Genomic DNA, 121,896 nt, shown 5'->3' on the forward strand with positions numbered 1-121,896 from the left:
TTATAAAGTTAATTGAGACGTTTATATTGAAGTCTTACATTAAAAGTATAATCACAGATACTAAAATACTTTAATGGTTTCATTGCTTCGCTGTGGAATGTCAATTAAATTTATAAATTGCTAATAATAACGAATTCATTAATCGTTACAACAATTATATAATGTTTTAAACATTAAATCTGATTGTTTGAATCGAAATGACGCATGATGAATGAAAAATAAATATTTTCTATCATAAAACTATGCTGCTAGTTAAATTTCGTAATAATAACATTGGTAGGTGCGTTGACCCCTACAAAGATTTATTGATGTAATCAATTAAAGACTAGAAGTTGACAAAATTAACAGTTTCCTTAACGAATCTAAAATTATTTGATACGTAAAAATAGTAACAGTAATCTTAGTTCAATGACCTTTTCATTTTCTATTTTATCAATATATATATATATATGTGTGTTGTTTTATTTTGTTCTAATTAATTATTTCTGAGATTAAACCTTTGGAATAGATATTTGAAAATAATTGTTTATGTAATGTAGATGGGAAAGAGCATTAACGCATTTCTCTTCTGAGAATTAGAAGACATACTCTATATGAGACTCAGAGGCAACGACTGCGCCAGAACACATAAAAAAAATCAGCGGTGTCAACTTCGTCTTTTCGGGGCATCACAAGAGCACGTGTACGTACTACAGTGAATAAGACGAGAGCATCCAATAACAACAATAATAAGTTTATATTGAATCGAATAAATTTTCTATACGATACTTGATTAATAAACCAAGAATAATCTATACTAATATTATGAATGCGTAAGTAACTCTGTGTCTGACTGTTACTCTTTCACGGCAAGAACACGCGACGGAACTTTTTGGAATCTATATGGGCTACGTCTTTTCTCCATTGTTACGTTATATCTTAGTTGAGTAGACAATATTAACAAAATAACTGTTGTCAACAAATATACGTGTTTTATGGTATATAGGCGGACTGGCCTAACTTGCGCTGTAGCAAATATAACCCACTCCTACCCTCCTCCCCCCCCCAACCTTGGGAACTATGATGTTATGTACCTTGCGCCTGTAGTTAAACTGGATCACCTCGCCCTTTAAACTGGAACACAACGATACTGAATACTGCTGTTAGATGGTAGAAAATTAGACCATGTCTTCATCATCCATGCAAGTTACTGAGTCCATTTATTTGTTCACAACTCAGCGGTAGAAAAGACTGACCGTTTGAACATCGTCAAGTATTTTTCATGGCAGAAGGTCAAATATGCCTCCATATGGTAACTGATCACCATCCTTAGATATCGGCACTTTAAAAGCTTTTAACTATTCTTTATATCACCAATACGCCACTAATCTTGGGAACTACGATGTAAGTTCCCCCGTGTCTATAATTACACTGGCTCATTTATCCTTCAAACCAAAATACAAGAGTACTAAGTATTGCAGTTTAGCGATAGACCTAGCTGGATGAGTGGCTGGTACCTAGAAGACAGAAAACCAAGTGATTATTATTATTGGTAACCTCTACCAGAGGCCATTGAACTGTCGTCACTTGGTAACAGACTGTAATTGTTATATAGTGCGTGATAGCTCAATTATTCAAAAACCCGCATGTTCATAAATCTCTTATGCAAATATATTTTCCATAGTTCAGCTGGGAATAGCTTATATTGATAAGGTTAAAACGATGGAAACTTTTACAAATCTTTATAAATATATAAATGGTTGCTTTTTTATCTGTATGTGATTAATAAATTTCCGCGCCGTTTATTCGGTCATGTTTTTTTTTTTCATTATTTACATACTTTCCGAAACACGATGCATACTCATATAAACCGAACTTAAAAACTACCCTGAATAAATAAATCCTACCAAAAACATTTTCACGTAAAATGTTAAGACTTGACCATATGACTCGCACTGTTAAAAAGTTATCAGATCTCATGTACTTCTAGCTTCTAACTTACTTACTAGGATTTACTTCAAATTATGTGGCTGTTTATAACTCGTACGAATTAACTGTGCACCTCGCTCTGTGACGTCATTAGAACGATACCGCTTGCAAAAAGAAATGAGAATTATATAAAAAATATATAAATTATATTTTTTTTTTTATGTTGATAAAGGGTCGTTTTTATGATAAGGCGTCATAATACTAGGTCATTTTACTCACGAAGTTTTCCAATTAAATAGATACATATGGACCGATATGATATGAGCGCTTACGGCGAATGCGGGGCGCCGCGCGGGGTAGCGGGAGAGGGGTCGCATTCCAGAGAAGTGCACAGTTGATTCGTACGAGTTGTATGTACTAATACGTACTTTTAATTCACTGACACAAACATCAGCACTCAAACCTTGCTTGAAATTATAGAAAATAATTGCTCGAAATTCGCGACGCGTTAACTCTGACATCTTGTCACAATTAAAAATTCACAAAAAAATAATGGAGGTAAGTTGATTTTTTTTTAGTTGTTATCCATTACTATATAAGACGTGCTATCATTGGTAATAGTTTGACGTTTAAGCATTCGGTAGTTTAAGGATATCTCAAAACTTTCCTAGTGACCTACGTACTAGCTTACGTACCAATTTTCAGCTTTCTATGACACTAGGAAATACCATAAAAATTTTGATGATCTTCAAAATGTTTTTTTAGATATCAATAAAATCTAAAGTATAAGAACTATATAATTAAAAATTTATACATTTCATAAATCCACTATCGACAACATATCTAGAGAATTTTGTTTCTCTGGTATAACCCAAACACAAGTTATGATGGTTCAAATAAATGAAAGTGGTTCGAGAAAAGGAAGGTAGTGCTCCTGCTTCACTCCGCTTCGCTTGGTTCGTCTTGGCGGTGGCACTACCGTACACCCAGATATGATTCTTGTCCGTAAATTCATCCCCTATTTTTACCGTTGATGATAGTATTTTCTTCAAATTACATAGGGACCAAACGGGAACTATACCCAAACAAAAAAAATCCAAATCAATTCATAAATGACGGAGTTAAGTTACATAAATAAATTATACGACCGAATTGAAAGTCTTCCTTCTTTTATGACGCTGATTCAAAAAGGCACGAATTTCAAGCGGTGTTTTGGAGTTCCGTATCATGAATAGCCCCTGATATACGAAATAGTTAAATATATAAAAGATAACAACAAGAACCAATTAAGTATACCGATAAGTATATTGACCTAGTTGGTCTTTTGAATGAGGTCACCGAGGTTTCCGGACATACAAAACGTTCAAAGAACGGAAAAGCAGATTGTTAGGACGACCTCGTCTTGAGACAATAGTGATGGACCAAAACATTACGAAATTGTATTAAGCTGTACAATGAATTTAAATTATTGTAGTAATATAGTCCAGGCACATGTGGAAATTTATCAGTGATTTTTATCTTAAAACATGTATTTTGGAAGCTATTTAAAGAATTGTAATATCATACCAAAATTTTGATTAATCTATCTGTTCTGCGTGTTAATACAAGCAGTTTTTTAACTTATGGTTATTTACTTTAGGAACATATCGAATAAAATTGCTTAATTAATAATAATAATTAATGTTTTATTTTACGTTCCCGAAAACTTTCCTAGGCGTAATGATCCTCTATTAGTAGCACATTGCTGGTGGATTTATTTTTTAATGGATAATATATTCCTATGGAAGTCCATGACCATTTATCAATCGGTAACCTATTTTTCCGTTTACTTACTTGTTATAGATAAATTAAAAAATATTTTGGAATAATAATTAAATTCTATATAAACTGAGCAAAATTTTCCCTTAAACCTATACATCCGTAACCAGAAATATTACTTGTTTACATAACATAATAATTAATAGTAAAATTTACAAAAACAGGACAAACCATCAAAACATTAAACATTGAAATTAAATATTATGAAATTAACAAAATGTTTGTTTGTTCACTCTGAATAAGGCGAACATAAAAACACATCCAATTAATTCGGAGGTTTTAATTTTTACAAGATGTAAACATATGCAATATACACATATGTGGTTCGTGTAATATGTTAATTGAATATGACATACAGGAATACGTTGTGCGTAATTTACGACATCTAAAATCTAAAATGTATCCTACTGAAGTTGAAGAAACTATCATTAGATATATAGATATTTATCTGTAAAACACTATGGGAAACTTCAAAAAAAGTCCTTAAAGGCCGGCAACGCACCTTCAAGCCCCCAAGTGTTGCAAATGTGCATGGATGGTGGTAGACACTTTCTATCAGGTATCTTGAAAGATTGCTCCGCAGGACACCATATTAACGGTTCTCTTAAAATACGAGAACAAAAGTTTTGTGGATGTCATTTATAAAAATATGAAATAATAAGGGATCGAAAAGTGACCCCTGAGGTACGACACAAAAAACTGATTAAAATTAGTCATGTTGTGACAATTACCATCTCTCGTGACGCCATATTTATTTGTATGTATTTTGATACTGGACAATAAGTCATATTGATAACAAAATGGTTTTCCTTACTTATTTGTAATGAATAATGTGAAATTATGAATCATATTACTATTTGTTATTAAATTATATTCAACCGCAAAAACGCGGTAATTCTTTAAAATTAAATATTGCAGTTAGTAGATCTAGTGAATATCTATACAATTAAAAGGTTGCATACTTCAATAGATATGTTTAATATTTTAAATACGTCTAGATTATGTGGGTCACTACACAATATTCATAAGTGTTTACATAAGAATAATTAATTTACATATTTATGTAAATATTACGACATTTATTAGAATTCCTTATAAAAAGATGTTTCTAGTGTTAAGGTTAAACTTTCAAATCAATATTTGCACATTGCAGTGAAGAAAAACTTTAATAAACTACTTTTTTTTTTCTTAGGTTGGCAACACTTACTTACATAAAATATTTTATTTATAGATAAAATTATACTTACATTTGGAATGGTAATTTATTTTTGTTGATGTTTTTTGATATAATGTAGTTATAATTATTTTATCTAATGTAAAGTTGAAGAGTACTTGTTTCAACATATCAAATATCTTATGATATAATTCTGTATAGTGTAATCACAGGCACAAGGGACATAACATCTTAGTTCCCAAGGTTGGTGACGCATAGGTGATGTAAGGAACGGTTAATATTTCTTAAAAAAAAATCTAATTGGAAATTTATAAAGTATAATCTTCCTAGAGAATTCTCTTACATCAGAATGTCACGAATCTTGTGAACTAAAATACCAAGACAGACTGATGTAGATGAGAACACATCGAAAAAATATAAGCCATCGGTTGACCACTAAGTACACGCATTGGTATAGCATGATGTTCGGCGAATGTCAAGAGTAGCTGTCACGTTCACCAAGGTAATAAAGTTGGCTCGTTTGGTTAAGTTCTTTACTAGACATATAAATAATCTAAGCTAATATGTTATATCTCTCATGCCTAATTACAGGCACAAGACTGTGCCTGTAATTAGTGCAATGACTCATCCCGTAAGACAAAGCAAATCAAAACAAATGCTTAACGACTGAAAAAATCAGTAGTCAATACACGAACAAAATATGCTTATTCATATTCTAAGTATTTAAAGCTTAATTTTCAATAAATTTCCAAATAATAGTTTAATTTAGATTCGAATATATTACAGTCATGACAGTGACAATCTGACATTGGTTCAGATTTTTGATTCAAGAAGAAACCCGCAAGAAATTTCTGTAGTTCCATTGAACCACCACCACACCACTTCCAACAAAATTAATATTTAAGCCATTATTATTAATGTTTATAATTAATTTTATTTAAAGACTTATAATTAACTATAAGTCTTTTAATTAAAGGCGTTGACCCAGTGGTTAGAACGCGTGCATCTTAACCGATGATTTCGGGTTCAAACCCAGGCAAGCATTACCAAATTTCATGTACTTAATTTGTGTTTATAATTCATCTCGTGCTCGGCGGTGAAGGAAAACATCGTGAGGAAACCTGCATGTGTCTTATTTCAACGAAATTCTGCCATATGTGTATTCCACCAAACCGCATTGAGAAGCGTGGTGGAATATACTCCAAACCTTTTCCTTAAAGGGAGAGGAAGCCTTAGCCCAGCAGTGGGAAATTTACAGGCTGCTAATGTAACGAAATGTAAAATTAATTATATAATTATATATATTATAAGTCAAAGTGATATGATAGGAGTGTAAACATAAACATATAAATCTTTTTATTTTTCTTATTTAAATATTGGACATCACATACATTACTCTGATCCCAATGTAAGTAGCTAAAGCACTTGTGTTATGGAAAATCAGAAGTATCGTTACTCGGTACCACAAACGCCCAAGTCAACATAGAAAGCTAATGAACTTTTTCTACATCGCCTCGGCCGGGAATCGAACCCGGGACCCGGCGTGGTGTACCCATATAAACCGGTGTACACACTACTCGACTACGAAGGTCGTCAATCATCTGTTTGCATATATTTTTTTACTAAATACTCGTACAATATAAATACATTAGATGAAAATACAATCTACTATGACGTTGGTTAATCAAGATGCATTCAAATATTTCCGCATTATCGTACATACAGACAGATAAACGATATCCTTATTAAAAAAAAAAAAATTGGTCCATTCATTTCGATTCAATAACAAAACATAAAATAAACTTATAACGGAACTTTATTACATGGATTGATTGATGATTAAGAATTGTTTTTTATTCCAATTATTTATTAATGGAAACGTGATAGGTATATTAATGATAATAAATAAATCACATAAAAATAAAGAATCACCGATTATGCTTACTAGAAAAAAATACATTCGAGCAACAGACGGATCAATCGATACAAAAAAAATCAATCAAATCAATTTTATACAATCACGATGTACCTACTATAGTAAAAATTGTTATAATTGCAAAATTATAACTTTAAGTCCCTATTTGGAACGAATGGCAAAACGAATACATTAATACGATCCCATAAATACAAGTATTTTTTAATAAATACGCATAGTTCACTCGGAACCATAAACGTTACTTAACAAGCCTAATGATATTCATTGTACGCGTGAGAAATCCCATTGAAATTGATAGAATCGCCTTATACTACAGCAGTGTTGCGTTAAACTCCAAGCCATCAAGTCGCGTAGAATGTGGAAACTTTTCGTACTCGTAAGCATTGTTACATCTGCACCAACTGACGATCTTGCCGGCATAAACTTTAATGAAATTAATCAGTTCACATTGAAATTCTTAAATAATGTGTATACGTTTCAAGAGAGTTACGGCGACAAGAATGTTGCCCTGTCTCCGTTATCAGTGTGGAATATATTCTCATTGCTAGCTGAAGGATCAGCGGGAGAGACGTTCACGGAATTAATGAGAGAATTAAGACTGCCAAATGATTTAAGGGAAACACAACAATTGCATTCGGCGATCGTAAAACTATTGAAGAGTGAGGATCACGATGTGACTTTAAAAAGCCAAACGGCGATGTTCTCGGATAACAGCTTTAAAATTCATCGCGAATTCTGTGAATCAGCAAATTATTACAGCACAGATGTGTATGCCGTGGATACAAACAATACAACAAAACTTGCCAATGACATCAATTATTATGTGTGTGTAGCTACAGAAGGAAGAATTCGTGAAGCAGTGAGACCAGACCTTCTTGAAGATTTAAAACTTATATTGGTTGATGCACTATATTTCAAAGCAAGTTGGACGTATCCTTTCGATCCTAGTGAAACGAGACCGGATGCATTTTACGATTCCCAAGGTCGAACAATTGGATCAGTAAACATGATGTACCATAAAGCGCCCCATAACGTCGGGGATTCCGAACTCATTGGTGCCCAAATTTTAGAAATGACTTACGGAAAATCTGAAGAGTTTTCCATGTTAATTCTTTTACCATTCGAGGGGCTACCTTTAAAAACAATGTTAAATAACTTGGCAACACAGTCTTTAGACTGGATGACGGAATATAAATTAAACGGTAGCCCGCCGGAAATAGATTGTTATATACCCCGATTCACGATCTCCTCTCGAACGGATCTGATTCGTCCTCTACAGTACAGCGGGATACAGCGAATTTTTGATGCTGAAAAAGCAGAATTACCAGGAATATCTGATAGTCCTTTATTTGTCTCGAAAACCGTTCAAAATGTTGAGATCGAAGTCACAGAGGAAGGAACTGTCGCCGCAGCTTCAACAGTTGTCGGTTTAGAGGATAGAATTTTAGGACAGCGCTTTGAAGCGAATAAGGAATTCGCATTTTTCATCACAAATAGATCGACGGGATTAATAATACTAGCCGGTGTGTATGCAGAGCCACAACTTGTGTGAGTAATGTGTTCAATAAATTAATTTGTGATTTGTTTTGTTTTTTTTTTAAAGTATTCAAAGACCCCTCTTTTTGTTCTCTACTTAGTGTTAAATGACAAGAATATGAATTAAAATTGAATTATAAAAACATGTTATACCAAATCAAATATTATATACAGTACTTAAACATAATTAAAGATACTGTAGCAAAAGAAGATGCCAAATAACTTATCGCTAAGAAAGCGATTTCTTCAAGCGCTTTTAAAAATAAATTAAATCTTTAATGGTCTATTTGAAGTATTCAATGGATTTCATATTTACCTTAAGCTATCTTTATGGAAATTAACTATAAATTATTTTGCGTTTTACTAAATATATTATTATTTACCTTGTATAGTTAATAGGTAAAAAAAAAGATATCAAAATCAATAATAATACATTATCTTATTACCTATACGTGAATTTTAACCGCAGATCATGGGTTTGGTCTCGGGTAACCATTGTGTTTTCGTGTGGATAATTTTAGTTCAAAATTCATCTCAATGTCGTTAGTGAAGGAAAACATCGTGGGGAAACCTGTATGAGTCTTATGAAATTCTGTAACATGCGCGCCCAACTCAAATTGGGTCATTAATTGGGTTTTATTTTTCTCATTATATTATTTATTGGCTCCGCAAATGACTAGCTTTTTGTCTAGATATGCTCATTCTTGTCCTCAATCGCCAATCGTTTCTACGGTTCGTCAAATTCTTACAAATATTAAAACTACATGGAATTATGTGTGCAGAGTTTGACATCTTATCAATCTCCTAAAAACTAGTGCACGGATTCGAATGAAATTATGAATTGATTATTACCATAAATTAATGTTTCATTATTAACTACTTCTATCTACTTCAATACATTATCCCATGAACATAATAAGTTCTTGACAGTTTAATAACTATGCAGAACATATTTATCGCAATCGATAATATTAACATCGATTTTAATTTGTAATCGTCTATATTTTTTATTGTTTACGTATTGGGAGAAATTGACTGATGTGCTTAATATATTAACAATAAGGCTGGAAAATGAGTGGACTATTATAATCTGTGGAGAAATTGTTTATAATGAATTATTTATTATTATTTTATTTATATTAATGTGTAATATAAATCAACTCTATTGTGTTGAAATATTTATGTTCTGAATTATGTAATACCTTGTTTTGATTTCGATTAATGCTTATTACGTCAATGCGTTTATGGTTTGTTTCCAACGTGTACGCGGAAACAAAAATAAAAATTACGTACGTGTCTGTCTCGGGACACCCGACAGAAGTGATAACTAATTTAAGTTAAATTATTTAATATTAATATTGTTCAAATTGAGAAAAGCTTAATTTAATACTTAAATTTTATAATTTTTTGTATGTACATTATTAGTATCATTATTCAATCCTATAAAATGCAGACCGCTGCCGTATGCGTAAGACAAAGGGAAGCAAGACGGACTGGCGCCGTAACGCGTTACGTAACGAAGCGGTTTTACTCCTATAAGTTATCACTTCAAAAATAATTAAATATCTAATAATTTATAAAAATAATATGTGTACTTACAAATGTGTATTTCCTATGTCTATTACTGTAAGTCAACTGCCAAAATTTCACTAGTTGAGTACGAAGTTAATTCATACAGAATCACACGGAAATTCTGCTATATTATACACTACAAACGGTTCTTGAATTATTACAGTTCTATTTGTTCCACCAACAACTTGTAAATCCAAAATTAAAACCATAATGAATTACTTATTTAATTTCAGAGTTCTTTATTGGTTTTTGCTACTCTTGTCCAACGACAATATAGGATAGGCTACATACAAAAAAATGTTGAAGATCGTTACACATACATACACGGACAAACGTATACTTTACTCGTAAAATGTATCGTGTGTTCTCGCGGATCTATTTACTTGAGAAAAAGCGGATCCTGTTACACAATGATTGAATATTCAAGATCTCGACCAATGATATCGCGTTAATTTAATGTCAAAGTATTTTACAACGTAATATGGAATGAGTTAAAACACAAATGCGTTTCATCGATATATAAATGACTCCTTTAGAATAAAGAACCTTCATAATGTACTCGAATTATCAATGCTCGAAACTCTTTATAAATAAACTGTCAAGAATAAAAAACTCGAGTAGGAACAATTTATCTCCAAATAAATTACATAATTATACAATTACATTGACATACGTTACATATAAATAAATGAATTGATCCTAGATTTTTGTCATGTATTGTGTAATTTTCTTTATATATAATAAAATTGGAGTGTCTTTTTGTAATAATTAAAATAACAAAAATTACTAAATGCGTATGTATGTATACACGGTACATATACCAAAATATCATTTTTTACAATTTATGTCTGTCTGTCTGTTTGTTCCGGCTAAGCTCTGGAACGGCTGAACCGATTTCGACGGGACTTTCACTGGCAGATAGCAGATGTAATAAGGATTAGCTTAGGCTACTTTTATTTTAGAATAATATATACAATAAAAATAAAATCTCGCTAAAATATCCAAATAACTTAAATTCAAACAACGCGCACGAAGTCGCGGGCACAGCTAGTTTATATATAAGAACATGAACATAACATTGTCACCTCAATAGTCTGGTCTTGAGTTTGAGTTTGAGTTTAAGGCGCAGCTACATGTAGAATAATATTACGCAGTAAAACCTTCTCCGAAAGACGCTGATCATCTCCTATTATTTATTTAATAATTATTAACATTAAATCCTTAAATAGATCCAAATTGGAATAAAAATAGTTACTGTATACATCTGGACAAAAAATCAACCAGGCCCCTTACACCAGTGGAGGGAAAAGAGAGATGTTATTCTTTAAATGAAGCTTTTTGCTTTAGGTAGGTTTAGGTAAGTAATTACACAAATAACTCATCATTTACCAAGTATAGATTTTTAATCATCAGAATTAAACGATTAATTTGTCATTTGTATTGTATGTCCGACAATAGTACTCAAGCGATTAGGTTAAGGCCAGACACGCGATATTAACAGTTTTTTTATTTATAAATATATATGTCTGTTCGTGTACAAAACATGATTTTTACTCATGCTATTCTATAAGCTTTGTGAAAGATTTAATAAATACATAAAACATTGAATATATTATAATATAATAGTTTTCGACCGCGTTTTCGCTCGGTTGGTTAGAGTCGGTAGTAGGTTTTAGGTATAAATATTATCCTATACAAGGAGGGATCTATAGGGCTCAAGTATTTCAAATTCGGTTCAGTACTTATCCTTTAAAGCGTAACAGATAGACAAAGTTACTTACGTACCTACAATATTACTATAGATTTAATATTAGTTCGTAACTAATATTATAAATGCAAAAATGACTTCGTTTGTTTGTTTGTTACGCTAAACGTCTTAACTACTCAACTGATAATGATCACGTTTCATACACGTTGTCAGTTCAGAAAAGCATATAGGATACGTAGGCTGGAAACTAATATTGTATGTATATTGAACAGGGTCAATAATAATTACTGTCGAGTAATAATTGAGGCTCAAATGATGACGTTTCCCGATTGAGTAGCAATCCCGGTTCTCCGGGCGATGAAGAAGAAAAAATCTAAAGAATTTGTCAGATGTTACTCGAAAAGCTATTAGGAATGTGTGAATCTTTTCTTTAGAGAAATGGGGCACCTAATCATGATGAGATGATTAAGATGATTTCCGCTGAGTTTCTTTTAACGGTCCTTCTCAGGTCCGAGATTTAATCAAACGGTGGTAATTTTTTCACAATCAATAAGCAAGTAATGCTTCTATGTAAAATAAAGATTTTGATTTGAAAATAAATAAGTAATATGAATTTGGCTCAGAATTTAAAACACGTGACGACACGCACACGACGCCCCCACAACCATTCCGATTTTGAAATTTACCTTAATTTTTGCATTATATTCATGTAAGTACATTTCCTTACAATTCACTGACGATCAGATGAAAATTTGAGACACGCTCAATGCATCTGCGAAACGTGTATCCACACTGATTTACATAAACAAACGCCTATACTAGTTTAAAATTTAGTTGTATGGTTTAGGACACACACACAGTAACAGGTAAAGTTGAATAAATGATTGTATAAACTGCTGATTCTGTGATTTTATATCCTTTGTTTAACACTGACTCACACCGGAACGTATCACCACATAATGCTTACGATATATTCGGTAGTTTCTTGCCGTTTCTTCTCGCTGGAGGCTGCTCTCCGAAACAGTGGTAGTATCTTAATATTGACGATTCAAAAACGCTTCGTTGTGAAGTTTACTTGAAGAAATTTGTTTTGATTTGGTAACATAACTTTACGAATGGTAAATTCTCATGAACACTAATTCTCACAAAGCTACTATTACCACTTGTTGATAAGGCTTTGTGCAAGCTCTGTACGTATCATCAATGTTCTGTTCCGGTTTGAAGGATGACTGAGCCACTATCTCCACAACATCTGACAGGTTCAGCGAGTGCTCAATGGTCCGATCTCTACCACATATTGCCTGACTCAAACGTCCATATATCTCTCCAGTAAATAAAATTTAACTCAATTTCATAGTTATTTACAGTGGAATTGAGCTTTTTTATCGTTGAAATCAATGTAATAAAATTTATTAAATATTTTAGTCGAGTCTATTTAAATATTAATTCCTGTAATCAAATAACACAAGCATAAAACGATTATGAGAGGCTATAAGTTTTTAATTAAGTTTTTTTTACATCTATTGTTTCACATTCGGATGAGATCATCGGAAGGCTGCGACCAGACATGATAAATTGAAAATTCAGTCAGATTGACAATATTTTAAAACGAACTTACACTTGAGTTTAGATTTAAACAAATAAAACACCAAAAAAGAGGAACAAATTTAATAAGAGCTTACCCATGTATTTGCCATTAGTAGCGGTGATTATGGATTAAACGATTGACGAATATTCAGCAAAATGTTTGACAATTTTAAAGAATACATTATAAGGTACATAAATATAAATACATCACACATTCCGTGTACTACAAGTTTGTGTATTTTAGTATTATTATTTAGGCGACATATATTAGCAAATACTACAAATTAAGCAATTTGCTTCTTATTTGAGAAAGGAACAATCATATCGACGGCTATAGTTAGCATACCCAGTCTGGGTCCGTCCCAACAACTCATCAGTTCCGATTTGAAGGGTGAACAAGCCAGTGTGACTACAGGCACAAGGGACATAATATCATAGTTCCCAAAATTGGTGGCATATTGGCGATGTAAGGAAGGGTTCATATATCTTACAACGCCATTGTCTATGGGCCAATGGTGACAACTTACCCTCAGGGGCTTTGCTCGTCCATCTAACAATATCATAAAAAACGCGGCTCACATTAGAGTGAAGTTACAGAAATCGTGACGTAAGGAAATAGCGTTGTGCTCCCTCTAGGCGACATTTCCCTCTCTTTCTCTTTTTGTTGTAGCTTCTCAGACGGACTAGCCCAAAGCCTTACCACCATTGAAGTAAAACTACTTAACTAAAAAAAAAAGACACCCATACAACCATTCTACTAAATGTCAAGAAGGTCTTTCAATGTTTTAATACAATTTAATTGGATTTTGCGATAGGTTTCATCGATCGTTTTTCCACCTTCAAAACATGACACGATTCCTAATACCCCACTAAAGTTTACAGTAGCCAAAAAATATATATTCGCATTTACTCGCCTTGTCTAGCCACAGCTTGTTATACAATGGTCGTGACCGCGACATTGAGATTTTAGGAGAATACGAAAAGATTTTTTTTGTGTTCATACAAACCGAATGATTCTCACGTTTCGGTGTTTACTTCCTTGAAAATAATGCAATTTTTATTTTATACCCATTATATATCAAGGTCAATAAAATACACGACAATGAGAATGTTGCCCTAGCGAGAACTAACGCCTCGTTGACGTAGTGGATAGTTTACGGCTGCATATCCTTAGGTCTTGGGTTCAAGCCCTGGGTTAGACAATAAAAAACTAGAAAGAAATCTTTTTTGAAATTGATACTTTAGTATCATCCCGGAATTTGAAAGCTGGTAGTACTGACGATGTCGTAAAATGTAAAAAAAAATCGAAAATAATTTAAGCTGTCTGTGGTGCTGACTAAACTCTTAAAGGATGTGCTCTACAGCCGACTCCTCGCCTTAAAAGAGTGAGGGAATAGTGTGCATCTGTGTTATATAGTAAATAGCATAATGTGTGCTTGTATAATGACTAGAGTCCGTTGAGAATAGCCAAACATCTAGAAGAATCACTACAATTGTTTTTACTAGGATCTTTCTGTCTGGCTTAGGTCAGACTGGGTAGGAGCTTCGAGGTTACCCACCTTACTCGGACAATTCCTGGCAAAGTAGCAAGTAAAAATAAAATAAAGTTCGAGTTTATGAAAAATAAAATCGTTTTCGCACAATATGCCCTCTTTTGGTAAAGATATACAACGTATTGTTCATTTTACAAATAACAAACTGCTGTTTAAACTCAAACAACGTAGTTCACAAATTAACTAAAAGATGTCGCTAGTCCAATACAAATGGTTTACGCATATATAATAAGATACCGGGAAATATAATCAATTTACCATTTACTAAATTTAAAAAGTTTATTAATAAATAAATCTAATTATTAATTAAAAACTTTTAGAAAAAAACGTCCGGATTTAGGCTCGGGTTCCATCACAGGACAGTAATATATTGTAAAAAAAACAGCATTGTAAATCTGTTTATTTGAAAAGAGCAACTATGCCAATTTCTTGCAGTTTTTTATCGCTGGAAGCTGCTTTCCGAAACGATGTATTATTTAAATATCGACGATTCAAAAACGCTTTCATTGTGAAGTTTACTTGAATAAAATTGTTTTGATTTGATTTGATTTAAATAAACTACTGTTTTATCATAATGATGAAATATAATACAAGCACTCTCATGCCTGACTTCTGAATCTCTTATAAAATTGTTACAAGCTATTCATTTAATAGAGTTATTCATACATTGAACTGACTTGATATGTATTATCTATGACGTCCCCTATCCGATAAGTAAGTAGTTCACAGTAACTACAAATTACAGAAGCGTCTGACAGTTCCCTAATATGCCGCTAGATGGGTCTCATTCATAATCTAAAATTTGTGTAATCATTTTAGTATCTTATACAAATTGAAGTTTTATTATGTTTATATTAATAATATTAATTATTAATAAATAATATTAATAATTATTAATATTAACTCAAAACAATTGAATATCTATCAGTGGCAGTATCTTTGTATTTATTTTTTTATATTAGAGTACCTATCTGTTTCTGTTTCGCCCGCAAAAATTATTATTATTATAATGATATTTTTATCAAAGCAATTTATATATCTTCTTTATCCGTCATTTTCAAATGAAGAGTAAAAAGCTTCATTAAAAATATAACATCTCGCCTTATCCTTATTGCCTCTACTGGAGCAGGGCGTAGCTATCGTAGGGCCAGGCGGTGCAGTGCACCAGGGCCCCGGAGCTCAGGGGGCCCTCTAACCTAAGCTTTGAATAGATATGACATATGGATTTATCCTACTAATGTTCGTCTCAATGTATCCTGTATCCTATTTTTATTCCTATCTATAATTTTGAAGCGCAATATAAGTTAAAGAGGGGGTGAGGGCCTGTTTCTTTTTCTATGCACCGGGGCCCTTGTCCACCTAGCTACGCCACTGTACTGGAGACAGGAGGGCTGGATCGTTTTTTGCCCAGAGGATCACAAATGCGCTTCAACGGGGAAATGCAGCTAGCATTCTTGCCACCATTCGACTCGGTTCAAGATCTATACAGTAACTATTTTTAATTCATATTTGTATAGATTTAAGGACTTAATGTTAATAATTCTTAGGTAAATAAATTTTCAATTTATTTAGGTTTTCAAGTAAAAGCAATTAATTGATCGTAAAAATAAAAACTACCAACGGTTCGGATAATAAGATTTTCTTAACCTTAGAATAACCGGCGAAAGGAACTCAGTAAGTTTTTTTATAGCCGTTTGATTCCAAAAGTGTCCGTACATCCCATAACTCACCTTCTTTGTAAGTATTAAAGAAATTTACTATTGTCTCAGTTAAAAATAAACATAAACTGATAATTTAAATGCTTAAGGCTTGTTCTATATTTCAACAATTTGAATTTGTTTCTAGGTTTTCCCAAAAACATTTCTTAAAAGATGATAACGATCTTTTCATGACTGATTTATGCCCCGGCGGCCTTCTGAGAATACAAAACATAACAAATGCTCCGGACATATCATAATGCATACACGTGTGCAAATACTATTGCAGTATTTGTTCCCTTACTCTCATAATCCGATGGAAAATCATATTCGACTCGATTAGAACGAGTTCTGCCGCAAAACCAGCGGCTTTAGAGCGTTTTCACATTATCCGATATGGTGTCGGGCACCGATCAATTTTTTTTTTATGAGTTCGGTTAGCGGACGCGCAAATGGGACACCTGATGGTAAGTGGTCACCACCGCTCATACCATACTTACATACATAACCATTACTTACATCACCAATGCGCCACCAACCTTGAGAACCAAGATGTTACGTCCTTTGTGCCTGTAGTTACACTGGCTCACTCACCCTTCAAACCGGAACACAACAATACTGAGTACGGTAGAATATCTGATGAGTGGGTGGTACCTACCCAGACAGGCTTGCACAAAGCCCTACCGCCAAGTAAATATCGGAAAAAGTAAAAGTATTTTGCGTTTTTGTTTTGTTTACTTATTTGTTTGTTTGTGAGATGAATAAGCAAATAATCGAACGTGCATTCACTCAAACGAAAGTAATTCAAACAATTTTTAGGTGGATTTGGTAGCATGCAAAATGCGTCTTCTGAATATCTAGCTCGCATAATGGGATTTATGAATACTTTCTTTGTACAGACCTTTTTTGCGTTTCAAATATAATAGATATAGTAAATCAAGTTTTCTATTATAGTCTTCTTTCTTTAAAGATCATGAGATCTGCCCGCACGAAGTTATGGAGCAAATAGCCAAACCGGAACGATTGGCTATCTTGGATCGGATAATGTGAAAACGCTCTTACGTCCTTTGCAAAGTACGGGAATATAAACTAATTGCCAGATTCCAAGCCGTTACTAAGAATTTCTGGACAGAAAAACGCAATAAACGACCGTAGTTAGAACCCAGGATCTCTGGAATTGCAGCCGTGATTAATCTAGCCATTACATTATCGAAACAGTCAAACCTTAATGTCGTTATGTTATGAATATACTAACATGGTATATATGTATGTTATATACACGGTACATATACCAAAATAACATTTTTTACAATTTTTGTTTAAGTTAATCTCTGGAACGGCTGGACCGATTTTGACGGGTCTTTTACTGTCAGACAGACTGATGTAATTAGCAGTAACTTAGGCTACTTTTATTTTAGATTTATATATAAAATAATAATAAAGTCACGCTGCAATCCATGTCCAAATACTGTCCAGTACCGCGCGCAGCCGTCTCGCCGCCGTCGCGTTGGGTTCCTAACACCATCGACTTAATATCACAAAAGCTGACTAATACACAATTAATAAGTTAAAGCAAAATCTACGAGCTGAACAAAAACTTTTTTGTTAAATTCAAACGCTCACGAAGTCGCAGACACAGTTTAAATATAAATAAAAAAACTCTGCACTTATAAAGTAAGTACATATCAATCTATACAGGAAAATAAGTTTTTAAAAACAATACTAAATTAATAATTACCTAATCTATCGTTAAATATAAACTATTCAACCACAACAAAACAATATTACGAATTATAAGGAAAATAACAAATTGTTGTGTTAAGTAACGAAATTATCGACGAGTATTTACATTAAATGTTATATCAGTATGTTTAACTAATTGTAACTAATATTCTATATTATCACATTGAAGCTCTAGTCTCTTAATCTGTCTGTTACGCCCATAGACATCGGCGCTGTTAAAATTATGCACCACCAAACTTGGGAACGAAGAAGTTATGTTCCTTGTGCCTGTACACTGACTCACTCACCCTTCAAACTGGAACCACAATACCCAGTATTGTTGCTTGGCAGCAGACTATCTGATGAATGGGTGGTACATATCCAGACGGACTTTCACAAAGTCCTACCACCAACTGAACCCCCAAACGAATGAACCGAATTTGATTACGCCTTGTATGGCAATCATGAACTCCAAAGGTATGACAGGATTTTTATGACAATTACCAGACGCCTAATCTCTGAATCCCGAATGAAGTCGCAGACGGTAACTAGTACTTTGTATTAGTATATATAGCGTAGTCCAATAAGATAAACAAACCCTAGATAATGGTATTACTAATGTGATTTGCTAATTTCTTAGCTTTATTGTGCACTATTACTAGTTCTTGGTTAATATATATTAATTGTAATTATACAACATTTTTAGACTCAATTTTTGTTATTCAATTTAATTTAACAAAGTTCCAACAGCTTCGTTAACATTCGAAATGCCGTTTCTTCGCCAATCAATAAATTAATGTCATAGATTAATCAAGCTCTAGACCAGTGATAGCGCGTCAATTGGATGTCAAATGTAGTTTATCTGTTTTTTGTCCTATAGCGGTTGGAATAGGATATACGTATGTATTTATTACTGTGAGGGCAAATATCCTGCACAGATAATTTATAACGTACCTACTGTCAAATTATATAGATCTAATCTTACCTATATGGTTGTAAATTGAGATAATCCCATAGACAATTATTACTTATATTGACTATTTTTTGTTTAATTTATTGAAATTAAATGGCCCTCGTGAATGTAAGCGGCCACTACCGCCATAGACACTGGCGTTGTCATAAATATTAAACATTCCTTCTATCACACCAATGCGCCACCAACCTTGGAAGCTAAGATGTTATCTCTCTTGTACCTGCAGTTACACTGAACACAACAATACTTAGTATTACTGTATGGCAGATGAATATCTGATGAGTGTACGTATCCATACGGACTGGTGCGAAGGTATGAGCGATGGTGACCATTTAACGTTAGGTACTCAATTTGCCTCATATTTTACATAAAAATAAAAAATAAACGTGAAATCATAAAAATACACTCAAGTTTGAGCCGAGACCCAGTGATTAGAACGCATTCACCGATGATTGCGGGTTCAAACCCAGGCAAGCACCACTAAATTTTCATGTGCTTAATTTGTTTTTAATAATTCATCTCGTGCTCAGCGGTGAAGGAAAACATCATGTGTCTAATTTCAACGAAATTCTGCCACATGTGAATATGTGCCTTACCATCTCCCCAAAGTGGAGAGGAAGCCTTAGCACACCAGTGGGAAATTTATGTTGTATGTTGTATGCTCAAGTTTTATGAACAAGCCACAGGTTCGGAAACAATCGTACGAAAAACAATTTGAATGCATTTAGGTACAAGTCAGATGTCGAACTGTTTATTAAAATGTAGGTATTTTAAAGTCAGAGAAAGTAGGATACTTTCCAAATGTCCAATGCGACTTTTTATTATCTAGGTCATTCTTTGTTTCCGTTACCCGTTGAAAAAAAAAATTTATTACAATTATTTTATTAACCATCTCGTCTCTAATTAAATATTTTTATATATTTAAACATTTATAATTAACTTTTTATGCTAATTGTATGTCATGTCCTTTTTTGTCTTATAAAGAATCAACATAAGGAAAAAAATACGTAGGGATTTTAAACTCGTCGACGTATAGCAGATGTCTTTTACTAGGAGAAATAAGCCTTGTAGTTTGAAGTGACCAACTCAATAATTTTATAGTAAGACTAGCTGTGCCCGCGACTTCGTGCGCGTTTTAATTAAAAAAAAGCGTGGCTTTATTATTATTTTACATATAATTCTAAAATAAAAGTGGCCTAAGTTACTACTTATCACATCAGCTATCTGCCAGTGAAAGTCCCGTCAAAATCAGCCGAGCCGTTCCGGAGATTAGCCGGAACAAACAGACAGACAGACAAAAATTGTAAAAAAATGTTATTTATGTATATGTACCGTGTATATTACAAACAGACACTCCAATTTTATTATATGTATAGACGATGTAAAATTATCTGGCAAGAAGATCGACAGTGACTGTTCATATGCGTGGGAGCAGATCGGAAGAATATTTTATGAATAGATACCGATTATCCACTTTGGCTGTTTTAGGTGAATAAGCCGCTTCCGCACAGTGATGCGGTTCGGTCGAAGTTGGATCGGATTAGAATCGTAATTAGTAAAAGTTTCTACCTCAGTTTTAACAACGCATCATGGAACAAAAGCAACAACACTTACTTAAATCTACTGTCAATCAAATCTATACTGAAATTATAAATGCGAAAGTAACTCTGTCCAACCACGACGACCAACCCCTACGACGAACGGAGCCGCGGGCGACAACTAGTTCTTCACAATGGTGAGACGCAATTATTGGACCTAATCGAGTTTGTGATTTATGAAAATAGATGTTTCCGTATTATTTATATTATTTATTTAATTATTGTTGTTAGACGAGTTATCTTTTTATGTATGTATATGTTGATAACCTCCGCGGTGGAGTAGTGTGTACCACCCCGAGGTCCCGGGTTCGATATGTCGTCTTGGGTTTGGGTATCTGCGGTACCGTTGTTACTTCTGATTTTCCATAAGACAAGTGCTTTAGCTACTTACATTGGCATCAGGGTAATGTATGTGATATTGTCCAATATTTATTTATTTATTATTTATATATGTATGTATATGCTTATTTTCACATTATGTGATTTTTTAAAGCTTTTTAATTATTCTTTATGTTTAATATACCTAAATATTTGGGTAGAAACTGTTTTACTCGTAATATAATCTAAGTGCCGTATTATTTTAGCAATTTAAGTGAACTGGTTTTAAGTAATTAAATGTAATTGTACTGCCTTTCAAAAAGCGTTAAAAAACGCTTTGGCAAATTGGGTTAGTTTATGATATGTCACGAACACGTCCGCTATTGTCACTCACTATACACACTGGGAAAAACCCTGACATTGAAAGCAGAATGCCGACCGTGTAATTTATTTTTCACGCCTATATACCTTAAATTATACATTGTTTCCGCCACGAACTACAGTCGTAAATTTTGTTCTGATTTTTCGAGCAAAAATATAGGAATTTAAAGTAAACAACTACATATTTCGAAGCATTTCGACAAAGTGCTCGAGTAAACTGACATATTATTATATGAGTATAAACACATACAAAAACATTGTAACTACGCATCCTGAATGAAATAAATGTAGGTACACACATGGACACAGGTCTAAATATACCCAGCACTGAGGATATAAATTGGGAATACCCAGAAGCTGTACGCACATGTGTTTCGTGTATACACACGTTATTTTGAAATGTAAACCGAAATTCCCCACTTATCCTCTTCTCCCTACGATCAATAAATGAACTTCGACATATGTTCTGAATTACCAACTCATTCAAGATGCAGGGTACTCTATAGAAGCTGAAGCTAGGTCTAGACAACCAAAAAAATTAAAGAACTATTCAACATTTAAACCATTGCTTGGTTTTCGGTTTTCCAAGACGAAATTCTCAGTATCACTAAAAGCTGGTCCATAAATGGAAGAGCTAAACACTTGTAATACTCTAAATATGCAAAATATCTTCATTTGAATACCTTGATTGTCCAAATGCGAAACGTATTATAAAACAAAGTAATCACGTCTGTTCGTCTGCATGGTTGAAGCATTGACCACAAATACTACCAAATAAACTTGCAAGTCGTTTTCACTATTGGACGAAGTAATTCATGATAAAGGTTTATATTTCACTCCATAGAATTTACTAAGATTTTGGATAAATTGTCTGAGACATGACAATGGTTGTTGAAGATATAGGAAATAATCATGTCGACGGCTTTAGTGGTGTGCGCCTCGTTAACCAATACCAATAGACTTCATTGTTTTCCGATCCTTATTCTACCTATTCAAAGACGAATAGCCAGTTTATTTATAATTTAGGTATACTTTTATAAAAACTAATTTCCATACTTATGATACTTTCATTCAGGAAATCTTCATCGACAACCTACGATACTACTTAAACACGCTTTCTCTCGCCACGGGTATCCTGTTTACGCTGCCAGTTCTATCTTCGAATTAATTAATTACTTTCAAATGTGTGATAAATAAAGAGATCACCGCGATCCTTTAAATAAATTAAGATGGTCATTGTTATCTCGGTGTCGTAATATAGTACGTAATTACAATATTTTGATTGTGCAATCGTAGTATCAGGAGCTGCTTTGGCTGGATATAATCTTTTTTTAATCATTATAATTCTATATTTTTTTACTAATTTCCTGTTATACACATTTTTGAATTCGTAGAATATTACCACAGTGCCAGTAATCAACATTGCCCATTAAATAAAACCAGTCCTGACTGTAGTTCAATATATAAATAAATAAATATTGCTGCTTGTCGGTATAATGTATGATGACTGGATGGTACCTACCCAAACGGGCTTACACAATGCCCTACCACCAAGTGAAAGTCTTAAAGTTTGTTTGTCTTTCTCATGAAATTATTCAATCTCTTGATGTTGAAAAAATTCACAGGATCCCAAGCAAACCAGTAAATTACGAAAAAGGCCTATTATTGTATGTCTATCATAACCTTAATCCAAAAGAATAAATATCAAATAAAATAAGCCTGGAGACTTTTCGAAGGATGCGCAATAATGAGTCACTTTAAGGTTCAATTAATCATGTACTTATCTGAACAACGTGTGCACTTGGCCCAACCCCACATGACGTTAGTAGATCATAAGAGCGATTCTTTGAAAGCAAACTCAAAATTTACCTCAGAACATGATCATGTCAAAAATGACAGAAATTAATGTTGTACATGAACAACAGTAATTTTAACATGTAAATCAAAATATCGTATATTAAGTAAACGGTGTAGTATCTAGTTTATATAATAAAATGTATTTTAAAAGTAACATAAATTTATGCATTAATACTTTAACGAAATTATAACACTCTCAGATTCATATCTTTATATATAAAAAAAATACAGAATCTATGTGCGGTTTTTTACGACTTCTTAAGTTGAATCGAAATTCGATTTTCGAATTATCCCACTAAGAAGAAGTCACTTTTTTTGCAATCGAATTGAAAACGTTCCTATTCAACTAACACAATGATCCAGTTACTGTTCCAACAGAGTTGATCATAATATGATTAGGGAGGTTCGTAACTGTAATAAAATAGTAAAATTGACTCTCACTTACGATTCGCCTGACGTTTATTTTTGTATGGAATAAGTAGTTGGGAATCGAATCGAGAACTTGTCTGAACCCTGTACAGTTGAATTATACCAGATTTTATGTAATAAGTAGAAATCATAATATACCTAATTACTACTTTCACCGCAAACTCAGAACTTTCTCGTGGGAAATCCACGTCTTAATGAGGACACGGTTGTCCTTAAAGAACTCGTTCCCCTGTCAAGTTCTGATACATAACTGACCCGTGGTTCCGTACATTTTATTTAGATTACACAGGGGCTGCCCAATGTTCCAACAAAATTTGAAATATTCAAATTTCTTTCGATCGTCGGAAATATTTTACGACTGGCTTTTCGACGTGACCATTGCGTCATAAATAGTTATGACGTCACGTTCGCCGATTTCCCAAACGTCAAAAGCAGTCTTAGAGAATAAACAAATCGTAAACCAATCGTATTTTTTTTCTGTACAAATCTTTTTTTTTTATTTGATAACTTACTTTTTTTACGTCAATGAACAAAAGTATTAAATCTCTTATAAACTCTTTGTTTATTTGCATGTTGGAACGTTCTAATGTCAGGATCTACTTTGTCGATTTGATATTCTTTTGCGTCAGATAGTTAATTAATTAATAGAAAACAGAATTTAATTACTCAATATTTAATCGTTTATCATGAAATTTTCCATATACGTTGAAAAAGCTACAGAAAAGAACACCTTAAATGTTAATGTGTAGCTACCGAGTTTATTCCCGGTTCTTCTCGGTAGAAACTGTATTCCGAACAGGTGGTAGCGTCATTTAATATAGTTTATTAAATGACGATTCAAAATTGCTTGTAAAAGCCTACTTGAATTAAGTATATTTTGATTTTGATTTTTTTAATACACTAGATTCCGCAGCTGCTTCACACGTGGTAGAAGCCGTGTTCGCAAACTAGTAATAACATCACGCTATGACGCACAAAAGAGGAGCTGAGTTTAATTATGATTAACAAAAACACAAAACTTGGAGTGCTAATTATGTTGTAAACAGTCTTCAACTTAAACTTGCTAAACCAAAAAATAAAAATGAGACATCAAATTTTTATGTAATATAATAAAAGAGATAACGATATATATCGTTTTATCATAGAAGTTAAGTTAATTTGTCTTCTTTCAGAAAAACCAGTACCACTAAAATAAAGATTTTATTTTATAATATGCAATATATATTTTTTTTATAATTTTTTTTTATAATATCGGATATAATATGCGGAAGAGCAAATGGCACCTGATGGTAAGTCGTCTACCGTAGACATTTGCGTTGTAAGAAATATTAACCATTCCTTACATCACCAATGCGCCACCAACCTTGGGAACTAAGATGTTACGTCCCTTGTGCCTGTAGTTACACTGGCTCACTCACCCTTCCAACGGTAACACAACAATACTAAGTACTGCTGTTTGGCGGTAGAATATCAAGCAAGCAAAGCAGAAAGCATCTTTTGGAAGCATCTTTAGTTAAAAGACTTCAAAAAAGAGGTTATTATTTACACCGCAGTATGTGTTCGTTTAGGCTTAAAGGTGTGTGCTCAGTATGACTCAGTGGAAATCGAGTAAATCATTATGGATAATACGGACTTAGCATAAAGCGGAGGCTGCAACTATTGCAATGGAACTCTCAACGACGTACTGTATCGCGCATTTGGTCGTAGCACCCACTCATCAGATATTCTACCGCCAAACAGCAATTTTCAAATGGATTGTAAACAATAAAAAGGAAATTACTTTAGTTTCAACTCTAATTATCAAAAATAGACATCCTCTCAATTTGTAATCATGTTTACAGGAAGAATCAGAGTAATCAGAAATTAATGCTCTGATATATATCTACTTAACCTGTTGGGTTAGTGGTCCCATCGGCCATAAACATTGGCGTACATACCAACTGTATGGTAACACTTAAATTTCATTTGAATTTAAATTTTGTATTTGAAGCGTTTTGGGCAATTTTTGAAGGCGGACAATTTATTTTAAAGTGAGTTTTATATTGATTGTACGTACTGACCTTTATAGTTAAAATCAACCCGTATGGGTCGAGTTTCTAACAATAAATTAACATTTACATCACTCAATCTGTTTTATTTTCCTGTTGGAAATACCCAGTAAGGTATTGATTTCATTAAATATCACTTACAACAAAATTTTGTTGGGTATATATTATATACAACTTACAAATATAATTTAACATTATTTTTATTTTTTATTTTTTTAATGTTTAATATGAATTGCAATTAGATAGTAATTATATATATTTAATAAGGGGGGTACCGGGTGCCTAATAAAAAAAACCAGCCAAGTGGGAGTCTGACTCGCGCACGAAGGGTTCCATTGACTAGGTAAACAGCAGTAGGTATACGAATTTCATTTTGGGTATGAAACCCAAAAAAGTGCGTAACGCGACACACTAAATATAAGTAAATTTTCTAAAAAATATTTAATTGTTAAATAAAACTAAATATTTTGTGTACATTTCAAGCCTTTACCTGGTGCCGATTTTAATATCAATGTTATTATTTATTATTAAGGTAAATATACAATTAAGTATTTTGTGAATATTTCAAGTGCCTACCTGTTACCATTTATTGATAAAAAATAGGCATAAAATGGCGTTTTTGTATGGGACCACTTAATATTTATTTTATTTTGTTTCAGTATTTGTGTTTGTATTTAGTATATCGGCAACAGCGTTTCTTGAGATACAGCCTCATGACAGACAGATGGACAGACAGAAGGCGAAGTCTTAGTAATAGGGTCCCGTTTTTACCCTTTGGGTACAGAACCCTCAAAACGGTATACTTACCTTATATGAGCAGTAAACAGCACATAGTACAGGGCTGATATAAGCATAAGCCTTGTGAAAATTGGGGGTGTGATTTTTATCATTGCACCGATTCCGAAGACCACAGATTCCTACCTCTTCAATGTACCACAAACTAAGGTTATGCCTTTTGTTGGAACAAGTAACATTGGCAAATCTTTTATAAGCGAAATACCACTGACTGACTCATTACGAGATCTCCGAAACTTGATTGACTTGAAATTTAGCATAGCATTCCTTTTACGAAGTCGATTACTGACATTGATTTTTTGATAATTCTCCCCTAATCCTTCTAGGGATTAGGGCGGGGTAACTTTGTATGAACTTCTTCTAGGAGGATTGGGGAGGGGTAACTTTGTATGAATTTTACCTGAATGAAGTCGGGACAGATAACAAGTTTTTTTTTGTAGCGAATAATAAGCCTTGGTTATTTTATCAATTCATATTATTTCAGCATTAGACATTAATTAATTTATTAATTGACTAAGTTTTTATAATAACAAGTTGAGATTCGTTATCCAAAGCGTAAAAACCCGATTAGATTTATATGCTTGGATAGAAAACTTATGCAACTAGCTAATAATTGTAATAGACGTTTAATTAAAATATAATTATATCAATTTTATATAAAAGTACTTATATCTATTGGAGTTAAATTAAACAATAATAAAAAATACGTTGATTCTTATCGAGTAAGTACCTATTTATTTCAACGACGGAAATTCATATAAGGAATCTTATCTACTTATAAGACTTATTTAAAATTTGCCGATGGAATAACTTTTTACCTTTCATATACTTTAATATATATAAATTCTGAATTGCATGTCAATTTTAATTCCATTTTGACAACTTCAATTATGTAACAAAATAAAAGATATATATTCTATAAGGAGAAAGCTTGGATCATATTCCACCACACTCACTTACTTACTTTTGAGTCTTTCATGCTCCAGTTGGGACTATGGGGGTGGGGGGATTGATAAGATGCATTAACATATAATGAGGTATAAATCATTTTATGTCTTACACATTTACACATTTATCGCACAAAGATAATTTCAATGAATATAGTTCATCCTCCTCAAGTAACTAATGAGTTTCTTACCGGTTCTTTTTGGTATAATCTACTTTCCGAATCAGAGGTATCTTAACATTTAATTCAACACTAACACGACGATTTTATGAGACTACATTAATAAAAAAAATTATTTTGATTTCGATAAAAAGGTAATTTATAGCGTTCCATATTTAAAACGATTCGTATTTCAATACACAACATAAAAACTCCTTTTACCGAATCAACTAGGTACTGATTTTTTTTATCAGCACGTGTACTTAACGTTGTTTTTTTTTATTTGTGCCGTGGTTGCATAAACTGTAATACCCAGTGGGTAAAATATAATAGAAGTAATAGAAACGCCTTACGGAAAATGGCTTTACCTACAATTAAAAGTCGGTCACTCATATAAATTGCAAATCATTTGAAATACTCGAACCAAGATCCAATATGTGGTAATGAATCTTGGAAACCCACAAAGCTGTCGACTGAAAAATACAATTCCAGTAAAAACAATATATTTTTTTAGTAATCGAACAATAACAAATCCTAAAGATATGTTTTGATATTTTTTTTATTATTATTCTTTTTAAAATTCGTTCTATTGCCTAAAAAGTTTGACTCTGATTAAATAAAAAAAAAAGGCTGGATACATGAAAAATGGCGGGATTCGAGACCGGCACGACTCTCGATTCGATTGTGATATAACAATTGAATGTGTAGGTACCTACTCATTGATTGTAGTGACAAATAAAGTATTTATACCGTTACGTTTACGTGCCTTTATCCTCGCGTTTTCTATAAATGTAACGTTACTTCACTACCTTCTCTTTATTTTTTATTATTAGGTACTAACTGTATCTTCGCACACTTTTGTGTCAGAGGCATTCTTCGTTCTTTTTAATATAATAGGTAGACGGACGGGCAAATGGCGGCCGCCTGATGGTCAAGATGATGGTAAGTGGTCACAACCGCCACAGACATTGGCGCTGTAAGGAATATTAACCATTCTTACATTGCCAATGCGCCACCGGCCTTGGCAACTAAGATGTTATGTCCCTTGTGACTGTTTTGTACAAGCTCACGCGCCTTTTAACCTGGAACACATCCCAAATAAAAATATAATTTTACAATACGGTTCATAAATGACGGAGCTCTGAAGTTACAAATATTTGCAATTGAATTGAAAACCTTCTTATTTCTTTGAAGTATTTAAAAAAATAAGTATAATGTAATAGAAACATAAAATCATTATTAAGATATCTGTACGAATCACAATTACTCTTGAAAAATAATTGATTTTTGTAAGGTAGAGATTTGTGCAAGCCTGTCTGGTTCACAACATTACTGGGTACTACTGTTTGGCGGTACAATATCTGATGAGTGGTGGCACCTACCCAGATGGGCTTGCACAAAGCTCTACCTTAGAAAAATCGATATCTTACAACAGGTCATTTCTGGCTAGTAGGCACGTTGTTTATTACGAAGCCTATGAAAAAGCTGCTAAAATAAAACCTATAATAGTTACCTAAAAATAAATAACAATCAACTATACGTAAACTAACAACTTATGACGTTAAGCCACAATGCACTTAGCATTGTTGTCATTAGGTCAAATGTCGTGTGACGATCTCCAATATTTGAAGTGACGTCACTGGTGATTTGGAAACCACAGTAATTGTTCCAAGATAAAATACAAATAAATACAAGTAATATAGGTATTTCTCAGTATTTTATTTAGACGGATATAGAACATTTTCAATGATTCATTACGATCTAAGTTTAATTTATTTTACTAAATTCAAATGTCTAATACTTGACAAATCCTGGCGCGCTTACCGCTTTTGACGGATGTAGACGCGAGAGTTTATCAGCAGACGCGCGTGCTTCGTCTGAACGGCGAAAGAGTGCACTGTAGGCTTTGAAGCTTGGGTACCTTTCTGAAGGTTTCGACTGCGTAAAAATAGTAGCTAGACCGCAGATCCCGAGTGTTCTAAAGATATAACCGCAGATCCCGATGCTCAAAACCCAAATCATGCCGAAAAAATGTTATTAGGCTTTTCTGAATCAAACCTCAATAATAAAACGGTCGAATTGTGCTCATAATCACTATATATAGTGATCATGATGACTTACCAATCATTTTTTCTTGATTATAACATACAAAAAAAAAATTAAATCTGTAAGCAAAAGGATGAGAATAAGGTACCTTATTATAATTAAGCTGGGTGTTAATTCTACTAACAAATTATACTATATATACGGGATCGTAAAGTACGTGACATAAATAAGTAGAATTGACCCTAACTTACAATTAAGCTAAGGTGTATTTTTGTATGGAATAGTCGAAGTTGGATAGCTATAAAGTCAGGAACATAACATAACCGTTATATGATTTCTTTGAACTCCTTGTTTTGTCTTTCCCTATTTATATATAGATTTGGAATTAAATACAACCTAACCAAATTACGAGTACGAGGGAGTACGTGAGATGTAACACGTCTCGTCAAAAACAGCTAAATGCAACTATAACGTAGGTACTAAAGATTCCATAAAAATTATTTACATTTTTTCGACACAGTAATATAATTCAAACTTTCATATTAAGATTAACAACAATTAGCACGAAAATCGCTTAAAAACTGTTTCATTCATTTCGTTAAAAATGTCAAGATCTTGAGTTCAATTTTGAGTAGTATTTTTACAGCGCTAAAAAGCTGCTTAATTTAACGATATTAGGTTATCAATTCAAGCCAAAAACGCGTCTTGACAAAGACTGACTGACAGGCTGATAAAAAAGTAATACCAATGCTTTTTGCATTATCGAGGTACAGAACCCGAAAAGGATAAAAAAATCGTATCAACTAAACCCAACACAATAGGTACCTACGTCCTTAAATTTCCGCTAAGGTTAATACCGTTTGGAGAATTACATGAATATTACGTCATTATGTTATTAATTATTTGTGGTTTAGGTTACGGGATATAACATGTTAACGTATATATCAATAGATCATTAAGGTACCTATAAAGAAATATTTATAGCTAAATTTAAAAATAAGTTATAACATATTATGGAATTACCGTTTTAACACCACCGCTGTAAAAATCGCCGATGTAGGTTATTAGCAGCCTGTAATTTTCCCACTGCTGGGCTAAAGGCCTCCTCTCCCTTGAGGAGAAGTTTTGGAGCATATTCCACCACGCTGCTCCAATGCGGGTTGGTGGAATACACATGTGGCAGAATTTCGTTGAAATTAGACACATACAGGTTTCCTCACGATGTTTTCCTTCACCGCCGAGCACGAGATGAATTATAAACACAAATTAAGCACATGAAAATTCATTGGTGCCTGCCTGGGTTTGAATGGGATAATATAGTTTAGGTTCGGTTTTTTATCTACATAAATAAAATATAACATAACCTAACCTATATTGGCGCGTTCGCCGATATTATTTTTTTTGTTGCAGTTGCGTTAATACGTATATAAGTACCCATATTATGACTGATTCACAGGATAGGATACCAATTCACTTTCCTATTTATAATATTAGTAACGATCAAATGTTACATACCTACTCGGAAACTCATCAAACTTAAAAATCAAAATCAAAATATACCTGTACCGGAATGTAGATTCTACATCAATTGACTAATATAACTTTGTAGTTAAAAAAGTTACTACTGAGTTTCTTGCCGGTTCTTCTCGACAGAATCTGCATTCCGAACCGATGGTTGCTCCACTTAATATACTTGAATGAAGTATATTTTGATTATATATATAATAAATCCAAATCGCATCGCAAATATGATCGTTGTGTGTCATAGATGCAATATTGACAATTATAATGATTATTACAACAAACTCCTTCAATGAACATCTATCTGCTTTCAACATTTCACGAGCTAATATAAACTACGAAGAGAGTATCTACTTGAAAAATTGCAATTTCGTGTAATCACTGTAGTTGAAGTGGCACTGACCGCAATTTCATTTATTTATAGTACGATAATGATGTACCAATATGTATATATTCTTTCATGATAAATGAAACAGTGGATAAATTCACTTCCAATCATTACTAATATTATAAAGGCAAAAGTTTGTTTGTATGTATCTTTGTTGCTTTTTCACGCAAAAACTACTGAATGGATTTTAATGAAACTTTACAATAATATAGCTCAAATATCAGAATAATATATATTTGTAAAAATATTGACAGAATTTTCCAAAATATATTAAAATTATTTTATCAATTTATGATTTATATTTCTCTTCATAATCTCCTATAAAAAACACGCCATTTTATTTTTCTCCAATCTGATCTTTTTAAAAGCCCGCCAAAAGTAAGTACTTATTCTTTTTCCACAGATAATAAAATCGTAGGTTAGATCATAAGTCTATTAACACATTAATTATTATTGCTTCAAAATATAAAGTAATTAATAATTGATATTGTAAATTATAACATTACAAATTATTATCATTTGTTTACATATGTAAGTTGCCACCCGGCTTTACACAAGTTACTGCTTTAACGGTTTGTTTTCGCTGTCACATCGTGGTGACCAACCACAGAGAATCGGCGTGATATAGCCTATTCCAATGGAAATAAAAAAAAAAAGATAAACAAACCTCAGATTTACGTGTTTTATGCATGCATCAATCAAGTTCTCAACCAATCATATCGCGTCAATTTGCTGTCAAATGTTGTTTATTTGGCTTTTTTTCCTATTATGGTTGGAATGGAGTATAGGTACTTTATTTTTGTATACCATTCTTAGCGGGGGATTCAGGAAGAGTTCAAGACAAAAGCAAATGAGTTCTTCTGTGACAAATCGTAAAGTAAACTTTAAATTCAATTTAATTTTTTGGCAATCATTACACTACTTAAAGAAAAATAAAATGTTGTGCTCATTTTTAGCTTAAGCTTAAGATTTTTAACATTAAAATAGTTTACTTTGAAACAATGTCAAGTTTAACAAATATTGATTTCAAATTAACTAACGATATTAAATTATCAATCTACTGTATAATTAACATTTTAAAATGACTGACATACAAAGCAAAGCCTAAGCCAGTGAATCTAACAGTATTTAGTACTTTTTCAAAATTAATTACTTTAGTTACGAAACTAAGTTAAGAAACTTTATATATAAATTCGCCATTTCCGATGCTACAAATATGAAAATCAATATTTGGGTATATTTTTTATAAATAAATGAAATTTGATACAATGTTTAGATAATTCATCATGCTTCATCAAATTGGGAAGTTCGTATTTTGTTAAGTTAGAATAATGGATACGGGAAAGATATACGGGAGTATTTAGTCTTTTATTTATGACTAGACGATCGACAATGCAGTGATTTTCGGGATATCAATGGGGAACTCGGCTAGTATAATATAAATAAACAAAATAAAATATATTTTTTTTAGGAAAATCCCTTTTTAGCTTTTAATATCAGTAACAATAAGTTTTAAAAACATCAGCAAGCGTTTTATTATACGTACGTTTAGGCGATAGATGTAATTCGTAAACGTAATAAAAACAATCTTCAGGTCACGAGATCATGTATCTCGTTAATAATAATGGATAAAACCGCAACACACGTCTTATCGTGCAGTGAAACTAATTAAAAGCCCGCGATACATCGAGATGGTATTCCCGACATACCGCACTTTGCTTTAGACCAATTTCTCTTTATCCAATTCATCAGTCACGATTATTATAAGGGTTTTTTTTGCAAATAGTAACACTTAAGCAGCGGTTCTATCGAATACACAGTATTTTTTCAGTTTAAGAATAATATCGAGAGAATCCCTTTTTTTTTTTTGGATGATATTCTGTCACGAGTTTAGTACGACAATCGTGAACTTGGCGAATGTATTTGGTTATATGACATTACAATTTATTACGTTTGCGTAAAGATCATTTTCGTATAATAAATTCGGATTTGATCGGTTTTACGAATGTTGCCGATGCTACATCTAAGATGTGTCTATACCTACATAATTTTATCAACAAACCATCGAAAAGTGACACCTTTACGGGTAGTTACAGTTGTCTAATTACATCTTAATTAAATGTATTATAAGAATAATAATTTCAGCATTATTATTCCACAAGAGTTACATACATAACGTTACACTACCAAATTTAGTAGTCAACGTGCGTGAACTCGTGTACGTTTGAAGACATAAATAAATATTAGTGACGTCACTATACTGGTGACATTTGATAGTCTAAAAATACCCTTAATAAAAACTTCAATCTGACAGTTTAAACGCGGCTTAAAATTATATTTTAAACGTCCGATGAAATCCTCTATAACATTTTTACAAGAATAATTTATTCAATAAAAAAACCCGTCCACTATCCTTAATGATGTGATAAAAACAAAAATTGTAAATATATGTATATCTTGTCAATCAAAAGTCATACGAAATCTCATATAAACAAAGTCTATTTTAGGTTGAACAATTACGACAAATTATTAATACGTTCGTCTTGTTCGGAATAAAGAGGAAAAAAGAGACAGCCTATATATTAAACTCATTTTGATAGTTGAGAACGTGTTTTAGTATTCATACTACATTACTTACTCGTTCCAACTTAGTATTTCCTAAAGCACTGCGCCGAGCGCACGCCATAATGAAGTGTTTAATATTCTTTATATTTACCGTTGCGACGTGTCGCGCCGATGTCGAATTCAGTGGAAGAGTGAGAAATTTTAGTTTAGAACTTTTACATTACACACAACTGGAAACAGAAGGACATGTTGTTATATCACCCTTCGGTATATGGAGTTTGATGACTGGCGTCGCACTTGGGGCGACAGGCAACAGTAAAGCTCAACTTGAACGGGCATTTTTACTACCAGGCAATCAAATATCTATTATAAATGGTTACCAAAATTTGACGAAGTCGGTGCTTGATCCGAGAACACCGGGAGTTCAATTAGCGAGTAAGAATTTTGTTTTCAAAGACAAAGGATTCCATGTATTCCCAGCTTTTAAGAAGACGTTAACCAATGATTTTGGGGCAAATATAGTTCAACTCGATTTCAAAGATTCAACCTCAGCAGCGCGTACCGCTAACACAGCAATTGAAAACTCCGGAGCGACAGTTTCAAATGTTCTAAGGTCAGAAGATTTTGGGACAGCAAGAATGATTTTGACAAACGTGATCTCCTTTAAAGGACTCTGGTCTTCGCCATTTAATGTATCTGATACAAATATCGAATCGTTTTACGATGAAAACAAAAATGAAATCGGTAAAGTTAAAATGATGTATCAAAGGGCAATGTTGCCTTACTCAAATATTCAAGAACTGAGCGCCCTTGTTATGGAATTACCTTATGGCAATGACAACAAATACAGCATGTTAATAATATTGCCCTATCCGAAAATTAATGTAACTGAAGTATATAAAAAGTTTTCAACTGTAACATTGAAGGACATATTTGAGAGACTTGACAGTGATGTTAAAGAGTACGGTTTAGAAGATGTTGACGTCAAATTGCCACGATTCAAAATAAGCACAAATGTCGTTCTGAACAAACCGTTAAATAGTATGGGTGTTATTGATATATTTAGTTCTAAATTAGCGAGCTTCGAAAAGATTACTTCGGAGGAAATATTTATTTCCGCTATTGTACACAAGGCAGACATAGAGGTCACGGAATCAGGTACGGTCGCTTCAGCAGATACATCGGCTTACTTCGCCGATCGCATCTCAACTCCTGCCTTCGAGGCGAATCGACCGTTTATTTATTTCGTGATGGAAAAAATGACAACGACCATAATCTTCAGTGGAATTTACTCAAAGCCGAGCGTTTTTTGAAGCGCTACAAAGATAAATATGGTGAAATTGATGGAAGCGCGTGAAAGATGGATAAAATAGATGTGATATATGTATGTATTGCATTCGAAGGACGTTGTCAGTCTTCGATGACTTAGTCATGTAACAATACTCAGCAGTGGTACTTGTTTCTCGTAATTCATGCATATCTTTGAAATAAAAGCATTTATTATATACTTACAAACCTTATTATACCTATTTAAATACTGTAGAAGATATATGTGTCGTGATTAGCTTGTATTGAGAAACTTAGAAGTCATTGTGCATTGAACTTTGTATCTAAGTACCTATATAGTTTATTGTCGTATGTAGCCTTGCGGTGACATCATCCGGCATTTGTATATAAAACAATTATAATTGTTTCATAAAAGACGGATTTTAAATATGTACAATGAACAGTTCATTTTAATAAATATACCAGCGTAATATATATATAACTAAGAATAAAATACACAAGTTATAACGGAACTACTTCGTGTTTAATAGTTAGATTTAAAATATTTTATCCTTATTGTAAAGACTGCGGAATATAATTGTCATTTCAAGTATTTTTGTTAATAGAAATGTTAAAATAATGTTTAAATAAAATACAGTAGAAAATAAATATTTTTTAATTTATGTTTTATTGAAAACTCAGATGCTGTTCGTACACTAGGACGTTATAATTATACAATAAACCTTAATAACATTTAATTGCTTTCGATACGGATACATCGAGAATTTTATCGCTTCGCTATAAAATAAAACTAAATTTAAGTGTGGTGCGTAATTCATACAATTATAATTTATACACACTCATCAAGAGGGTGATTAGCTTAATATACCATTTAATTAACAGTCGAGTATTTTTACCAAGTGACGCATTTCAATCAGCGGCCTATAAATGAAAACCGATTTTTTTTACAATGAAAAATATGCTGAAAGATTAATTAAAAAATAATAATAATAAACAATACCTTTTTTTCTTACATTACCGAAACAATATAATTATTTTTGTTTTCAGATGAGTTTAAAGCAAATTACTCTATTCTATAAACGGAAATTGTTTTGGCCGAATGTTATTTAAGTAGCTAAGTGTGTAATAATGATCATTACCTCCAAATCAATTTGATATTTTAGAAAATAAAATATATTTTAGTGATCAAACTTAGACGACCTCTGTGGTCGAGTAGCGTGTACACCGGTTTTCATGGGTACGCGACTCCGAGGTCCCGGGTTCGATTCCCGGCCGAGTCGATGTAGAAAAAGTTCATTAGTTTTCTATTAGTCTTGGGTCTCGGTGTTCGTGGTACTATCGTTACTTCTCTTTTCCATAACACAACTGCTTTAGCTACTTACATCGTGATGGTAATGTATGTGATGTTGTCTAATATTATAAAAAAAATATATATTATATTATATTATAAAAACTTAATGCTCCAATACGATGGTACGCAATCCGATGTCACCGGAGACAATTCAGATTCAGAAACAAACAGGTATGCGTTCTTTCAGAGGTAAGTGGAGTCAATTTCCAAAATTCGAACTACTATTGAAAACTGTTTGAAGATAATGCTTAATAACTTATTATTGGCGTGACCTGAGACTTGGACAAAGAATCGGGATCTGCAGCCGCGACTAGATCAACAAAACATATTAAACCTACGTTATAATAATATTATATTTAAGTATTTAAAAAAAAATACACAAAAGACAAATAAATATAATTTAAAGAATAGTATCTGAGTAAAACAAAATAATGGAACAAGACTTACCTTTTTGTTAATCATTCCATAATTATCGCCTTTTACTAGTACTAGTATACTGTATAATACTAATTAAACCCATCAGACGTCATGCTGGATTTATTTATACATTTCAATTGTCATGGCGATCGGTTTATAGGATTAGAGTTACGAGTAGATGTGCTGCATTGTCAATTCTGTTACTCGACTGCATGTAGTTTTATGTGGAACAATGTATAAGGTGTTGCAACGATCCCAGAAATCGTACAAAATTCCAGTGTTGCCAAATAAAAAAAAATTTACATGTAAATAAAGGCACATCAGTGTGCAAAAGGTTATAACACAAATCGTGAGTTCATGGTTGATAGCACCTTGGGAATTAAACGATTGCCTTCTTGTTATGTTCAATATATGCATGTGTAGGTGTAATGCTTCTATATTGAATACATTGTTTTGATTTCATTTGATTTGCATTGATTTGATACTAGCGGCGAGTTTTAAATAAGGGATTGTATTAAATCCTCCTCGGAAAAACACATACAACTTTGATGGTAATCGATCAAACTGTAACAATCCATTAAACTCAGATATAACAACATACATATATTTATACAGGCTTATCTGCATGTTTACTTTTTATTGCTATCTTTAATGTACATATAACAGTCATCGGTAATATAATTTCAAGATTATCATAGGTCACGTTCGTTTTTTTTATGATATAGTCGGTTAAGAAATAGCGGACATTTTTAACTTTGCCGTTTTATAGATTCAAGTCATTTGTAAAAAAATATATTAGTAAAGAAGGCATATTATCCGTACAAGATTATATACCTAGATGATAAAAAAGCGTGGAGTTAATAATTGTTGACTTCCACGCAGGAGACATAACATACATATATAATTGTATTTAACTAACATGATTGTATTTTCAGATGTTGAGAAAGAGTAACTACTGAGTTTCTTCTCGGTAGAATCTACATTCCGAATCGGTGGTAACTTTATTTTAAATAGTTTGTTAAATGACGATTCAAAAGTGCTTGTAAAAGCCTACTTGAATAAAGTATATTTCGATTTTTGATTTTGATATAATAATATACCTTCAACCTTAGGAACTAAGATGTTATGCCTTGTACCTACCTGTAGTAGCCGAACTCACTCTTCGAACCAGAACACAACAACTAAACATTGCTGTTTGACGGAAGAATATCTTATGGTGGTACCCAAACTATCTTGCACAAAGTACCGGATTTAGGGCAACCGGGCCAACTACGCCGGAGCTTCCACGAGAGAGGGGCCCCCATTGAAATTCCGACGAGTTAAAATTATAATGTAACATATGTTTAGATATCAAGATATAGTAATGTTTTGTATGTTACTGATACAAAGATTTTGAAAAACCGGACTGACAATAAAAAAAATGCTTCAAATTGTAGCCCCAAGACCTTTAAATCTGACTCCAGCCCTACTGTTAATATCATACTATCATATTCATATTATTATGTAGTTATATATGTATTAAAAAGAGGCACATTGTTGTAGGTATCTTCGGAATTAATGATCCAATTGTAATTTATTTTCACTGGTAGTAAACATCATAATTCCTGAGTTCTATAAGGTATTAATTATATTGATATCATATCATTTCCTTTATTAATAAATTGCACCCGTATAACTAGAAATAATTACGCTAGTATCAACACATAGTATAAAATAAAGTCGCTTTCCGCTGTCTGTATGTCCCTGTATATGCTTTGATCATTAAATTTACTCAACAGATTTTGACGCGGTTTTTTTTTAAATAGATACAAGAGGAAGGTTTATATGTATTATACATGTATATAGCTATGTATACAGATATTACAGATTTAAAATGCAGGAACATAGCTGTATGTATTGTCTAATGACAAAAAAGTTGTGAACGTTGTATATAAAGACATTCTGTAGTATATTTAATATCAGCACCAACACCTCTGCGAAACAGGGTCGAGATGGCCCAGAGGTTCGAACGCGAGCATCTTAACCGATGATTGCGGGTTCAAACCCAGGAAAACACCACTGAATTTTCATGCTTAATTTGTGATTATAATTCATATCCTGCTCGGCGGTGAATGAAAACATAGTGAGGAAACCTGCGTATGTCTTATTTCAACGAAATTCTGCCACATATGTATCCACCAACCCGCATTGGAGCAGCGTGGTGGAATACTTTGTGCTCAAATTCTGTTAAAGTTATTGAAGCCGGGCCGGGTCGCTAATTAATGCATAATATAATTAAGTAATACAGTTTTGTTTCTATCCGCATCCCAGTTTATTCACAAAAACTACATGTCAAAACAAATATCCGGTTGTTATGGAACTTTAATTATATTTTAGTTTATAATTTCAGATCGGACATACGCTGTAAGTGTATTAACATTCTGCAGGGGTGTGGACATGCCTTCAACAACTACGTGGAATATTTTGTCGCATACAAGTCAGTGATTATAGAAAAAAGGAGGTTGTGACGATTAGTGCTGTCAGCTGGGTACATGCTTTTTTTTTTAATTTATAACATCCACGGGCTCACAGTTTTTGCCGTCTTTTATATTTTTGTCGAACATCAGCAGATCTTTGCTGGACTTCGAGCTTATCGTCTTCTTGGAAGACGTGGCCCACACTGACATTTTTTTTTATTCAATTTAAAATAATATATAAATCATCCACAATAAATAATATTTAAAAATACTGTATATGGCAGTTTTTTTATGCTAATTACTACAATCCAGCGGGCCCTGGGTACATACTTATTTCGGGAGTGATAATCCACCTCGCAGTATATATGCCTCCCCCAGGCACGTTGCGTTCACGACTAATATCGGTGACGGAATGGTGGGACAATGACGCGGGTCGCGTGCGATCTCTCAGCAAGTAACGCGTTGCGACTTGCGAGATACTTCTACATTGCGACACGCAGATTGAGTGATGCACGTCATATTGCGGGACAATATGTCCCTTAGTGTATTCATCGCTGTGTAGTATATAACATTTCGTATATTATTTCAGAACTAGTTGAATAAGCCAAAGTAACCAGAGAATAGTTACATGACCGTCGACTTACACTTCTTAAAACTATAACACAAAAACTTTTTATGACCTAAGTATAAGGTCAACGAAATGTCTACAAAATATTCAACAAAACTATTTCTCTTTATATTTAAAAAAAGGTATAACAATCACGAAAAATTATGTTAATTTCATTGTAGCCAAGTATCAGAAATACTATGAGTATCATGAGTGCAGCTGACGGATAACAATTACTGTTATAGAGGTCTGTCTTTTAAATTCTAAACTTCGAAAAAAAAGATTATTCCTTTGAAATTATTAAAGTAATTCAAGCATTGAGTAGACTTGAATAGTAGCTGTTAAGTACAAACGATACTGGTAAGAGTTTCTATAAAGTCTATAATTATAATTGGTAGTAGGGCTTTGTGCACTCGGCTGGAAAGGTAGCACCACTAGATGATATTATACCATATACCATTATAGCAATACTTAGTAATGTCGTGTTCCGGTTTGAGGGATGAGTGAGCCAGTGTAACTACAAGCACAAGGGACATAACATCTTAGTTCCCAAGGTTGGTGGCGCAGTGGCGATGTAAGGAATGGTTACTATATTTCTCACAGCAACATTGTCTATGGGCGGTGGTGACCACTTACCATATGCTCTTCCGCCAAACACCATTAAAAAAAAACATTTGGTTGTTTAATATATCAATCAAGCTTTTTATTTTAAATACATCTTAGTATTACTATTGGTACAAGTACCAACAACTTGCGTCACACGGCAGATGTACTTGGTAATTTAGCTGATGCAATAAGGAAATATTTGGATGTATATAATAATATATTTAAATGTATAGATACGAAAATAAGTTTGCAGACAGAAAAATTCAAGATATAATTACATAATTTAAGTTAAAATAAAACTGGTGTCATTTATTTTGCAATTACAGGTCATCAATGTTCCCTCCGTGTTCTCAGTGTTGCTTAGAAGAGATCAACTTTTATTTTTACATTTAAATACATTTTATTGTCTGCTAGTGATTGTATAACTCCTAAATACCTTGACCGATTGAGGTCAAACTCACACAATATATTTATTTTATATAATACCTATGTGTTTACACCTAGGCCCCAATAGATGGCGCTGTAAAAGTTTTTTATCAAATGAATCTATATATTCATGAGCCGAGAAATGACCCGAGTTCAAGTATCAAAATCACATTCAAAAACCTGTAGCTATTTTTATTCGTTTTATCATATAATTTTATTACTGTTTTTCAATGAGGGTTGTTATTATTTATGCTTATATCTATTTACTTATTTGTTAATTGTGCAATCTATAATAATATTATAAATGTGAAAGTAACCCTGTCTGTCTGTCTGTTGCGTTTTCTCGGGTGCAGCACTAAACCGAAATCGATGAATTTTGGAATGAAGCGAGCTTGAACTCCAAGAAAGGACGTAGGTTACTTTTTTATACCTAAAACTTACGACCGCCGCTCTAAAAGTTATTAAGTAAATACTTATTATTACACATAACGTAATATAATGATTTGCAAATAAATTGTGTCAAATACAACATTATTTTAATTTATTTTTTAAAATTAATAGTTCTTTTTAGAATAAATAGAATCTTAACATTACCCAATAACATTAATCCATATGACTAAAATAATTAGTAGAATATTAGCCTAGCAAAACACGTCTGTTTCATAGTAGAAATATTTTAAACGAATAAATTGCACTACATTACTTCCCTGCTGTTTATAATTACATTTTTCGGCAGACAAATGGATACGTTATTGAAACTTGGAGTCAAAAGAAATACCTAGAAAGACTGAAGACTAAACAAAATCAAGCCTTTCATTATTCAAGATAATAGTAGAATAATTTAAACTTAACATTTAGAACAAAGTAACATTTAGTCTTTTTTTAAATTAATTTGCCTGTCTCGTTGCTCATCTAATGAAGGATCCCGAGGTCCTTGGTTCCAACCCTCCTTCGGTTTCCATAAAAAGTTATTAGGTTTTTCTATCGAAATGTTCTCAGTAACGCCCTAGAATATTGAAGTCGGAAGTACGTAAAATGCCGTGTCTCGGAAAGTATGTAAATCCGTTGATCCTGCGCCTGAAACTCTTTCCGGTCTTGTCGGATTACCGTCCCATCGGATTACTAGAGTGAGGGAATAGAGAGTGCACATGCCTTTGCGCATACAATCGTGCATTATAGTGTATCCTGCATAGTTGGCTGCTCCCGTTCCCACTCCGCTTTCTCCTTCTGGACCATGACGTTCTAACAGAAAGAGACTGCAGCCCTCTACGCTGATTCCCTGTGGAGGGACGAAGGAAGAGGTCTCGTCCAACCATGCGGACTAGGATAGCGTCTGCGGATTCCACGCGAGGTAAACCGCCAGCGAATGCTGGGCGATGTCGCCTCACAGTGGTTAAACACCGTCGTTGCTTCGCGTCCGATCTTACACAGGCATTCTCCGAATCATCCGTGACCGCTATAATCCAACACTATTCCAATTTAATACTTTAATTTCACTTAAAAACTAAGCGCCTTTAACATTCTAAGCGCCTTTTTTCGTGAAACTATAATGAATATCTTAGATAAGCCAAGATAGTGTATATTCAATGACAAAATTGTTCAAATAATCACCACGGTTGTATTCGCAAGCGATCCTGTGACTCCTCCGAAGAAACGGAACGGGTGCCGCTAATTTTTAGTGGGTATTCCGTTGCACATCATCACTGCACAAATAAGCCCCATATAACCCTCGCCGCATGGCAGATAAACAAAAAAGGCTATGAATCATCGTTAAAAATTAATATTACAATCAAGTTAGCCTGGGACCAAGATTGGGACATAAATTACAGATTTTACATCATATAAGTTACAGAATTATTTGCAAAAAAAAACGGGATATAAAGGAAAGATAAATAATAAGTGACTCGAAGGTAACTGATAGCATTTTGATAATTTGTTTTTAATTACAGGTATATTACATAATATTTTCTAAAACAGTGTTAGATCCGAGATGATAAATGCTATTATTATATAAGAGTTCATCTTATCTAGATCTAACTATAAAAGTACTTTAAGCAATAATAATGTTCAAATAAATTGGAAACAAATAGACTGCTTTTTTTGCACGGGTAACACCGTATAGTATTTTTTTTTTTTATTTTAACTATTTATTAATATTTTTCTTGGAATATGGTATGTGTATGTATTTCATGCTACTTTAGATTAAAGTATTTTTGATCTGCAAAGTAATACCCATGTTATAATTTCTACTAAGAGGTAAATGCCCCCTTTTGTTTGGGTATAAAATACTGAGTATTTGTATGGTGTTTCCCGTTAATGTTAATTTTATCATAAAAACTTACAAGAGGTAAATATGGGTGTAGCCGTGTCTATCAAAAATATTTTAGAATGAATGGCCAATAATCCGCATAAAAATACAATCCGTTCAAAAGTAATAAAAAAAAACAAGTTGGAATAAATAATAATGACGATAGTCTGTTTATACTTCCATCTCATTCACAATAAAGAGGTAAAAAGAGACAGATTATATTTGAATACAACATCAGAAGCTGAGAACTTGTTTTAGTATTCTTACTTGATATCCACTCGTTTCATCTTAGTATTTTTCAAACCGTTTCTGCAAGCGCACGCGATAATGAATTGTTTGATATTTTTCATATTTACCGTTGCGACGTGCCACGCAGCGGTAGAATTTAGTGGAAGAGTGAGAAATTTTAGTATAGAACTTCTACATTACACACAACTGGAAACCGAAGGACATGTTGTTATATCACCCTTCGGTATATGGAGTTTGATGACTGGCGTCGCACTTGGGGCGACCGGCAACAGTAGAGCTCAACTGTCAAGAACGTTTTTGTTACCTAGCAATCAAAATTCCATTATAAATGGTTATCAAAACTTGACAAGGACAGTGCTTGAAACGAAAACACCGGGAGTTCAATTAACAACTAAGAATTTCGTTTTTATAGACAAAGGATTCCATGTATTCGATGCATTTAAAAGGACGTTAACCTCTGACTTTGCGGCAAAGATAATCGAACTCGATTTTAAAGATTCGACCACAGCAGCACGTATCGCCAACACAGCAATTGAAGATTCCGGAGCGACAGTTTCAAATGTTCTAAGGTCAGACGATTTTGGGACAGCAAGAATGATTTTGACAAACGTGATCTCCTTTAAAGGACTTTGGTCTTCGCCTTTCAATGTTTCAGACACGAATGTCGAACCATTTTACGATGAAAACAAAAAACAAATCGGTCAAGTTAAAATGATGTATCAAAGAGCGATGTTGCCTTATTCAAATATTCAAGCACTGAACGCTACCGTTATGCAGTTGACCTATGGGGGTGATAATAAGTACAGCATGCTAGTTATCTTGCCCTATCCAAGAATTAAGGTTACAGAAGTATACAAAAAGTTCACTATGATAACGTTAAAGGATATACTCGAAAGACTCGAGAACGACACCAAGGAGTACGGATTGGACGAGGTCGATCTGAAACTGCCAAGATTCAAAATCAGCACAAATGTCGTTCTGAACAAACCATTAAACAGCATGGGTGTGTTTGATATATTTAATCCTAAATTAGCAAGCTTCGAAAAGATTACAAAAGAGGAAATATTTATTTCCGCCATTGTACACAAGGCAGACATAGAGGTCACGGAATCAGGTACGGTCGCTTCTGCAGCTTCCTCGGCTTACATCGTCGACCGCATATCAACTCCTGCTTTCGAAGCAAATCGACCATTCATATATTTTGTTATGGAAAAGGAGACAACAACTGTAATCTTTAGTGGGATTTATTCCAAACCGAGCGTTTTTTGAAGTGTTTTAATGTGATTAATAAGATTAGACCATATGAGGAAAAAATGTGTGTTAATGAAGACGGATGATCTTTCAATTACTAGGTCACTACTAATATTGCCTGGGTGAAGTGATTATGTCATAGTGTGTTATTTTATCCATTATCTTACAAATATAAATTTTCTTCAGCATTTTATATATCTGCCTTATTGAAAATTAAGCAATCATTTCACAGATAATATAATATTTACTTAAATAATAATTATTATATTTAAAAGTTATTTTATTTTGTCCCTATTTGATGTCTTAGTGTTCAAGTATAAAAAAATAAACAAGCAACCTGTAAATTAGCGTAAATCCTACTTTCCATTTGAGCACACTATTGGATTATTTCACCACGTTACTCCAATGCAGGTTACCCATATAGCAGACTTTCATCCAACACATGCATTTCAGTAGAACTTGCCGGGGCTTGAATTCATAATTATCGGTTCAGATCAACGTGTTCAGCACTGGGCCATCTTGACTCTAGTATTTCTTATTCAATCACATGAATTCGAGTCAAAGGTAGGTATTAGGACAATTAATTTAATCTTATAATTACTTCAAACAGGCGTTGGATCCAGACTGGAGGCTGAAGGCAGAGATCTTGGAACTTTAGCGTTCCTTGGGTAAGGACTATATCCAGCAGTGGCTGATGTTTGATTGATGTATTATATTGTTTAAATTTAAGATCAAAATTGTTATCCATATATATCTATAGACGACGAAGTAACGCGACAAGGAAATATCTTTTGATGTCCGAACGGAATGAAATTAAATAAAAAATGATAATCCTATTTTCTGTACATCGATTGATGAGGCCATTCTTATATCAAACAAAAATATTATTCCATAATAGTAATAGGATTCCGTACCTAATGGGTAAAACGGGACCCAATTACTAAGACTCCGCTGCCCATCCGTCTGTCCGTCTGGTACCGTGGTAGTTAGACACTTGAAATTTTTACAGATGACGCATTTCTGTTGCCGCTATAACAACAAGTACAAAAACACAATAAAATAAATATTTAATTGATCTCCCATACGACGGACATGATTTTTTGTCGTTTTTTTTGTACGGAACCCTTCGGGCGCGAGTCCGACTCACACTTAGCCGGTTGTTTTTATTAACGACTATCGAAGCGCGCGAGCTAATTAAAAATGCAAACAAATAGTTCCTTAGTATTTTCCTTATTACGTAATCATTAAGTTCATTATGTAATCAATGTTAATAGTGGATACATTTATAGTATACGTTACTGATCTCTAGTAAAAGTCCCAAATTTGATAAAAAATTTAATTGCTCAACGTCACTTTACTATATTCCGTCGTGTTAACGGTCGTTTAAAGCGTGGCGTATATCGTTGGCGTGGAGCTAATAGTACCAGTTGACTTCCAGGCAGGATATATTACATACATATATAATTGTATTTAACTAACATATTTTTTTGTGAAATGTTGAAAAAGAATAACTACTGAGTGTCTTGCCGGTTCCTCTCGGTAGAATCTGCATTCCGAACCTGTGGTAGCTTCACTTAATATAGTTTGTTAAATGACGATTCAAAAGTCCTTTTAAAAGCCTACTTGAATAAAGTATATTATGATTTGATTTGATATATATTATAAGTAACAGCCCCTAAAACTCCCATCCCTCAATGTTTTCCACTCCTAGTAAAAGTAATGTTTCGTATCTACTAATCAAAGACAATGATGTTTGAACATAGACAATTTTACTACTTTTTAATACTAACTTCCTATTCCTATTCCTATAATATAAAAATAAAAAAGATTCAAGATAAAAAATATTAAACAATTACGTATCTATTATTATACTTAGTTGTTTTAATCTTGTTTATTTTTGTTCTATACTTAAAAATATCTAAGGTCATTGTAATCATAATTCAGTTATATTCTTATTATTAAGGACGGCCTGTTGACTGGTGGAAACTCGCTGTTTCGAATATTTGGCGACACGACTTAAAACAAATGTACGGAAATGTACCAAGCATCCACTCGCTCTGATGCCGCTGACCGGCGGGGCGATGTTATCTGCGTATGTTGACGCGCGAAGGTGCGAAAAGGCACGAGCGTTAAGCGACGCAAAGGGACACAAATTACATGTTTAGGAAGCAAAATCGGTTTGTTGTATTTGCCGCGAAATAATGGTCATATTTTTTTATAAATGCCATTAAGTTATTAAATTAATAAAAGTTTTTACATTCTCATGACTTCCTACGTTTTCTTTATTTATTATAAGTATTTAAAGTTTTTTGTTTTTTAATAATTTAGATAACATTTTTTTTAATTATGTTTTAATTTATTTTTATATCGTTATTATTATATCGTATTTTTATATTATCGTTATTATTATATTAGTTATTTTTATATCGTATAAATAAATAAATAATAATAGACCTACACATTACTTCTCTCCAGCAATGTTGAGATGATAATATAAAATATATATATGAACGCAGCTCAGTGACCACAAATGCCCGTAGCTTGAAGACTGTGGCGCGCTAAAGCTGCTTCGCCCGTCGCAACGCCCGCGCCGCAGTTCCTGCCACCTGCTCCCATAGCCGGTATATAATATGATAACTAGCTTATATTGTAAAAATATCACAGTATTTCTTTTTTCTTTTTGAGTATCAAGGATCAAATGGCTAATTAGAATTAATAGAATACTTGTTATATACCATTGTGGAAACTGGATTCATTAGAATGATAGTAAACTGTACGAAAACTATTCTAATCATAGGCATATAGAGCCAACGAAAACTATTATTCTTCAAGAAAATGTCATAATATAAAAGCTAATATGATATTTTATTTCTCACATTATTTCAAATATATGAGTTAAATAATACTTATCTAATAACTCGCTTATAACGAACTGAGGTTATCGTCAATTTAGAAATAATTTATAAATTGACATGATACAACAACCAAAATTAATTAGTATTAGTAATTACTACTACGTAATATAAAGACTTTTGGTTCAAAATATATACTTTTATGCGTATTTTTCTGAAGCTATATAATATATTACCTATTACCTTTTGCTTCCGTAAGTATCCGATCGGGTCTGTTCTTTACAGGCAAATAGCAACTGACAAATGACAATTATAATTTGACAATATTGTCATTATCACGCTTTTTGCCGACAATAATTATTCTTATTCATTTAAAAGTAGGAAATATTTAAAAACTAAAATATAATAACTGAATTATTAAGAATTATAAGAATACTATGTAAAGAAATTGTTTTGGCAATAGTTTATTTATTTGGAAGAATAGGTTATGTTTCTAAAGTATTAAAATAATCGAAAATGTTTTTAAGAAAATTTGCGAGATGCAATGCTTATAGATTATTAGTATCGGAACACAGCTGTTACAAGCTCCAGCACTTTAAATCTCTATGCGGTTTGTATATTACAGTATATAAAAAAAAAGTAGTGTGGTAAAGACAAATTCGATTCTGCCAAAGCGAACATCAAAACCCGTATAATATACATATTTGTATAATGTATATAAATATTGTTATACTTAATGACAGGTTGATTTTATCTTTATATATTTATTTAACTTATATAATACAGGTATAGTCATAAAAGACCATGAATGCTATGTATAATTTAACTAATAATTATTTTAATTTTTTCAGGAACAAATAATAAATTACTCAATGAATATTTTAGTAATTTAAATAGAAATGCTGAGTTACCTGCATCATATTCTGTTAGACATTATTCAAAGAAATTAATAGAAGACATCTTTAAAGATTCAAATAAAGAAATAGGTATTTTTTTTATTTTCTAATATGATAAACTATTATTGTTACCAAAAATATTGAAGATCAATCTGGCAGCCAGCTTTGTAGGAATTTTTCCTGGCAAGGATAATCTATCCCTAGAACAAGAATTGTCTTTCAAAATTTTACACACATAGGTCAATCTTGTCTTCCAATCAACTGGCCTCTTTTATTTTAAAAATAAAGGTAATCAAATATACCATCTTATGTTTAGTGGTCACCATATATATTAGTCCTGTAAGGGTTAACTACTCTATCCACTGTAAATATGCCTGATGAAATCTAAGATCCTATATGCTTAATCAACATTTCCTCTCAATGCACATTACATTGCAATTTATTTTTATGTAAATGATAACTTGCTATAATTAGTAAGTATTATTTAAAATTTAAAATGAATATATTATTGTACTAAACTGTGCTTAGTTTTCAAGAATAAGAATGTTGCCAACTTTATACATTTAAAATTTACTCACATATACAACCTCAATATAATTGCCAACTGTGATCTCTAAACTTGTCTAAAATTGTTATATAGGACAAGATTTTCTATATATATCCTTTCTTGATTTACAAAATCTTAGCCATCAATATTCGTAATTTCTTTTGTAACTAATAGTAGAGTAGTGTATGCATATACATAAAAAACTAGGTGTAATATAAATTAGTCTTAAATATAGAAGATCAAAGCACAAAATACGCTCAACTGTGACTTATTCAAATCTTGCTAAATTATAAATATACTACAATGATTATTAAACTTCTACTGTTATATTGTTTTCAAAACTTAATTGCTATTTTATTTACAATCGACCCAATCACATAGGATTGATGTCTCTGTCTCTGATGTCACATTTGTGAAATTATTTGTGCACTGTCAACACAGCTAGAAGCCATTATAATAAGAATTCAATTTAATGTTCTACAATGAGGTTTAATTTCAAACCTAATTGCTACTAAGTAAGGCTTAAAATTAGTTGACAACTATAATGCTAAATTCATATTTTTCTGTTTACAGAGCTGAGTAAAATCAATGAAATATTTAAACAGCCACGGGTAACACTCAACGAATTGCTATCAAAAACTCCACAAAAGATATTCGACATACATTATAAGCAACCAGTAGTCGCTCCGAAGGGTGGAAAGAAAAAGAATATTCAGAGTGATTGGACTTGTACATACAGTTTTATATGGCCAGAGAAAATGAAATTTGAAAGGTTTGTTTAAAATTAATCTTATGTTCGGTTCTCACTTATATAATTGCCATTTCAGGTATATTTTTTTAGTACTTATTTTATTAATCAAATAGAATATAAACTCGCTATTTCGATTTTTTAATGCTCACAATCCAATTCCAAAGATAACAAAAGAAGGACAGATTATTTAAATAAATATTAAAAAATAATAATTCGAATTTAGAATTCTAAATAGATTGATAGATATCTTCAAACTAGTTATAAACAATTGTATGTCTCAACTTAGTATCAGTTTAATTAATATGTTTGTATTTTTTAGTACTGCTATATCAAAGAGGAAAGCAGCTGAAAAGGCTGCAACACAAGCGGTGCATTGGCTGTATAAAAACAAACGAATTGACGACAGAGGATGTCCCATTTATGATAAAACTGTGATAAAAGAAATACAAAGCACATTGAACAAAGATTTACATATAACTATAAGTGATAATTCTATAGAAAGAATTAACAAGATATGGAATGATTATGAAACTGAAATAAGTAAGAATTTGCAATGTTATACTGTCTAATTTATACGACAATGTTTTGTAATGTATCTAAAAATAGTTGTCGCTTGCGTCTTCGCTCGCGTGTTTATGTTTTTATTTAGGTGTGAATCATTAAAAGTAGCCTATGTCCTTCCTTAGAGTTCAAGCTTGCTTTATATCAAATTTCATTATGTTCAGTACAGTGGTTTAGCAATGAAAGCGCAGACAGACAGAGGGATAGAGCTAATTTTGCATTCATAATATTAGTATAGGTTAGTGTCACAAAGCACGGAAATGGAACGAATTTCTCTAACGTTTACTGAAATGTTTTGTATTCCAGAAAGTATATATGAAGCGACATTCAATGAAGCACAACGAAAATTATTAAATATGGCATCTGTTTTCAAGAAAGATTCAACAATAGATGATCAAGGTGAATATAACGTTGAAATATTTACTATTTGCGGAGATATATTAAGTATAAAAACAAGAGCTCCACAAGTGCACCATACTGATTTTTTACCTACTTTGACTGCATTGGTCTAGTGTAGTCCCGTCTTAATCAAGGGTGCAGGGGATCGCGCTTTAGGCGGCGCCTCGATGATGGTCAAGACTTGAACTAATAAAATATATTTGAGGGGTCAAAACATCACTGGAACACTGCTTACACCCGGGTGCTTATAATGTTTAAGATGGGGTCTAATTTCTAGCTTATAAGGCTATAGACTCGGGTCTAGTATGTAGCTTATAGGGCTGTAGACTCGGGTCTAGTATCTAGCTTATAGAGCTATCGAGCAATGTCAACATTGGATACATCGTTAACGTGATCTGGATAGTAGCGCGTACTAATAAATATGCAGTCACAAATATAAAAGCCGTGCCTCCTGTGTCCTGTGCCTGTGTTTTAACAAAGCTATTGTTAAAAAAAAAAACGTTAAAAAATGTATACCCCAAAAATAGCCGAAGTTTCCCTAAGTATTGTGTTACTTAATATTTCATTAAAATATAATTTAATTTAAATTACGTAGAATTGATTCCATATTTGAAAATAGTATTTTTTTACAGATTGTTCGGAAGAAATAATGGAAAATGAAGACGATAAATTCGACAGTCTAACGGGTATACAATCAGTATATTCTTTATTCAAGTAGGGTAAAATTGAACCACCATTGGTCGATCGAAACTGATGACGTAACAAGCGACCAATAGACATTCAGTATTTAGACAGATTGATAAGTCAGATTTTGCGCATCCTTTTTGTATTGGTCGTTAGTTAAACAGAAATAAGAGGAGTGCCAATAGAATAGTCATTACAAAAAGTGTATTACTTTTAAAAGTCTAATAAACTGATGGACAGATTTCGATGACTAAATAAATAAATTTAATATTATTTTTAATACGATTACATATTTATTCCAACCATAAGAGGAGAGAAGCCGAATAAAAAACATTTGACAGCAAATTGACGCGATATCATTGGTCGAGAGCTTGATTAATCCGTCTCTATCGATTTGCGAAAAAAATTGCGTTCTGAACGTCGACGAAACTTTTATCGGAATTTTTCAAGTAAAATTAAAGTGGAAATAAGTTATGTGTAATAGTGTTGTGTTATAAATAAATATATATTAATCATAAACTGTAAGTAGTGCATAAAATAGCTGAGTCCAATCATCTCCAAACATTCTTCAAAAAAAGAGAAGAGGCTTTAGCTCAATGAGACATTTACAAACTGTAACTTTACTTTATGCAATATATGTCACAGATTTAAAACCCCCGATCCATCCGGTATTCGGCAAGCAAATAGAGTATATACAGTCAGCGATGGAGAGACGCGAGCGAACACTCAAACAGACATTCATAAATTACGATGAGAAATTAACGCAACTACCGATAGATGCATACGCGTAAGTACATTTTTTTACGATTTCACTTGTTAAATTGACTTTAAATAAATAAAAACAAGTAAAGGTTAATTTGGTATACTTTACAATTAAAATAGTATATACATATATGTATGTATTGCCTGTGTCGTTGGTCTAGTGGCTAGATATACCCATAACAAGACCGCCCCCCCCCTCCCTTGGAGTCCGAGTACCTAACTAAAGGTTTCCACTGTGTGAAAAAAAAAACTAGATATAAAGCCGCAGATACTAAGTTCCTAGGTTCAAAACCCCAGGTCGGGTCGATAAAAAAGGTTTTGCCATTGAAATATTCTCAGTAACAGCCCGTAGTGTGGAAGTAGGAATTGTGTACACTCCCGTGCCTCGGTGCGCACGTAAAGCTTTAGTCTTGTGTTAATGACTGAACTCTTTCCGGTCGTGTAAAATAATATGTCCTGCATATTTATAGCACTGTCTGTTATTTAAAGATACATAACATTCAGCGAAAGGTACTTTGTCAAACCGGGTGTCCTACGATATCTTATTTTTATAGTACAAAGTTCATAAGTGTCACACATGAAAGGCCTTTTTAAGAAACGTTTTAACATGATTAAAAGAAAAATAAGTACCCATTACTTATTCATCATCAGTATCCTCCTGCCCTTATTCCAATTTTTACTTGGGGTCGGCGTAGCATGTCTTCTTCTTCCATACTTCTCTGTCGGACGTTTCACAAGTAACTTTCTTTCTAACTATATCATCTTTCACACAATCCATCCATCGTTTCTTGGTCATCCCCTACCTCTATATCCATCCACGTTCATGCCCAAGACACTCCTCACAACATGGTCCTCATTCCTCCGCAAAACGTGCCCATACCATGATTATTCCATTTACAAATTAGTAATTAGAATAAAAATGTATTCATACATTCCATGGTGATCGAAGGCCAAAATTCGAAATGGACATACGTACTTCGTTTGAATATAAATTATTAATCTCTAAGGGAACAACGAATGTATTTAAAGTAAATTAAAAAAGTACCATTCATTAGTGTTAATATAACCTTATAACTTCTTGGTAGGGCTCTGTGCAAGCCCGTCTGGGTAGGTACCATCCATTCATCAGATATTCCACCGCCAAACAGGAATATTTACACTCCATCCTAACTATAATAGGAAAAAAGCCGAACAAACAACACTTAACTTAACACACCGTAAGTTGAGGCGATATCATTGGTCGAGAGCTTGATTAATCTATGATATTTACTATGGTCTTGCAAGTAAAATTAAAGTGGAAGGAAGTAGTTCAGTGCAGTGTTGTATTATAAATAAAGATATATTTATCATAAACTCTTTATAGCGTAGTTTTAGTAGACTATATATATATATATTTTAGAAATTGTCATATGTGTAAGAAATAACTAAAATATTTATCAAAAGGCTAGTGACGATAGTCGATATTAAAAGTAGAAAGCTATAAACGTGCTCTTCATGAAAGATATATATATAAATATTAATATAAATATATAATTATATGTTCCTACGAATTTACGAAAATTACCGCACCGTTTATTTGAAACTAGACTTATGGCCTGGCTATAAGCAAATTATTTGTACATGTTAGTTGATATCTACCAAAAGGGCCCCAAATTCATGGGTGCCCAAGGGTCCCAGCATAGCTTGAGACGGCTCCGATAGTGTTTCGGTTTGAATGAGTAACGCACAGGGGACAACGTATTAGCTCTCGAATTTGGTTGTGTATTGGTCTTACCATCAGGTAGCCCCTTTGCCCGTCTACCCAGCTACTACCTAAAAAAATATAAAGATAAATTTATCTGAAAAAAGTGAAAAATGTGTTAATTTTTATAATTTTGTAATTTTTGTCTATTATAACAATTTAAACTGATATGTTAAGAATTGAATTGAATGCCTATTGATACTAAGATTAAATTAATTAATTATAAAATAAATTAATTTAAAAAAAAAAGATGAACATACTAAGGATTTATATTATAATTCATTTTAGTTATCTGTGTCGCTTATGAAGGATTGCCTTTGAAACGTCGATATGTTTTTTTGCACAAACATGTCAAAACAAAGTTACCAGTCTTGCGAACGATGTATAGGGGTCAACACAATCGGTTGATGTACACAATAAGGTCACCCCGAGGTCGCTCGAGGCGGCCAAGGTCGATATTGTAGGTCGAGTCCAGTAACGAGGACGGGAATACGGTATACAAGGTTACAGTGACCTTTATAAGTGTTACGTATTGACCTGAATATTGTTATCTATGTCACTATAAAATTAACTAGATCAGATAAACTACTTTCACACTTGCGATTATAGAATTTCCTTACATTATTTCGAAAACCAAACCTTAAAATTAACGATTTTAATATTAAATAGTTAAATATTCTCTTATTAAGAGACCCTCTTGAGAATCGAGATCAAAATCTGTTTACAAAATAATATATATTTTTGGAAGATGTTTCTACAAATTTAAAGTGAACGCATTCGTCACAAACTTTCCTCTCATACAAATTTTACTTTCATCGCTCAATGAAATTTCGATTTAAAACCATTCTAGATTATCTTCGAGTTTCTAGTAACGAAAGTGAGAGTTAATCGTAACGTGTTTCACTTTCTATGACGTTGGCTGCCGTGACGTCGAACGAATAAACTTGACGTCATCCGACGCGAAACGCGTACGCTTTCGCAGTGAAATCGCGACTCGCTTAGACGGTACGGATTCCATACCGACTACGTTCTCAAGGGCAATACTGTTCCGTATTACGGAAGTCGGAATGCACGTATCTTCATTTACTTATTTTAAGACTCTAGTTCAAAAATAAACAGGATTTGAGTGATTTTACATTTGGAATTTAACCTTATACTTTTTTTTTTATATATATTGTTATTTGTGTTGTAAGTTTAATTATTGATTGGCACTTTATTATGGTCTATATGGTGCTTATACTTTATCCACACTAGAAAATTGCCTGTAAAAATGAAACAAAAATCAATTTATACTTTATTCAAGTAGTCTTTTACAAGCACTTTTGAAACGTCATAAATGATGAAGTTTAATCAACAATGGGAAGCATCCCCACTGATTATTCAAAAATAGAATTTTAAATAAATCATTAATAATATTTACATGTTCATTGAATTACATAAATAAACCTTTATATTACAAAATCAAAATATACTTTGTTCAAGTAGGCATTTACAAGCATTTTTGAATCGTCATTTAACTAACTATTTAAAGTAAAGATACCACCGGTGCGGAATGTAGATTCTACAGAGAAGAACCGGCAAGAAAATCAGTAGTTACTCTTTTTCAACATCTAAAAATACAGTCATGTTAATTAAATACAATTATATATCTATGTTATGTCTCCTGCCTGGAAGTCAATAGAAATAGTAAACTTAAATTATTACGTACTACGTTGTGATTAACTAACTGAATATCCCAACTGGGCTAAAGCTGAAGTTTAATGAATATTCATAAATATTTAATATTGTTATCAATTAAAGTAATTCGCATTATAATCATTAAAAAAGTACATTTAAAAAAATAATTTTATCTCATTTTCCACAAATAGGTACATTTGGTGCCATAGCGTTTTTTATTTACTACAGATAAAAAAATGGTTTATACCTCAAGAGAATATTTCCTGAAGTTATTAAATTAAATGTTTATTTTTTTATATAAGCTGTATGGACTCTGCTTAATATTACTACAAAGAGATCTTTATGGTTTTAATCAAAACACGTGTTTATTACGGGCCCGGTTCTTCCCGGTTTCATTAAATGTTGCCATGTAATGATTAATAGAATCACAATATAGTATTGTAATGGTTTTGTCACGCGTTTTCCCTATAGGAAGAGGAAAAATATTTTAATTCTATGGATCTACTTGTATGACCTAAAAAAAAATTATATTTATTTTTAATTGCTTATCTAGATGCAAAACATGTTTATTAAGTGTCGCTTGTTGCCATGACTTAAAAATGAAAATATTTCTAAGAAAAATATCAGCTAGACTTTTTTCTCTAAACGAACCATGCTTTTTAAAATACAATAACAGCTTTTTTTTTTTTATTATATATTTAACTTAATTTTTGTTGAATTTAGGAACACCTGTACATATTATCCTAAATTATTTTCGTAAATACTAATATACTTATCAAAGAGTTACGATTAATTCTGTGGTCTGGTACTTAAATGTACATTTTTAAGTAAAATGTAAATCACAGTTTGCCATTTTCCAAAACATTTAAAACGCAATACATTTGTTAATATTAAAACGGCATAAGCTTAAAAAGGCTTATGTTGTATAAAGCAAGCAATGTCGGTTCATTGTTCCTATTCTGATGACCAAAGGCGAGAGTTGTAATGATATAAGCCTTTTTAACGCCAAGCCTCAGAATGGCATAATTAGTATGCTTTATTTTATATCAGAAGTTATATCGTGTACAAGTATGATATATCTGAACTCATTCTACAAAAAACAAGATTGGATAAATCCTTTGCTGTTGAAACACTTGGACCTTGGAGTAGTAGTGCAAAAAGCTTTATTAAAAGTATAACACCTTGCCTTATTCAGGGCCGGATCTACCATATGGCTTTTTGGGCTTCAGTCCAGGGCCCCGTGGATTCAAGGGGGCCCCAGCTAAGTCAAGTCAAAGTCAAAAATAGACTGATCATAAAACCATAACTTTATTAAACTAAACAGATCGTATGGTTTGCAGTCCTGCGAGTCCTGCAGTTAATCAAACCTATTTAATTCAAGTCTATGTTCAGATATCTCTTAGGTGGGTACCAAAAGTAGTGTTAGCCCAGGGCCTCCTAAACCTACGGTCTGGCCCTGGCCTTATTGCCTCTACTGGTGACAGGAGGGGTGGTTAGTTTTTTGTCCAGAAGATCGGAATTGCGATTCAACGAGGAAATCTTGCTAGCATTCTTGCCAACATTCCACGCGGTTATGATTATATAGTTAAGGTCTTAATGTTAATAATTCTTATGTAAATAAAAACTATTGAAAGACTAAAATTATATACTTAATATTAATCTTTAAAAAAATTACAGTTCACTATAACAGGTAAAAAATTACTATAATATATTTTTAATAAATATTATAATTTGGAATATATAATTAATTAATATAAACTTTGAGGTCCGGTTTCCGAAAGGTCAAATAATTTAATTACAAGTCGATCATCTAAAACCACAGGAAACTTTGTTCAAGACACTTAATATAATTTTTCGAGAAATAGTTATTAATTATTTATATGTTTATAAATAATTAGGCAACAAGGCTTTATTATTTTATTTCTGTGTTCATTAGGATTTTACGGACAAGTCTTTAATTTAATTTTAAACGATGTTATAGACAGCAGATGATTTTTATAAAGGTACATAAATATTCGCTTTGTTATTATAGAGGTAACTAAACAGATAGTAGAGGTAAATATACAAAATTTTAATACAACGTACCGTCTAGAAGTAAAATTAATTAATTTGCAAAAATAATTCGAAGAAATGACAATCATATCTTGTGACTGTTATTTCTCACAGCCACCCATTCCCACAGCATGGCGAAGATCCTTAATGAGAAGACGTGAAGCCAATTTTCTACCGATAGTTGAATGTTGTTAAGATGTAATTTATATAAAATATATCAAAATGTCATAAATTTCAGAGAAGAAATATCATCAACGATAGAAAAGTCCCGTGTAACAGTGATCGTTGGGGCCGCGGGATGCGGGAAGTCGACTCGTGCGCCCGCAGCGATTCTACGTCACTGCGGCGTCGATACTGCCGCTATCGTATCGGAACCGCGTCGTGTTGCTGCTATTGGTTTAGCCCAGAGGGTTGCCGATGAACTTGGAGAACAAGTGAGATCTTGTATTCGTAGATTAATTGTAACAGCCTTACTGTTTTTTTAAAGGTAACGATTCGAAAATTCTTATAGAATAATCCTCATAAAATATATTTTTAAATTTAAAATTTAAATCTGTACATAGTATAAAACAAAGTCATTTGCCGCTGTCTGTATAGTTAGATCATTTAATACGCAACTGATTTTATTGCGGTTTCCATCAATAAACGGAGTGAATCAAGAGGAAGTTTTATATGTATAATACATACGTTACATTGTATAGTAGAGAAAAGCCAAGAATTTTGATTTCCCTAGCCGGAAAAACGCGCGGCAAATCGCTTTAGAACTTTTATGTACATATATTTAGTTCAATCGTTTTATTTCATTTTGGCAATACAAGTAAATAAATAATTTGTTTTGTTTATGCGTCCCAGGTCGGTGAATCCATCGGGTACCAAGTGCGACTCCATTCCAAGTTACCGAGGCCTCCGGGTGGGGCGATACTTTATTGTACGTCTGGAGTCTTATTACGGAGGTTACAACTAAATCCAGGTAGGCGTGAATGTTGTCAGCATAATAAAAGCAGTTTATCATTTATTTTTCAAAAGAAAAATGACTTCGGCTTGGGTTGAGAAACACAATTGTTTTTTTTCTCTTTGGAAAATTAGATATCCAATTTATGGGCTTACTTATGGTAAAGGATCACCATCTCCTAATATGACCACTGTAGGGAGTTATACGCCAATTCATAGATGAGATGCTGGTATCTCGAAATTCAATGTTGCTTAAACCTTTAAAGACGTATTACTTTGAATGTTACCCACATCAGATATTAATTTTAAATGCTTAGTGACAAGTTGATGGTGTAACTTTTCAATAAATAAATCTAAGATGTAATTAATAGTCCAGGAGTTACTATTAACTCGGTCACTATTTAAACCAGAAGACAACAACTAACTATATAAGCAGTGCGGTATATCGTTAAAAAGTGTAAAAGACACTACTATTATTTTTAACTTTGCCTATTAAAAAAAATAATGCTCATATCGAAAATAAATAAGCCCTATTACCCAATACAAGATTTGATATATTTTTTTTTAATTCAAAGAAGGATAGTTTTTATTTGTTGTTTTAAAAGTACATACTGAGTTTCTTCCTGGTTCTTCTCGGCAGCTTTACATTTAATACAAAATTGTTATATGATGTTTCAAAAGTGCTTTTATGGCGCCCACTTGATTAAAGAATATTTTGGTTTGATTGTTTGATGGTCCCTCTCAGCTGGGCCGCCAAAGGTCCTATCACCGGGAAAATGTCACGCTGACTGTACTTCTCGCTATATTGCAGGTCTAGAAGGATGCTCACACGTCTTCATCGACGAAGCCCATGAGAGAGATGTGAATACAGACGTTACTCTTCTACTGTTGAAGCGAGCGTTGAAAATTAATCCAAAATTGAAGATTATTGTCATGAGCGCTACTTTGGACACTGCTGTTTTCACTAAGTATATATATATATTTCTTGATTTGTTGCTCTTTGATATTTATATGTTATTTTTGGTATAAGCATAAAAGTAAAGTAACTGTGAATATACCACTGCTGGGTTAAGGCCAAGGAGGCTAAGTCCTCCTCTTCGTTTGACGAGCTTTTACCACAGCTGCAATGCTTTCCTCGCTATGATTTCCTTCACAAGCGACCACGACATTAATTATTATAAATACGGATTAAGCATATGAAAATGCTGTAGGTTTTACGCGGGCTAGAACCCGCAATAAAATACGTGTTCTAACCACTGGGCCTATTCAGCTCTTGTTGATAAAAGTGTATATTAGTAAAAGAAATAACGGCATTTGTTGATTGTACAAGTTTTTAGCTTATTTTACTTAAATGCTTCAATTATTGAAGCTAAAAATATTGTTAAATCTATTTAATATAGTATTTAGAATTGTTTAATACCATAATATAAGATTTTCCTATAATTATTCACCTATGAACGAAACGTTTATTTTGGATTTTGACTTCGTTCATTCGCAGCGAATATATTCGATGAATGATTCGACTGAATGTCATTGAACGTTACTATATTTATGATGTACGGTATATCGTTAAAAAAAAACCTTAATAATTTACGGTATTCAAATGTATATAAGAATTTTCTTTTATACATTTACGTTCAAAGGCAACTGACAAAAAGTTAATTTTATTTATAGGATTCAAAAGTGCTCGTAAGACTCTACTTGAATATGTATTTTTATTTTTTATTTTTATTTATCATTGATTTATTTAAAGTTGTGTTTTTCTTGTATAATTCTAGTTATTTCAACGATTGTCCTATTATAGAAGTGCCAGGGAAAACGTATCCAGTGGAAATATCGAACTTGGAAGATATACAAAAGAAATTTAATTTAAATCTCTCCTGGACCCAGGAGAATTGTACGAAACCCGATGGAAAACCGCAAATCGATTGTGTAGAGGTGAACGAAAATTTAAACTTATTACGATGCTTGCAAAATATTTCTTAACATTTATGTCAGGCTGTTAAATTTCAGATACAAGGGATATAACATCTTAGTTCTCAAGGTTTTTAATTAATTAATTTAATGATTTGCTTCCTTTATATAATTCAATATTATCGACAGCTTCGTGTATATTTAAAATTTTAATCATGCACTGTTGTTGGCAATATATAGTGTATGTATTATATATTGAAAGGATATAATTATTGTGTTTACTTATGTATAATTTTTATAATAGCAATAGTATCTTCATTTGTATTTAAATTTTAAAAGAAATTTAAAAAAACAAATAATAAAAATAAAATTAGTAGGTATATACTACTTTTGTTGGTATATATATATATATATAATAAATTTTGTAAATAAATTTTTTATCATCTCGTCCCCGATAATGTTTTGATTTAAAAATTGAGTGAGTCGGTCAGTTTACTGAGTCTATAAGACATTGGGTGCCAAATTTTAGATTACTATGTTGGTCTTGGTCAATAATTCTGTATTGCCAATGAATCATTCGCTAGCCTATCTATACTCTGTGGGTCTGTATGTATGTATTTCTCAGTTACTTTTTCAAGGCCAAACCACTGAACCAACCAAAGAAGAACTTAGACTAGTTTATTTGCCTAACACGTGACGACCCTAAAACGCGAGTGAAGCCGCAAGCGACGTCTAGTATCTTAATAAATTGAATATTTAATTTTACAGATAGTCGATGTAATTAATGCGGTTGATAAAACTCAGTCAGAAGGTGCTATTCTAGTATTTCTACCTGGATGGGCGGAAATAAAACAGACGAAACAATTGTTAGATAATTTATATAGGAACTCCCCGTTACACATGGTGTTGCCAGTGCATTCTAGGTGAGTTAATCATTTATAGTGTTACAAACGAACTCTTTATACTAGCGGCAAGATACGATGGCCGTTTTGACACATTTAAAAAGTGATGTGAAATGTAAATTTATTATCGATATAATATATTCAAATCTTTTTTTTTTTGCAAGTAATTTAATTCAAGTTTTTGTTGCAAGTAGTATCTGATTAAAAAGGTTTAATAAAAACAATATAAAATAATAAATTTATGAATAATTTTTAATATATTCGAACGAAATCAATTTAAATCAAAAATTGGAATTAGAATGAATAACTTTATAAACACATTATATACAAGAAACAACATCAACAACATCAACAAACCAAAAACACTAGTGGCTATATTTAATCGGAGTCGTCCATACTGCTGCTTTCACTCTCACTGCTATCGTCACTCACATTAATTATAAGATCATTTTCTAAAATATTATCTATTTTCACATTTATTTTATAATCGTCCTTTATTAATTTAATAGTTAAAAGTTATCTTCGCGGTACCCTAATATTTGTAGTTTAGAAATCACATTCGATAAATTTTATGACTAACTGCACGTCACTATTGACAATAAAGAACAACAATTTGCTCCTTTGATGTAATTATTTATTAAATACGAAACTTCATGAGCGGGCAAACGTCAAAACGGCCATCATAGCGTGCCGCTACTATAGGTAATTTTAAGTTTACTAGTCGGATGACAGACTTTTTAATTTCATAATTATATGTAATTTTTACATGTTATATTTCTATTCTTCGAGTACATCGTTGCGTTATAATATGAATTCCTATTAAATAATTCAAGTTTTATTATATTTTTTGTTGTTTAAGGAAAAATTTTTTTGACATTGTAAAATTTTAGGGTTCAACTTTGAATTTCATTGCGCCTTATCATTTGCGCTTTTGAGTGGCACGTATCTGATGCAAATTTATTTTACTTCTGTTTGTCTATCATCTCAAATTTAGGCATTTGAGGATTATACGATTAATCTTATATTTCTAGCGTATAATTAGTATTATTAACATTATTATTCGTATTTAATAACTGAATTAAAAAAAAAAGAGTTTATTAATTTAATTGTCATTTTGTGCTATCTACCTTAGAAATCTGTTATAATTGCCGTTGTACGATATTTTTTTACTTACTGAGAAGAAAAAAAAAATCTATGAGTATTATTTTTTTTGCAAACCATACTTTACTTATTCCCTAAGTAAATTTTTTCTCACCCTACAACAGATTATCGACATCGGACCAAACGAAAATGTTCGCGAAACCATCCCCCGGTGTTCGTAAAATCGTACTGGCGACGAATATTGCTGAAACGTCAATCACTATACCGGACGTCGTCCACGTCATAGACAGCGGCGCTCATAAGGAGAACCGAATCAAGGAAGGCACAGGTACTGTTAAAAAGAAAATTTTGTATATATATTTTTTTTATTTAGTATATAATATATTTAGGATGCCGAAGCAGAGTTTGTTACAAAAAATCAATATTCTCACACTTTATTAAGCATTGAATAATAATTCAAAAATACAAACTTAGGGTCTCATTTAATGATAAAACTTTAATATCAAAATAAAACATTAATCACTTATGTAAACAAAGAATTCAAGCTAATTACGGTTCTGTAAGAATTATACCAACCCAAGTTAAAATTGTAACCACTCAAAAAGTCCAAAGCTACCGTTCTGTAACAAACCAACGAGCGGAATGTCCGTTAGCCTATTCTTGTGTCTGTGTCGTTTTACTGGCCTTTACAGCGTCACCGGGCTTGGGGGCGAGCACTAGACTCAGTCTTAAAGTATTAGTCCTCTCAGGGTGTCTCCTATCAAATCGCACCTAGGCTCAGAACGTAGTCGGTGAGGTGGGGAGCGCTTCTGCTGGTAGCACTGTTTATTTGACGTTTAAATCTGGGACTTCATTTCCGCCGCTGTAGATGTGTAGTGTGGAGGGTTTACGCTACGAAGGGAGCGTTTGCGATAGTGATACCATCGTCTTCGTCGTGAAGTATATATATTTTATATAGTAACAATACAAAATTGTCAGTGTGTGTGCGTGTGTGCGCAGGCGCGGCGAGCCTGGAGGCGGTGTGGGTGTCGCGCGCGGGCGCGGCGCAGCGCGCGGGCCGCGCGGGCCGCGTGCGCGCGGGTGAGATGCCTTACTTGTTTTATATGCTCTCGTTCGTTCACTCATCGTGAGGCTGCGTGCGAGTCCGCCCGGGCAGGTACCGCCCACTCGTAAGATATTCGACCGCCGAGCAGCAGTATCCAGTATTGTTGGGTTCCGGTGTGAGGGGCTAGTGAGCCGCTGTAATTGTAGGCAAAAAGACATAATATCTCAGTTCCCAATGTTGTTGGTTAAAATTTCATACAGTGCCTCAATATCTATGGACGATGGTGGTACCACTCACCACCGGTTGGCCCATGTGGCAGTCTCCTACTTCTCCCAAATTAAGTAGGCAACTAAGTTAGAGAGAAGATTAAAATAAATAAATAACGATTTTTTAACTTGAAAACATTATCAATTGATTGTGTTATCGTAAACAGGACATTGCTACAGAATGTACACGAAGGACAAGGAAGAAGAACTCATTCCGCACACGACTCCTGAGATTCTAAGGTTATTATGTTTTCACTTCTCAATCAATTATGATGAAAACAATCATTCCCCCTTTTAAGTGCATATGTTACCGGGTACCGATAGATGGCGCTGATTAAATATTTTACACTTTTGAATCGCGCAGGCTAAAAACTCTTCAAAGATCTATAAGTAAAATTTAAGTTTAATTAACTACGGAAAGCATCTCCACTAATTATTAATTTTATTACCTAATATTAATAAACCTTTATACTTAAAGTGGTCAAAGTCACAAAGATTGCGCGTATATTATATCTTTATTAATATAATTTTTCCGTGTGTTCGTGACACTTAATTCCTAAAACTAATCTTTGACGATTTTTTTACGTATATTTGAGGAACCGATAGATGGCGCTAGTACAGAAGTCAGTATTTTGTTACTTATTTCCCCATACGAAATCGGAACATGTAGCTAGTTAATAATATATGGTTTAAAAAATAATTCTAGAAATTTCCATCTCCAGGATACCGTTAGAACAAACAGTACTGGATTGTAAATCTTACGCCCAAGACGATAAAGTTGAGAATTTCCTGTCTCAACTGCCGGAGCCGCCGAGCAAGCAAGCTATACAGTTCGCCGTCAACGATCTCATAGAACTTGGTAATTATATATCCTGTATTTTGTAATCATTTTTACGTTTTTTTTCTAACTGTACACAAGGAATTCAGATACTCTATTCTAGTGTATCTGGATATCTCTTTTTCATTTACTTGGTGGTAGGGCTTTGGCTGTGGGTGGTGGTGACCACTTACCATTAGGTGGCCCATATGCTCGTCCGCCTACCGATATCATAAAAAAAAAAACATTACGCACTACAAACAGATTTTGATTAATATATCTTTATTTATAATACGATACTATACCACTTAACTTTACTTTTAATTTTACTTCCAAAGTTCTGGACAAAACGCCATTCTTCCACGAATCTAGTGTTAACATCATAGATTATAAATGAATGTACATATTTAGATACAATTAGTTGCTGTTTGCTGCTTCGCTCGCGGTTTTGGTTAAAGTTAGGGTCGTCCAATGTTAAAAAGTAGCATACTGCCTTGGGATTTAAAAACGCTTCATTGTGAAGTTTACTTAAATAAAATACATTTGATTTGATTTGGGATTTAAGCTTGCCTGGTACCAAATTTCATCAAACTCGATTCAGTGATTTGGCCGTTCATGATATTAGTTTAGATAATACCGCCATATTGAAATTATATCGTTAAAAAAATATTTGCCATTGTTTTCAGGTGCATTAACAGAATCGGAACAGATGACGCGCTTAGGCGTCCTGTTATCCAGCATGACGGTGCACCCGCGCCTCGGCCGCTGCGTGCTCAACGGCGCCATCGTCGGCGGAGTCGTTCCCGCCGCCAATATAGCGACGCATTGCTCCGATAACGTCGATCTGTTTAGAAATTCGCCGGAGAGACGAGAAGGTATGACGAAAGTATGTTTAAAGATTTAAATTTGGAAGCAAAAATAGAGGATGTAGTATACTATGTTCTAGAATCCTCTACATCCGCTAACAATTTGTAATATAATGACTGAGCCGCTAGACACAGAGTAATTACAGGCACGAGGAACATATATGTATAGGACACTAAAGTCCTTGTCGATGCCATTTATATTTATATTATTACGAATTATAAACATAAATTCTGCTTACGCACATGACAACGCAGTTGTGCTTGCCTGGATCTGAATCCGATAACTACGGAACCATATGTTTCATTGACTTTTCTTTTCATTGACTTTTCATGCACATCTCGATTATTTCAAGTTGGCGTTCAATTAGAAACATCTAATTGAAAACGTCAGTGTGTCTAATCTTTGTTAAATGTATATTAATTTACCAACATAAGCGGAGATGTTATTATGACGTCACATTATAAAGACCCTATTCCCCATTTCTTTGCTTCAAAAATGCCAAAGATAAAAAATTTAAAAAGTAACTCTCATGTGAATTTATCTCGTGTTTTAGAGATACGCAATATTAAACGCACATTTAGTCAGACGTCGGATCACGCAGCAGTGCACTGGATACAAGATGAATTCGAGCAGATGTCGGAGGAGAAAGATTGGGAGGCTGTGGATCGTTGGTGTGAGAAATATGGACTGCGGAAGGACAGACTTAATTACGTTAAATGTGAGTGAATATATATTTTCCAAGTCAGTCTAGATACCACCTGTTTCTCTCTTGACAGATAGCAATGGTGAGTGAGCCAGTGTAAATAAGCATAATTGGCCCTCTAGGAATAATTGGGCCAAATTTTCGCTCCAGTATTACGAAAACATATATGTATAAAGATTTGTCGTTTTACTGATATAGGTACCATTAAAGAAGACCGTGTGTCTGATAAGAAAATATGAACATTTATACGAGACAAAAATCTACAATTAATATTACTTGTGGGTCGTAAAATTTCGGTCTTAAAAGTTAAGTTAATAAATGGCGTAAATAGTCTAGCCGGGCGCTCAAGCTTGGTTGACTAGGCCTTTCGTAAAATAAATGTTAGATGATCGTTACCTAGCTAGGTATCCTAAAATAATAATAGGGAATATTAAACGCGCGAATCTTCGTATAACACCATAACCTAAAGGTTATTTAAATTAGATAAAGAAGAAATTTATTTAATCAAGTCTTACTATTATTGAAGAATGCGGAATAATTAAAATATGCCACAGAGTAGATAATTTATCCATTTACTTGTTACAAAGTACCAATAAACCAAATACAATGAAATCTTGTATCTCTTCCAGCGATATCAAACCTTCACTTAGAACATTTATTCAAAACTGGAATAGTCGAGCGAACGATGGAGGTCTCGGAGCTAAATCGTTTTTCCGATATAGACGAACTCACATCCGCCATTTTGCTATCCGGTTCGAACTCCCTATTGGTTACAAGGAAACACGTCAAAACGAAGGGGAAGTTGATGACCGGTGTCGGTGTTTTTACAAGGTATGATTTGTTTATACATCTAAATTCACATTGCTGAAAAGAGACAGACAGAGAAAATCAACTACCAGAAAGAGAAAACAATAGTGCGTTGAATATTAATGATGAAAAAAGGTTTTAATCTATGTTCTATAAATAGTATAAAACTAAGTAGCTTTCTGATGATGTCTGTATCTCTGCTTTTTTTTCTATTTAAAAAAAGGTTGTAAAATAAACGTACCTTAATATTTTTAAAGCACTTATCATATTCTTTGTTATTAAATGGATTTGCTGGATTTTCGCTAGTTTAATAATAATCAATACGGACAGATTTTGATAAAGGTTTTGATACTGATTACGTTTATTAAAAAAAAATCGTAATCAACCCGAAAAAAATTGGTTCTGCTGTATTAATTACATATTTAACTATTATGTATTTAACTAACACGACTGTATTTTTAAATGTTAAAAAGAGCAACTTATGAGTTTCTTGCCGGTTCTTCTCGGTAGAATCTACATTCCGAACCGGTGGTAGCTTTATTTTAAATAGTTTATCAAATGACGATTCAAAAGTGCTTCTAAAAGTCTACTTGAATAAAGTATATTTTGATTTGATTTGATAACGTTATTAAAAATTTGACTTAAAAGATATTTTGGATATAACTGTAAAAAAATATATACATAGATTAACTCAATATTGTGTCGAAAGTAATCTCAAAAAATTACTTTAGTGTACATTATTAAATTATATACATATAAGGAGCCTTTTTATTTATTTTGATCTCAAAGCAATACTGGTTAATAAAACCGATTCTATTGACCGGAATTTTGATCAGTACGTTCTTACGCCATTGCTGATCTTGACACGTTAAACGGCGAAGTAACGTGCTTAAAATTTTTTACTATATATTTTATTAAGTACACTTAACTACATGAAGAAAAAAATACATATACAATCAATATCAATATATGTATTGTGATTTATGAATATATTTTAATTTTGATAAAAGCACTTTTTGCACAAATTACAGTATTGAATAAAAATGAACGCTATTATTCATTTTGATTGAAAATATATTTTATATCAAAATCTCATATTAAAATAATGGATGTAATAATATACTCAGTGGCGTAGCTATCGTAGGGCCAGGTGGTGCAGTGCACCAGGGCCCCGGAGCTCAGGGGGCCCTCTAACCTTAGCTTTGAATAGAGATGACATGTAGATTTAGCCTACTAATGTTCGTCTCAATGTATCCTGTATCCTATTTTTATTCCTATCTATAATTTTGAAGCGCAATATAAGTTAAAGAGGGAGTGAGGGCCCGTTTCTTTTTCTATGCACCGGGTCCCTTGTCCACCTAGCTACGCAAAAGAATGTTTATTTTAGCCGTACCATGTTGGGACGGAGAACTATTACCTACAATTAACTGTTTCTCTCTATTTACAGTAAAGGCGAAAGGGCTCACATAGGCAGCGAAAGTGTTAACTACGGTATAAAAAAGAGCAAACTCAATACCCAACTTCTAACCTACTTTGGTGGTTACCATTCAATAGAAAGACGTGCTTTAGTCGTTTATAGAACGTCTTTGATATCACCTCATGCGGTCTTGCTGTTTTCTACGGGTGATATAAAGCAGGAAATTTTGGTATGTTGATGACCTAAATCAGTAATTATAAATAATAGGTCAATAGTTTTTCGACTGGCAACACTGTTTAAATTACTTTAAACTCTAGTATTGGACTAGGAGTTAGTAACGGAAAATTCCCCGTCATTGGCACAAATATGGTGACTTCATGGTTCGTTATTAATTATTAATAATAATTACGTTATAAATAGAGCGAAAATTATGGTAATAGGGCATAAAAAATTGTATAGTCATATTTAACAAATGATTTGAACTTGAAATGAGTTTGATTTTGTTCTTTTGTTGTGCAATAATCTATCTATATCTATAAATAATTTAAGATTTTAATATGTGTTTTTTTTATTATATCGGTAGGCGGACGAGCAAATGGGCCACCTGATGGTAAGTGGTCACCACCGCCCTTAGACAATAGCGTTGTAAGAAATATTAACCAATCCTTACATCACCAATGCACCACCAACCTTGGGGAACTAAGATGTTACGTCCCTTGTGCCTGCTACACTGGCTCACTCACTTCAAACCAGAACACAACAATACTGAGTACCGCTGTTTGGCGGTAGAATATCTGATGAGTGGGTGCTACCTACCCAGACGGGCTTGCACAAAACCACCAAGAAAATGTGAATGTCAATTTTTTGAATATATTTTTTTTCAAACGTAGTAGTTTTAAATGAAAAGGTGACTCTACAAGCCTATCTTCTATAATTACCATAATAATAATTAAATTACAGTCAACGCCCACTTCAGATAAATTAACTAGCTATTATTACGCACAATCTCGCGGCCTTGAAACTATAATGCGACTAGAATTCCTTTGAAATTAAAATAGTTTAAATTAATCAGTATTTTTTTTATTACAGGAAGGAAGCGATGGTGAAACAACTGAGTTATATCACACGAAACACAAGCTCGCAGTTCAAATGCCTACTGGGTTTGTTATCTGTGTATATTATGAAAGGCTTAAAGAGCGATGTATTTAGTTAGTTGTTTTTTTTTTAACAGGAGCTTGGTGCTTATCATGTTAATGATATCGGGTTCAATCCCGCTTGCACCATATAACTTCACAAAGCTTAAAGCCTTCTCAAAAAAAAATCAACAAAAAACTGCCTGTAAGTGTCCCCCACTCATGAGCCAAAGCCTCCTCTCCCATTGAAGAAAATGTTTGGAGCTTATTACACCACGCATCTCTAATGCGTGTTGGTGGATACACATGTGGCAGAATTTTATTGAAATTATACACATGCAGGTTTCCTCGCGACAATTTCGTTCACCACCGAGCACGAGATGAATTATAAACACAAATTAAGCGCATGAAAATTCAGTGGTACTTGCCTGAGTTTGAACCCGCTATAATGAGTTAAGATTCACGCGTCCTAGTCACTGGTCTGACTTAAGCCTAGCTGTGGGAAATTATGGATTTGTATTTATAATTTATCGTTTTATTTTACAGTCAAGCAGAGTTAATACTGAAAGCAAGGGAAATGTTGCGAACCACACTCCAATACTACATAGAGAGGGACGTCAGGAACATTGAATTTGACGATATTACTCTCACGTCTAGATTCAAGACTAGACTCGTCAAAACATTGGGCAGAATACTAGTTGAAGCTGACAAGGAGCACGTACAAACGTCCGATGATATTAGATAAACCAAATATTTAAAAAATAAAGTTGTTTTCTTTTTCAATCCCTAGCCAGTAACATTTCGAAGCAGTCAATTTACTAGATTAGATTCTAATTTTGGAATTACATCCAATGTTTATACCGCTAGTTCGATTTTTTTGGCAATAAGCGTGTTATGCATTTGAAGGACACTTTGGCCCATAGACAATAACGGTCCAAGAGGTTAAAACTATTTACAGCGTCAATAGACATAAACACTTACATTTATACATTGTACAGCTCAATACATTTGAATTTCAGCAATAGTATCCCTTTGAACATTAAAGAGAAAAAAATATTATAATAAGAGTTATTTATTTGGAGCAAACAATTACTGGTATCTATGGTAATAAAATGATGTTCCACTGGCTGATTTCGGTCATTATCAAACGACTTAGCAGGCTAAGATTGTATTTGTGCAGTTTGAGTGAGCTCAAACTCAAGTGTATTTTTAAAACCCCATGAGAGGTTATGGGAATATCCGATCAGAGAAAATTCAGGTATAAGGTAAACTATGTTATTTTCGAGAAACAAAACTAAAACTTACATGTCGGTAGGACTTTGTGCAATACAGTAACAGCCTGTAAATTTGCCATTACTGGGCTAAGGCCTCCTCTCTCTTCGAGGAGGTTTGGAGCATATTCCATTACGCTGCTCCAATACCGGTTGTTGGATACACATGTGGCAGAATTTCGTTGAAAGTAAACCCATGCAGGTTTCCTCACGATGTTTTCCTTGACCGCCTGCCTGCCTGGGTTTGAACACGAATCATCGGTTAAGACGCGTCCTAACTTCTAACCACTGGGCCATCTCGGCTCAGATTACTTAGTGCAATGCCATCGAGTTATCATTTATTCTACCCCCATCAACAATATTTAGTATTCTTTTGTTCCGGTTTGAGGGACGAGTCAGCCAGTATTACTATAGGCACAAGGTAAAGGCGCATTGGCGATGTAAGAAATGGTTAATATTTTTACCAGTGCCTAGAGCGGCGATGAAGTCATGCCATCAATTGGCCCATTTGCCAGTATTCTTACCTATTTTAAATAAACCTTATAGTTAAAACAAGAGTCGCAACCATGACGAAGATCAGAATCGACCCTGACGTACATTTTTAATACGATCGAGCAATATCCATACCTACTTATTTATTAAAAAACAAGTCTAAGAAGTAAGAGATTATGACTAAAAAAAATCGATTTTTTTATAAGTGGTTACTTATCTGTACTCAGTATGTCTGTTTGTAAGTCTGTTGCTCTTTCAAGGCCAAATGATTAAACCGAATTTGATGATATTGGTATGAAGCAAGCTTGAGCTCCAAGGCCACCTTTTCATGCCTGACAACCAATCCCTAAAACGCGGGCTATAAATAATAATTAATAACAATTGAATTAAAAAAAAAACCAACATTCCGCGAACTATGCGATAAGTTAAGTGAGAATTACAATTTCCTTCTTTTGTTTTAATAATATATCGATAATAGCATTAAATCACAGTAAAATATACTACATGATTCAATTGAAATAAAATTCAGAGAAACTAGAATAATTTATTGGTATCGTTTTTTTTAATTTATTATCGATTCGATTCGGGTTCTGTTGTCACTACATGATATCAATTAAGAAATAAAATAGAGCGCTCGACTGACTTCGTGCGTGCGTATATTATCAAGACCAACAAAATGAAACGTCAAAATGACATGAATCTATCTCAATATCAATGCATTTTGAATACTTAAGATCTTTTCTCGTAAAGTAAATTAACCCTTAATTTCCGTCAAACAAAACTCTCTGAAATCACTAAGGTAGAGGTTTAACATTAATTCAAATACTTTGTTTAAAAAAAACGTGAATTAACACAATATTATATAGATCTTAAAAAAGCGTAGAGCTAGTACATGTCGTTACTTTCAGGTAAAAAATATTATAAAAAAAAGTATTTGTTTCACATAACTTAATACTTCGAGTATTGGAAAAGAGTTTAGAAATAAATACAAATTTAAAAAAAAATTGACGGTAATCTTCGGTAGTATCTACATTCCGAACTTATTCTGTAAAAGAACGATTTGTCAAAATTTACAAAATGACAAAAGCAAAGTCCTTGTAGAATGATGATTAAAGTATATTTTATTTTTCACCTGTTTCATCTGCTTTATTGTGTGCTTTTATTTTATAATTAATAAGTGCAAACGTATGGCCGTTAGCTAAAACTTTTCAATAAAGTTCACACATTGATAAGGAAAATAGTGATGCATAATGAAATTAGTTATAGTTATTATTTTAAAATTTACACGCTTTTTTGTATTACTAATATTGTATAGGTTTATTGTGTAATTTTTATGTATTTTTGTAGAAGCGATAACTATAATTTTACAATTGTTTAATTAAAACAAAACATATCTATTATCTATTTTGTATTTAAAATAAATATTCAATAAAACATTATAGTTTTACTTGCTAATTATCATTTATGGACAAATTATTGTATACATACTATTTGCTTATACGTGTATTGTATATTATTTGTAGTGACCCCCAAATTGGATGAAATATAAATGGCGCTGTTGGAGATAGGGAATTTAATTTGAAAGAATGCTCTAATTAGTAACGTTTAAAAAATATGTATATATAATTTGTATTGTTAAAAAAATCTTGTCTAAATATAGTAATCAAACTACATATTACATAAAAAAAAATATTATCAATTTTTTACGCTTTTTCATCAACGAAACTAGTTCAGAACCGTAATTATGAGATACTTCTTAAGTTCTTACTTCACTCCTTTACACAAATGTGAGTCCTAATTCTGTATTTGTTTTGACACTGACGTTTTACATGTCAAAAATGTCGCAATTTAATGTTAAAAACTTAATTTTCAATTCAATTATTTCAACTGTTCATATTGTCTTGCTTATTTCACTATAAAATTCAAATTCACACCATTAAAATCAATGTATGTCTCTTATAAACAAACAAACAGAAAAATGAGAACCGGTTTAAATTATAAATAGGGTTTTCCCAGTTGCCGATTGCTGACCGTGACGTCTGCGGACACAGTCACAGACGAAGTACATTTAAGTTAAGTCAATTTCAATTGCCCAGTCTCGTTTGTGATGCCTTTAACATGAGTTACGCGAACTAAATAACGACCGCTTTAATTAAATAGTAACAGGAATAAATTTAAAATATTGTTGTAAATTAAAAAAAATATATCAACATGCGTGATCCTATAATATTGTTGTGTTTAATTTTTTTAACTCTGTGTAGTAGTCAAAAACCAGTTGTGATAAATAAAAACCTTCATTCAGGGTTGACGGAAAAAATAGGAAATTTTTCCATGGAATTACTTTATTTTACGGCGCAATCGCAACCTCAAGGTACAAATTTGATTATCTCACCGATCACGGTGTGGACTGTGTTGGCTGTGATAGCCGAAGGTGCAAGCGGCGAAACACTAAAACAAATCTGTAAGGCCTTGCGAATATTTCCAAAACGAAGAGCAGCTGTGAGAAAAGAATATCAAAATATCGCTCAATGGCTCCAAGTCAATACAACCACAGTGGAACTGCAGAAGTTCAATGCTTTATTTGTCGATGGAGAGAGTTTTCCTTTAATAGATTTCCAAAATGCAGCAAAAGAATATGATACTAGAATGATAGGTGTTAATTTTACAGATTCTAATGTAACATCACAATTGATCAATGCCGCTATATCAACTGTGACAAAGGGTCGAATATCCAATCTGGTGGAAAGCAGTGACTTGGATAATTCTAATTTAATTTTAATAAGTGCATTGTACTTTAAAGGACAATGGACGGTACCGTTCAATGCGTCATTAACAAAACCTGAAACCTTCTATGATAGTCAAGGCAATAGATTGGGTCAGGTTAATATGATGTACAATCGTCATACATACCCATTTGCTAATATCGACTCATTGCAAGCTCGTGTGATCGAGATTCCTTATGGACAATATAATCGTTTGTCTATGCTTATCATGTTACCAAACACAGGTGTGTCATTAAACCAAATGTTTTATAATTTAGCAAACATATCATTTGATGTGGTGTTTGAGGAATTGAAAGTTTCAGTAGAAGAATATGCCGATGACGAAGTCGATTTATTTGTACCCAGATTTAAAATAGAGTCGAGTCTCACCTTAATGGATTCCCTTAAAAAAATGGGTATCAGTGATTTATTTGACCAAAGAAATGCAAGATTACCATTGATGACACGTGTCCCCGTTCATGTTTCTAAAATTATACATAAAGCAGAAATAGAAGTAACGGAAGAAGGAACAACTGCATCAGCGGTAACTAGTGCAGAATTTTCCAATCGAATTGGTATTACAAGGTTTGAAGCTAACAGACCATTCTGCTACTTGATCATAGAAAAAGTGACTAATTCAATAGCGTTTGGTGGCTTCTACCATACTCCGTCGTTGTATTGATCATATAAAGTACATTCTAACTAAGTTCAAGGGAATTGCCAAGCTGTGCAAAGCTATCATTCATATTGTATTAAGATGACAATAAATATGAAATAACTTTGATACAATGTTACAATGTTATATTAATATTAAAAATATTTTAATTATGACATGTTTATTAGTATATGTTGAATCTCTTACTTATTAATTATTTATTTGTCTAAATAGAACAACTGTATATATATATTACTTTTGTAAAATCAGCCGACAGTTGACTCATAAGCCAACTATAATGCTATTAAAATTGAACCAACTGACTTCTATGGAAAATATTTAAAAGACATCAGTAATCATGATCATTATGTATTCACATATTAAAATTGAAGTTACCCATAACGGTGTGTATCAAATGCACCCATGCATCTTTAATGTAATATTTCTTTAATTGCAATTGAACTGCAATGTAATTATGTAAGCAAATTAACAATAAAAGTGTTTCTGGGTATATATTTTTATAATATAAATCCATTTACCTCTAAACATTCAAATCTCGTAATTTGTTATTATAAATTCTAAACAATAAAATTACAGCATTATAAAATGTATTAGATGACAGTTCATAGTGATAAGTTTCGTTTAAAAATAGTTCATTCATGAATTAAGTGCCGTCTACACGCGACAGGTCACTCGCAACCGCAGAATAGTTTACAAACAACTATTTCTGAATGCTATTATATTCTTCAACACATATACATATGTTAAGCTAATTGAAACGAACCTGTCGAAATAACATAATTAGATAAGTTTTTTTTTTTTATTGTTAAAAAATTAAAAAACCGAAATTATAAAAAAAAAATACAAAACTTATTTGTTTTTATTATTATTTCATTACACACGTATAAAATTAATTAATTGGTGCTATTAAATTAATTCGGTCGGTCGGTTCGATTAATTAAGTTCGGTGATTTTAATTTTGACTGAGTTTAATGTATTTGGCAGAAAAAAAAAGAGCCGAGATGGCCCAGTGGTCAGAACGCGTGCATCTTAACCGATGATTTCGGGTTCAAACCCAGGCAGGCACCACTGAAATTTCATGTGCTTAATTTGTGTTTATAATTCATCTCGTGCTCGGAGGTGAAGGAAAACATCGTGAGGAAACCTGCATGTGTCTAATTTCAACGAAATTCTGCCACATGTGTATTCCGCCAACCCGCATTGGAGCAGCGTGGTGGAATATGCTCCAAACCTTCTCCTCAAAGGGAGAGGAGGCCTTTATCCCAGCTGTGGGACATTTACGGGTTGCTAATGTAATGTAATGTATTTGTAAAATCGACCCGTCCTACGTATGTAAAAAATACTACGTCCTACGTAAGTAAATCGATGTCTGCTAATGTATTCATCACAAGAAAAGTTTCACTATTTTAAACCTAAAATCATCGTACTAACATCTACTATATAAAATTTCTGATTCGAGAAATGAACTTGCATATTATTTTTTCTAGTTAGAACGGACAAAGGTTCTAATATATTCGGAGTATGTTAATAAGTTCAGCGATAAGGTTGTCAGTACATGCGTATTTGAATTCAAAATTTTATTTTATTTTTTAAAAATCTACTATCCTTTCATGTGGCAAACGAATAAATAATATATATTTATTGTACTTTAGATCGGTTACCATAACCACTGACTTAAGTCGATCGTCACTTTTTGTCAAACAATCAAACATCGATATTATTTTAGTAAACGAATGAACATCATTCGATTTCCTTAAATGATGATTTAAACATTAATCCCTGAATGGTAAATATATCTTAGGAGAATTAAATTCAAATCGTTCGTACATATATTTCGAGTAATATTCTAGGAAGTAGTAAACACGCATAAAGAAAATACGCCTCGAACAAATCAAAAAACTATTCTTTTTCTCATTGATATTGATTGGATATTTTTTTGCTCATTATGTAACAGTTAGTTCTAAACCAATGTGGGTTTAAATGAAACTTTTTTAACCGCAAATCGTTTGCATGTTCGATTATTTTTCTTTCTTTCTTGTTTTATTTCTATTTTTTTATAGATCAAAAGCTTGTCATTTTCATTAAAAGCAAATAGGTCTACAAACAGAGGAGAAAAAAATACAGAACTGTTTCTTCGCTTATTTTTATATAATACCTTTATACATTGATTATCTAGATCTAATAAATACATTGTTATCGTGGGAAGTTTAACCTAAGTCTGATAGTAAACTTGACCACTTTAGTATCTTTAAATATACTTTTCCAATTATACGAGGGCGACAAAGGGGCCACTTTTGGTCACCACCGCCCATAAACAGTGGAACTGTAAGAAATATTAACCATTTCTTACATCACCAATGCACCAACAACCTTGGGAACTAAGATGTTATATCCCTTGTGCCTGTAGTTGACCGAAACACAACAATACTCAGTACGACTACTTGGCAGCAGAATATCTGATGAGTGGGTGGTACTTACCCAGACCGACTTGCACAAAGCTCTACCACCAAGTAAACATGATCATATATATTGATTCTTAGAGCCTAGTAGGCTAGGCAGTCTAGCTGTGTAATTAATGTAATAATTGTCTATGCGATCATAGTTTTTATGATAAGAGTACGCCAGATATTTACGTCATATCTATGCGGATGACTCTATATTAATAAAATCGCGTGTCTCATTATCAATGCATAGGCAAAACTATTGCGTCCTGAAAGTTGAAAAATAGGTTTATTTTATAACGTACCAAAAGCATCTGCTAAGTAATGGGAGAACTTTATATGCATTTTATCCGTGTGAAGTTCAGACGGACAGAGGTGAGTAGAATTACAGATTCATTCAAACCGCACAGAAAGTGTTTGACTCACTTTTAAAAGCAGCCGCCTGTCCGTAGGAAACAATTGTTGAGTATTTTATTATTTGCTGTCAAAACAGCATAAACACATGGCCATTTAACCTCTTACTTAAGTTCATTGAATACATCAATTGAAGGATTATGCGTTTGTCGTGAGACAGTTCCTTTCTGCTTTGATGTGTGACTCGCTTAATCGCCTTGGCCTGGCTATCTAACCTAAGGGAGGTTAAATAGCTTCGCGTCTCAGAATAATGAGTAAGCAATCTAGGAGACATTCTACATACAAATTACTTCTCCTTCAATATTTTACGTAAATGCGTTTTCCAACGTCAAAACAATTCAACTTAATTTGTCTCTACGTAAATCCTAAAATATAACATTCGTCTAAGAAATAGATTGATTCTAAATTTATATCCGATTAAGTAAATCTGATTCATAACGAAATACTGAATCACTCAATTAAGTATTTCGATAATAAATTGACTCAATTTCATATTCATCGTACTTCCTCGAGTTGTATAAATAGGTTTAAAGATAATAGTAGTAGTTGTATATTTCCTTATAATATTTTCAATTGAACTGAGTCACGATACAACGAATTTAAATGAGGTACTTACGACTTTTTATAATACATACGGTATATCATGATAAACATACGCGGTATGTGACGGTGTAACGTGTGAATCATTTTACAAATGTATACCTAATTGTGTAATAATTTTAAGTAATAATCATTCAAAACAAATCAAAGTACTCTTTAATGTAATTCAAGAATGGTGTACAATGCAAGATACCTTTATCGCTAAAATGGCTATCGCATATAATTTTATCGTGATTCAGGGACGTACCTACCGCCTTATTGTCTTATCAATTATACTGGGCCCCCGGAGCACAAGGGCCCCCAATATGCGTAAGCAAAAATTAATAAAAACTTCCCATTTTTTTTATTTCTCAAACGACAAAAGTCAAAAAAAGCAATTTCTTAAAAGTGCCCAAAATTTTAGAAAAAGTGGCAGATAATAATGATGAATAAGAATTTTTTTTAAATTATATACTTTTTTTTCTTTTGCGAGATATCTTTTCCCTTCCTAAGCAAATTACCTTACCCCAAACAATTTTTTATACGTGGCCTCGCCAAGGCATATTACGCTTCTGTCGTGATTATTAGTTTTAATGAAGTGAATAGAAAGACTGCCAATTGGGGCTGCCAATTGCAAACTGCCAAACACCTGGGGTCTGAATAGTTTGTACACGTGAATTTTAACCATTGATTACGGCTTAGAACCCGTACTAGAGCTTAGTGCCTACCACTGGATTTTCATTTGCTTAAGTTGTATGTTTATAATTAATCTCGTAAGCAGCATTGAAGCAGCCTAATGGAATAAGCTCCAAAAGTTTTTCTCAAATAGAGAGGAAGCCGAGATTGTTACCGTCCTTTTTCTACTATTTATATCGAATCCAGTATATTTCGCGAAACTGTAATTAAAACAAATAAACAATGCAACTATTCAATCATGATAATATAAAATTTAAAAATATCAAAATATTACATCAAAATTAGTAATAAAATCTATTTTCTAACCTCGTATGTAAATTCTTAACTCGAAAGGTCAATAACATACTGACTATTGAGGTATTATTAGATCAGATTTTTTGTTTATTTAATTGAACACAGAGAAACAAATCTTAAGTCAAAAGTAATAAAGGTTATTATAAAATAAGCTTGACTTAAAACCTAAGATAGATTTATACTAATATTGGCTTTAAAACAAAATTAAATAATGGATGGCCGTGTCAAGGCTATGTGCGAATGAAAATGACGTAACTCTGCGAAATATTTTAAAATAAGTCTGATTCAATCATTAGAAGCTTATAAACTGGTCGTGCAACGTACTTGTACCGATAAAAGTAAAAAAAGAACGGCCTCTATTTTCTAGTACATAGGTCTTCGACCCGCGGTTTGTATACGGCCCGTAAATACCCGCAGGCGGCCCAGCAATTACTTCGCAAAAATTTGATTTAGAATTTTCTCTCTCGAAATTTTCTTGGCCCTGAGTTCATGAAAGTTGAAGATAATATCACGAGATAACGTGTGAACTCTCGGGTCAGGCCAATCTTTTTAGATTATTAATGTTCAAATTTACCCAACATTAATATTTTCCGGTGGGTCGGGTAATCACCGCCCATAGATATGGCGTTGTAAGAAATGTTAACCATTGAGAGATTAGTTAGTTAGTCCTTTGTGCATGTAGTTACACTGGCTGACTCATGCTTCAAACTGATACACAGTTATACTAAGCATTGCTCTCGATAGAATAAACCACACAGATGCTTGTAGCTCCAAAATGTACTTTGAGAAATAAGTTTTACTAAGTAAACCTTGTTCTCATAGTCACTATTTTGTAGCTTTAGTCGTGTCTCCTTTCCACTGACAATATAAAGACGATTTAATTATTAAGGGATTCCGTCCTGTATTCCTCCAAAAACTAGTAGGTATGTGCAAAAAATGTGTAAAACAAAGTGCCTAAAAGTAGAAGAATTAGAGTTTTTTTTTATGTAGGTTTAATGTGTGTTGTGTATTTCTTGTGGATTTAGTCGTCTGACGTTTAGAGTGTACTTAAAAATTTAAGGATCTCAGTTCACTTTTTCCATATGATATTATTATAACGTACATTTGACGACCTCCGTGGTCAAGTAGTGTGTACTCCGGTTTTCATGGGTACGCCACTCCGAGGTCCCGGGTTCGATTCCCGGCCAAGTCGATGTAGAAAAAGTTCATTAATTTTCTATGTTGTCTTGGGTCTGGGTGTTTATGATACCGTCGTTACTTCTGATTCTCCATAACATAAATTCTTTAGCTACTTACCATGGGATCAGAGTAATGTATGTGATGTTGTCCAATATTTATTAATCTTTATTGTTTATTTAATTGTCAAGCCTACACATCGTAAATTCAAATATTTCAAATGGTAGTTTTATTATAAAAGTTTAGGTGCGTCTTAACTATAAACTCATGGTGCAAAAAAACCCGAGAGAAAGAAACGATGGATGGATTGTGTGAAAGATATGGCTGGAAAGAAAGTTACTTGTGAGATGACGTCAGACAGAGAAGTATGGAAGAAGAAGACATGCTGCGCCGACCCCAAGCAAATTGGGATAAGGGCAGGAGGATGAAGATTCGAACAATGATACCTAAGCTTGTTTTTCTTATTGCTATTAACACTTAACAAATATTGTAGACAGAAATAATAAACATATTCTATGTGTAACATTTATTTAATTGCGTACCGCTATAATTGTTACAATTAGCAGTTCTGGCGAAAGCCTTATTTTAATACTGAATTTAAATTATAATAAAGGATACAAAAAAACTTTTTTTTATTTGTCTACAGGCGAAGTTAAAAATGAGTTTGTTTTAAAAGAGGTTTTATTAATTGAAATTCCTTAAAGTATGCTCTTGTATTTAAATTAAAAGGGTTAAAGTTATATATCAAGATAGAGTGTCGCACTAATAATGTTATCTTGGTGTGCGTGACAGCCACGCTTGACACTCGCCGAACGTCATACTGCTTTACTAGTGTGCGTGTCCCTAATGGCCAACCGTTGGCCACTATTATTTTCGATGCGTTCTCAGCTTCGACAATCTATCTTGACATATAAATAATAAAAACATGTCTAGATTTTTAAGCAGATGCCAGAAAAAAAATCCTTTAATTATATTTCCAATATAGATTTAAAAAAAAACTTTAATCTTAACGCAGACAATATCTAGACAAGTGATACAGATAATAAATATAACGCATTGTGTTCTGTGCCTCGTTTATTATTTTTTTTAATTGTGTTATAGACTTTATGTCTTACTATTCTACTCGTAGTATTTATAAATAATTATCAGACATTTCAGACGTTTCTTTAAAAGCATACTCATGTATATACAGCTTAAATAATGATTCAATAAACATGACTAGTGTTACTCCAATAATCTATATATGTACAGAGATATATTATATTATGTTTTATTAATATATAATTGATATTTCAAAATACATTAAATATATTTAAGCCCGTGAATGTTCGCGAGGATACGATTCTGAATGCAACATTGGAAGAACGTAAAATAAATAACTCGACTAGTTAAATATGTCAAACTAAAATTATTACGTACGACTACGCTAGGCCTTTTTGCGTTTTTACAATTCATAATTAACTAATATCATCATCTATAATTAATAAATTAATGACGTACTACGACTATATTCATATTTCACATCGACTACAGTACTAGAATACGACATTTTGAATATTTACAAACGTATCTTAATTGCAACTAATGTCAAATCACTGAGAGAATACATTTCTGATGTCTGTCATTGTTAATAAACAATTTATATAAGCGCCATTCATTTATTACGTAAGACGATTTAGAGGGGAGGGGATCGACCATGTCTTATATTTTTACAAAGGGGTGGGAGGGTTCTCGACAGTTCTTACGTAAGATCAAAAAATGCGCAAAGTTAAAATTAATTGAAAAAGGTTCGACTGTCGAGGTTCGCCCGGATGCGTATTGGTATAAAACAATATTTCCGTTTCCATGGCAACGGGCGGCCACAAAATAAATAAAATAAAAGATTAGTACCTTTTAAATTACAAATAAATGTTAAAAAAAATGGATTCTTTAAAACAGAAACACTAAAATAAAACAAACGTTTAATCATTTTTTCGTTTAGATTCTTACGTAATAAATTTTAAATCTTATAAGGGGGGGGGGGGGATTTAGGTGGTCAAAAAGAAGCGAAAATAGTCTTATGTAATAAATGAATGGCCTCTAACATTGTAATCTGTGCCCTGTCGGCATCTAAAGCCGATAAACTAAGAATTGATTTGATATAACATTGTAACACTGTGACATTGTTACCTGTTTATTTAAAGCATGTTTTCGTGGACTTGCGTTTGGAGGAAGATGTTAAGTATTCTGTCCTTCTGTACACCTGACAACGCATCAGAAGTATTTAAACGATCGGTTAGTTAAGATGCGAAATAGTAACAAACGTATTCGACTAAAAAAAACTAAAATAATAAATCATTGAAATAAATAACGATTAATTATTTTATCGGATGTTTTACGCTATTACAAAGTTACTTCGTGTATTCTTAGTAATTATTAGGAACGCATTCTCTCAGCGAAGACTAATATAAAATAGAAGCGTTATATACAAACAAAGGTCCTTCGAGCCGGATACCTAATTTTTGTACATATCAGCCAACACCTTTTCCATGGGCGTTTGACCGATTGTCTTAGAAAAGAACTCCCTCTCCAGCTGCGGGGGGGTGACGAGGCGGAGCAGGGGGAGGAGGAGGAGTAACCTGCCGAACCTCGCCGGGGCGGCCCCGTGAGCGGTCCGCGCGTGAGTCATCAACATAACCTGCGCTTGGTCTTGGAGATTTTCAATTTGGAGGGGGTCTTTTAGACCTCGGGTTTCTGGAATTAACATTATAATAAATGAATTATAGATAACACATAGGGTCAATTATTGTATAAATGAGAATATTTTTAGATAAGAGTATATAGGTACTTTTTTAAAAAACTATTTCAATTGAGATTTTCTACAAAAAATATTTCCAGCTGTCTACTTCTTTTAAATGTCGAATTACTAATATCAGAAAGAGACAAAATAATGCGTTTTCATTGACCCATTACATAATGTTTATTAGTGCATTTGCACATAATAAAAAATACATTTCGAAAAGCAAATACAATATGAGTTATATTAAATACAATATAGTTATCATATTAGAATACGCATCGCCAGTCCAAAGGAAGAACGACTGAAGCACCAAACTGCTAATTAGGGAAATGATCTTTACTGAGTAATGTTTAAATCTCACTTTTCAACTGTATAGTTTTAGTGCATTAGCGCTTCCTTTCGACTGACTATTTTAATGCTATCTATTTTATGTTGATGTGAGGTGTAAAGCTAAGTTCTTTAAGAATAATCTCGAAAGCTGAACACGACCGTGAAGTGTCACAAAGTACGCGACATTGTCTTGATATAATAATGGTATTGAAATGTCGTGTTCCGATTTGAAGGGTGAGTGAACCAGTGTAATTACATACACAAGTGATATAACATCTTAGTTCAAGAGGTTGGTGGATTGGTTATGTTAGGAATGGTTAATGTGCAATACCGATGGCAAAGGTTGGTAACCACTTACTAATATGGTACTTACTATGGTGGTTTTTTTGCCAGTCTATCTAAAATAAATTAAAAAAAAGTGATAAACGAATTCAGTTCTCTTTGCCAAATAAGGTGAATTTACAAAATAGAGTTTGAATTGATTTTTTTATATATTTCGATAGAGCAGAGATTTTTTAAGATTTTATATACATAATTAAGTGCGATTCTGTAAGAGTTCACTTCATATCTCGCTTGTAAATGTGTCGACATTGTGTTGAGTGGAGTTACGAAACACGAGAATGTATAACGACGGTAACGAATGACCGCGTGTGAGCTGGCAGCTACCGGACTTGAAGAGCACGATGGCCTTCATGCAGGCGAACTCGGCGGGGTCCACCAGCACGCTGCGGTAGCGCGCCACCACCTCGCGCAGGCGCCGCAGCGCCGCCGAGCCGCCGCCGCTCTCTGCGCACGGTTGGGATGCTTTCATTTTTAAACGAACCATTGACAAGTGTCGCGAGCTATTTACCGTTAGCTCCTCTTTCTGTTTTCAGATTATAATTGATACGCGATTAGAATATTCATTCTTTTCGAATAAACGAATCGAATTTTTTAACAAAATATGAAAGCTCAAAACCACCCTTGTGACAGTAAATCTTTTTTTGTCAAAAACTTTGCACACATGTGTCAGATGTTGAACAAAAATGTTGACAATCTAGATATATTACAAATACTAAATAAAATATTTTTTAAACAAGAAAAAGATAAGAGTGAACTTCCAAACCAATCCAAACCTTGGTCAGCTTGTTCAGTACCAAATAAAGCGGCGCAGGCGGCGTCCAGCGGAGCGCACCACTGGATGGCGTTCAGCAGGAACAGCTCCGACCACGCCTCCTCCAGCAGTATCACCTGCGAGCCGACGAAACATTCCACTAACTTATAGAATGAAAAGCGATTTTGATACTTACGTATCACCCAAAAATATTTTTTTTTTTTTAAATATATATAATAAAAAAATAAAATAAAACCTATCCTATAAAGGTGCATTAGCAGATTTTCTTTTTTGCTGCGGTGGCGTAAATTGTGTCTAATTACCGATGGATGATGATAATGATGATGAATGAGATGGTTTCGTTTATTTTTTTTTATTATGTGACATTTTATATGACATATATATATCGTAGAATTTATTTGGTAACAAAAAAAGACAAAAGTTTAGCAATATTAGAAATTGGTTTTCTGCGTTTAATAATAAGAAAACTAGAACAGCGTTTTGAATAAATGTTATGATCTAATGTTACAATCTTTAATGTAGTTAGTATACCAATGTGTATGAATGTGCGTGTATATATGAGTGTGTACTCAATAAATGCGAACTTACTTGGTCTCGAAACGCGAGGCTGGCAAAGGACGGTAGATTCTTAGCCCATTTAACAGCCATGAATAGAAGTCGGGCCGCCGTTTCAGCTGCACTTTCCACGCCTAATGGGCTGTTAAATGAAATAAAACTTACACAAATCTACAGAGACACTTAGGAATAATCGTAAATGGACCGTTTGATTGTTGCCTACAGACAATACAAATATTTATCCTGAGAAATATATATTGGCGCGTCTTGGAAGTAAGTGTCGATTTGTATGGCGTGACGCCAAACGTAATGACGCTTTCTTATGAGCGTGTGCAGGGATGTTACGGATATGTAAGTCTGGATACGGATATGTGAACAATATTTTATCGCTTTCAGATACAGTTACGGATAGGAAATTATTTCGGATTATCCGAATGATTCGGACAGTTTCAGTTTTGAATCGATTATTTAGAATCTGTAAAGACAAAATTATAAGGTTAAATGTTGTGTTTAATTATATTTAGTAAATTATTACTTGATTCGGCGAAGCTTATAAAAGTATCCATAGTATTAGTAGCAAATATAGAAGCTAAAATCAACCAATTTTCAATAAAGTTTTTAGTATAAAACAAAGTCGCTCGACGCGTCCGTCAATCATTTGTAAATTTTTGGTTCCTTCCAAATGGACTATTAAGGAAATTTCCTCGACAGTGGAAGATGACATTTTAATCACTAAGATTTCCGTTGATTGTATTATTTCGTCAGAAGTGGACTCACCCGTATGGTATGCAGTTTTGAGGGTAACCAGGCGCTGCTGGTGGCGAGTAAGACGTGGAGTCCTCTTCGTTGGTCACGTCAATACTATCGTCTGAAATGTTTAATTAATATCTATATTAATTTTTATAAAGTCGGTGAGTCTGTTTGTTTGAATTGGTTTTTTTCAGGAAATACTAGTCTATTTTGGAATATAATTTAAAATCTATATTTCTAGTTTGAAGACAAATAATATTATATTATTATATTGTTGGAATCAAAAAGTGCAGTTGTTGATAAATGTTGCCTTGATATAAAAACTAGTATTTCAATGATATTAGGTTTTGTTTTCGATAGCAATTAATGTTTCAAGGCTTTCAACATTCGCGTTCTCTTCGAAATAAGAGGTATTATTGCTAGCTACTGCTACTACTACCAGACCAGACCAGTAGGTCTAGTAACTTGTACGGCTGTTGATAATGACGTCTCGGTTTGAAATCCTGGCTAGTGATGGTAACTAGCCAGGTGAAATCCTCAACTAATCATTCATAGGATTTCAGTAGGTCCATTTGTTAGACGACCTATTTTAAATAATAATACAATAATCCAATTCAGGTTTCATTGAGCAAGTTTCCCTTTTATTATGATTACATAAAAGTATTTATTTACCGTTCGTTAAACATTTGATGTTTAAAAATTCTTGAGATTATTCGCAATGAGTTAAATTCTGTCTGAAAGACTTCATAAATAACTTACCATCGCTATCAGAATGTGCGTGATCATGATCGTGTGATGAATCTGGTTGTGGTGGCTGAGTTGGCTGAGGTGGTGGTAGTGGCGCGTAATGTGGTGACAGCAATGGATAACGCGCTGGGGATAACGCCATTGCAAGAGATACAGGTGGTCTGAAAGATAAAGATTTTAAAAAATGTAATATTACATAATTTCAAATATAACGAATAAATTTATAAATATGATATTTATTTGTTTAAACTTTGCTGTCTTCTTCCCTGAAAAAGATACATCAGTATTTAACTAAATATATATATATATATATATTTAAGGTTGATTAGGTAATTAATAATTATTATAATGTATATATACATATAAAGACTTATAATATTTAAAAAAAACTAACATACAACTGTAAGAAACTTTTTTGCCATTTTTATAGATAATGGTACGGAACACTTCGTGCAAGAGTACTGCTCGTATTTGGCCGGTTTTTTATTTATTTGAACATATATTTAGTCTGCTATCAAAGAATACACCTATTTTTTATCATCATACAGGCTATATTTGCACCAAGACTTAATGATATTATTTACGGATTGAATACATCAAATCCTACTTATAATTTAACCGCATGGCCTAACTTTAAAATAAACTTCAACTTTGAAGTTTGGAGTTCTCACACTCCCGTGCTTCAGAGAGAACGTTAGTCCTGCACCTGATCTATTTCCAGTTGTGTTGGATTTGCCGTGATTGGGTTATATTAGTGAGATCACTCGTTGATCTGTACGATTTATATACTTTTACACACATACACACACTTGTCTGCTACATTCGGCTGTTGAACCGAAGATTAAATGAGAAATTGTTTTGATGCGAGACACTTGTTCTATCTTTGAGATTATCACACCAGCCTCCGTGTGTAGGTGGTTAGGTAGTTATCAGTAGGTTTATAGAATTAGGAATCTCTTGAAGTACAACAGGAGTACCCAACTATTGGTATTAAAGTAACAAGAGGGCGTTTTGATCTTTTCTGTAGACGTGAGAGTCGTGTATACCTTCTTTAATTTTGTTGAGTGTAGTGTAGTTCAATTATTACGATTAGAATACTTTGTGTGCATCCAGGTACGTAATAGATATATGTAAATTAAATTCTACTCGGGTGAAAACCCGAACAATATAATATCACCATATTTAGAGCCATTTGTGAATAGAAAACAAACAATTATTCCATTATATTAATTAAGTTTGCACGTGATTAGTTATCAACGAACCATCAGCGACTTGTATTGACGTAAAAGGGAATTCCAGATCTAAAACGGTCTTGTTTAATATCATCAAGCTATGTCCAAGGTTCAGTACGCTAAAATATATAATTATCAATGTTATGATTAATGTTTAGGACTTTTGAAGAATGTTCCAACCCTCAGATATAATAATGAAAGTTATTAAGAAAAGAGTAAAACATTTTCGTAGTGACGGGAATGCTGTTCTGTTATGTATTTATGGTAGGGATTTGTGCAAGCCCGTCTGGGTAGGTACCACCAGTACGTTGTGTTCTGATTTCAAGGATGAGCTAAAGTTATAAGGGACCAAATGTATGATATTTCAAGGTTGGCGTATTGGCGATGTACATCTTACTTTTTTTTATGTTATAGGGGGCAAACGAGCAGGAGGCTCACCTGATGGAAAGTGATTACCACCGCCCATGGACATCTGCAACACCAGGGGGGTTGCAGGTGCGTTGCCGGCCTTTTAGGAAGGAGTACGCTCTTTTTTTTTGAAGGTTCCCAGTCGCAATTATTAATAATTACTGCGCCAATTTCTAAGGGTGATTGTGACTACTTATCATCAGCTGCTCATTGGCTCGTCCGCCTACTTATGTAATAAAAATAGAATAAAAATGATTATGTAATAGGTTGTACTCTAGTGTTCTCCTTTAAATCTAACTTTTTGTAACGGTGGCAATGTAAGTCTAGTATAAAATAAGATGTAAGTAGAGTCGAGTGGAGAGTTGCGGTCGGATGAGATGCGGCACAGGAGCGTTTTGACGGTTGTCAAGTGGTTTTAAAATGAGAGCTTGTAAGTAGAATTCGACACGTTTATTTGAAATAGATTTTGAGTTGTGAGGTAGTGTGGCTTCAAATGTTTCTGTTACTTGAACTTGGTGACTACCAAACGCAGCACTGAATTTCTATGGTGCTTAGTTTGTGCTTATAAAACATCGTGAGGAAGCCCAAATGTATCTAAATAATACATTTATAATCTGTTTCAATCAATACATAAAAATATTATTGGTATTAAAAAAAAAACGAAATGTAGACTTATATATTGTCAAGATACGTTTATTATTTTAATATTAATAAACTTTTATCTTTCAAAGTAATTAATGTAGGTATTGTGGAATCATTTGTTCATAACACGTTCCAATTTGTCAAAACAAACATTAGTATATAAACATCTATTTCGAAGACGTTTAAGATCAATTCTTATCATTTCAGGTTGGTAGTTTTATATTATGATAAAAAACATTAATAAAACGAGAATTAGTCGAATGTTTTGAAAAAAAAGGGAATCAATTCAACGACTGTTTTTAAAATAATTAAATTTATTTATCAAGGATTACTGATTGATCTGAAATAAGTACGTAAAATTTCAATAAGTAAATTTTTGTAGTGGAAATTTCTATAAGAAAAAAAATATTATTTTTGTTGACGATGAATTGTTTTAAATATGTAATTTAAAAGAAAACTATTAAGAAAAAATAATTATTGAAAATTAAAGACAGTCTTTTTCTATAATTTAATTAAATTTTCAAGCACTTTTCTAGTCACCAATCAGGCTAAGAATGCTTGTTAAAAAAAGTAACCATTCACGAAATTCTCACTCCAGGTGACCAGGAGCGTGGAATAAGATCCAAGACTCCTTAAGAGGAGAGAAGGTGTTTAGATGCAGTGGAAACCGAAACGTTAAATTCTTTTACTATTTTATTAATGATATGAGTCGAGATGGCCCAATGGTTAGAACGCGTGCATCTTAACCGATGATTTCGGGTTCAAACCCAGACAGACACCACTGAAATTTCATGTGCTTAATTTATGTTTATAATTCATCTCGTGCTCGGCGGTGAAGGAAAACATCGTGAGGAAACCTGCAAGTGTCTAATTTCAACGAAATTCTGACACATGTGTATTCCGCCAACCCGCATTGGAGCAGCGCCGCAAAGGAGAGGAGTCCTTTATCCCAGCAGTGGGACATTTACGGGCTGCAAATGCTAAAAAAATGATATTAGACTGCACTAGACGTATTTCAATATATATATATTTTAAAAAGGAGTTGACATATACTCTATTCCAACTATAATAGGAGTAAAGATAAATAAACAATATTTGACAGCAAATTGACGTGATATAATTGGTCAAGAACTTGATTGATCTATGCATATTCATTGCAACGTCGACGAAATGTTATCGGATTTTTGGAATTAAAATTAAAATGGATAAAAATTGTTAAGTGTAATAGTGTTGTTTTATTAATAAAGATATATTATTCATAAGCTCTTAGTAGTGCACAATACAGCTGAGTTATTAGCAAATCGCATGAAATACGTTAATCTAAGGTTTGTTTATCTTTATTATACTTCGATTGGAATAGGCTAGCTTCGGTTTAAGTTTAAATTTATGATAAAACTCCCCAATAGGTATATATGTACTTAGATTGATATTGTAAAAGTTTATCAACGATTATATTCCAAATTTAAATATGTATTGAAGTAATAAACTTCAACACTTTATCCACAGAGCCAAAAAAAATAACAATCATCTTTCCAAATAAAACGATCATATAGTAGATGGCTTTCTGTTGTTTTCTAAACCGTACCACCTCGCACCATGGCCCCTAGACCCCATAAAACTCCCATAGCCGACGCGGCAAAGCTCTACAAATATTACATTAGCATAACGAGTGCTCATACATGATTTACTGGTACGCAAATGTGCACTCCCCGCAATTGGTAAGATTTGACTGCCAAATGTTTATGATATTGTACATTTTCTTAAATTGAATATCACATTATGGGACTAAGTTATTTTTTTATCGAGAATATAAATCATTCGTATTTAATAAGGCGTATAACTCGACAAACTATTTATTTATGTTGTAGATAAAAAAGGAGATTACATGGAGTTATTTAGCATTCGTTTATTTCCATACAGGACAAATAATAATTTTATTTTATTTTACATAACATACATAAACAGCCTGTAAATTTCCCACTGCTGGGCTAAGGCTTCTTCTCCCTTTGAGGCGAAGGTATGGAGCATATTCCACCACGCTGCTCTAATGCGGGTTGGTGGAATACACATGGCAGAATTTCGTTGAAATTAGACACATGCAGGTTTCCTCACGATGTTTTCCTTCACCGCCGAGCACGAGATGAATTATAAAGACAAATTAAGCACATGAAAATTCATTGGTGCCTGGGTTTGAAACCGAAATCATCGTTTAAGATGCACGCGTTCTAACCATTGGGCCATCTCGGCTCTAATTGTATTTTATCCCTATCGAATTAAAATGTCTAGAAAAAACTGACTTTATAATGTTTCTTTTCGGTAGGTAGGTAGGTAGATAGATTTTTGTTAGACATTTGATTGAAACTTGTTAAACGATATACCTACTTGGTGTTAGGGTTTTAAGAATGTCCTAGATCCTAGTACTAGGTCCTAGGGCCTCCTATTCTTCATTATTTATGCTACCGCAAAGCAGTCATATTTGGTGTTGTTGTGTTCCAGTTTGTAGGATGAGTAAGCCGGTGAACTACACTTACAAGGGATATAATATCTCAGTTTCCATGGTCGGTGGCGCATTGGTTATAAATATAAGAAATGGTTAAATCAGTGGTGATCAACCAACATCAGGTGTCCCATTCGACCGATGCTATAAAAATAGCAAAAGTACTTGTAACAGCTTATTTGTGTAAAGTATATTCTGATCTAGATTTTTGACTCGAACATTTACATTAAACATAAAATTTCTGTCATTTACATTAAAAATAAATTTGTAATTTCGACTTTTCACAAAACACACTGCGCGGCGTCACATGAGGGTCAAAATTTCATTGACATATTTTGTTAGTCATAGTTTATTAGCTTGTATGCAATGTTTATTGAATCGAATAAACGCTTTCTTTCTTAGTATATGCAGGGTCGGATCTACCACATCACTTTTTGGGCTTCAGACCAGGGCCCCGTGGATCCAAGGGGCCCCAGCTAAGTCAAGGCAAAGTCAAAAATAGACGTTAATTCGAAAGAATCCATAACTTTATTAAATTAAACAGATCGTATGGTTTGCAGTCCTGCGATTGCAATTAATCAAACCCATTCAATTAATTTAATTCAAGTCTACGTTCAGATATGTCTTAGATGGGTCCCTAAGTATTTTTAGCCCTGGGCCCCCTAAACTTACGGTCCGGCCCTGACTATATGAAGGTATATTTGTATCAGACATCATAGTAAACGTCAATCCGGCAGGTTATATGGCGGATGGATTAAGCAAGCGGTCATCCGCGACCAACCTTTGATCAATTGTCTCGAAGCTTGATGTACACGTCTCAGTGGCTTGACGTCAGGGGCTTGACCCTAGCTATTATTAACCTTGGCTTGGCGTTCACGCTTTATAATAAGGACGTTATATTTATACACACCACAAGTTATTTAAGTACCTTGGTATATTGTATTTTATGTTATTGGAATAGACTTTTTTATATGTTTTTTTAATCACATCTATATAAAAGACTGAGAGCCAGTGATCAGCACCCGTAAGTCTGCTGATCACCACATAAAAGTTTCTTAGCTTGTCTGTAGCGTTGTAATGAATCTACTTTTTTGAAAATAAATCGATCTTCAAGGAAGTAGAAAAAAAAAATTGTAAGTGTTTCGGACAATATTGTTGCCGATGAGATTCCCTTTGATAACTTTACTTGTCAACTCGTACATACTCTGTATCTTTATCTTTAGGATAGTGTAAATAAAATTAAGAACTTGTAGGTATTATATAGTATTAGAAAAACCCGCCGCCGTTTTCCCGCCCGTTTACATAATAGTAATCGGTTAAATGATGTATTGCTTGATGTCAAGTTAAAACAAAATAAATAGTATAAAATATTCTATAAGATTATCGCAAAAAAACAGTTATATAACTTATATTCAAAACCTTTAAGTAAAAATGGACCTCCTTGCTAAATATGTTGTAACGTAAGTAAGAAATAAAAAAAGGATAATCCAAAAGTGCTCATCATTGATGAACTGAAATCTATAAATATACAATTATTTTGGTATTTATTATTCATTACATAGTATAAAACAAAGTCGCTTACCGCTGTCTGTCCATATGTAGGCTTAGATCTTTAAAATTACACAACGTATTTTGATTCATTTTTTTAAATAGATAGATTAATTCAAGGGGAAGGTTTATATGCACAACAGAGTTGATAAACACTGATAATTTTAGAGGTTTCGGAGGTGATGTCGTAAATAAACACAGCCTGCCAGCTTTTGCTGCTTACACAGCAAATGCTGGCAGAACCCTACGAGATAGATCAAAATAATGTACTACAGTATTGTACACCTTAAAAGTCTTCAAAATAGTCCGCGATGGTATATGTCTATCGTTTAGGGATAGCTCACAACAACCATTTTTTATTCTTTACTTTTTACGAGAAATAATAGCTTATTTTCAAAGCGATTTTAAGCAATACAGCATTAATCCTTATTCAATTAAGTACTTGAATTTAATATAGATCAATATGGCCCTTCACAGCATGTAATTGAAATGAATATGTTCTAAGATATTACAGATTAAAAGCGCAGGGACATAGCGGTTTGTATTGTCTAATGACTGAGCAACTGTGAATATTGTAAGACATTCTGTAGTACATATATTTAGTATCAGCATTGCACCCGCGCGAAGCAGGGGCGGGTCGCTAGTTATAAACGAAAATGAGTAAGATAGATAGAATAGTGTTTATTTTTAGTTTGATTGAGGGGAAAAGTATTTGTATTATTTAAAAACAAAGTCAAACTGTCTCAATTCCTAGAATTAATAAGAGTATAATAATAAAAAAACTTGCGGCGAAAAAAACTGCTTCGTATCGTGAATTCTAAAAGCATGTGTCTTACTTTGAAATAATATTACTTTATTGGTAATCTAAGATCAGATATCTATGAGAAAGACAAGATCACCTCTTGATTATATCTTTATTGTATTGAAAACGCGAGTACATGTCACTGTTTTTTTTTTTCAATTCTTAATCTTTCTTCGTATCGGTGGTAGTTTTTACTTTGACAAAACTGAAATAATATAATTGTCTAACACGTATATATGTTAAATAAATATTTAAATAGTTCATAGTAAATTATCAACGCGTATATTTCGTCTCTCAGAGATAATAATGTGATTATCCTATTGAAGGTAACGACAAACACAAAGAAACGGAACGCGTTTCCAGAACACTTGACAAATGTGCGACTGCTTTTCCGAAAGAAGAGTCAACGAATAACGATCCTTTGAAAGTATTTTTATACAAACGCTTTAAATGTTACACTTTAAATATGTTCTGGAATAAAAATCATCACGAATTTATTGTGAGTCAATTGTTTTGCGTAAAATATTTCTTTTTTTGCTATTTTCTAGACTTCTTACCTACAAAGTTTTTAGCTAAATTTTTTTTTTTTTATGTTGTGAAATGCAACGATGTTCTATAAGTGATTTTAGTCGAAACATTTATTCATATGGTAAATATATGTTCGATTAAAATCAAACTAGCTACGAAAGTGTTCACGTGTGTAATAATTTATCAAACGAATACCTACTTTATTAATAAGCGATAAATCTCAAAATAAAATAAATATTAATAAAAAGTCCCGTAAATCGCAGATCGAAAACCAAGAATATATGAAGAACTCCTGTTACACTTTACTCCTGTATACAAATCCAGGACGGATATAATCGGTAATATTTTTATACATGTATGTTTTGATATTGATAATATTTAGGAATGGAAGTTATATGGTGATTTGGGGAAAAATACGTTACGACCTTAACCCGGTACACTCCTAAACTTAACCCTGGTACATTACGATAATAAATAAATATTATCTGATAATCTACGTTTAGCTCTTTCATAAAACAATACCATTTAATTTATATAAGCGTTACGCGTTTTTCTACGTTATGTCTCACGTTTACACATATTAGCAGCAAAGAATAGATGGACTATGTAATGAATGTTTACCCAAAAACGCCTACAGCAACAGCTGCCTCTCGTAGAGCTCGCTCTTGGTCCATGTCTCTCAAGGCTTCTGGCCTGATGGTCGCGGTGTTTCTCGGCTGACGTTCGTTTTGAACCGCTGTAAAATAATATACATTTAATCACTTCAAAAACTTACATCAGTTACGAAGCATACACTTTGGTCTAGTGGCTCGCTTATATCACGTGTTCAAATCAGTCAGAAACTTACTCTGCTAATGGGAACTTCTTGACAGAAAACGTCAATACGAGAACTTTAACATATCTTAGTTAAGTATTGGACAGTATTACACTCATGTACTTCTGAAAGTATTCGCCGTTTGTTTTATAATTTGGTTAATACTTATATTGTTTAATTTATAATTAGTTTAGTTAGTTATGGTGCCCGAAATTTGTCAAGAACATATCGTCATCGACTTTGATTGTAATGCGTGTACAAAACAAGTTATGAGGATCACTTATTCTTCGAAAATCAATATACATATATATGTATATACATTATATTGATACGTTCCGGATTGAATGCTCAGTGAACAGTATTGGCACTAACAGGACACAATAGATATATCTTAGGTTACATGGCAGTGCATTGCAAGTATACGATACAGCTAACATATAGTATATATTACTAATATTATAAATGCGCTTAAACCGCAGAACCGATTTAGATTTTATTTGGTATAGAGCTAGTTTGAGTCCCGGGGAAGGACATAGGATAGTTTTTATCACGGAAATCATCCCTGAAAGGTGGGAACCGGGTGTGGAAATTTGTACGGGGAATCAATATATTTTTGGGGGTGAAATGGGGGTAAACGTTTAGGTGCTATGAAGATTTATAAATGTCTCGTGTGTAAAGCAGCATCATTCGGCTAGTACATAAATATAGCTACAATTTTTTTTTGACTTTTAGTATTGCTTAACCTTGCTGTATGAAATCTTATTATGTGTTGGTAATAATAATATAATTCGTTCTAGATTCCGATAAATCTTTATTATATGATTAATCTTAATTTAAACCCACCACCGGTTCAATACTGAGAAGAACCGGCAAGAAAATCTCCAAACTATAACAATCAATTCGGATGTTTATATGACGTCATTGACAGCCACGGATTATAAAATAAAGAGATCAAGCTTAAAAATAACAATATAATTTTACAAAAAAACTACACATTATCATACAATTAAGATTCTTATCAATATAAAGACAAAGAAATATCATCAAACGAATAAAATACGTATATAAAGTTTAAATTGGATCCAGAAATTGGTATTATTATTCCAGAAGCTTCTTTTAAGGTATAAAATATCAAGTACAGTCACGTAGCTCACAAAATAAAGCAATAGGTACTCTTTCACCCGACCCCCGACATCGTACGACGCGCGACGTTAGAACGACCGCTTTTATATAGCAACTGGTATGTAACAAAATTTTAGTTGATATTTTCTTTACTATCGGAGGAAAAAATACTTTATGGGAAACATTATTTTTCTTATGTTTATGAGATTATTTTTCTTTTGTTTATATTCTTTATTTGTAAATTAAGTAAAAATAATTGTATCACTGCTCCCTTTGCACAGTAAAACTCCTCATTGGCTTGAAATTAAGTGATCCATGATCTGCGGTTAAAATTCACGTATTCACATTGTTTCTAAGGAAAAATTGATATTTTAATGAAATGAATCTTCTTTGAACTAAACGAGTCAACAATTTGAGTGAATTCATTCAAACGTGACGCTTTGACGCAAAAAGGATTCACTTCAGTCACGCGTATATCTTCTATCATTTTATATTATCTATTGAGTTGCAAGCGTTTTATTTATTCCGTATCACTTTGCCAAACTTTTTTATATACCGTTTTCGTACATTAAAAAAGTTTGTTCTCTTATCGTTATTTTTATATTAAAGGTAATTAAGCTACAATGCGCGTCACTTGGTCCAGTGGCCTCGATCACATTTGTAACATGTGGAGAATGTAAATGTATTAAATAATATTTTTATAAATATCATATTATAGCAGAGGAAAACCTCAGAAGAAAGAACATTCCATGGCTTTTACGTGCGCGGGATATAGTCCTGTGGTGAAGGGTAAAAGGATAAAATCATGACGTCACTATATCGAATATTTTTACATAAGACTTTTTGACATCAATGTCTTATTTGTCTACAATACATAAATAAAAATAGTTACTCTAAAAATTATGACCGCGTCATGATTGTCAAGGAACAGTAACAAGTACCTATGCAGTAGCAACATTTTTTATTTTTAAAATAAAACCATATCAATTTATGTTGCTATTACAAACTTTATTATGAATTTATTTGATCTTGATTAAGCAATAGTTTGGCTATAACAAAATTATATGAAAATAATAAAATCTCAATATAAAGTGGAAATAATCCAATTTGACCGCATTCAAGGTGTTCTGTCACAGCGTATTCGCAGCCTCCCTCGTCCCCATGTCGGGGCAGAAGGCTTTCATTTGATTTTATTGCCTCGGCTGTCGATCGCCTTCAGTGAACTTCGATAGATAGAATCATGTACAAAACACATTTTGTATTAATTTTATTAAAATTGTCACAGATACTTCAATATTACAAATACTTGAATTATGTATAACCATCTTTTATCGTTTATCAAAATCCATCAATGTAAATGCTTTATTAAGTATTTATATGAGGCCCGTCTAACATTGTTCTTCTGCCAAACGATACATTGCAATGTGTTTAAGTTTTGATTGCGTATTTGTTTCGACATTTCATTACGACATTTATTATGTTAATATTTCTTAAAAGTAGATTATGAATTGTAAATTTACTCCGAATAATCCTGTAACTACATTTTGGTGGTTTTCTTATTAGGTTTTACATTCCAAATCAGTTGTACCTTTAAATTTTCATATAATTTTATAAAATAACAACTCTAAACATGTATATGAGCCTACTTGTATAGGGTACCTATATTATGATGTGTCATTCGTTCGTTGCAATTGAATGAAATTTTTAACCGCATCAATCACGTTGCAATTTTAATCAATCGTAAAACGTAACCACAAATAGAATAGTTAACCTACACACGCGCACTATCTCCCCACTATAAATCAAAAGCCCCTCCCATATCCGGCCGCAGCCATCTTTGAGGTCACACTTCCGTGGGAAAGAGACGGATGATTTAAATTCCTGAACGAGTGAAAAGGGATTTATCATTCGATCTTCTTGTGGATACTTATTTACATGAGACATAAGAAATTAAATAAAAAGTATTATGATTTTAAAATGTAAATATTATAAGTTATACCTAATTTAAAGATAATTTTATGATGTCATTAAGAATTATCTTCATTAAAACATAAAATTGTATCGTTTGTGCCTATTTGATAATTATTTATTTATTTATTTATATACTCTTTATTGCACACCAATATAGACAAAAATAATAGGAGTACAACAAAAACAAAGAAAAGAAAAATGTACAATAGGCGGCTTTATCGCTAAAACAGCGATCTCTTCCAGGCGATAATTAATAAGCAGGAGATAAATTTTTTAATATTTAAATATTAAAATGCCTTCTTAAGTCATAATTTATATTGATTGTATCCTTTTAAATTACGTCAACGTTATAATGTCACGTATTATAATGATATAATGAAATATTGTACTATAAAAGTAATAAATAACCTTTTTTAAGATGAAATAATAAATATAACAGAATGCTAAAATATAATAAAACAAACTAAAAAATAAAATTACCCTTTGAGTCAAGTCATAATTGAAAAATAAAATCAAGAGGATCAGGTGCGAGCCTCATCTGTTTCACATCCCTAAATCCATTTCAAACAATCCTAACTAAATTATAGCTATCTCTTTTGCTCATACGCAAAACTAGTCACTTTATCCCTTTTAGTCGCTGCCGCCACTGATCCAACTTTAGTGGTTATTGATTCCGGAAACCAAACTCAACGTAATTTCGGCTCTCTGACCTTGATTTAAGATTGAAATTCGTTAAAATTTAGACGACGGATTTATATTTTGACAGTTGAAAACACGACCCTAAGCCTTTTGAATTTGAACTCATACTTGTTCAGCTTAAAAGTTAGAAATCTGTCGCTCTGATTGCTAGGACTTATTGTTAATTGAATTTCGCACTTAATTTTAAAACCGATAGAGTTCACATTTGCATGTAATGGGTGAGATAGGCGATTAATACGGTTGGATTTTGGGGGTTTAATGCTAGGATTAAAATCGCATTAATCAGTGTCTAAAGCTTTAACTCGGGTATAAACAGTTAAGTGTTAGGGTACGCGACGTTGGATTTCGGGTACGGTCGCGATCATTTATAGATATGCAATATTCTCAAGTTTTACCTTTGACATAAAATAATGGCGTATACCCTATAATTTTTCTGAGCCGAATTTGGTAATGCCCTTTCTTGTGTATGTTTATTTATTTAATAATATATCGTCCACGGTTTTGGATATCTACGCTTTTTAATTATTTATATTAATAAAGTATTAGTATAGCTAAATTATAAAGAGGTAATATGGTTAATCTCAACTGAAGACTGCGAGTACTTTTTATGTCATTGGTAGACTGGTCAATGGGACACGTGAGGTCTCACTGGCCATAGACATCGGTGTATGAAATATTAATTATTCCTTACAACACCAATATGCCACCAATACTGGAAACTAAGATGTTATGTCCCTTGTGCCTGTTTTGTTGCCTGTCTGGCTTACTTGACTCACCCTTTAAACCGAAACACAACAACTCTAATTATTGCTGCTTGGCAGTAGAATATATAGGTAATGAGTGAAAGGTTTACGCAAATTTCTACCATGAGGAAAACATCGTGAGAAAACCCGTTTTTGACCAGTGTGATGGAAAACGCTTTAAGCCTACTCTACAAGGAGAGAGGCCTTTACTGTTATTTTTACTAACTAATTTATACCTTGGTAGATTACGTATGTATGGATAGGTATATTAATAAAATATTAAATGCTACAGACAAACAAACGAGGCATGAAACAAAAAGATGTACTTATTAAATAACTGAGTATTTTTTTGTTTGGCCCTAATTTTATTTTACAATAAAAACGATTTTTGCAACTTGGTTAAATTTAAAAATTTGTTTAAATTAAAAAAAAATTGTATTGATCTCCGGTATTCTAGTTAGTTTTATGTCAGTTTTAGTTATATAATTTTTTGAAGATTTGTCTTGACACATTCCACAGCTAAACAAATGGAGGTGGATTAAAATCTAAAATCACATCATTGGTGTTTAATTTTATAAATGAAACTAAAAATGTTGTACGTTACTTGAAAATAGAAATATTCATTTATGAAACCTAATATAACAATAATCATTTTAATTACGTAAATTTATTTAAACTCACAGATTAAAATAGAATTGAAATAGTATCATAAAAAAAACTTTACAATTTTGTTTTAAGTCATAAAGCAAAGACCTTTTATTGTTCAGCTTAATTTACGCTCGACAAAGTATACAGCACTTATACGAATAGTATTTAGTAAAGCACGGAGCTTAGTAGTAAGCAGGCCGGTGCTTGGAAGTTGATAGGTTTCATCTCGTTTGCCTGCAAGTATGTTAACCCGTTGCCTCGTGCAACTCTTTCCGGGTCATATCCATTGAATAACGGAGAGGAATTATAGCAAGTACGCCTGTTTTTGCACTATATATGTGCTATGCAGTCGGTGTTAGTTTCCTTGAGGAAGGCCACGCTGGCATAAATTAACCTGAAGTCAATCCATCACATTCAGTAATAAAATTGTACTGAATGATGTTTTTGTACACATTTAATAGTTTATTTCATATTAATACGCAATATTTATTGCATTTCCTGATATTTGAAATAGATTGGCGGACTAGAGGCCTAAGTGCCATTTGCCATCCCTTATAGGCATTGCGCCACCAACCTTGTGAACCAAGATGTGATGTGTACCTACTCACTAAACTAAGTAATACTCTCTGGCGGTATCACATGTAAGTCACCTCATCAACGAACCCAGATATGTGCTTGCACAAATCTCTGCTTATGAAAAAAAAAATACTCTCATTATTAGCAATAAGGTACCAGGCTCTCATAAATACATATAGGTAGGTAATATTTATAACTGATATACTAAATCAATATCGTTATTTCTAAAAACAAAATAAATATTGTATTATTCTAATTATGTTTCAGGGATTTGAAACGAAAAGGGAGTCACCTGATTATAAAAAAAAAAAAAAGAAATTTGGAACTCAATTTGAGAACAGTAAACAAACATTGCCGATCAAACTCCATTCTTGAATTACCATAACTCGAACAATGAAACATTGATCCAATTGAACACGAAAAGAAACTGACAAAAAGATATCGTGCTGGCATAATGAAAGCTGTGTGCCAGCGCACCCCGCGGGTGACTAGAATAAAGTACCTTGGAAGTGGAATCATGCTTCAAACGTGTCACAGATAAAAAAAGTTATTTTAAAAATTAAAATAAACCTCATATGCGGTTCACCTTCTTAATGATTATTTTACGATATAAAAATGCGTGTAATGTAGATGCCACCGAGAAAAACCGATAATAAATTATTCTATACAACTGCTAGCCTTTTCTACTAGTTTGATGTAATATATCAATTTTATATTTCCAATTGAATTGTTCATAAAATTATAATGTATTATAAGTATATAAATCAACGAATAGTTACGTTTTTATATGATTTAATAACAAAATTAAATTTAATGAAAACTTAGTTAATTTATATAAATACAAAATTACATATTCGGCTTGATTTAAAGAACGAAGTTACCAAAGAAATATATTTTAAGACTGCATTAAATATGCAACATGGATTTTTGACGTGAACCTTTATTAGATATGCCAAAGTAAAGTAAGCATAAAATCGTTTATAATAAACGATTTAGTGTAGTTGCAGGCACAAGGGACGTAGCATCTACGCTCTCAACGTTGGTGACGCATTGGTGTAATACAGCACCAATGTGGTGATGGCTTCTTACTATCCGTTGCCACTTTTGGGCAAATGCACATCTACCTACCAATAATATAAAAAGGATTAGCCAAATGCTCAAGACAATTTAGTCTATGTTCGATCCCTTCATTTGTTTTTCGAAACGAGGGAAGTAAAAAAACAAAGAAAAATATAAGACCAATATCGATACTTACGTATTATTATATCGATGAAATTATTAAACATCAAAGTGTAAAGCTATGCTATCTACATACAAAATAGCTAATATCACATTAACTGAGACCGAGAATAAGAAACGTAGAAATGAAAAACACAACATTCGACGCCATTTCCAATCGCCTTTATATTCTGCATTAAGAGTTAGAGTGAGGGACTTTATTGCTTTAAGCTTCGCATTATTTTGCTCCCGACTCGCGTGAAAAGGAAAACTTAATTCTGTTACTTTGAGACGTCGCGACAATCTCATTAAGTCGGGTCCTGATGCTTGTCAAACGACTCTACGTTCATTAAGGTTACCAATTTAACGAGTTACATTTACAGGTGAGTATTTGTGAACAAGTTAATTACTATTAGAAACAAAGAAAAATGCACTGACTGTATCTTAGGTATGTTTTCTTCACTACTGAAATGAATAAGTTCAAATTGATCGAGTGAACATTCAGTTATGTTTGTCAGAATTTAAGCAGTCTTCGTTTAAGATCATTGCAACAAAATGTTGTCCTTATTGACAAATATTACAGAATATTTGTCTTTTTATCTGTACTAATATTACTACAGATAAAAAATAATCAATAAAAAAACTTGGGCAATCTAATATGGACAAATGTGACCGTAGGTGGAATAAATGATTCTTGCCGGTTCTCTTTCGTAGAATCTATTTTCCACACCGGCTTTACATTTAATTGGTTACTTTAACATGTTTACGTGTATAGTTTATGTGCTTTCCAAAGCACGGTAGTGTAAACAATAGAAAAAACAAATTAAAGGTTCTAAAGAACTAAAACTGTTATTGAAAATATTTATTTAATAAACAGTTCATAATTAATGTAAAAAAATACATTAAGAAAAAAAATGTTTGCAATTGATATATTATATTCCATAAAATCAAAATAAATTGCTTTTAAAAGTTTTTTTTTTTTATTTCAAAAAGTTAAAGGTTAGGATTTATGTAACTGCAATTCTTGCATTATTTCAAGGTTAATTTCAAATTCAAAAAAATAATTGTCACGGAAAGAGAAGGTTTAAATAATACAGTTAGCTATATGCTATACATAGAATAGATATACGTATCATCTAAAACAAAATTTAGTTTATTCGAATTACTGAAACAAAATAGCAATTGACAATAAATTAAATTATTGTATAATTAATTATAACGTTAATGCGGTTCTAATATTCGTTAGCCACAAATTTGAAAATATCTAAATTAATAGGGCTGTGGTCAACTGTCCCTAGCTCCCGACAGGGGGCGCTCATTTGAATGTAAAGCGTGAACCGCTCGAGGCGTTGCTTTGTAGTTTTTGCTTAATTATCTGTATTTGTGGGAATGTTGCGTTCATTATAATGAAGGCGTGGATCGACTTATTAAATACGGCTTAAGGGTATTGCGGATTGCGATTTTAAATTTCCTTTTTATGAATTCATTCGTTAATTGTTACTTGGATATTTATTTATATATTAGTATAAAAATAATTATCTTATAATATAATATCTTCTTTGGACGTCGAATTTTAACGCAACGTTTTGAAATGTAACATTTGGGTGACATAAAATGATGTTACACCTGTCATATTCAAGGTTTCAAGTGTCGCTTGTGTGTTTTGCTGGCATAACTAAAAGCTGTTAAGATACGAATTGTGTTGATATTATGTATTTATATTCAGCAAATTATCTTTGAATATATTTCACATGGCTTTTGGGATAAACTGTAAACTAAAAAAAAATTACATGCTATTTTTATTATTGGAATACCTACAACGACCGCTATTTCTTTCATGCTATGAATTAAAAACAAAAGCCTTTTATTCTAATGAAATTTTAAAAACACGAGTAAAGAATTTCTTTAAAAGTCAGTAGGTACTAAACTTATTCAATAAAAATATTAAAACGAATGACTTGAACCTTGAATGAATATAACTACTTATCAGGCGTCTTCGAATTCGTTAAAATTTAAATTCAATTCATTTAGTAACAAGCTTCGTAAGATAATATGCAATGGAAAAATGTTTAGATGATAGCAAGGGTTTGGTAAACGTGTTCAGCCACGCGTCGCCACGTGCCCACGACCGCCCGTATACAAATTAGGGCTTTTCAACCCTAAAAAAAATTGTTTTAAAAATTCCGGTTAAGTCGCGCATACGATTGTTAGTTTAGTATAGATGAATGGTTTTAGTGAAATAATTTAATGCATGCAGTTTATAAAGGCTGTTAGTGCGCTGGTTTTGAGCTGTCTATGTTAAAAAAAGGAGTTTTTTTTTATATTTTATACATAGGCTTACTCGTTTGAGTGAGTTTTATTTAAAGAGGTTTAATAACACATTATTATAAATAAATATAAATATTGGACAACATCACATACATTACTCTGATCCCAATGTAAGTAGCTAAAGCACTTGTGTTATGGAAAATCAGAAGTAACGACGGTACCACATACACCCAGACCCAAGACAACATAGAAAATTAATGAACTTTTTCTACATTGACTCGGCCGGGAATCGAACCCGGGACCTCAGAGTAGCGTACCCATGAAAACCGGTGTACACACTACCCGACCACGGAGGTCGTCAAAATAAGTTATTATATACCAGATGCAAGGTTAAAATAAGTAAGTTGTCTTTAAAGTTAAACGAGATGCAATGCCTCCAGTTCCTTGGTCTTATATTATTCCTTGGGAATATTCGAGAGTGGTGTTTGATATACTTTTAGGTTTTTTTAGAAATAATTTTAATACAAGTTAATCTTTGAAAAAATTTAAAAGATTTAAAATTTTGTAATGTTTTATGATTTTATATATTCTAAACTAGTAGGTAGAATTTATGCCCGAATCATTATACGTGTTTCTATTTATTTTGTCTTAAGTTCTATATTAAATTAAATTAAGTAATTGAAAAAAAAAAACTTTTAATAAACAGGTTAAATCTTTAACAAAAAAAAACACGTCATATCTATAAAACATATAAACCATAAATTCAATTACGATTTCCTTTATACCATTCACCGATCAAAAGCATATCTGTCAATAATATCACAAAAGTCTACCATAAATACATTCGTTGAATAGTTATGTTAGAACAAATAGGGCCGACGCGTCTCAACGAATATCTCTACGCCTAATTGATTCTGCGTGTGACGGGGTGGGCAGCGCAGATTTGTTAGCTCTGAACATGTTTTGATAAGTTATGACGTGATGTAAGCGTGGGAATGATGACTTATTTCGTTTTATGTTTGTTTATCAACCCCTACTAATGTTATAACTAAAGTAACTCTATGTTACCTCTTCACGCTTAAACCGTTGAACGGATTTACATGAAATTTGAAACGTTGATAGTTTGAGTTCCAGGGCCTTCCCCGAACAAAGACTATATTTTTGTTTTAGAAGGATGTTAAATGGGGATGAAGGTGTGTGTGATAACATACCTGTACCGTTCTTCTTAACTTATTTAGAAGATAGCAATAACTTACCATCTTTATTCATACCCATAGCTAGGCATTTCTTCAATCGACAGGCCTGACACTGATTCCTATGAGCCTTGTCCACCACGCAACGTCCTGTACCAGCCTGGCATCTGTTAACGGAAAACATAATTTAGCTGTGGTATAGGATAAAAGGGAAGATGTTTGAGATCGAATGTTTAAACTTTTTATCGTTATTTGTAAAGTTATAGTTGAATATTCAAGTAAAAAAATATTCACTTAATGTAAAAGAAATATCCAATTATTGAATCATTGTTTTCATTAAGTAATCATTCAGATGACTAGCTGTGCATAAAATTAAAAACATAAAGATAGTCCATTTCAATGGAAGGAAGAGTAAAGATAAATAAACAGTAACTTTGATCTTGAAATGATGCGATGTCTAAAATAATCCGTAGCTTTTTTTTTTTTTTTTTATAAATATTGGACAACATCACATACATTACTCTGATCCCAATGTAAGTAGCTAAAGCACTTGTGTTATGGAAATCAGAAGTAACGACGGTACCACAAACACCCAGACCCAAGACAACGTAGAAAACTAATGAACTTTTTCTACATCGACTCGGCCGGGAATCGAACCCAGGACCTCGGAGTTGCGTACCCATGAAAACCGGTGTACACACTACTCGACCATGGAGGTCGTCAGAATTTACTTTGAATTCGTGAAAAATTGCGTATCTTTTCTTATTATTACAAAGGTAGGCGTGCCAGTAAGCGGTCCACCAGGTGGTAAGTGATCACCACTGGTCATAGACAATGGCGCTGTAAGAAATATTTTATGTCTCTTGAGTCTGAAGTTATCCTTTAAGCCGGAACACAACAATATTAAGTATGGCTGTTTGGTAGAAGAACATCTGACGAGTGGACGATACTCACCCAGATGGGCTCGCACTAATCCCTACCAAGTCAAATAATGATATATTAATCAAAACCCGTACTGTATTTTACCAATCGCGTGGCAATGTAGATTAAAAGTTCACTCGTCTAAGCATTGGATTTGATAGGTACCAGGCCAAAATAACACGTGGTATAATAATACGAAGTCTACCGAGTTGGTTAAGAAATGTCTTAGAATTTCTTTCTACGGAAGGTTCTTTAAGATATTTTCTTTCACCGAGCAAGGAATGGATTGTAAACAGAACTTAAGCATTTGAAAAATCCCGTGCAATTTAAACTGTAGTCTTTGCTTAAAATCCGTGTGTTCTTCATTGACACTTAGATACACAATTTTCCAATACACTAATAAAATAATCATTTTATTTATTTACTTGATTATTATTATTAGAGTACAATAACGGTAGTAAAGTTGAAATATTTTGTTCTCTACCACAATATGCATGTTTTGTAAACATTAATATTACTTTTGAATCACTATGTTTATTTGTGAAAACGGCATTAAAATCCGTTTTATAGCTTAAAAGATCGGGAAGCGACTTTTTTTTTAGTATGTTGTTTATGACATGTTTATTTTTTATGTAGTTATAACAATATAAAATTATTTTAAATATATTTGAATGATATAATTTCTTATATGTAATATATAAGTAATTAAATTCCAATAATGTTTTCAAAACCCTATACAAGATATTTTACCAAACATCAAGTAGGTATATAAGATTTTAAATTAACATGGTTATTTTTATTACTAACAGTATTTAAAACGGGATATTTACCATATTTACCTTGTTCACGAGACAAGACATTCGTAGATAATGTCGAAATATCGAGCTCCACCAAATAATAATAATAATCAAGTAGGTAATATTAAATAATTAGTTTTTAATTTATATGAATTATACATGTTATAATAATATTTTTTTCTAAGATTTCCATAACTGAAGTATTAAGAAAAAGCAATCAGATCGAACAAGCTCATCTTAAAAGGAAAAACTACTCAATCAAAGTGAATGCCAACAATCTGCGGACGAGGTCTAATCAAGATTAAAGATATTTCATTATACGTAATCCTTCACATAATAGGCTTAGGCTGGTTGACATTTGTTGCAATCGGTTTTCGGAGGGAAAAAATGCTTCGTGTATAGAATGAATAGTGACGGCCCAAATACCGACCCTGTGGCACTCCCACTGCAGCTTAAGCGATTGGGTGAAAGTTATAAGAGAGAAAATCTTTCTTATAGTAATTAGGGACAATAATTCAAGGTTATTTGGCATTGAGCGTTTATGGAATTACAAAAGTCAGACTTTGTCAATTGCAACAAATTATTATATATCATGAATCTTAATCAACCGATCTATTCCCTGCTCTTTTTTCCATATATTCTTTGAGTTACGTCCAGATAGAAAAAAAATATATAAAACATAGCTTGAATTCTTTATACAGTTAAACACCAATCAATTTATCCGCTACCGAACCTATAAAGATTTAATAGTTCACTGCTCGCTAAAAGATAGATTTAACGTTGCAATAAAAAGACCCAAAAATCAATTTGCTCCTGATAAAGAACCACATGTCACACTTGACCATAAGGGCGCATACACAATATTAATAACATTAAAGCGGGTGCTTCATTAATTGAATGGGGCCCGAAGTGGGCCAAATGTTAAACTGTTTTTAATATTATCTGTGAATCTACCCTTACATTGTGTGATTTTTTATGCTCATTTTATTGGATGTATCTTATATTTTGTTTTCTTTTGAATTGAAAACTTTTCGATTTAAAAAAAAAGAAATATTTCCATGAATATGGTCTGAAATAAAAAATAAAAAGTGGCGGCATTTAATGTCTTCCAAAGCTGATCCATTCTCTTTAAGGAACCTCCTTTAATGACTCATGCAGGCACTGCATGCTGGGCACGAGAGATTAAGAACACAAATTAGGCACATGAAGATTTTAACCTACAATGCTTGGTTAAGTTTCATGTTTGCTAGCTACTGCCATCTCAGCTCATAATTATGTAGACTAGCTAATCATAAATAGAATAGTGTAACTAATTGAAAATCTCCCAAAAGTTATAAGAATTACGACAAGACAAGTTTTGATTTGAGAGACAAAACTTATAATTCAATGTTTATGAATAAAAAGAGAACAGTAAAGGAGGGTCGTCTCAGAGCTTTAGTATAAAATTTAATTCGCATTTTATCAATTTGCTAGTGTATGTATTCGGGTATATATGTTAAGAAATAGCGGAAATTTAACAAATTGTAAAACTGTTTGGTGATATAATTCTTGAAAATCAAAGTTTAAATATGGAATCATTTTTTTTTCTATTATTCTACTTCTAAAAAATATTTTCCTACAAAAAAACTATTTTCCATCTGCGACTTCGCCTGCGTCTACGGGGAAAGTTTTGGGATAAACAGTAACCTATGGTCTAATCTGTGCCAAATTTTATTCCGATCCGTTTAGCTTGATTGACTAACTAAAATTATCCGTCCAAGCTTTCGCATTTATAATATATATAAGTAAGAAAATATAATGTATGGGATTGATTATATTAAGTATAACACAATGGTAAGCATGAGAATAGTGTGCTATTAAAACAAAGAGAGACATACCTATGCCCTACTTCAAATGTTAATAATGACGAACTGGTCTACTGGTAACATTGTACGTATGAATTTAAATTTGTTGATAAAATAATTCAATATAAAGCCATAATATCACCAGAAAATAAAATCAGAAATAAAATTAGTCAGACAAAATTGTTTTTCATTTTCTATGGTCTTTCTCTATATACTTTTTTACGGAATTTCTTTTTGCACCTGTTTCTTGCCCGGTATTCTTTACAATTATACTGTAGTTCGTCTTTTTTTGGGCATTATCTATGACCGCTCCGTCTATCCATACGACCATACACAACCAAAACCCCAGATGCAAGAAGAATTAGAAATATTCACGAAGAGGATTAAGTGGATCAGAATCTAATTCGAGTGGTGTCTCCCCCATTGTCATTTTAGCGTTTCTTTACAGATGTGACTGCAACATATTTGGTGGCAGGTTTTTGATGGAGATTACGGGACTGTTTGATATGCTTGATTGTAAATTAATTTTAGGGTGATTTTTGTTTTGATATATATGTTTTCGATGCGGGAATATTAATGGCATAATGTTTTGTGTTGTTGCTTTTATTTTATTTGTATTTCCATCTTATAGGCGACATAATTTTGGGATGGGTAAAATATTTTGGTTAAACTACTAACTAAAAATTGTCTCAATTTATTAAGATATGCAAACATTTGTGATGGAATATTTTCGAAAACAATAAACATCGAAAGGAAAAGCTAATAAGGGGTCTAGGTTCCTTCTAATTATAAATTACTAAAATAGTTATTAAATTTTATTTGTTACAAGACTAAATAGGTTATTTTGGGGTATTAAAAATAAAAATATCATATATTATTATAAGCCGGTTACAAACATGTGAATCTTAGCCGAAAATTTCAGGTTTTAGCCCAAATAATAAATAGTTTTTTTATGTGGCTTATTTCTGCGGATAATTCATCTCATGTACAACGGTGAAGGAAAACATCGTGTCACTGGAATTTTTTAGATAAAATTCACCAATTTATCCAAAAAACTACATTGGAAAAGCGTGAGTAAAGCTCTGAGCTCTGCTCTTTTCAAGGCTCCAGAAGACCTTAGAAAAGCAATGGGGCATTTACTTTATGTATGTTTAAGGGTTTCGAATACAGCTACTTGATATAAATATTTGTTCTTCATGATAAGTACGACGCATTTCAAAAGATCGATGAATACAAAACCAATTTCTTAATAATTAAAATACTCATCTATATTGTTTGCGATTTACTAAGAATTAGGCAACATCATGACACACATACAATAACAAAGGCATTTTATGAATCAGTAGCCCAATTTCGACAACGAAGACGTTACGCATTTCACCAAATATTGCTTTTTGGTTGTTGATACAAGTGGTGCATATCCGTCTATGGTACGGTCACAGACCGTGAATTATGTCACATATGTGACACCATTTTATTAATTTCAAACACTTTCTCCATTTTTTTTATTGTTATGTTTGTTATTCTGGTCTATTTTATTATGATTCTATTCTACGAGTAAGTTGTATTGTATCTTGTATTTATATTCTGCAAAATTTCCTCTATTGTAATTGTTACCGGCTCATATAAATAAATAATAAACTATCAACCCGCCCCGTTTCATACAAAACGCATTTATACAGTAAGGATGTATCCAGCACTTAGAAATTTTTTTGTTGGTTTTAACAAGTTTTACCTCTTTATAAAGTGAATATCGATAATTACAATTAATTTTGCTGGAGTAAACTATGTATTGTTGGCATAAATAAAAGCCATTCAGAAAATACATTATTTTAAATAAATACATAGTATTGTGAATTTGATAAATTGTTATCAACTATAAATAAAAATATTTTAAAAATTCTGTTTAATTTGGGAATACAATTTACATGATTCTTGTAAATGACTCGTTCAAATCAACCTGATTATAACGTCTGCGGGAATATTTCTGATAATTTACATCACCTTTGTACAAGCGTTTTTGGGTATGTACCATCCATACCATATATATATATATTACCGCCAATCAGTAAGATTTAGTATTCTTGCGTTTCGGTTTGAAGAGTTTGAATAAGCCAGTGTAACTACAGGCAATGAGACATAATATCTAGTTCCCAATGTTGACGGTTAAAATTTCTTACGGCCCCAACATCTATGTGCAGTGGTGACCAACAGTGGTCCTAACTATGCAATAAAAGTATTAAAACTTACTTTATTTACAATAGATAAAATCCAAGGTCGAAGACCTTAAGTTAGGTTCTCTGTACCCTTACATCTGTATCTAAATCGAAAGAACCATATATCGAACAAAATATGCATGCAAATAACACCACAGAAGACAGCTTAGAAAATTAATAAATAAACGATAAATTTACCTGTATATAAGTTTCCGTCTGACAGAACGTTTGAAAAATCCACTGCAACCATTGCACGCCAGAATGCCGTAATGTTTGCCTGAGCTCGTATCACCGCACACCACGCAGACGAGACCTGATATGATCGATGATAATTAATATTGAGAACGTTCACATTTATATTGATACTATGGCTTCGCTCGCGTTTTGAGGGTTGGACGTCGGGTCAGGTTAAGCATTAAAAAGGAGTCTTTGTCCTTGGAGTTCAAGCTTCATACCAAATTTCATTAAGACAGAGAGACAGACAGACTTTCAGTCCGAGTTACTTTTTCATTTATTATATTCTCATAGATTTACATCAATGACTTCAATAGAAAAACAATAAAAGTTGGATCCGTGTCCTTGAAAGTTAAGGTTACCTTGTAAACTATACAGGTGGTGTAATATACATAATATACATAAGAATTTTGTATTACGTATATATTTGGGAGATATGTTGTAGTTGTAATATATAACAGTAGAGAACATAGTGCTTGATTTGTTTCTTAAATAAAAAAATATTGCTTATCAAACCTTGTAAATTGACAAAAGCTGCCAACCTGTCTTACCCAAGTGGTTGGTCTTCTTTACGGGGGGATCTGGCAGCCAGGGTCGGAGTGCAGGCGGTGCCAGAGCAGCTGCCACAAGAGCTGCCGATGTAGGGGGCGACCAACGTAGAGGCGATGTGCTGTCTTCTCCTGTTGGCAAGAATATTGACTGTATTTACTATATTTAGTCGAATATATTTCACTTATTTGTTCTTATTGAACATACGGAATATTAAAAAAGGGGGTTTAATATATTAATAAAGAAAATCTTACAACGTGTAAAATATATTATTTAATAGATTTAGCATTTAATTTTACATGTAGCTCTATTCATATTGTGTTATATTCCTAATAACCCATTAATATATATTCGTATGTTGTTGAAAACAAACAATACATCCTAAGTAGTGTTTCAGGTGAGATTATGTGAAGACAAACTTAAAATTTGGAGTAGATATTCTTCAAAAACTTTGATTTCACAAAGTATACACACAAAAAATCATTTTGTAATATGTTTATTTTAAGAGGGGCACTGCTGCCTATTTATTATTATATTTTCTATTCCATTCAATCAACCCGTTTTATTTGACGTTTGTCGTTTTATTTTATGGATTGGCAATGAAAACACACTAATATTTTTTTTAATTTCCCGCCGGCGTAATTAGAAAAGGTAGTGCTATAACTTCCAACTGTACCCTCTTTATTTTTGCTCCCAATATCTTGGAATATATATTTCGAGTTTGAGAATATAATGATTCGTAATAAAATTTATACATCCTTAAATAACATTTTGTTTTAGAACTTTATATAGCATTTAGTTTAAAGATATATCAAAAATAGAATAGTTTGTAGTGGAATAAATACAGACAGTTACATTTAAATACGGAACTAAGCGTGACCACTAATCAATGAATCAATCAAATTTATGTTTGCACTTTAGAAATATATAACTAACTTACACCTCTTGACTATCACTACACCCAAAAGTAATATCAATAAACATTTAATATCAATAACGCTAATAGAATAACCATTGCAAATCGCACCCTTTCGTTTTAATAGCATTTTCACTCCAAAATAAAATAGGGGATATGGACCAACATTTGTAACGCAATGAAATACGATAACAGCCCTTATTTAAATGTGAATAAGCTTCAGGTGAGAGTCAGGATAGATTGGTACACTAATATGATGAAACAATTAAGTGATTGCAGAATTATATGGGTACCTTTGTAAGGATAAGGCGATTTGGATTCGTCATGGAATTTATGGATCGCTGAATTATATTATATAGGAAAATAAACTATCGTAAGGTCTGACCTATCCATGTTAGACGAACAATCTTGTTATAATTTATTTGCTTCTAGCATTCTTGACGATATACGTGGTCATGATTTGTGTGGTACCTAATTTTAAATTTTGATTTATGTTCAATGTGTAATTTAACGTACGCAAATTAAAAAAAAGTACTGCAGTTGACTTAGCCCTGGATGGTTTGGATTTGACTCCAAAGTCAACATTTAAGTGTGTTGTCTGTCAATGAGTTTTCAATAGCAATTAATCTTTGTCTTGCTGAAGAAATCAGAAAACACGTAAAGCTTTTATCCACACAAACAGACAGTACAAATCTCTGTTACCAGCAATATTCAATCAGACGTATCTAATGTTATTTTGATATTATTTATTTAACACTAAAATAAAACCTTTCAGTTCAAGAAATTGTGTTAAGAAACTAAGTGTCAAACTGTGACAATACAACAATTCGTTTACAATGAACGTAGGCTCGCAAATGTAGTTACAGATGGGGTCTGTTACTGACGTTACTGTATTCATTGAATTATCTTATTGTTGGCAGACCATCGAATATTTAGAAATTCTCGTTTTAAATACATTTTTTTTTCTTATAAAATTTAATTAAAATAGTTACACGTTTTACTAGTTGAAAGGGATTTTAATAAAACAAAACTAGATGGGTTAGTATGTAGATTGCGTGGATTATAACCGTAAGATTGTTCTTATTGAACAACCGGAATATTTGTAGCTGATCTGAAAAATAGAATCAGAATTAGAATCAGAAAACGTTTATTCAGGACAAACATAAAGAATAAAAAATTAAATGGACATTAGACATTAACTAATGACTATAAGAAAACAACAAAACAAAAATATAACGAAAATAAAATAAAATAAATAAATAAATAAGCAACAAAATTACATATAATAAAATAAAAGAAGAAACACAAAACATACAAACGGTAAATATATTTAAAAAAATCTACAACATTTAATTTTAATTTTGAAGGTAGGAATGTAAAATACATTTAATTTTGCAGGTAGCTCTGTTTGTATTGTGTCTGCATGTAGGTAAATAAACAGACACAATAAACTCGGCGCTGATTGCCGAATGGCTATTACGTCCGCTACCGTCGGAATAACTTAATTTACTAGCAAAGGGCTACTCCAGTGCTGTTGTAGGGATATTCACTAATTTTTATTTTCACTTCATAATTTGTAACACGTAATTATATTTTAGTCAGTTGGAGTTTGGAGTAATTTTTATTATTACTATTAATTTTTCAATATATTTTTTTTCTTTTATTCTTATTTATATAAATAGTCAAAAACAAAACTGTTCAGTATTTTTTCCGTTGGTTAGTCAATTTTTTTATTTAGCCAAGTAACTAACAAAACAAAACTGTTCGAAATATAAAAATCATCCGATTTTTCCGTCAAATTTTCAATAATGTTAATAGCCTACTGGACGAACACCTACTCTTGTTGTTGTATTAACAATTTTATGTTATTAGGTATTTGTGGAGTTTATTTTATGAATTATTAAAATAACTTATATAAATATGATTATAATATTATATTTGTTAACTTCTTTGGGCGCAATAAGAGTAAAATGTTTATATTTAAATGAAACATGAAATTTTGTAGCGTTTGAGTAAAAACGTTTTTGACGTCCAATAACTCCGGTCACGGCTGAGTCGCGTCGTGCACATGTTTAAATGTTATATACCTTGGAGTAAAACTTTAATAGTACGTATACGTTGGCCACATGCTGCCATTCCGAATAAAAGCAATATCTATATCGCTCCAGGCTGACTTACGCATAGAATAAAAATTCGAAATTTTATTTAATGTATTTCTTTTAAATCGGTTTTATTCGAATTGATTTTCACTTTTTACATTATATTGGATATTTAAAGCGGTATTTTGCGATGTGCATTCGCTATTTCCTAACGTTTTAACGAACTGCGTTTTCGTAGCACCTCCTACGTAAGTTACGCGTGAAACCACGACGAAACTTAACCAAACCCCAGTGCGGCGGAACTAGTAATATTAAAGAACTATTTATATTTATTACATAATTAACTTTTATTTTATATTTGCTGCTAGTACTCCTCTTCAGTTATTTTTAAATTCTAATTCAATAATTACTTTTTAGTTAAAATTGTTTAATGATTGTTAACCTTATTTTATATAACTACGGTTAATTTATTATTTATCAAACGTCTACGCACATAAACAGTGTGTATATTTTATAGATTTCATTCAATAAAAGTTTAAATTTTTTTAATTTTCTCTCAGCATAATGAATAATGAAATTAAATTTCGTAATGAATTACTAAGGAAGTTTTGTTATTCATAATACGATAAATGCAGAGGAAACCGCCATGACAGTGAAGGCTCACTTAAAACCATTGGAACTGATAGAAATATTTATAAGTAACATAGTCAATGTCTACCAATCACGGTACTTATCATAGTATGTAATTACACGGGCTCACTCACGGTTATCTCTAAGAGCGCCAAATGGGATCCACTCAGAACAAGTGCCATATATTTGACGGGCATAACTATTTGAAGCTTTTTAATGACTTATCATAAGAATAACGTATTTATATTAAGAATCATAGAAAAAAAATGATTCCAAAGCATATTATATATATAACTATATGCTTTCTTATTACAACACTTAAAAGCAACACAAATAAAATATAAAATCTTGACAGGATAGCGCAGATAAAAAAGGCTATATAAAACGTGAAAGGACATAAAAGAAAATTGTATGAGACACATAAAAAGAACAGTTTGGGAAATTGGAAGTCGCGGGAGAGAGCGAAGTAAATCCCTGGTATCAAGATAAATCAATGTTTGTACCGAGTATGGCACTTACAGGCGACTAAGGAATGACGTGGAGTCGACTTTGAATATTATAAATTTTACAACGGAAAAAATATATCAAGTAACAAATTTTAATATAGATATATTATTTATAAAGTTGAATGATGGTCTGTTCATCTATATTTTAAAATGATGAACTCACTTTATACGTGTCTTCCCTTGTTTAAAGAGAAGATATGCAGCTTATTTTACATGCTTCATTGAGGGCATGAATGTACCAAATTTTTATTCTACAAATGCATCTGTATTTCTACGTAATATTTTTCCTTCCTTCCAAATGATACCAAATTATAAATTAAGCCTGATTAATAGTGGCGCTTCGAATTCACCACTGAGCAAAGAGGAACACTTTTAATTATAGTATCTTTAAAAAGTAATTATTACTTATAATATTGGCAAATAAAAAAATAATTGAATTATTACAACTCTATAGCTTCTTAAAGCCACGAGTCGAGTCGGAAAACTTTGTCGCTTGCCGTTTTATTTGGTTTTCTTTTGACGCGAGAGCTCTTGAGCCGCCCTGATTAATTTCCTCCCTCCCTTTTCAAATGCTACATTTTAAGGATTCACTTAAATATACCCCTACCAAGCCTTGGGCGTCTTGGAACTTCCCTTAACGCTTAAACTGAATTGGTATGGAATTCTTGCAGGTTTTAGATTTTTTTACATAATACATTCGATATATTTTCGTACTTAGTTATAGGCTTAAAATACACCAAATAGGTGAACAAATAACAAATGAACCAACTATACATAGCCACTGTAAGCCAATTCATACTTGTAGTGGTAAGGAATTCATTTATTACTTACGTAAGACGACTTAGGGGGAGGGGGTTCGACCATGTCTTATGTTTTCTTACAAGGGGTTGGGAAGTAGTTTCGATAGTTCTTACGTAAGTTAAAAAAATTTTTTTTTTTTTTAATAAAACGCGATTGCTGAGGTTCGCCCGGATGCGTACCTTGAAATTACAAATAAACACATTTCAAAAACTTGTTACTTTAAAAATTAACAGTAAAATTAACCAAATGTGTATTCATTTTCTTCTTTAGATTCTTACGAAGTAAGTAGTAGTAGTAGTAGGGGGGGTCGGCCAGTTTTTATTTTTTCTTATATTAGGGAACGAGGGCGTCAAAAACTAGCGAAAATAGTATTACGTATTAAATGAATGGTCCGTAAGGTAAATAATTAAACTGGCTCGCTCAACATTGCAACAACCGGAACACTACACAATATCTGGTAGAATCATTATTGGGTGATAATTACACAGAATTTGATTACAATATTACCTTTACGTTTAAAAAATGCAATAGAGCCTTCTGTATATAAGAAGATGAGGATAATTTTATTTACTCAAGCTATATTTATACTAATGCTAATGTGACTCTTTCTGTTTGTCTGTTATGCTTTCACATTCATACCTCTGAAATGAATTTGATCAAATTGAAATGAAATCCAAGGAATAACTTGGGCTACTTTTTTATACCTAACGCTTGAAGACCAATAATACGACCAAAGCCGCGGACGACACCTAGTTTTTTTTTAATAATAATGTATCTTTCCTATCTTTAAATTTATGTTCAAACCGTATATTATATTCCGATATTCAAAGACTATTTATATAATGATACATGACAGTAATAAGAAGGCGTTATATGCACACAGATTAATAATTCAAAATATTGAAGTTGCCCAAAATAGCAAGACAAAATAAAATAATAAACACCAATAAAACACAATGACATAGTAAGAACCCAATAAAGTGTTATTCAAAACGCGAGCCCATTATTGGAAAATGAAATTCAAATCCCCATATAACCTGTTTTGTATTCAAAACGCGAGCTGACCGGGTAAAGTGGCAAATCATGGAGCGGCTGAAAATCAGTCAAATAGACCCCGAGCTACTGGCATACGCGTACTGAATAACAAATGTGATACCATTAAAAATATGTCATTAAATATTGAATCGAATTGGAGTTTTTTTTTATAACCATGAAGGATCTATATGTTTTTTTTTATTTTTGAAAATATTTTATCGGAAAATCGATCGCTGTCGCGAATATTATTTCGTTCGATTATTTTTTTATTTTTGTTTATGTTATTGTTTGGCGTCGATCAAATGAGCCACCTGATGGTAAGTGGTAACCACCGCTTATAGACAATGTCGCTGTAAGAAATATTAACCATTCCTTACATAGCCAATTCGTCACCAACCTTGGGAACTAAGAGATTATGTCCCTTGTGCCTGTAGTTTAGGTAGCTCACTCACCCTTCAATCCGGAACACAACAATACTGAGTACTACTGTTTGGCGGTAGAATATCTAATGAGTGGGTGGTACCTACCCAAACGGGCATGCACGGAGCCATACCACCAAGGAAATTATCTAAAAGTTACTGCTATCATAGACTTGATTTTAATATACTGTGTCTTTGAATGTTATGTATAACAAAATTTATTTAATACATTATACTTAATACCTTTACGCTTTATATTTAATACCAAATTGTTTTATTATCTAAATTTAGTAATATTCTCCTTTAGTTAAGCGTAGATGTATGAATAGATATAAGTACAAGTCGTAGGTGGTTTGCAAATTTATGATTTTGATATCGATAATGCTTTTATAAAAGCGAAAGTAACTCTGTCTCTCTGTCTGTTGCCCCTTTACAGCCGAACCACTGAACCGAATTTGATTAAATTTTAGTTTGAAAAGAGCTTGAATTCAAAAGAATGACATAGGTTATTTTTTTAACACCAGGCGACCCCTTAAATGCGAGCGAAGCCGCGAGCGACAATAAGTTCTGTATACTGACATGTACCTATATCTACTTGTTTTTCATTAGTGCTGAATTTAGACATATTTTTCTTTATGGTCCCACACAAAAGAAAAAGATATGAATATATTTTTTTTAATAAAAAGCAATCGTAAACAACAACACTTGTATCGTAAATTAATAATATTAAAAAAAAATACCATAACGTATTAATTTAAAGTATTTTTAGTGTTGAAAAATTAAGAAAATATTAGTATCGTACCTACAGTTAGTAATTAATTAATTATTATACATACATGTATGTATATATAATTCACAATATAAGATGTAAAAATATTTTAATAGTGTTAATATTAGCGAATCAAACGGCTATGGCACTGGTTTATTTTTGACATATATATTAATAATACACTAAATATATTAACTTTTATCCATCGTATAGGTACCTACACTGATGTACCAATTACAAACAAAAAAAAATTAAGAAATAATAGACTATAAAGACTTCCGGTTTCAATCTTGTTCTAATATTCTATATTCAAAATTAGTATTACAAATAGTAATAATAAAAATATATATTTTTTGAAATCGAATTCCCATTAATTTACTAAAAAAAACATAATTACTTTTAAGCTTTTTCATTAAAGTAGGTTTGTGTTTTATATATTACTGATGCTGATTCTTAATACTTAAAAACGAACATTCCTGTTATGTCTTTTTTCAGGTTATTTTTTTATCGCGAATGATACCAAAAGTGTCAGTTAATCTCAATCGCATCGAAACGAAATCGATGTTCTGTCGTTTTCGTATTCTAGTAATACAACGATCCAGTTGCAATTTAGTCGATGTTGTATCAAAATATTTTTATACAACATATATTCGGAATCATAACTTTATTAATATAAATAAGTAGAGAATGACAAAGATACGTAACTTAAAAAAAAAATATTTCAAGAAGTCCTTAACGTGCAATTTGATTCGTCCTTTTACAAGATTAGACCTTAAGCTACGCTAAGATATTTTATAAGTGAAATAGGTAATTACTTGTTTTACTTAAATTTTCAATCATGTTATGATTTTTGCAGAAATTTATCGTACAATTATAATTGATTTTTTCAGACGCACGCACGTAAAATATTGTTACGCGTTAATCTCAGAAACTACAAAATTAATTCTATCTTGACCAATATATGTGTGGAAATAGTTCCATGGAAAAATACACTTCACGATAGCTACCTAGTGTATATTAGTTAGTACTACGGGTTGAAGCCGACGCGACGCTGAACGTATATAAAAAAAACATATTTTCGCCCATGTATGAAAGGAGGTGATACATTTTTCGGAATAAAATGTAACCTATGTGCTATAATCTATCTCAATACCAAATTTCATTCAGCCGTTCCGCTGTGATAATAATCCATCCATAAAAACTTTCGTATTAAAAGTAAGATAATTGTCTTTGGCTGAAATGCCGAATAAAACAAAAGAAAGTTAGGTAATTGGTAAAATTCTAAAACAGAGGTCATGCCATGTTTCATATAGATCTAGCACAATGAGAACTATATTAATGAAACCAAAATAATAATTACAACTGAAAAAATATCTAGCAAACTGCTATAGCAGTCTGTGCAAAATAAGTATATTTACTTATTTCAGAACATTAAATTCGAATATTTTATTAAAAAAAAACTTATATTTATTTGCTACATACGAACTATGATAACATTAATTGAATGCTTCAAATCCAAATACAATTACAGTATTCTATTAATACTTTTTTTTTTATTGAATAAATAATGCGAATGCAAAAACCTTCTCATGTTTAATTGTGACAGTTTCTCACCAAATATAGGAACTGCGTCATTATGTTCCTTGTGCCTGCGATTACACTGGCACCTTTCATACCGAAATAAACTATATATAAAAAATATTGCTCTACAGCTGTAGCATAACTAATTACTGTAATTAAGAAAAAACTTACATTAAAATAATATTTTATTAGTAAAAATGTATTATTTATGGTACCTGTCATTCTCGCTTCTTGATGATCTTGAGTCAATTGAAGAGGATTTTGCGCCACTTCCATTTTATTTCAAATTTAGAATTGTCCTTTCCTTTTTCAAAACACTCAATTCCAATTACAACTAATTATAAATACACCATTTTACTTTTTGACAGTTGATACAGATTATATAATCAACATTAATAAAATTTTAGATCTTAGATTGAAGAAAATCATAAATAATTATAAGATGCTTGCAAAATATTAGCACAGTTGGCGATTGTTATAGTTGTTTATAATATGCGATTAATCATTAATTGTTAACATGAAGAAATACGTAAAAACTAAATTATTTTTTTTGGAA

At 32.6% G+C, this 121,896-nt stretch overlaps 6 protein-coding genes across 6 annotated transcripts; 5 read left to right on the plus strand and 1 right to left on the minus strand.

Moving 5' to 3' along the window:
• Nucleotides 1-7,097: 7,097 nt before the first annotated feature.
• On the plus strand, nucleotides 7,098-8,424 carry LOC125072664 (serine protease inhibitor-like). Its single transcript, XM_047683323.1, has one exon. The coding sequence runs from the start codon at nucleotides 7,192-7,194 to the stop codon at nucleotides 8,386-8,388; it is 1,197 nt and encodes a 398-aa protein (XP_047539279.1). The 5' UTR covers nucleotides 7,098-7,191; the 3' UTR covers nucleotides 8,389-8,424.
• A 25,863-nt stretch (nucleotides 8,425-34,287) lies between these two features.
• On the plus strand, nucleotides 34,288-36,189 carry LOC125072641 (serine protease inhibitor 77Ba-like). Its single transcript, XM_047683283.1, has one exon. The coding sequence runs from the start codon at nucleotides 34,358-34,360 to the stop codon at nucleotides 35,546-35,548; it is 1,191 nt and encodes a 396-aa protein (XP_047539239.1). The 5' UTR covers nucleotides 34,288-34,357; the 3' UTR covers nucleotides 35,549-36,189.
• Nucleotides 36,190-43,989: 7,800 nt separating this feature from the next.
• LOC125072642 (serine protease inhibitor 2.1-like) lies at nucleotides 43,990-45,386 on the plus strand. The gene has a single exon (XM_047683284.1). The coding sequence runs from the start codon at nucleotides 44,021-44,023 to the stop codon at nucleotides 45,209-45,211; it is 1,191 nt and encodes a 396-aa protein (XP_047539240.1). The 5' UTR covers nucleotides 43,990-44,020; the 3' UTR covers nucleotides 45,212-45,386.
• Nucleotides 45,387-48,455: 3,069 nt separating this feature from the next.
• LOC125072816 (ATP-dependent RNA helicase DHX30-like) lies at nucleotides 48,456-70,784 on the plus strand. The gene is made up of 22 exons (XM_047683515.1): nucleotides 48,456-48,655; nucleotides 48,897-49,031; nucleotides 50,062-50,260; nucleotides 50,559-50,779; nucleotides 51,107-51,199; nucleotides 51,832-51,885; nucleotides 52,529-52,670; nucleotides 58,354-58,549; nucleotides 58,968-59,085; nucleotides 59,878-60,034; nucleotides 60,845-61,004; nucleotides 61,749-61,903; nucleotides 63,148-63,311; nucleotides 63,983-64,063; nucleotides 64,462-64,534; nucleotides 65,017-65,153; nucleotides 65,798-65,986; nucleotides 66,532-66,696; nucleotides 67,311-67,512; nucleotides 68,936-69,134; nucleotides 69,995-70,065; nucleotides 70,585-70,784. Exons 1-22 carry the CDS (start codon nucleotides 48,562-48,564, stop codon nucleotides 70,781-70,783), a joined length of 3,204 nt encoding a protein of 1,067 aa, XP_047539471.1. The 5' UTR covers nucleotides 48,456-48,561; the 3' UTR covers nucleotide 70,784.
• Nucleotides 70,785-73,669: 2,885 nt separating this feature from the next.
• On the plus strand, nucleotides 73,670-76,041 carry LOC125072747 (serine protease inhibitor 77Ba-like). Its single transcript, XM_047683428.1, has one exon. It carries the CDS (start codon nucleotides 74,013-74,015, stop codon nucleotides 75,243-75,245), a length of 1,233 nt encoding a protein of 410 aa, XP_047539384.1. The 5' UTR covers nucleotides 73,670-74,012; the 3' UTR covers nucleotides 75,246-76,041.
• A 7,198-nt stretch (nucleotides 76,042-83,239) lies between these two features.
• On the minus strand, nucleotides 83,240-121,616 carry LOC125072766 (photoreceptor-specific nuclear receptor). The gene is made up of 11 exons (XM_047683451.1): nucleotides 121,556-121,616; nucleotides 112,587-112,709; nucleotides 112,000-112,114; nucleotides 106,087-106,190; nucleotides 95,393-95,507; nucleotides 87,127-87,275; nucleotides 86,395-86,485; nucleotides 85,651-85,759; nucleotides 85,064-85,178; nucleotides 84,615-84,734; nucleotides 83,240-83,572 (listed from the first exon to the last, which is right to left on the minus strand). The coding sequence occupies exons 1-11, from the start codon at nucleotides 121,614-121,616 to the stop codon at nucleotides 83,334-83,336; spliced, it is 1,341 nt and encodes a 446-aa protein (XP_047539407.1). The 3' UTR covers nucleotides 83,240-83,333.
• Nucleotides 121,617-121,896: the final 280 nt, after the last annotated feature.

The sequence above is a fragment of the Vanessa atalanta genome, chromosome 22 (assembly GCF_905147765.1).
Source record: "Vanessa atalanta chromosome 22, ilVanAtal1.2, whole genome shotgun sequence".
NCBI lineage: Eukaryota > Metazoa > Arthropoda > Insecta > Lepidoptera > Nymphalidae > Vanessa > Vanessa atalanta.

Excerpts from the sequence above, each read along its gene's own strand:
- LOC125072642 (XM_047683284.1), top strand. The coding sequence starts at position 44,021 with ATGAATTGTTTGATATTTTTCATATTTACCGTTGCGACGTGCCACGCA.
- LOC125072641 (XM_047683283.1), top strand. The coding sequence starts at position 34,358 with ATGAAGTGTTTAATATTCTTTATATTTACCGTTGCGACGTGTCGCGCC.
- LOC125072664 (XM_047683323.1), top strand. The coding sequence starts at position 7,192 with ATGTGGAAACTTTTCGTACTCGTAAGCATTGTTACATCTGCACCAACT.
- LOC125072747 (XM_047683428.1), top strand. The coding sequence starts at position 74,013 with ATGCGTGATCCTATAATATTGTTGTGTTTAATTTTTTTAACTCTGTGT.
- LOC125072766 (XM_047683451.1), bottom strand. The coding sequence starts at position 121,616 with ATGGAAGTGGCGCAAAATCCTCTTCAATTGACTCAAGATCATCAAGAA. Across the intron at positions 85,179-85,650 it reads GCCTCGCGTTTCGAGACCAA|GTGATACTGCTGGAGGAGGC; the intron begins GTAAGTTCGCAT and ends GTCGGCTCGCAG. Across the intron at positions 84,735-85,063 it reads TACTGAACAAGCTGACCAAG|AGAGCGGCGGCGGCTCGGCG; the intron begins GTTTGGATTGGT and ends AACCGTGCGCAG.
- LOC125072816 (XM_047683515.1), top strand. The coding sequence starts at position 48,562 with ATGTTTTTAAGAAAATTTGCGAGATGCAATGCTTATAGATTATTAGTA. Across the intron at positions 49,032-50,061 it reads AGATTCAAATAAAGAAATAG|AGCTGAGTAAAATCAATGAA; the intron begins GTATTTTTTTTA and ends TTCTGTTTACAG. Across the intron at positions 65,154-65,797 it reads CAACGATCTCATAGAACTTG|GTGCATTAACAGAATCGGAA; the intron begins GTAATTATATAT and ends CATTGTTTTCAG.